This window comes from Natrix helvetica, assembly GCF_964273705.1.
Source record: "Natrix helvetica genome assembly, chromosome: 3".
Taxonomy (NCBI): domain Eukaryota; kingdom Metazoa; phylum Chordata; class Lepidosauria; order Squamata; family Natricidae; genus Natrix; species Natrix helvetica.
Genome location: NC_138549.1, coordinates 33,384,009 through 33,528,187, shown reverse-complemented (window position 1 = coordinate 33,528,187; position 144,179 = coordinate 33,384,009). Strand labels below are relative to the sequence as shown.

Genomic DNA, 144,179 nt, shown 5'->3' with positions numbered 1-144,179 from the left:
TTTTTCCCCAAAATGCTTATTGATCTATCCAGCACGCATCCTTTCAACAGCAAAGACTTTGAATGTTTTTATGCCTTGCTTGCCATCTAGCAGTCTTTTGTGAAGGCACTAGATAAATTGAAATGCTGGAAGTTGAGAAGATGGTTTTGCTGTCATTGTGTTTATCCTTCTCTTCAAAATACAGTGCATAAAGTAGCTGTGCAAGCCATGATTATGGTCTCCTTTACTGCCAGAGCAAAAGGGCTCTCTACTCTCCCAGCCTTCTTCCCACCTTCTATCCTTAACATATACAGAACGGTCTCTGGACTGCAACCTTATATAGCACAATGGAAATCTTATTCTAGAGCAAAAAGTGCAATGTCTATCTCTCAGTTGTTTTAAATTGCACCATTCATTGGTTGAGGCAGCAAGCACTTTTATATCAATCAGTTATGTCATCTTTATGGGAATTGCACACAACATACAAAGAAAATGTCTGTAGCAACTGGGAATTCTGGTCGTCTCCACAAATAAATAAAACAGTACTGCAAACAATCAAAATAGCTGATCAACCCAAAGAAGGGGATCATCTCACAGCAGACCCGAAGAACCAATAGGATCTGAATAAATTGCTGTCCCCAACCTTGTCCACCTCCTCTATGTTCACTAGCTTATCAACATGGGAAGTCTTTTGCTGACATATCGTGAGAAATAACATAACATGAAATAATTCTTTCATGGTGGAACACTTAAAGCATTATTTACACTGCCTTAGCCATGGGCCTATTATAAACTAGAGGTGACATTTTGAGGATGTATCCATGGAAAGTGATGTAGCCGCGGTTAAGATTATTTACCCCAGTTCCTACCAGCCGAGAAGTTCGAAAGTTCTAATGCAAGTAGATAAATAGGCACCATTTCTGAGGGAAGTTAGCAGTGTTCCACGTGCCTCTGTGTATAGTTATGCCGGCCACATGACTGTGGAAGTATCCTTGGGCAACGCTGGCTCCCTAGGCTAAGAAACTGAGATGAGCAGTGACTGGACAAGGGAAAGCTTTACCCTTTTTTATGTGTACATGGCCTCTATATTTACTGGCAAGAAATGTCATATAGTACAAGTAATTGTCAATAGCGGCAAGTGGGACCAAAATTTCCACTGCTAAGCAATGCAGTTGTAAAGTGTGATGTCCCCTAATGTAATTTTAGGATGAAGCATAGTCCCAATCCTTCTGGAACTAAAATCAATTTCTCTCATCTATTTTCCTAAAGTGATACTTAGCAAATACAGCAACTTTACTTCTATATTTGCTTCATTAAAATCAATTTAATTTATATTGGAAAAGATATATTTAAAATTCTGCAGAGCAGAGAAATAAAATGGATATGTGTCCAGTACTATCCAGAAAGTATCAGCTGAATGGGTATATTTTCTGAATTGTTTAGCTTAGTCTGTCGGATGTAGCAGCCAAATTGCATCCTCCAAGTTCTGTGGGCTTTCTTCACTTGCTTCTTTCCATGGAGACAACTTCAATAATCTGTTTATAGAATAATTAGACTGCTGAGAAGCTTTGTTAATATGAACACAGGACAAATAAAGAAGTGCATGAAGATGGCTTCATGCCAAGCTTGAGCCATTACTGCTTTGCCAGTGCTTCTTCTGTTCTTTTGGCAGAGTGCTTGATTGAAATTACAGTTGTCTTACCCACTGATTAACTTGGTAAAAGAAAAACAAATCTGTCTAGCCATATCTTGCCATCTTCCACAAAAGCTGGAAGATAACTGCCTTTGAGAATCATTGTTTTGAGCAGGAAGTGTACTTGCTATGATGCACTAGGGCAGTGGTGGGCAACCCGCGGCTCGGGAGCCACATGCAGCTCTTTACACCCTTTAATGCGGCTCTTCTGTGTGCCGGGTGCCCGCTCCCCTCCCTCCTCTCGGGCTTCGGAGGGAAGCTTCTGCAAAAGCCCGGGCGAGTGACAACCAATTTTGGTCCTATGACTGCAGAATGCTGCAAAATACCATAAATGCAGGCCAGTTGTTGAGTGTTTCAAATGTGATTGGAACACTCAACAAGGTGACCACAGTGTGTGTGTGTGTGTGTGTGTGTGTGTGTGTGTGTGTGTGAGAAAGACAGACAGAGAGAGGAACAGAGAGAGGGAGTGAGGGAGGGAATCAGAGAGAGACTGACAGACAGACACACACACACACACAGACAGAGAGAGAGACAGAGGGGGAGGGAGGGAGAGAAAGATAGACAGACAGAGAGACACACACAGAGTGAGTGATTAAGTGAATGAGTGAGAGACAGACACACCCACATACACAGAGTGACAGAGAGAGAGGAAGGGAGGGGAGAGAGACAGAGGGAGAGACAGAGACAGACACACACACACACAGAGTGAGTGAGAGACAGACAGACACACACACACACACACAGAGTGACAGAGATGGGGGAGGGAGGGAGAGAGAGACAAAGAGCCAGAGAGAGAGAGAGAGAGAGAAAAAGAAAAAAAGAAAGAAAGTGGGAGAGAGAGATGAAATTAAAAACAACAACATACAAACCTGACTTACTCAAACTATCCAAGGAAATGCAAGGCCAATGTTCACATTAGTGGTTGTGACTTTGTCAGTCAATGTCAGGATGTAATTTTCTCTACATTGTAAGGCAAATTTTACGGAATTTAACGTTATCGATAAATAATATCGTTCTAAAGTTTTTGTTTTATTAGTTGTGTTATTTGTATCCTCCCGACCTATGTGGATACTTGCATGCAGAATATTCTCAATAAAAACTTATTGAAACTAAAAACAGTGTACCATCCTATGTATTTTAGGTTTTAAAAATGTGGCTCTCAAAGTAAATTTCAATCGTGGTTTTGGCGAGATTTGGCTCAGTTGAAAAAAAAGGTTGCCCACCACTGCACTAGGGTTTTAAGAGGGACGGAATAAATTGTTCAGCTTCTGAATCAGGATTTTTAAATGGCCTTTCTAGGTCTAGATGGTAAGTGGTAGAAAAAGATGCTCAAAAGTCCTCATCTGAAGTTGTATAAAGAAGCAATTAGCAACTTCTGACACAGTTCTACTGTTCATCTTTCCTTGACTTAGACCTTCTGTCTAGGTGCTTTAGTAGAGCTACAGTAACTAATGCCCAACACAGTAAAAATGTGGTATCCAAAATGTCTGGAGAAGGACAAGTTAAAGAAAAGTGATACAAACAATTCTTGCATCAAGTATTTATTACGAAGATTGTCTTTTACAAATTGTTTGCCTTTAAACTTCTTTCAGAATAGATAATACCCGAATTCAGGGGGGGAAATGCAGAATCAGTGCAAGAACTATCCATTGCTTTTATAGCTGCTCATTAAAGTAAATATGTGATAGATTGAGCTATTGAGGTGACATTTGGCATCCTAAGTATCTTGATTTTTAGTAGCAATAAAATCTTAAGTAACCCCCTTATTGCCCTCCCATAGGCTTCTGTGTTCTAGAAGCAGTGTACACAACAGTCTTCCTTTCTCTGCACATACTTATCAACTTCTCACAGGTACACTTTGGCTGATTATTAGTTATTTTCAATAGGACCACATAAATGAGTCATGCCTTAGTGTATGAGGCAGGCAGTTTGCGAAAATAAATGGTAACTTGCTTCACTGTGACATCTGTTCCAAACACAAAGTTTATTAGGAAAGAATAGCCCTTAATGAGAATTCATTTACAAGGCAGATGCCAGGTATTTTTCAAGCAATCATTAATCTTGCTACCATATTTATTTGTAGTATGCTTGCGTTAGAAGGTTGCTATTAAAAGTAGTAATATTTACTACTAGTAGTACTAATGCTGCTACTAGTTTCCTATAATTTCAAGTCCATGAATATTTAATATTGAAATGCATATTGTCATATGAGCAATAGGAATTTGATTATTTTATATGAAGATTTGTTGAATCCTACACAGATTTGTTCAGTCTAGCTTCAAAAAAACTTTTCACATGAATTTCTTACTGAGGATTTGCTACAGGACACACACTATGAGTAAGGTAAAAACTAAAGGAAGCATTGCTGGATTACAAGTTTTTTTAAACAAAGCTAATTTTTACTTCTACATTTTATGCAGCACATTTTTTTAAAGTAGCTATGTTCGTGGTAGCTTTCCTCAGATATTAAGGCCTTGCAGTTCTATCTGCCCATTTGCTTGTTTGTTTAAATTTATTGCCTACCCATTTCCAATGGACTCTGGTCTGGTTCATTATGTTAAATTAATTTAAAAATACTATTGTTTTAATCTTTATTTATTATATGGAATAACAAAGGGACAAGCATGGAGAAAAAAATCATTTTTATCTTGGGCAAGTCCAAATCAGCCAGTTACTGGAGTGTCTTTTAAATTTGCATGCTGATTTTGCAATTCAATGTAATTGATTTTTATTAACAAAAATACTTTCACCCAACCTTGTCCATAAAAATAAGATTACTTACTAGCATTCTCATCTACACATTTATATGGGGAAGGTACAAACAGATTCTCTTCTGAATAGATTGTTTTATGAGGTGTGATAGTGAGAGAAGTTAACTATTTGTTTAGTGATTGATTGAAGTTACAACAACACTGAAAAATAACTTACAACCACTCCACTACTGCAACATCCCCATGGCCACATGGTCAAAATTCAGGCACTTAGTGACTGGCATGTCTTTGACTTACAACCACCATTGAGCTCAGAGTTTCCATTGTTAAGCAAGGCAGTTGAGAGATAAATTTTGCCCCACATATACTTTGTGTTACTTTGATTGTTATTAATACAATAAAAGCATTGCTCACATGTGGAGATGGTTATGAAATGGGGATCCAAATTGTTGGGAGCAATATGCTGACTCTGTAAACTGCTTAGGGCTGTAAAGCACTGTAAAGTGGTATATAAGTCTTAAGTGCTATTGCTATTTATTTATTTGATTTACAAGCTCCCCAACTCAAAGTAAAATTTCTTTGGTCTAAACCTCAGGTAGACAATAATAGGTAGGGTTTCCAAAACCTGTTTTTGTAGCTGTTAATAATAATAATAATAATAATAATAATAATAATAATAATAAATTTGGATTTATTAGCCGCTCCCTTTCCAAGTAGGACTCGGGGCGGCGTACAATGGAGCATAAAACATAAAAAATATATAACAACACCAAACGTACATACATACACAACACACATACATACACGGAGGAGGAAACAAATTACATCAATAGACAGTTAAAAATCAGCTTTAAAATACCCCAATTGTAAAAACCCAAAAAATTAATATTTAAGGACAATTTAAAAAACAGTTTGGAGGAATGGGAAAATTACGATTGCGATTGAGCCAGGCCGGATAATTGAAAGAGGTGGGTCTTCAGCTGTACACGGAAGGAGCGGAGATCGGAAGTAATCCTGATGTCGCGGGGGAGGTCATTCCACAGGGCTGGGCCCATCACAGAGAAGGCTCTGCTCCTGGGTGTCGCCCCCCGACACTGTTTGGCGGACGGCACCCGGAGAAGTCCCTCTCTGTGTGCGCGAATTGGTCGTAGGGATGTGTGGGGCAGGATGCGATCCTGCATATAACTAGGCCCTGTGCCATGGAGCGCTTTAAAGATCATAATCAAAACCTTGAAACGCACTCGGTAGACCACAGGCAGCCAGTGCAGCTCGCGCAGGAGAGGTGTTACAGGGGAGTATCTAGTCCTCCCCATAATCACCCGCGCGGCCGCGTTCTGGACCAACTGTAGTCTCCGAGTGCATCTCAAGGGAAGCCCCATGTAGAGAGCATTGCAGTAATCCAGGCGAGACGTCACTAGCGCATGGGTGACTGTGCGTAGGGCATCCCGGTCCAATAAGGGGCGCAATTGGCGCATCAGGCGGACCTGATGGAACGCCCCCCTTGCCACGGCTGTTACATGGTTGTCCATGGACAGCCGGGCATCCAGGAGGACGCCCAAATTGCGCACCTGTTCCATGGGGGCTAGTTGGACGCCCCCGATGGCCAGAGATGGAAGCACCTGGTTGAACCGGGAGGCCGGAAGCCACAGCCACTCCGTCTTGGAAGGGTTGAGTTTTAGTCGGTTGCCATCCATCCAGACCCGTACGGCCTCCAGACACCGGGACATCATTTCGACGGCCTCATTGGGGTGGTTCGGAGTGGAAATGTATAGCTGAGTGTCATCAGCATACAGATGATATCCCACTCCAAAACCACGGATGATCTCGCCCAGCGGTTTCATATATGTGTTGAACAGGAGAGGCGAGAGCACCGATCCCTGTGGCACTCCACATGTGAGTGGCCTCCGGGTCGAACTCTGCTCCCCTGTCAACACACGTTGCGTCCGACCAGAGAGGTAGGAGCCAAACCACCGTAAAACGGTGCCCCTGACTCCCAGCCCCTCTAGCCGGTGCAACAGGATACCATGGTCGATGGTATCGAACGCCGCCGAGAGATCTAATAGGACCAGGATAGAGGAACAACCCCTATCTCTGGCCCTCCAGAGATCATCAACCAATGCGACCAAGGCCGTCTCCGTGCTGTGCCCGGGTCGGAAGCCGGACTGGCGCGGGTCTAGATAATCATTTTCCTCCAGGTGACGTGGGAACTGCTGTGCTACCACACTCTCTACAACCTTCGCTAAAAAAGGAAGGTTGGAGACTGGACGATAGTTGACTAGGTCCGTTGGGTCCAGGGAAGGCTTCTTGAGCAGGGGCCTCACCACCGCCTCTTTCAAGGCGGCCGGTAGAGACCCCTCACCCAACGAGGCGTTCACCAGGCCCAGGAGCCAGTCGCGCGTAACCTCCCAGGATGCCAGTACAAGCCAGGAGGGACACGGGTCCAATAAACATGTGGTGGGTCGCAGACGTCCACGCAACCTGTCCAAATCCTCGATGGCAACCGAGTCAAACTCCTCCCAAAGCGGTCCCTCAAGACTCGCAACGGGCGTCTCTACTGAACCACTGAAAGGGGTCCATCCCATCCGGATTTGAGCGACTTTGTCCTGTAGATAATTCCCAAACTCCTCTGCTCTGCCCTGTAGTGGGGCTTCCCGTGGTCTCTCAAACAAGAGGGAACGGGTCACCCGAAACAGGGCGGCAGGGCGGTTATCTGCAGACGCAATAAGAGCGGCGCAATGTTGACGTTTGGCCGCTCTTAATGCCACAAGGTACGTCTTCAAATAGGCTCGTGCCTGTGCTCGGTCAAATTCGGAGCGGGAGGATCTCCAACGACTCTCTAGGCGTCTCTTGTGGCGTTTCATCACCCTTAGCTCCTCGGTAAACCAAGGTGCCAGGGTGGTTCGTCGCCGCAGGAGAGGCCGCAAAGGCGCCACCCGGTCTAGGGCCCCGGTAGTCGCACTATTCCATGCGACTACCAGGTCCTCCACTCGGGGGCGGGTCAGGTCCACAGGAGGTGGCCCAAGTTCCGTCTGGAACCTATCCGGTTCCATCAGGCGCTTGGGGCGGAACCATCTAATACCTTCCAGTTCCGCCTCCTCGCGGCGGGGGGTAGCACCAGGGAAGTCCAGCCGGAGAAGTGAGTGATCCGACCATGACAGGGGAATAGTGTCTAGATCCCCTATTCCCAGATCACTCGTCCACTGGCCCGAGACAAAAACAAGGTCCTGTTAGAAGTTCCTGTGTCCACAATGACATGAGGAAAAAAAATGTAACATTATTTGAGTTGCAAAAATCCAGATAACTATTAAATGACAGCAACGAGCAAAGGTTTTCTGCATCTCTTTTAGGCCATGTAGTGACTATCTAGATTTTTGCAATCTAGATGGTAACGCTAAGTTATCTGATTTTCAGATAAAAGAAGATAAAAGACAAAACATGTAGTTTAAAAAACACATGAAGCTTTAAAAAAATATCTTCAAAACTTGTATCTCCCTCAACCATCCAAAATATTACTTGTGATCCTTTGTCTCCACAGTGACTGCCTGTGGTTGAACTGTAACATATTTTCCTTATATGTAGATGAGGTGCAGCATGTGTGTACACAATGTATATATTATACTCTTTGTTTCATCATCAAATTAGAGTGAGATATAGATATATACAGACTCAGATAAAGTCTAATCCATGTACTAACGAATACAAGGCTTCTTTAACTTCAGCACAATTGTTGTCTCATGTATCTTCAGACATTAATGAATGCTTCTGTTTTTTAAAAGCTTCCTTGTGCTTTTTCCTCTTAGATGGTAAGGCTAATCTGCATTAGCACTTCAGCATCGCAGAAGAAAAGTAGTGCTCCTCCAGGACCTAAAAAATATACAGAATCTTTTATTAAAAAACAGATTGAAGAGTTCAACATAGGAAAGAGACATTTAGCTAACATGATGGGAGAAGATCCAGAAAGTTTTACCCAAGAGGATATTGATGTAAGTATGGTTGCGCAGTTGGAGAAGTAATTTACTGCAGAGCTTCAGAATTGAAAGCTCTTTGCTTCAGCATGAGTCCCTCAGCTCTCTGTGAATTTTAATCGAACTGTCAGCATACCAGAGAATACTACTGTACATAGAAAACATTACAGCGATGGCTTTGAATAGAGATTCTACCCCTACTACTGTGCAAGGTCAGGCTTCACAGGGTAGAACGCTATACTCTATCTTGCTAAAGCACAGCAGGTTCTTTTTAAAACTACTAATGGATAATCCCCTTGATCTGAGTTCGTTAAGAACCACTGTTGGGCTTTATATAGCATTTTGAAGCATTTATCTATAATTTGACCTGCTAGGTATATTTATGCTGGGGGGTGTTGATGTGTGATACTATAACAGCCAGCAACTCAAGCGACCTTTCCCTAAGACCAATGTTTTGGGCAGCAGCTATTGTACCCTACTTTAGCGGTTGATCCATGGAAATTTATTCCTGAGCAAATATGCCTAAAACTAAACTTTCGTTTCATTTTGATTTCTTCTTTCATTAAGTATTGGGTAGTAAGCCAAAAGCCTGTAAATGTATTTTTAGTATTACTTGTGCTAGGTTATCTGTTTTATAACATTTTGTGGAAACTTTAAATAAAACTACCAAATTTAACACTACTTCTCTTCTAACCTCATTCTCCCTCATTTTTTAAAAAATGATTTTTATAGTTGACCATCAGACTAAGGCATAGGTCGCTTGGTTTGATGATAATTTAACTTCCACATACTTCTAAAGATGGAAGGAATGGTGGGACAAATAAGGAAGAAATATTATCATTGTACCCTGTCTCTTAGCACTGGAAAACATCTAACTGGTTATTATTGAAAACTGAATACTATGCTGGCATTCTTTTTTTTTTTAGCAAGGCAATTGTTAAGTCTATTCCCGTTAGGGGACTAGAGTTGTGCAGCGGAAGTTAGTAACGAATAAGCCGTTGAATTGTCACTCACAGCCACCGAAGGTAAAACAAAGAATAGCTTTACTTGCGTAACTGAAATAGGATAAATAGTCTCCAAACAGACTATAAGCAGTCTTGAAGTATATACAGTCTATTTACACTTCGTTGAAGTTAAGTTGCTCAATTCACCATGTAGACAGGTAACTTAGTTACAGACTAGCCACCACCCAATACACGGTCTTCTGTCCAATACAAAGCTCATACAGTAACAGTCAGTAACAATCAGGAACATCAGTAGCTATCCGAATAGTTCCTTCCTCCTTATACGGCTGCTTAAAGCAATTAGCATCCAATTACATCTCTCTAGCATTTAAAGTAACAGATACATTTGTTACAATCATGGCTTATATACATTGCCAAGCCAAGACTAGGGTTACATCCCTAACAGCAATTCTTATATTTTACTTTCATTTCATTTTTTAAAAAATTACTGTATGTCTTTTAATTCTGTTGATGTATTTTCTTTCTTTTTTTAAATGACTGCTGAAAGATTCAGGCATGTAGTTGGATAGAAGGTATACAATTCCAATATCTGAAACTGAATTCTCATGGGACTTGAACAAAAGGAGAGATTTTCTACTCAGATCATTTTACAGTTTATTAGCAGTGTGGCTCAAATTTTGACATTTCTGCTAAGTACACCAGCATGAAGCCATATTTATATAGGATTCCATTGTTCTCAGGGTGACTGTACTGAGCATACGCTTACAGAACCATGCAGCATTTAAACCCTTATAATGAGTAGCCAATTATTTAGGCTTGAATATATACGTGTTGTTTAATTTACTAAGGGTAAAAATATTTTTTGTTGGGCATGTTCAGAATGTTTTAGGAGCTCCAATTTCCTCTTGAATCAAAGCAACATGTACCACAGCAGTCAGAAATACATAATATATTCCTGATTTTTATTATTTATTTTTCACAAAGCTCAGTTTTTCATAGTTGAAATACAATTCCAAAGTTTACGCTTTCGGCTTCACAGTTCTTCCAGAGAAGAATGGAATAATAAGATGGGAGGTTTGTGATCATCAGAAGAAGGAAAAAGCAAGCCTGGTCATTCAGTAGGCTTGAACATTTGTTCAGATTTATTTCAAGGCTTGTGAGGAAGAGCGGGGGAAAGTCAAAATCAAGCTTCATTCAGAATGTGAAGAAAATTCCTAGGAGTTTTGTTAGCATAATCTAGTGATTGCAAATAGTGAATTGACTGCTGGAATTAGCAAAATCAAAGCAGGACTGAAATGTTATTTTATCAAACATAAAATAGAAATATTGAGAAAATGAAATTTAAAACATGTTTTTCTGGCTCATTTTTCATGTTCATTGGAATTTAACTACCCATACTCCAATTCTTCTTTCTCTTGCAGAAACTTTTCTGCTTCTATATCATCCGAGTCCTTCCTAATATCTTTGTTTTTTTAAATAGCATTTGAGTAGAGATGCTGAAAGGAAATGTCTGGCACCTTGACGAGTTTCTTAACCTGTTATGTTAACGAATACTGATTAGGCCCAGAAATTAGGGACCTGGTAAGGAGAGGGAAATTTTAAAAACAAAACAACCAGTTAATGTTTTCTCCATCATTGATTAACTGAAGTCTTCAATGTGATCAATGAAGAAGCATCTAAAGCAAGGATGTCAAAATGGCGGCTCGTGGGCGAGATGCATCATGTGCAGGCTAAGCCCACCCCAGCTCTGTGAAGGGGACAAACATCGTGATATGTCACGTGACACCATTGGTTTGACACCCGTGATCCAAAGGAAGGGGAAGTATGGAAAAATGGAGCATGTTTGGTTGCCCACATTTTCTTTGCAAGTAGTGCCTTCTCACCCAAATGCTTTTTTATATATTGGCTTACCAGTACTCATATGACAGCACAGCTTGCTCCCAAACAATCTGTATCATGTTTTCCTTGGGACTCAGTAGAAATGAAGGCAAATATGGCCATTTTTAACAGATAAGAAAGCAGCAACTTGAGCAGCAAAAATCATTTCAAATCTAGACAAAAGCAAATGAATCCCAGAAGTGGGGAGGCAGAAGGAGTAAAATCTAGTAAAGTTGTAGCATAATTTACCATAATTCTTCTAGGTCCTAGAAGAATTGTAAATAATGCTACAATTTTACAGTGGTTGTCAACCTGGTCCCTACCGCCCACTAGTGGGCGTTCCAGCTTTCATGGGGGGCGGTAGGGGTTTGCTATAGCTCTGCTTTATAAATTTTATAAAGTAAAGTTACTTCCCTACTTTATAAATCACGATTACTGTGGAACCGGTGGGCAGTTGGAAAATACTACTAACAGAGATACAAAAGTGGGCGGTAGGTATAAAAAGGTTGACTACCCTTGTTCGAGGATATCATTGTTTCCTCAATAAAATGGGTGTGTATTCTGAAAATCGTACTCGTCTTATTTAAATAAACTCATTTTTTTTTCTTTTAAAACAATATCAATAAAGAGTAAGATATTATTTAATATGTTTGTACTTATTAATAGCTGCTTCCATATCCAGACTGTATGGAGACAGATTGTATGGAGACAGACCAAAGCATGCATATTCTAGGTACATGTGTTTCACGGGGACAAGGGGGAGGGAATTAAGCACACCAGGAGTGGCATTGGCAACCAGTGGGATGTAGAGAAATGAAGACCCTGGGAATATTAATGGTCAGATTGATATGTGGAAGAGTTATACTGGGCTTTCTCTCTCTGTGTGACCTCCCTGGATTATGCTTTGGTCAAAACCTGATAGAACTAAAGTTTTCCAGTTAGGCTTTGCCAAATCGTTCTGAGAATTATTTGCAAAACTTCGAAAGAGAGTACATTACAACTTTGTAACAAAGCACAGTTTCTGGGGAGAGGGGGGGAGTTTTCCCAGTGCTGTTACTTAGCAAAGCATAGTGTATATAATGAATGTTCAATTTGCTCTTATAACATCAGGTGTTGTAAATACTTAGATTGTGTAACAGTGCCTGCTAAACATAATTAAATTTCTGTTACAAAATATAAAAGCCTCTTAATACTATGGGCAGAATTATCAGGGTTTACGCTTGGAATGGCAATAATTCCTTCTGATTAGCGTTTAGGCATCTCCTGTTGTCTACTGTTAATCAGTGCATGCAGTGCATTTCCAAAGTAGACATCCTACGGTTCTTTTCTTTCTGGCATTTTGGATATATGTTTTGAAACCAATCCTACAAAGAAATATGTTGACAGCATTGTCATTGCTTTCACAGGTTGTTTTTGCTCAGAACAGTACTTTACTAGAGGCTTTATTTTTTAGAAATAAAAAAGCTAAGCTATAAATTACACCATGAGTCTTAGGGGGGGAAAGCCCAGTAAATTGATATATAACTCTACAGAAGCCTACCAATTGCTTTTTAATTGGTATTATAGACCGTGCTCTGAAATCAGGATGTTTTATTCTCCTATGTGTGAATATGCAGTATGAAGTTTCTCTAATTGATTCGCTTTGCCCATTCCATTTGATGTATCATTTTTCACAATATTTCATAATTTGTGCTCATTTCTAATGAACAGAGTCGTTAGGACAGGCATGTCTAAGTACAATTGACAGCTAACATTAGGTGCCAGATGCAGTTTATAAAGCTATGTAGAAATCTAGAGAACAGTTTAAATAAATTAGCACCTGTACATTAGTCTCACTTGCTGGTAATTTATAAGCGAATCAGTAGAGATGACATTTAGGTAAGTCATTGATCAAGTTAACAGCTGCATACCCGCTGCCCAGCTGGGATACCTAATTAATAGAGATTGCAGTCCTGACCTAGTGCTTTTCCCTGACTTGAGAACATAATCTTTTTATTTTGTGATTTAACTTTTAACATAAGGAATAAAGAATCTGCCTTATTTTTGAACAGTCAATTCTTTTAACATTAAGCAAGTAAAAAGAAATCTGAAACAATCATAAGTTCTAATGAAAATAATGCTTGATTAAGTATTGCAGAACTATGTACAACTTGATACAACTTACTCTTTTGATTCATTTTGCTCATTCTATTTGATGTATCATTTTTCACAATATTTCATAAACGTGGAACATTGCTTCTGATGATATTATAAATGTGCCCATGTAGCTTTCTTGGCAACAATATAAAAATGGCTTGTGGTCTTACTTCAGGATGTTTTTTTCATCTAGGTAATCTAATCTGTAGCCCTGGAATTTTTTGAGGGTGGTCTCCCATCAAAATGCTAACTAGGTCTAACTTTATGTAGCTTTTCAAAACCAGCCAACCTTAGCTATGTGCTGCCACCACTTGGATGCTGAATTACTGTGTGATTGTGAAGGTCCTTAGTAGGTTAGGGGAAGATCAAACATTGATTGTTAGAGAAAAATAGACCATTTCTCTACTGTTCCAGGGTTAAAAAAAGGTTTTAAGAAACTATTTCATTCACAAATACTTTCTTCAAGTAGTAGACAAAGTATGATTTTTCCCTTTTTTTTAATGGTAAGATAACTTTTTTGCAAAAGGAATATGTTGAAAGTGTCTTTTCTTTTGTGTGTGTGTGTGTGTGTGTGTGTGTGTGTGTATGCTGGTCTTGTTGTATTTGGATCTTTTCCCATGTAAGATTGAGATAACGTTGCCAAGACAATCTCAATTGTACACAGGAAAAGACCCGAATACAACAAGACCAGCATACCTACACCTGTGAAAATCTATGAATAGATACATACATACATACATACATACATACATACATACATACATACATACATACATACATACATATTCGTACATTTCCATGGGTACATGTATAAAGGTTTTGGTATATTCGGGTCTTTTTCCATGTAAGATTGAGAGTATCTTGGCAACGTTTCGACGAGGTCCCACTTGTCATCTTCAGGCTGGTGCCTTCGGCTTCGTGCTTGTGCGAGCAAAGCGTGATCAGAACTGCTGTCTTTCTATAAATATTGGTGGGGTGTGTGGAGTGCTGGCTTTGTTGCTGTAAGCGGATTGGTTGGCTGTGTTGTAACATCTTTGCTTGCACAAGCACGAAACCGAAGGCACCAGCCTGAAGATGACGAGTGGGACCTCGTCGAAATGTCGCAAAGATACTCTCAATCTTACACAGAAAAGACCTGAATACGCAAAAACCTGCATACAAATACAGACGCACCATTGTATTACTAATGATAAAGCGGTATTTTTATTGCTGTAGTTAATTTTGAGAGCATTGGAAAAACTATGTGACCTAATTTTAATACCTAGATTTCAGAATGCTATAAAATGTTGTTGTTGTGTATTTAAAAAACATATTAATTTTATCTTCACAAGACTGTATGATAGTAAAATAATACATTTAATAATTCCTGGGACAACACAAACATAATATTTCAAATGCTTAAATGACTTAGTACAATCTGAATGATAATTTGTTTTTTGGAATAAAAATACCATGATTGATAAAATAAGAATTACAAAGTCAGCTAAAGTTTGTTGTATGATGCAGAATAGTTGTGTTTGAATAGGAATTATGTATAATTATTTTGAAACAAAGTATCTTGTTTTTTTCCTCCTATGAAGCTACTACAATTCCTGCTTATGCTAATTTTCTGTGAAATCCGTTTGAACTGTCAAATTACAACAGAATTTACTTTGAAAACATTGTTATGGTCTCAGTGTATATTTCTCTTAATGGGTGGGCCACAATGAATATTTCATTACTGGTATATATAGTACAGTATTGGTTTTGAATATATGAACTCTTACTTTATCATCTTCTTTTCTCTCAGTTTAATCTAACGATGCATCCATTGTTAGTTTTCATTTTGAACTTGAGATGAAGGTGTCACTTTATTTGGACTAAGAGTTATTGTATTAACTTTTCTATTTTTTTTTTAATACTGGTTTCAAGGCAGCTCATGTAATCTGGTTGATGAGGTACTGTGTGAATGGACAAAATTGGGATTACTTAGGAAATTACGGTTTGAGCTCCATGGCAAGTAAAGAAAAAATAAAAGATTTTAAATAAATATGTGCACAGGAAGTGGTAGAAATTTTCATTACAAAATGAATACTTTTCTTATCATAATAGTAGCACAATTATAAAGTTGGCTGGCTGTAATAAGATTTCTTAAACTGCCATTGTACTATTACTTCACTTATGGTCAATTGACTGTGGCAGAGTCAGACATTTTTCTGCAGGTACATTTTCTATACAGCGATCCTCAAGTGCTATTAGATTAGATGAAAAAGAGCCTTTTGCGTTTATTACACTATATCTCAAAAGTATTATTTAAAGTCAGATCTTGCCAACCAACTTTCCTATTATGAGTCTAGCAGGAGATTTCTGGAAGCTCTTAGCCAAGTGAATACTGTATTTGCTTAGTAGATATCCATTTTAATCACTGGACTTTAATTTTCAGGAGATGAGCAAGGTGATCGTTCCCTGATAGGGACATTATAGTAAAAAGTGACATGACCCACAAAAATCTTAATGGTGTTGCCTTAGGCTTGTTTTCTATGTCTTTAGCATATATGCAGATATTGGGCTATTCAGCTTTAATTATAGCAATGTTGCAGTCAGGATTTTTTGCTTTCGTAGCTGAGATTATTTGAATCATCAAACAGAAGCAAATATAGAGGAGACTACTTATGTACACACAGTTGGTCCCAATATTCCATAATATATTCTTTTGACATGTTGCTTTATGTGGTGTTTAATATCCGTTGGCTCACTATGGGTTTTTCTATTGTCATTATAATTAATCCCCATTTGTTCACAAATGGATGTTCACCTATTTTGTGTATGTACAATATCCCCATTGACTAACAAATGGGAATTCATCAAGCCACTAAGAGAATCAAAATACCCTTCTATAAAATCAAGCTAATCCTTTTTGTTTGCTGCTGAGTTCTCAGAATCCCTGTTTGGAATGCCAATAAGATATTAATAAAGTAATAGGTGAGATCTTTATACACTCCACACATACTAAGTAGGTTGACAGTGCTGACAAACCAGTCTGTGTCCACAGAAAATACTATTGATAAGAAATATCCTTGAGTTAATATAATTATAATGCAGCACAGTTCTTCAGAAAAGAAAATATTAACTGCTTGCTTGAGTCTATTTCTTATCGCTGTGGATATATATTTTTTTGCATTACTGTTTCTTGACACAATAGTTTAACATTCATTCTCATAATGAATTATACATGATTGTATATGACTGCACTATGTGAGTATCACGGCATTGCAATAAAAACATTTCAAAATAATTAACAGGTGTAACAAATGATCATTCAAGCACATCATGCTAGTTGTCTCCTTAATACGAAATCCTAAAAATACACAGACTTCCTCACAGCCTTTTATGTACTATGCTCACAAGGAGCACGTAGCCACCTAGTTCTTCATTTATTAAATCCTTGTGACCAACTAAACATTTGTCCATTGTTGCAAATATTTTGGGATAAACTGGTCAGTAAATTTAGTCTCTCCCAGCCTGAATAAAATGTGTGCCTCAGAACTATTTCCTTATTTGGTTCCATTATTTAGCATCATTCCTATTACCCATATCTCTTGACATAATAACTTTGGGTAACAAACATCAGAATCCTTTAATTAGAATTTGCAAAGCAACAGATTTTATTAAGTGTACAACATTGAAGTAAAATTAAATCAGCCTTCTTATAACTCCAGGTAAATGAATTATTTTCTTTTATCTTAGGAAAAACTTAAGACTTTCAGCTTCTTTTAAGTCACAATTCAATTGCCTCTTGAGGCAGAGCAATTTATATATTCTTGTTTTAAATCAGGGGTATCAAACTCCCTAGCAAAAGGAAAAAAAGTCCCAATATGTCATGTGATGCAGCTGTGACAATGTGGGTTTGACACCTCTGTTTTAAATATGTTTTTTTCTCCCTGAGTAAAACAATTTTCCATTTTGTCAAGTGACTTCGTTAGAATCCCTTCAGATAATTGTTATAAGGGTTATATTTTTCTGCCTATATAATGGAACAAACAAGCTTCATACAGAAGTGCAATAAAAGCTTAGAATTTGAAATAATTCAAATTCATGGCTGTTTGAATTCCAGAATTTTGCATTCCAGTAGTTATAAGCTTGTAGCAATCCAATTCTCTACCCATTCAGATTCTTCAAGTACTTCTGTGGTTCAGAGAACCTATGTTTCTAGTCTGTTGATTGACAGTACATTGTCGGAATTTTCACACAGAATTAGTTGTAACAGTGAAAAATGACCAGAATCCAAAAAATTATAAAGTGCTACTATTTTATAGACAAGGTTATCAGTCAAAAGAGCTTGAAATTGTTTTGAATGGATTCAACTTTCCTGCTTATCTTGCATTAATATTAACTCAGTTTTTTAAAAAATCAAGGTTTATCAATAATGGAACTATTTTAGTAAGGGAAAAGTGGAGCTAAAATGTATACTTGTCTAGAGAATAATGATGGCAATGATCAACAAAGTTTATATATAGTCCCTATTATTTTAGCTGCATGGAAATTGTATGAAACTCTTGAAAGTTTACAGAAATATTTATCAGTGGTAATGACCATGTTTATTTTCCCTGAAAGCACAATCAAAACAAAATAAGCTAGCCTGAAAATTTCTTAGGGTTTTTAAAGAGAATTTATTTCCTCCTCTTCATTTCAGAACATCCTGGAGAACTCAACTATATATGTTCCTTTAATAGAAGGACAGTACATGAATTAATTCTGATATTTAGTATTACAAGGTAGAACTAACAAGCACATTATGTAAGAACTTGAAAATAGAATTCTGAAGTTATGATCCAATGGTAGATGACTCTGATTAATACTAAATTGATTAGATTTCTTAATTCTGAACGATGATTTTTTCATTCTTAAATTAACTTTTCATTTTGGAATGTGAATGAAGTGAATATGTATTTGAATATCTGCTTTAAAGATCTCTCTCATTCATTTTGAAGTTGCATCAGTATCCCACACCCCTTTTTTCTTTTTTGCATCTACTCTCACTTAATGGACTTACACTTTTAGTTCCATTATCTACTAATTGAAATAATAATACTATGATATCAAACACTAATATTCTAATAGGTGGTTATGATTATCATTATGTTTTCTAAAAGTCTAATTTCATTTTTGTTTACAGAAAGCAATTGCCTATTTATTTCCTTCTGGTCTATTTGATAAAAGGGCCAGGCCTTTGATGAAGGTAAGAACATTTTGTAGTGCTACCAAAATCAGAATATAATTAGCTTAGTACAGTAATAATTATATTAATAAACTATTTTTCTCTACTTTAAACAGCACCCTGAGGAAGTGTTTCCAAAGACAAGTGGTAAGTGGAGATTTTCCTATGGTTTGTACATAGGGTTGGTTCCAAAACATTAATATATGTCCCATCCAATATCTGGTCTATCAACTTAAATTCTTAGTTTTTCTTGTTCTGTTGTCCAAGCACGTAATCAGATGCTTTGGAAAGTTATGTTTTATTTGGGATAAGAGTATTGTATAAGGAAAACAATCCTAAAATCATTCACGTATATTGTATCATTGTTTAGATTTAAAAAATCGATTGAGAGGATTATGCAAATAGTTAATGTTATCACTTTCAAATACAAAACACACTAAATGGTGTCCTGTTTTAGGTGTAATTCTCTTTGGGGTGGGGGGAATTGTATATTCGATTAGAGTTGTATAGTTACTGCTGTTTATGTTATATTTTTTCAGTTATACAATGGGATGAAGATGGCCGTCCATTTAATTTTCTTTTTTATACTGGCAAGCAGTCATACTATTCTTTAATGCATGTAAGTGGTTTAATTTTTTTCCTCCTGAAAATACAATGTATACATTTAAATTGCAATATTCTTTTGAGGAAAACTAATTATCAAATAAGGAATTAATAGCTTTTTCTCCAATTAAGCTTTGGTTTGATTCCATCAGTATTAAATTGGTCCAGCTATTAAAAATGTAATGATATGATAAATGAAATGCATATCTTTTATAATTTATTTACTTTGTTCATCAATGTACCACACATTTCCAACCATATGCTAGCCTTCAGTGGTTATAATTCTATTTAAAATATATAGTATTTTTCAAATGAAAGCATTATAAAATATATTTATGAAATGCTTACAATACTTGAACATTTAAACATAAATTCAGATACTAGCTTGAGATTTAGGCACACAACAAATCTGCTTATTACCTCTGGGGTGGTTTGCAGTCAATTTGCTATAAATGAAAAGTGGTGGACTTCCCCATAGTTGAGGCTGCTCTGTTTAAAATTAGATTTCCAGTAAAGAATGACAAGGTGAAAACTAAAAATATGAGAAGTGGGTTAAAAGAAAGTTGAAGGAGTAACCAGGGAACAAAAATGAAGATAGCAAAAGTGCTTATCATAGTTCTTGACCTACAACCTTTCAGTTAATGATTGTTCCGAATTACTATGCTGAATAAATGGTGGTTACAACCAGTAGTGGATTCCTACTGGTTTGGCCCGGTTTGGTATGGTGGCCTTGGTCGCTGGAACCGGCAGCAACCCAGGCCTGCCACGCCCCCGAACTGGTTCCCCAGTTGCCACCGCCGTCGCCGCCATCTTGTTTTGGAGTGCTGAGCATGCGCAGAACAATTTTAATTGAACTGTGCATGCGCGCACACCAATGAACAGGCAGTAAAACTGGCCAGAACCCACTCCTGGTTACAACCAATCCTTTTAGTTCAGGCCATCTCACCTGTCACGTGATCATAATCTGTGTGCCCTGCAATCTGTTTTAATTTATGACCAGTTATTAAATACCCTGCAATCAGGTGATTTCTATTTGCAACCTTTCATGTTGCCTTTCCCAGAAAGTCAGTGGAGAAGCTAGCAGAGAAAACCACTAGTTCCTGGAGTAAGTTCCCCCCACCTGTGCATCTTCCCCAGCCAGTCTCCTTGCACCATGTCAGCCATTGCACATCCTTCTTGATCCATGTGATACCTTCTTGCATCCCCTTGCACCCTTTTCAACCCCTTGCACCCTTTTCAACCCACACAGCCCCCTTGCATCCTCACCAACCTGTTCCTGACCGCCCACTCATTCTCATCCTTTTCCAACCTGCACTGAACCTTTCACACACTCCGTGTGCCCCCTCAACTTGCGCTGTGCTTCTCACATCTCATACCTCCCCAATCTACAAGGTGCTTAGAGTATACCCCTTTGCTCCTTCCCTAATCTTTCATATATCTATATTGAGCCTGTCACATATTCTCCTTCTCCCACCCCTGCACATACCTGTCTCCGCCCACCTGGCAATAATCATTTATCTGCCTGCAGGTCTGGAACTAGCAACTACCTGCCAGTTTCCCCACTGCCTCTGATTGTGGGAAGCCAGCAGGAAGTTGCTTCACCAAACGACCTTGGGATTCAGTTAACAATGGCTAATGTGACTGCAGAGTTTGCCATCCCCAAGCTAATCATGCTTTACGACTGCATTGGATAGCGATGGAAATTTAGGCCCCAGTTGCTATTGTAAATTGAGGGCTACCAATAGACATTCTTATATGAGAGTTCTGAAGAAAGTAAAGAACTTGTAACATAGTGTTCTTAACTTTTCTTAGAACATTCTGAAGCAAAGTCTTAGTGGCCAGGAGTTGCTTTAAAAGCTTACTATACAGCACTTGCAAATAAATAAATAAAAAATTTCCACCTCAAGTTTCAATTGTAGGGGAATTATCTTTAAAACTTTGCTCTGGGGCTATAGACAGCACCCTGCAGCAACTTTCACTTCACCGTTCTCGCACTGCCCTTATGGCTGTGTGGTTGAAGAGATAATATACTGGTGGCTCTGCCATCAAAAATACTGATAGAAATCTTCTAATCCCATGATTGGTCATTAATCCCTGTTTATTCTGTTCTGCATTTCAGTTGCTTCCTTCAGGTGTTTTCATTTAGTAAGTTATTATCTAGCATATGGCCTTATTTTCCATTTGAGAGGGCTTTTTTTTATTAACTTGGACAATTATAACAAAATCTGGATATTCTCTTTCAATATGGAGAGAATCTAAAATTATTTCTGCATCTTTTCCTAAAATTTGCTCATCTGTAAGAACCAGAGACAAATGAAAGAACTGCATCTTTTTAAAGAAGCAAGCAAACATTCAATTAGAATTTGCTTTCCTGTAAATTAAATTAATTTGTTGTCACCTTTGGAATGAGAGAAAACCAGTCTTTATTTTCTTCTTTGTGACATCTTTTCAAATACTTGGAGAATGGTATTGTACTCATACTCAATCATCTTCCTAAAGGCTAAACAAGCCCAGTTATTTCAACTGTTCTTGGGAAATGTGATGAGCATTCCCTCCATTACTTGATCCAATTAATTAATAGAAGTATTGAACAATAGAGCAACACAAGCTCCTTCCACTGTTTTCGGTTTAGTCTTCATTGACATTATTTAGATTTCTGATTTTATTATATCTTTTTAAAAAAACTTGGCATCCATCGTTTAACATTGCTCTCACTTTATTAAAATCTGCTTTTTTAAGTCCAATATTTAATTTGATTGTATTCAGTTGCCATTTCTTTTTAAATCTAAAATAAACAGGATTATACTATTTCTTCCCCCACTGTTCTCACTACTGAACAATTACTAGGTGGGTTTCCTCTGTACTCTCTGAACTTACCTATCTCAAGGTGCAACATTTATTGCATTTGCACAGTATATGCATTTGCAAACCTTAGTCCCTTGACTTCAGGAAAACTGAATCAGTATTGATGGTTACGAAAAATGAAATGCCCATTTTCCTGAAAAATAAAGTAATACTTTTCAGCATAGTGCTGCTGTCAAACGACCGTGTCTCTTGTTACTGGGTGCTGTAACACTAAAGGTGCAAATAGCATTTAGAGGACTTTCTCTGTGAAGAGGATTGTTTTCCTGTGTTTGTTGGAATTATCTTCGTTTGTACTCTCTGCACCCAAAGGACAAAATCCCCACTTGTCAGGTACATTTATTTCTTTAGAAGGAGAAGAGAGGAATTATTTTTTTTCTTCTTTTGGTTGACCTTGGGCAAATGAGCTTCTTGCCCTGGCAGAAATGAAATGAATGATAAATGTGGAGGGTGTCTTTGCTGAGTAATGGAGCTGCAGCCTAGGCTTTCCAGAGAGTTTTCTCCTGCACAGCCTGAGGCAGCCTGAGGACCCCTACTGTTCATTTAAATAGGTATGTCAAATCTGCCTTGAAACGCTGCTGGTTTGATCTGTGGTAATATTTGTGAAGGTTCCATATGGACTTGAGCCCCCCTGCAGTGCTAAGAAATAATGTACAACGCTTCATGGTGCAGACACAAATTTTCTCTGAAAAGGGATGCAGCGCTGCGTTTTAGCTGTCGGAGAGGATGATGGAGCTGACGCACTATGCCTGTCAACTTGTTACACGGATGGGTTGCACGCAGAGAGGCTGTGGAAAATCTGTGCCTTTTAGCTTTTCTACTTAATCACGGTTGTAGCATTGCCTTTAGACTGTATGCTACATTAATTCTCTTCCTGCCTTCTGCCTTTCATCCCAAGTTTCACGGAAAAAAGTAAAGCATGCAGGTCTTGTAGAGGGGCCTTATCAAGCAGCTGTCATCTGACAGGCCATTTGCATTTGTTTTGGCTGAAACAGAGCAAGCCAAGGGCAAGATGTTTTGTTGCATTCCATCATAATGAAGAAATTATAGAAAAATTACAGGGAGTACAACTTCTTAACATTCGTAGCTCTTGCCTTTGAAAAGAACAGTGTTGGTGATTTTCCAGATGCATAGTCTTTTCAAGTGGCCAAGCTCCCCATTTGATTAAATGTTTCTTCATTTGAAATTCATTCAACAAAGTGTAATTATGGTAGGATATTTATGTAGTTGCTTAAATAGTATCAGTGCATTTAGAAATATTTACGTTAATATACATACTTACTTTCATTAAGCGTGATTTGTCATGCAACCAGAAACAAAGTACGAAGCTCATACCACACTTAAGCTAAGGGGACACCATAAGCATATTTAAGTTCCGAACCTTCACTTTAAAATAAAAGTTAATTTTAATTTCCTGTGCATTGTTTAGACAATCCTTTATCATTTACAACATTGTTTATCATTTATGACATGCTGTATGCTATTTTTCCTAAATACATGAGCATAATAATACCTCTAATAGAATGATTTAGCTTCATTTTAGCTTTATTTATACAGAAAAAAGTAAGGTAATAATATTAGACTTCTTTGAAAAATCAGTATTAACCTTTATCAACTTAGTCCCCATCATTTAAATTGTTATGGAATACAATCTGGAGAATTTTGACCCAACATTTGGAGTATAGTCTGGGATGCATTAGATCAGGGGTGTCCAAACTTGGGAACTTTAAGACTTGTGGACTTCAACTCCCAGAATTCCCCAGCCAGCTGGCTGGGGAATTCTGGGAGTTGAAGTCCACAAGTCTTAAAGTTCCCAAGTTTGGACACCCCTGCATTAGATTGTAGAAGTTGGCCTACATTAGCCACCCTCCTTGTTCTATTTCTTAATTTAACTTCTATGTTTGAGCTCATAATGCCTACATACTTGCAACAAGCTTCTGCTGAACACTGGTTAGTGCAGGCCACAAATACTTGTTTATTTAGACAGAACGTTGTTTACATTATCCATCTTATTAAGTAACAAGCTTAGATATACTATTCTCCTGTATCATGAAAAAAAATATATAGCACATAAGTCTTTCATAAAACGTATTACAAAATGGCTGTTGTGTGTATGTCATAGAGGCATTGACTGACTGATTGATTGATTGATTGATTGATTACCATCAAATCATTTTGATGGTAACCACATATATATTTTTCATGATAAATCTATTCCCAACCTGGTCTTTCAGGTATTCCAATGGTGCACTCATCACCACTTTAATTGAATCCATCCACCTTGCTTCTGGTTGTCTTCTTCTTCTTCCACCTTTTCCAGTATTGGAGCCTTTTCCAGTGAGTTAGGTCTTTGCATAATGTGTAGCAAATAGGATAATTTGAGTCTGGCCATTTGTTCCTGTAGTGAGAACTATGGGTTGATTTGTTTGATGATCCATTTGTTTGTGTTTTGGCTGTCAACTGTATTCTCAGGAGTTTTCCCTAATGCCAAAGGTCAAAACTGTCAATACTCTTCATGTCCTGCTTCTTCGAGGTCCAGCTTTTGTTTCCATAAAGTGTCAGGAGGAATAGCATGGCATGCACAATTCTCATCTTAGTAGGTATAGAGACACTGCATTTGAATATATTTTCCAAGGCCCTCATACTACTCTACCAACTGCTAGTCTACAACATATGTTTAGGAGACCGGAATATCTATTAGTAAAATCTTTGCCTATCCATTTTAAAGAAGTTAAGATACATTCTTCAATTCTTTCTGCTAACTGTATATCTCAAGCCTGAACTGACCAGGAGATACAGAGAAATTGTTACCTCAGTGTCTGGATGCTGTAAGTGTCTGAAGAAGAAAGAACAAGTTCAGGCTCAATTCTGGTAAGACAGAGTGGACATGGGTTCAGAAACCAACTAAGACCCAATAGCAGTGATACTCCATCTTTGATTCTGGATGAGGTTGTTTTCCTGAAGCAGAGCTTTTGCTCATAGTCACTCATACCACGGTCATGTCGTTATTGCTCTAATGCAACATGCTGCACATAGGGCCAACCTGGAAGCTACAGCTGGTCTAGACTTTGACTAGACTTTCAGTTGTGAATGCTTCCAACATATTAATCTTTGTATGTTTTGTTAAACTTTTTCAGATAACATGTATCATTATGTTGTCTGTTCTATTTGCTTCTGAATAGTATTTACCTGTCTTCTTTACAGTGTTTATTAATACCGTATATTATGAACATTTTTTGTAGAAAACTTTGATATGAAATTGCAACACAAGTAACATTTTCTGTATAAGATGTAAAAAGTCTTCAAATTATCTTTAGTTTGTGTTCATTGTTTATTTAACAGTAAGGTAATGTATATCGTGAAGGTGATGAACTTTATCCTAGACACCAAGAGCTGTTTTTAACCTACAGTTTGAATACTTTTATTTCATAGCTAAATGCACATAATATTATAATACAGCCTGGGGAATCAGTTGCCGCGGATGTTTGGAATTACATATTTGAGTCGCTTGGTTTATTTATTTTTTATCAGGATGTTTACAGCTCATGTCAGTGAGAAATTTGGAAGTTGTAGGTATATATTTGGTTTTCCATTCAGCCCACTAAGCAATTGGGGCCCACATGCTTTCTCAAAGAATTGTGTGGAAACGAAATTAAAGGAATCCTGATGTATACCGGTACTCTCTGGAGGTCTTGCTGGAAAGATTGGATATGAATGCAGTAAATGAATATGAAAATTAAGGGACAATTTAGCAAAGATACCAAATTATATTTAGAACTTATAAAAACAAGAATTTGATTTAAATAAGAAATATTCTAGTTTAGAACAAGACTCTACTTCAGCATTCTGTTTGCAAATTACCATTTAAATTCACTATCAGGTCATGAGTGCAGTAATGTTCATGTATTTATATTTTTCATTAGTTAATATGCATGCTAGCCTGACAGTCACCGCCTGATTTCATGTTTGCAAGTAGGAAAAATATATATTTTCTTGAAGTTGAGTTTTTATCTTATAACTTACCAAATTAATTTTTCTGTGGAAATTTCACAATTGGAACTCATTTATTTATATTTTCTGTATTCTAGGAGTTGTACAGTAAGCTACTGCACATTCAAAATTATCAAAATCAACTGTATGCTCAAGGATTGCTTTCTGAGGATAAAGCACCTATGTAAGTTGTCTGGGATTATAATGAACATGGAACATAAGCATAGATGCATTTCTATATATTCATTTCCATGTAAAATTTCCCATCCTTTTGTAATGATGTAATGAAAGAGCATATTTGATTATCCCTCTGATGGATCCAAAAGGTGATGTGGTTTGGCCAAAGTCTTGGACCATAACATCCTTATGCGGCATATCCCTTTTCATATATTTGGATCTTTAGAAAGATGAAATTAAGAAGGGAGACCTAGAACAACTTTGGAGGAAGTCTTGGAAAGTGCCTGATTAACTATGGGTAGGAACCCATATTTGGGATTATCTTCTAGTGATAAGGGTGACAAAATGAAAATATTTATTCACCCTTATTACTTATACTAAGGGTTATCTCTTGGCCTTGTTTAGGGCGACCTAGTTTCTGCTGGGGAAGGATGGATCCCTGGATCATCTGTGGAGTTGCTGTGAAAAACATAGTATCCTACAATTTGGCAAGCAGTCCCTCAGATCATCTTGGAGCTGAATTTAGGCAGATTAGGTTGAAATGCCCGAGGCTTACTCTTGTAGTATGGCCTGGGTTGAATGTGAATTGGGGATTCTTAAAGAAAGTGGAAAAGATTCTCCAAACTGTCTGATTATCTGTTTGTTAGATTCAGGTTCCTCCTTGGTTATAAAGGCTTCAGGAAAATAATCAACAATTGAGTCTGTGTGATGGTGTTGGCTTTTTTTACAAAGGGGATGGTGCTTTTGACGTTGGAGAAGGCGGTAGTGCATGTTTTCCTCAAGTGGTCATTCTTATATCTTGGACAATTATTGTCCTGTCTTCAAACTTCCCTTTCAAGAGAAGGTGGTTAGATTTTATTTGCAGAGTCCTGAGGAAGTGGATGCCTTAGAACCAAATTATTTGAGAGATTACTTGTCTCTCATAGCTTCTGCCTAGATAGATTGTTGGATTTTGGACGCAATGTCATTTACTGACAAACTGATATAGCCCATTCTTCCTGTTCTTCCCTGCTTCTAATTATGATTTGTTCAGTTTCTATGTTTGTGTTTGTGAGTAAATTGATATTTTATTATTTTTTTATTATTATTTTGACTTCTTAGTCGCCCCCTCTCCCCCAAGGGACTCGGGGGATATATTTCTGAGAAAATAAAAACACATATAATATAATTTGCACAGCCCTGTTTGTATTTCTAAAAATGCCTATGAGAGCTATAGGTTGGTTGTTATAATATTGCAACTTCATATTTACTCTTTCTTTAAATTAAAAAAATGTGTCAAGGCTAATCTAACACTATACTCTATCTATCTATCTATCTATCTATCTATCATCTATCATCTATCTATCTATCTATCTATCTATCTATCTATCTATCTATACACATACATACATACATACATACATACATACATGTTAAACTAAGGCTGGTCTGCTTCAGGTCAGATTGGATTTAGAAATACTATTGAAATCTCTTTAAAAATGTCACATCCTACCTTTGGGTGTGGGAATTGTATGTTATGTATGTATGTATTAAAATTCTGTAGAAAATGATGTCTAGATTTTTAATTATTAACTTTTTAACAAATTAATCTGCTTGTTAAGTTTACAACTCTAGCTTGCATTTCCTCCAGCATAAGGAAAGTATATTTCCAAATTAACTGTACAGTCTAGCTGCAATCTTATCTTTAATTGCATGATTAGTTAAAAGAGAATATATGTGATATTTTAAACAGGAACCTGATTGGCAGCAGATGGCTGATTAAAGAGGAATTGGAAGAAATGTTAGTGGAAAAACTGTCAGATCAAAATGTGAGTAATTAATCTCCTTTATTTAATGAACCCTGTATCCTAATGGAACAGTTAGTGGTTGTAAGGATTATGGGGGAGAAAATTCCCTGGGATATGGGAATTATTCATATCTTTGGTTTGAGTCCCATAAGTACAGATCCCTAAATGGTTATGAGATGAAGTAGTTTTATGTATGTTATTTCAGGAATAGCTATGCATCATACATGAGGTAACTTATATATTCAGCAGAATTGTTCCACTTCATACTGTCCAGGATGGTGGTCCTATTTAGATGGATATTAACATGCCTATGTAAACACAGAAAAACCAAAACAAAACCACCCTCGAATACTCACAGTATCTTAGAGACAAGATAACCAAAGCCTTGTCTATGACCTCCCTCTTTGTGGTGTCCAGTAAGGGATTTATCTCAAGGGAGAACATTCAAACATGTAATTTGCCACTCCATTTTAACATGTCCCTGATAGCCAAATGTAATTATTATTACTACGTATTTTGTCACTCCCATATACAGTCTGTTAAAGAACTAGTTACATCAGCAAATCAGTTTAAGACTGTGTCCATTTCTATTCAACCTTGCTTTCAGCAGCATCTGATGGGGGCTTGGAAAATCAAAATGGTGACCAGTATAGCGTGATCAAAGCCCCACCCTCTTTTCACATGTCATTCAATGCGGATAAAAAGGGAGGGCTTTGGATTCTGTCTTTGTGGCCACCATCTTGACCTCATTCTAGAAACTGATCCCTTTATTGTAAGCAGTGACAATCATGTTTGGAAACTGTCTCACATTCTTATCCAAACTGTAAGGAAAGCCCACGTATGTTCAGCAGACTTCTGTGTTGGATGTTACCCCATATAAAGGAGCAGGTGGGAAATGAGGTATCAAAACTAACAGCTTTGGGTAATCACATGATCAGTCCACGCAAGGCAAGTGATTATATTTAACAGATCTTGATATTCTGCCGCTGGGTTATTTGTACTGAAAAGATAATGTCATTATTTTATCTCTATTGCATCCATTTAGTATTTCTTTCCCTTATTTTTTTAACTTCTACCTTTGCTTCTCTGCAAGCAAAAAATAAACATACAGAAAGTTATACTTTTTGAGCCTTTCAGAAAATGTTCCTTTATTTCCTTCCTTTTCCTAGCCCAAGCTGTATAAAATGGCATTAAACCTGAATCTGCTACTTTATTTTTTGTGGTCGGGAGGCCCTGTATTACTTGTGAGACACTTTTCTTTAATCACATGCTCAAATGAAAGCAGTAAAACTTATAGTAGCAAAGGATAATTATTTCAAGAGGTTGCCCTTTGAGTCAAGTATCTCTTGAATTTTGAAAAACCTTGATTGTTTGTTTTTAAAATCAAGTCTAAGGTAAAATCCTTTTTGAACGACCAATGGCATAAATGCACACTTCCTTTACCTGTTAGGAAATCAAATCATCTCAAATCAAATTTCTATTACGGTCATAGACTTGCATAAAATAATCCAACAAGTAGACCTTAGAAAACAGTTTCCTTAAATGAATTGGGACTTTTGCCTCTTACCCCTTTTCCATCAAAAAGGACTTTTTTGAGACCCTCTAAATCTATTTTTAAAATCATCAATTGTTGTTAATGAAGTTAGTCTGACAAAGAGTTTGCTTAAAGTTTTTAGCAGTGGATTCATTTGTTGGGGGAAGGGATAGAATTAGGTATCTTTATTCACATAAGAAATGATACATCTGCATGTTGTTTTGAAAGCTGCATGCAAATACAGAAGTGTCATCCTGTCAAAAGTTATCAGTAAGAACAGAACTAAAATGATCAAGCAGGTAAAAATAGAAGTTGTTGACAAATGCAATTACACTTGCACCACCATCCCTTAATGAATTTTTATTGTCTACAGTATTTAAGGTATGTTCAGCTGCTGGAAAGATTAGTAAGACTGCCATACTGTGATATGGAACAAGATTATCTGCTTAAATTTCGCAAGGAATTACCTATACAATCCAAAAAACAATCATTTGAACCCCTAAAATATGATGAGCGAGGAGTGGCCTTTAGCACGGCAGAAGGTATGCTTTTTCCTAAATTTCAAAATTAAATCCTTGGCAACCTGAAAATCCAAATATTTCTCAACATTAGCTACATGTCAAGAAAAGAAAGAAAGAAAGATGCTGCCCAAGACGTCCAGTGTTATTGCACTGTGATCTATGTCATATCTGTTTCATTAAATTAAAACAAATAGTTATAAATGTATTCTGTGTTTCTAAGTTATTTGGCATATGTATTGAGGATGATATATAATATTGCATCCACTGTACATCATGAGGTGGTCTACTATAAATTGCTTTTCATGCAGATTTTTCAGTCTGGCAACAAGCAACTTTTAAATTACTTCACTAGCTTACTTTATTCAAAAGATATTCAAGACTTCTTTGACAAACAATATGTGTTTTACAATCTCAGCCCTAGGAAGCAGGCAGTGGCAAACCATTTCTGAAACAATTTCCAAAAAATCCTTCAGAGTTTAGTCCAAGCAGTAGCCAAAAGTCAAAAACTGACTCAAAAGCATAAAGTATGTGTGTGTGTTGACTCACACACTCAAGTTGTAGTGTAGATCAAAAATAGTCTTTGCATTTCTGTTCAAATACTGTATATTCTAAATCAAACAGAAACTATATATCAAAATAATTATTTCTTTTAGATGCCGGTTGCCATTTTGAATTATCAGGGTATGCCTCCCTCTGCTGGGAGAAAAAAGGAAATTTAACAGTGGTAGTTTTGTAAAACGTATGTCCATTGTATTCATGGTATACAATATGACACGAGTCCCTTTTCCTTTTACAGAGGCCTTTTTGATAATGAATATTGCCAATTACTGCTTTCAGAGATATGCATAAACCTTTAATTGTGGAAAGATATTAATATCTCCTATATGCTATCAAATGGTACCACTAGAGTGCTCTCCAGCCCTTCATAAATTTAGAATCTAGATTAATTTTCCGTATCTTAGGCCACGTTTCCACCCCCCAAAACACAATTTTAGACTTAGATCTCCTTGTGCTGCATTAGATTAGGAGAGATGCTACGTAACATCTTTGGAATTAATCTTTGAAAGAATGCTTATTTTCTTTCACTTTTGCTAGAGTTTCCCTTTCAAAAGATAGTTTCATTTTTGTTTAGCATTTCGAAATGCTATATGTGTAGATGCAAAAAATGCTAAACATTTTGAAATGCTAAACATGAAATAAATGTGCAGAGGTTTTTTTTTTCTTTTTAAGGTAAGAGAAAGTCAGCAACAGCAACTGCTACACTTCATGCAAATGGAAATGGAAAATTTACCATAAACGGAGATAATTATTTACTTTATTTTCCAGTGTTGCAGGACAGGTGAGTGTTAAAAAAAAGAGAACTTTTTTTTTGCTAAAACCATTTAATGGTATTTTTCTAAAATATTTCATGTATTTTTAAGTTTTAAAAACATCTTCATATTTTCTTGCTGTATAATAAAATTTGAAAAGTTGAATATATGTGTGAAAATGTTGGTAAAACATCAAATACCTCAGACTATTGGTACCTCAATATATCTTGGACCGTAATTCTCAATGTTTTCTGTCAATATATCAGTACAATCTAAAGATCATAAGGTTTGTAATTTGCACACCTGGAAAATTCCTATTGAGAAATATTAGAATTTTAGAAATGTGAACTTTATTGGGGGCACTAATGAACTTTGAAATCTGCATGGAAAGTCTGGCAACAAAACTTTGCCATCCTTGGCTATCCTAAAACTTCTGTGTAAATGAATTGCTCCAAGAACTAATAGATCCTAATCTAATTAAATTTGATTACAGATTTACAGTGAGAATAGATTTCCCAAAGGTACATAAAAAATGTACCAAATTGAGCCAAACATATTTGCAGATTACTTTGAAAAGATGACATTTTTACTGTTAGTTTATGCCTCTTGTGTGTACAAGTGCATGTTCCTTTCCTTTGCAAGTGTATCTGATACCTTGCATCATTCTAAGCCATGTCAGCCCATCAGAACCTTATTAAATGCTTATGATTGCTGCCTGTGAAATTGTAAACAAAGAGAAAAAAGATATTTGTACAGCCCGTAAACCATGATTTGAGATTCGTAGAGTCTATTTGGCTTGGGGAAAGAGTAATGAATACCAGTCTGCTTAGGAAGTCTGCCCAATTTTTAGTCGTCGTTCTCATTTCTCATTTCTTCTCTTGCAAATGAGTTTGCTTAAGTATCATTTTAGAAATTTTATTTGACCGTAAATGTTAACAATATCATCTCCCATGATATTCTACTGTTCTGACTATCACTGTAGTCTGATAACTGTAGGCATTTTTATATTTAAATAAAAAAATATTTTTAGCAAATAAGCAGTGGGGCCATGGGGGGCATTTTGAATTCAGACTTGTAATTGAAACAGATGGTTTATGTTCAGAATGGCTGTTTTGTTCATTCTAGAAGTTTTTCAAGCTCAAATTCCAAGCATTTCTAAGTTGAGACATGCACACTGTCCCTGAGTGAACTATTGACTACAATAGTTCTTCACTTACAATTCATTTAGTAATCATTCAAAGTTACAATGGCATTGAAAAAAGGGACTTATGACTGTTTTTCACACTTATAACCTTCAAAGCAGCCCCATAATTACGTGATCAAAATTCAGATGCTTGGAAACTGATCCATATTTATGACCATTGCTGTTTCCCAAGGTCACCTATTGAGAAGCAAAATCAATGGGAAAGCCAGATTCATTTAACAGCCTTGATACCTATTTATCAACTGCAGTGATTCGCTTAACAACTGCAGCAACAACAGTCACAAAATGGACCAAAATGCACTTAACAAATGTCTCACTTAACAACAGAAATTTTTCAATCGTCGTAAGTCGAGGACTACCTGTATGTTATTTAGCTTAATTAAATATTTCCATGGACAGATCACTAGAAAAAAAGTCATTGTTTATTAGATTACTCTTAAGTGACTTTAACTCTTTCACATTATTCATATCTAATGCTTTTCAGAGAACAGCTGATGTTCCCATTCCAATTTCTTGATCACTTAGAAAAATATGACGTGGTCTGCACCGCATCTGGAGGAGGAAGAAGTGGACAAGCAGGAGCAATTCGCTTAGCCATAGCAAGAGCTTTATGTAGTTTTATTACTGAAGATGAAGTAGAATGCATGAGGCAAGGTAAATAAAAAGTGTATAGAGAAAAATGTATCAATTTGTCCTAAATAATAAAATTCAATATCTTGTTCCTGATTACTTATCTCTAATAACTGTAGAGATAAGTTTTGTTATTTAGCATTCTAATGAACTGTTTAAAATGAGGCAAATGCTCCAGACTTTATAATATTGTAAACCTAAGTTCAAATGCTAGATAAATGCTCATCTCCCCTTGACTTCCCTCAGTTCTTACAACCAAGTCCTTCCACCTTTTTCTGTACCAAATTTCATTCAATTGTATAACTTTCTTCCTGATCTCCCTGCAGCTGGTCTCCTCACTTCTGATCCACGTGTGAGAGAACGGAAAAAGCCTGGCCAAAAGGGAGCCCGCAGAAAGTTCACCTGGAAGAAGCGCTGAAAATGAAAATGTTATATTTTATAGGAATCCATCTTTGTAATTAAACTGTATTTTACCTTCCCTTCCATCCATGTCTTTCTTATTTGCAATATAAGCAGAATTAAACCTTAACAGGTGCAACCAGTAGATATCAGAAATGTCTACTAATTAGTTGCAAATAATGGACTATCTTAGTAGCAAGTTGCCATTTTAACAATCACCCAATGAGGATTTGCACCATAAACTTGGAAATGAAATGGTGAGGCAGACCCTCCAGAGTTACAAAAGTGCAAATGAAAGGTTGCTGTCTGTTGCTGTTAAAATTCTATGTGCCATCAGATCACTTTCAGTTCTTAGCAACAAATACTTGATTTTCTCCAGAATGACCTGCCCTCACCCTGCTCCTTCAAGTCTTCCAGCTGTAATTGAGTCCATCTACCTTGTTGTTGATTGTCCTCTTTCTTTTCACCTTTCCCAGCATTATTTGATTTCTCCAGAGGACTAGATTTTCTTTACAATGTGTCCAAAATAAGTTAATTTGCGCCTGGTCAGTTGTGCCTCATTTCAGAATTCTAGGTTGGATTTGTTGAATAATCCTTTTCTTGTCCATCCATGGCATCCCTAGGAATCTTCTCTAGCGTGAAAGTTCAAAAGTGTCAATATTCGTTCTGACTTTTTTCACTTTCATAAGAGTATCACAGGGAAAAATCATTGCCTTCACAATTCTGAAGGTTTTGTAGATACAAATACATGCAACACCTGAATATCTTTTTTCAAAGTCTTCATTGCTATTCTACCAAGTACTAGTCTGCAAGGCATTTCTTATCTTTGCTGTTGATAATCGATCTTAAAAGGCAGAAGCTATCTACCATGTCAGTATCTTCATTGCCAACATAAGACTGCTTGGTGTACTATAGTCATTAGTTTGCTCTTGATATTTTTATTTATCCAATTTATATGGCCAACCATCTACAAAACTCGGGGCAGTGAAAAAAATGAAAATAATCTCATTAAAACAAAACTAAGAAAAAAGTGATTAAAACTTGCACTGAAACTTAATAAAATATGAAATTGATAGACATATTCTTTCATAATTATGCCAAGAGTTGGGTGGCGTAAAATTAATTCTTATCATCAGCAGTATCCTGACTGCAATGATTGTATAAAAGCCAGATCTTTTAAAAAAATAGAGTAAGGGCTGTCCGTAGTTGGGGGGAGGGGGAGCTATTTCATTTTTTCCCTAATTCCATTTTTTTCAATATGCTTGACTTTCAATAGTCAATATTTCAGATAGTTGCATTTTCAGTTAAGAGTTGTATCATCAAACAGTACAGGTTATTGATGTTTTTTCTTATTTAAAACATTTTCAAAAAGCTACATTCAATATATTTTTCAGTTTCTGAAAGATCTATATTACTAATATTTAATGTGGAAGAGAACAAACATTCCTTGAATAACCCTTTGTTAGATAAAAACCTCAAAATATTTCTCAACAAAATTAATATATTACATGAAAGTTCTAGATCTTTATAAAATGTTTTCCCCAAGACAGAATGATAAGGTATCATTATAGAGTCTTAAGTATACATGAACATATCAATATTTTCATATGTGAAATATAATGGTATATTTTCTGATCTTATTCTATAAGAACTATTTTCTGAAGTAATTATTAAGTGTTATCTGATTACTAGTATATATTTTGCCACAAGATGGAGCTATTTACAACCAATAGTATTAGCTTTCCAAAATGAAAACAAGAGGAGGAACTTGTAATGCTGCAATAAATCCAATTTATGTCTTTAATAATGCCTGTTTAAATATTAGGCTTGGTTGTTATTAAAACTCAATCAGTTATCCAGATTTATTTACTTATACCTTCATTCAATTGGCATTGAATTCCATGGATTTTTAAAGTTTTTCTGAGTTATGAATATAGATAATTCATTAGAAATACCCCTTTATACCATTTTAATAACTACAAAGGTGCCCCTATTTATTGGGCAGCAGATTTACAACAACTAGTTACAAAAGCAACAGGCACCAGCTAAGATAATGCACAGTTGAAGCAAGAACGATCTGAAACCAAAGTGACTTTTATTTTTTCCAACCCTATCAAGGATGTAAAGCCTGGAATTTCTGCTTGCAGAATAAGTGTCTAAGACATATTGGGATCAAAGTTGGTGTGATAGATATTTGCAAACAAAAGATTGACTTTGGAAATGGCCTTGGGTAAAAACATTCCAGGGGGGAAAAAAATGGTTCCCAGCTTTGCTATGAGAGATACAGAATTTTGCACTGATCCATTTTAAATCCCTCACCACATTTCCCTCCTAGTCATGTGACAGAGCAGATCATATGTGGCCCAACCAATGGCACACATGATAGAAGAGCAGAAAGATAAGCACAACATATGTGCCTGCCCCAATTAGTCTCAAGGAAAGAGGATGAACAATATACAGAAGAAAATAAAGATGTATCCAATGGTCATTTTGATCAGAAATAATTTCCAGCAGCCATGTTTTGCATGTTTCCTTTGCCTTGATGTTATGAATAATGGACTAATGTTAAATAAGTATACATCTATTATGATTAATTACTAATTATTATTGATGCTATCTACTGTAGATCTTGGCTTGCCTAAGTAGGCCACGCCTGTGACAGATTGGGAAGTCAAAACTAACTGGGAAGTCAAAACTATCTGAGATAGCAAATCATTTTCATGTTGTTGCCAAAAAAATAAATAAATACAGACTACATTCATGAAGTCACTTAGGATCAAACTCAAGCTGAAAGATTTACAATTTTTACAAACAATTATTGCAGGAATAAAAAAGATGTGCTTACGTTAATGCAAAATACTTGCCAAGATTGAAGCAAATACAGGTTGTCAAAAGGAGAGTACAGTCAATCCAGACTTCATTTATTTATTTAATTTGTATGTTTCCAACTCACTAAAGATTCACCGAAGTTTACTCATGGATTAAAAAAGTTAAAAGTGTGGTAAATATAAACAAGTAATTATTAGTAATTGATCAAAGTTGTAACAATGCTAGGATAAATTGTGACAACAATGAAACATAAAAGTACGAAGAAATATATCACTAGACATAGCTTTAGGCAAAACAAATCAATGATGAAGTCTCTAAATGCGCTAAAAACCTGCTTGGAATGCTTTAAAAATGTTCCAGCTTCTGGAAGCTACTGATATAGAGCAAGCCTTAATTTTAATGCTTGCTCCACAAACCCAAAACAGCAGCAGCTGAGCAACAGTGCCTTCTGGCCTCCGTTCCCCTTATTTCATAAAACTTTCTCAATTCTACTTCCATTCAACTCATAATATCTAAGGAGGGGAATTGGATGGAAGGCAGTGTCAGAGTAAAGCTCTTGTATCTTTTCTCGTGGATCTTTAAGAAATCAAAGATTGGTTGAAATAATGCTAACTTCAGTTAAAGAAGACTAGAAACAGTAACAAGAATAATTAGGAATGGTTAAGTTACAGGTAATTCTTGATTCATGTGTAATCATGTTTTAGTTATCAGGGTAGTGACAACACTGGAAAAACAAACCATGACTGATTCTCACAAGTATTACAGTAGCTGTATTCCTATGATAAAAATTTGGTGTGTTACAACCAGTATGTTTTTATATTTAAAATGTCTCAGGTGAATGTAATCAGAATTTGCAATCTTCCCATATATGGCTTCTGACAAGCAAAGTCAGATTTGCTAAATGATTGTAGCGAAAAGGTTTGTAAAATTGGGAACGACTCATTTAACAGTCTTACTTAGAAACAAATTCCCGTCCCAACTGTGGTTGTAAGTTGAGAACTACCAATACATTAACTAGTTTTCTGGCAACACAATGTTTCAGCTTGGCAGTACAGGTTTATTTTTTCTTTTCAGAAGTATCTGTTTGGTATTTCTTTAGGAATACATGTTAATTTTTTAGACATTATTTTGGTTAGACAAGCCAAAATTGAAACCATTACTAAGTGAGACAATTGCTATATGAGTCACATCTGTTTTTATGAACTTTTTGCCATCGTTAAGCAAGTCACAGAGGTTGCTAAATGAATCACATGGTCATTAAATGAATTTGGCTCCCCGCTCCAGGCTTTTCTTGTTAGAAGCTCTCTAGGAAGGTTTTAAATGGCAGTCATGCTTATGACTCTGCAACTGTTGTAAATACATGCCAGTTGCCCAAATTTTTTATCATGTAACTGTGAGGAATCTTTGGTGGCCAAAAGTGTGAGGATCGGGTTGTAAATCACTTTTAATGCTGTTGTAAATTTGAACAGTCATTCTGTGAATAAGTCGAAAGTCAAGGACTATCTGTCCTTTATATAATTTAGAGAAATGCATTTGACCACTTGAGGTGCTACATAAAACTATTCCCAGAATTTATAAAGAAGGCACAACTAACACAACACCAGAACTGAAGAAGCTTCTTGGATGAGAAGCGAAACGTCTTCAAAGAAAAATCAGAAAGTCCAGTTGCCTCTTGGGGGGGGAAAAAGCACCTTTAGGACAACCATGACCTGGATAGCTAAACATCCATAGATATCTCCTCGCTCCCTTTATTCTCTTCCTACCGAGGCCTGCAGGGGGTGCGCTTCCATGAGTCCAAAGATCGTGCGCTTTACTGCTGGAAGAGCTGAGAGCCTCGGCCTCCTGCATATAGTTGAGTGGTGCGCAGCCCTTGGCCGAAGCCGGTAAGTGGGTCTGGGGGTGGAGGCTCAGATTTCAGTTGATGGCGGGGGCGAGAGAATGGGGGTGTCTGCCCCGGTGGCCTCAAAGCCCGCCTGGAGGCTGAGCTGCGGAGATCCATCCATCTTTTCCCCCGCCCTGGCTCCAAAATCTCGGCGTGGCAAAAAATTGCAAGCCCTGAGTTTTCTTGGGTGAATGGCGTGCCGGGATGAGGCGTGGGCGTGCTTGGCTTTCTGAGTGGGAGCCTGCCTTTCGCTCTGTGGGGAGCTTCAGTGAGCTGCCTCTGGTGGGTGGCACGCTCGGGGGGGTGAGCCAGGGCTGGGCTCAATTGCGAATTTCCCTGAATTGCACAGAATTCTTTTAAAGCGGCCCAAATAATGCGGTAATAGAGGAAAACCGGAAAGGAAGCCGGCTCTGTATTATATAATCGTTGCTCCGTGGTCGTTTAATTTCCTTTTGCCGTTTCTTCATGCAGATTCCATTCTAGCAACTTGATGCGGTGTATTCAAACCAAAGATAATGTTGGGGTGTTAATGTTGCTTGTTTTTGTTTTCTGATCAAGGATGGGATGTCTGATAAATAAGGTACTTTCCTACAGTTATCAATTTCCCTTGAGCTCTTGTTTTCACACACACACACACACACACCCACACCCTAGGTGTAATAAATTGGTGCAGAAGTCTTGCTGTGATTATGACATTTGTACCTAACTACCGTTGATCAATAATGCTAACCCTAATTTACAGGTCTCTTTTTGGAGTGGGGAAACAGGAGAAAATACAATCGAATGGTGCACAAAACTCCTCGGCAGGTGAAAGAATTTTTGTGTACAAAAAAGGAACAAAGCCCCCCCCCCCCCCCGCAGTGAAAAATGAATGGTAGTCTGTAGAAAACCATGCTGTGCATTGTGATTATTATGACTTTAAGGTAAAGGTTCCCCTCACACCTATGTGCTAGTTGCTCCTGACTCTAGGGGGCAGTACTCATCTCAATTTCAAAGCTGAAGAGCCAGCGCTGTCCGAAGATGTCTCCGTGGTCATGTGGTCGGCATGACTAAATGCCGAAGACACATGTTACCTTCCCACCAAAGGTGGTTCCTATTTTTTCTACTTGCAGTTTTTACATGCTTTCAAACTGTTAGTTTGGCAGAAGCTGGGACAAGTAACAGGAGCTCACTCTGTTACGCAGCACTATGGATTCGAACAGCCGAACTGCCAACCTTTCTGATTGACAAGCTCAGCATCTTAACCACCGAACCACCACATCCCATATAACTACTTGTTTTCAAAAGACAATCAAGAGGGATAAATCCACCCCATTCACAATGCCCAAGGCCTTGTTCCTTCAGTGACATATTCTCAGTTTAATAATATCACTGATCTCTTTTGATAGATTTCCAAAGTGTGTATTTAGAATATTCCTCAGCAATTTCTGAAGAATGGATCAGGGTAAGGGGCCTATCTTATTGTATAAGAGTGGAACAGTTTACTTATGGAAGTTGTGGGTTCTCCATCTCTGGAGACTTGGACAGCTACTTCTCAAGATGGTTTAATTGATTTCCCCACAGATTGCAAAGGATAGTTGATAATTCAGTTGTTCTATGTATATTTATGTATGTTCATAGAATATAGTAGGAACAACAAATCTTGCTTTTTAGGGAGAAGAAATTTAGAGGTGGAGGTACTTTATGGATCTTGTGCTACTATTAAGAAAGTTGTCACAAAGACAGTTTAATACCACAAGAAGACCCTTATTTCAATGTTTCTTCATACAAATCTTTCTGTAAAAGTTGGGTTGCTATGGAGAAGTTTGTTGAATAGTCATCTCATGCCAGCCATACATGTTTCCGACTTGTGGAAATTTATTTACTTCTTTATTGACTTAGGCTTCTAAACTGCTTCCATCATATACTAAAAAGATTAGAACCAAATTGTATGTGTGCGTGTGTATGTACATACGTTGGTCTGGTCTGGTCTGGTCTGGTTTGGTTTAGTTTGTCTGGTGCAAAATCCATTCCAGAAGGGTAAAACACTTTCAGGAAAGGAATAATTATTAGAGCCAAGTGTAAGGGAGTCTCAGGCCCTATAAACTATACTTAACACCATACATACATCAACCACACATAATGGCTGATATTCTAAAGATATATTTTTTTCTGTATGACTGGGTAGAAGAGCATTATTTGAAAAAGTGTTATTTTCCTAGTTTAATCCTGGAGAAAAAAAAACCTTCATGGGATTCATTATGGCCTCAGCAACATGCTTGAAATAAATACGTATGGCTGTCCTATCAACAGCTCACTTTTTAAAGAAATTAACAATTGCTTATAGATGTGAAGTTTGACATGGGAATTCCAGTAGCTGATTATAATCAGCATTTTTTCTTTTTAAAATATGACCTCTAGTGGTTACAACTCTTATTACCTAGCTTTCCAGATTGCTGAAAACTATCCATGTGTTATTATTATAAGGATTTATTACAGGTAGTAGTTGAATTTGTACACCTTGGCAGAATCCTTACTAAAGATGGGGAAATGGAAGAATTTTTTAAAAAAACTATGCAAATGATCTAATGCTGGTTAAGACTTCCCTAGAGGGTGTGTGTTTATGTATATTTGTGTCTGTCTCTGCCCATATCCCCCTTCAAGTTTTTGCCTACTGCCTGGCCTAGTCTCTGCAATTTTCTTGGCAAGGTTTTTTGGATTGTTGTTGTTTTTTACCTCCTCCCTAGGACTATGACTACCTGACCAAGGTCACTCAGCAGGCTTTGTGTCAAAGGCAGGACTTGAACTCATGATTTCCAGTATCTAATCTGATGCTTTAGCTACACCACCAAACCCTAGATTTATGGCAGCCAAAATCTGGATTAACCCAAAACAGCTGGATTTTGCTTCAGTTAGATTAGGACTCACCTTGAATGTCCTCGTCAAATGCTGAACTGTGGAAAAATTACATTTTTTCTTTGTCAACATTCCTTAAATGCCCAGAATAAAGGAAATATGATTATTATATGGCTGGCTCACGTGAAGAAAATGAAGAAAGTTTGTCTCCCAAAGCATACTGTACATGAAAGAAAAGTGAATGGGTGGGTGGGGAGTAGAAATGAGAAAGTTATGTTGGTTGGTTATGTTGATGAAATCCTCAAAAACAAGGTGAAAAGTTTGAAGAACAAAAGGACGGAGTGAAAGCTAATGTGGTAGCACAGAAGTATGGAGATGTATAGTAGATGGTATTGACAGAAACCTGATTCTTTTTACCCAATTCCTCTTCCTTATTATTAACTCTTTGCACATATTGCTTAATCTGGAAGGGACCAGCATGATAGGTATGTTTATATGTATTACATGGTCCTACAAATTACTTTACATTACTCTTCCCTTCTTAAACTGACCTCCCAGTTCCTTGGCACTGACCTAGTCACCCTTCTGGGTTTAATAAATAAATTATTATTATTTTTTGCTTTCTGCTTTCTCTATTCCCTTTCATCTGTACAGCAGCATCTGCTAGGAAGGTCAAAATAATTGGTCACAATGATGCAATTAAAGCCTTGGTATGTGCATGTTAATGCATACTCAAAAAGGGCAAGACTTTGATTCCATAGTCATGTCAGTCACCCTGCCTCTTAGACTCCCTTTCCCTGCAGAGACCCCTGCTGCGTTTATATCATCTTGTTAATATTAGCTTAGGAATTATAAAATGGACTCAATGTCATACATCTTGTCTAAAACCATCAGATTGATAGTTCTCAGCATAACGACAGGTTCCAGGATTCTGTAATCAGGAACCAGATGAGCTGTAATGCGTACAAAGGACTCTATAAAGTTTGGCCAAATGGATCCATGTTAGTCTAGGAATCTACCCCTTCAGATGTATCAGCTGTATTTAAAAAAATCACATTTTAAGAAAATCTGACTTTCCATCTAAGGAGACTGATAGTCCTTCAAAACACAAAATTTGTGCCTCGCGTCTATTGCAACTTTCACTGCTGTTTGAAAAATCAGCTGAAGTGTATGCATTTGATAGCTGAAATCACTTTAGCTTGGAATGATTTGCTAAATTAAAATCGCATAATAATTAAGAATTATGTTAAGAATAATTAACAAATATATCAACAGCTTCCTTACCTTTCAGTTGCCTCTGTGTGTGTGAACTATGCAAAATTGCTTTAAAATGAGAGTAGGAGGAGTGTTTGATAGATTTTGCCCCATTTTCAAAAACTCTTATTTTGAATGGGGAATATTAGGGTGATGCTTGGAGAAAACACTCAAATCAAGTATTTACAGTTCAATTTTATGCAAGGTAACCATGGAGCATCTGCCCTAACATTCACAAATTGCTTTGACATTTGAATGCAAAAGCAATTTGTCAGCTCTACTAAAGACCTACCTGGGTTTTAAAAAGCAAAAGAAAACACTCCAAGCCAGGTTTGCATATACATGTTAATTACTTCACTGCTCACCCACATCTACAAATCATCACGGAGATACCACAGAGAGAACATTCATACTGCCATGTATTAAGATAATATGGCTTTGCAATAAATTGATAAGCACCTTCATTTGTCATTCAAGATTCAGAGGAATCAAATGTGGATGTATGTCTCCGGTGAACCAGCATCTAATTTAGGATAAATATCTTTTTGACAAAAAAGTTAGTTAGTTAATGGTATTTTTTTCAAGAGGTAGGATTCAACAATAACAAAAATGGACAAGAAAATAAGCATCAAAGGTAAATCAGAGTACCTGGCTGGAGGACATGTGGGACTGTCTTTGATTTTTGGGTCTCTGCCGCGCATGCGTGGGAGATGCACGAAAAAAATAAGCACATAAATGCTATTCCTTGCCTGACGGTTTCCGAGTGGCCTTGTGAATGAAGCCTAGTAAAGGTTTGTCGTGAACTATGGTGGCCTGAACAATTGCTGCCTTTGCAGAGGTTTGCCAGACTGAGATGTTCAAAGGATCAGAAATGGTCGTTATTACAAGATATAAAATGAGTTTTGGTTTGGATTGTGTTAGAATGCATTAAGAAGTTTTCCTTCTGTTTCAGAGGTTTGTTTATTGGGGCAAGAATTCCCTGTGAACCAGTAAGGCATTTTGGGTTTTGTAGTCCCAACAACTTAAAGGCTTGAAAAAAACTAGATACACACATAGCAAATCTTCTTTATGGGTTACTGATTCTGGAAACAATGCAGAAAGGATGAAAAATAATGAAATCCAAGCACATGGTTATTGGGTAAGCCACGGTCCAATCCTTGTTACTTGGGAGACAAATGATGTGGGAATGCCAATTTGGTCTAGTGGTTAAGGCACCTGGTTAGAAAGCAGGAGACTGTGAATTCTAGTTCCACCTTAGCCATAAAAGCCAGTTGGGTGACTTTGAACCAGTTACTATCTCTCAACCCAACTCACCTCACGTGGACGTCAACTCCCAGAATTCGTGGGGAAAATAGGAGGATGCTATATTGGGTATACCTAGAGCAGGGGTGTCCAAACTTGGGAACTTTAAGACTTGTGGACGTCAACTCCCAGAATTCCCCAGCCAGCCATGCTGGCTGGGGAATTCTGGGAGTTGACGTCCACAAGTCTTAAAGTTCCCAAGTTTGGACACCCCTGATCTAGAGGTATTCGTAAAGGTACGAATGCCAGGGTGCTTATGATGGTCTTAGCTACAACTTTCTGTTAAGCTGTCAAGCCAGGCATAATAATATATCAGTTATGACTTGCTGCAGTTTTAAATTTTATTTTACTTATTATTTTACTAGCTGGATACCTGTGCTCTGCTTCGAAACTATGTGATCGGGCTTGATAAATTGACACTTACAGCTTGAAAATTAATGAGTAGTTACCAGGCTTGCCCCACAGAAGCCTCTCCTCTCTTCCCCCCCTTCTCTCCCTCAGGCTTGCCCCACAGAGACCTCTCCTATCTTATCCCCTTCTCTCCCTCAGTCTAACTCCTTAGCATCAAGAGTGTTTTTCAGGTGGAGAGGGGGAGTAGAACATCTAACTCGTTAGCATCAGAGTGTGTTAGTAATAATATAAGAAATACTAATGATCTGATGGTCATTTTGAAAAATACTTTCTTAGCGAGCACCTAGAAGCCAAGAGGAACATACGTGCCAAATTTCAAGTTTGTAGGCTTTACAGTTCTGGAGATTTCGATATAAAACTAATATGGCACATTAAACTAATCTCCAAAATGTATACCAAGAAATACTCCTAGACTCTAAGATTAATTGCATAATAAATTATAATATTACTATAATCAGCAATAATTAGTTTATTTTAAAAAAAGAACTTGAACACAGGTAACTGTCACACACTAGATTTGATTAACTTGTAACTAGCTTGATTTGTGCTTATACTTTCAATAGATTCAAAGGTTAGCCCTCACAAAACAATTGTGTTTTGCAAAGTGCTGTTTAGAGCTTAGAAAAACCCAAATCTTCCTAAATTTGTAGGTTTGAGCTGCTGCAGCTGTGTACATTTCCACTTGTTCCAAATGGCATGAGAAAACCCTGTGGGGTTTATACTGAATAATGATAATGAAAATGTATTTGGATTAATAAATTGGAAATCAACAACATTGCATATCTAATTTCTATCCCATCTGTTGCCAGCTATTGTTACCACTATTCTGAAGATATCTCTTGTTGTTCAAGGGTAGGCTAGCATTCGAACTGCATGACTGAAATTAAAATGTATTGCACAGAGGTGGGTTGCCAATTTTTTTACTACTGGTTTGGGCGTGTGCAACGCTTCTGCGCATGCGCAGAAGTGTCCAGGCTGGTCGGTGGAGCCTCCCACTGCCACTACTGCCAGTTCGCCCAATCCAGTGATAATAATAATAATAATAATAAATATTTATTTCTTAGCCGCACCCTCTCCCGAAGGACTCGGGGCGGCGTACAATAAAACATATGAAATAAATATATAGACAAGACATACATATTACAAAAACATATATCAATGATGCGTGAGAGGCATTTCGCTTTTATATATGTATAAATTTGCTTACAGGCTGCCTTTATTGTTTTTACAAATAACTCAAGATGGCAAACATACACAACAAACCTTCCTCCTATTTTCCCCATAACAAGAACCTTGTGAGATAAGTTGGGCTGAGAGACCAGCTGATTTCCATGACTAAAAGCTGAGTTGTCCACAGCTTCTAGTAGTCATTGCCACATACCTATGTTGCGAAGGGGTTGATGGTTGATTTGACTTCCTGTTCTGTGCTTTGCTATTTGAGGGTCCCTAGCCATAATGTTAAAATTTATGGATTTAAAAAGAATGCCAATGCTATCCTTCCCAAACAACAGATGCATATGTTCCACTCAAGGCAATGCTGAAGAAGTTGGCTTGAGCCTTAAGGTGGGACTAGAACTCTAACCACTAGATCTAAATGAGCAGATGAACTGTCAAAAGAGTAGAATTTTTGGATCAGTTTTCAGAATTTTGAGATTCAGTTTTCTATTGATGCATATTAACTAAGACCATTTTAAAGAGCCGGTTGTGAGGCCTGCAGCCAGTTCCTTTTGGGATCTTTGGCCTGCCACACTAATATTCTATTCTACTATGCTGTTTCATTAGTGGGGAATTGAGAGGGGGAATTGTAAGGAGTAGAATGTGATGTTGTCAAAATAAAATTCCTTTCTAGAATCCAAGGTCATCCTTTGTCTCTGCACCTCTGCACCTGACCCGAACTGGATGGTTGAAACTGCCGGCATGGCAGTGGAAGATTGGACCATGTGATGGACTTGTGGGTGTGGGGGAAAGATCATGAACCCTCCACTGGTTGGGGAAAACCCAGGAAGCTCAGATTCGGGTATTCCCAGATGTGCCAACATGACTCTCTTAATAAATTGGAACTTTGAGCAATACTTTGCCTTGGACTCTGATTTAATTTTGGATGTTATTTGGATCCCTGACATTAATCCAAATCTGAGCTTCCTGGGTTTTCCAGTTGAAAGTTCAAGATCTTGCCCCCACACCCACAAGTCCATCACATGGTCCAATCTTCCACTGCCAGTTCCACCCACTTCATAGATCTTCTGAAATAATGGATTGCCTCAAAACTTTCTTCTGTGTGAAGATATCAGGATTTGAATACAGTGATGATCTGAGCTTGTAGCTTCATGCTGCATGGCACCAAAAGGGGGAACCAGAGCAAATTAGTTGTTGGGTAAATAGGAAGACTATAAGAAAATGGCAATAGATTTAGGCAGCCAACTTACTTTAGGATTTTACTAGCAGCAGTGAAACTTTTAATTATTATCTTATTGGACCATAGAGATAGGGTAGGACTGGTGGAACTTTTATGGGAGCTCAGGATCCTATTTCAGAAGTTAAGACACCTTTCAACAAATGTGATACCAAATCAATGTGTACACTAAGTGTAGGGAAGTTTACATAGCATTTATGGGGTGTTTTCCAATCCTGAGTGCATGGTCTTTTGAATTTGTGGAGTATTGATGTTTATGCTTTTTTTACTTTCTTATTGGGGGAGGGTTTTAAAGTTGGATATTGACTCCCAACAGTTTGTCACATTTTCTTGAGTTTCAAATATTTCTTGAATATTTTATCCAGTTTTCTAGATCTGAAAGTCCCCGAAGAAAAGTTCTTGGCTGTGGCTTCCTTATTGTTCCTGTTCAGAAATGCAACAACTTGTACGTTATGCTATGAGCTGTCAACGATTGCTGAAAATCTGTTCTACAGACAGACTTGCCGAGACGGACTTGTTTTTGTTTAGAGTCGTGTGGCAAATACAATGGAAAAATGGCAGGAGCTGAAGAGCTAGCAGGAAGACTATGGTGGTCTTGCCTTTCTTTCTTTCTGCCTTTCCAGTGTTTTGCCTTAGAATGGCATGGAACAAGACACCTTCAGACATGTTCTTTCCCTTTAATGAGAGTATCCAATTCACCACCTCTGCTCATACATCCTTGCCAGTTTCACTCAGGATATTAATGGCTATAGTAATGCTCCTTATGATTGCCATTGGATTCTTAGGAAACACCATTGTCTGCACGGTTGTTTACCAGAAGCCAGCCATGCGTTCAGCAATAAATCTACTTTTAGCTACACTGGCTTTCTCTGACATTATGTTGTCTTTAGTCTGCATGCCATTTACTGCTGTCAGCATTATTACAGTCGACTGGAATTTTGGAGCTCACTTCTGCCGCATATCCGCCATGCTTTACTGGTTTTTTGTCTTGGAGGGGGTCTCGATACTTTCAATCATTAGTGTGGATCGATTCCTCATTATTGTCCAGCACCGAGACAAGCTGAACCCCCACCGTGCCAAAGTCGTGATAGCTGTTTCGTGGGTCTTCTCATTCTGTGTCTCCTTCCCTTCCGTTGTTGGGTGGACATTTGTGGAGGTGCCAAGCAGGGCTCCCCAGTGTGTCCTTGGATACTCTGAATTCCCTTCAGACCGAGCTTACGCAGTGATGCTGCTTGTGGCCACTTTCTTTGTCCCTTTTGGCATTATGTTGTATTCTTACCTTTGCATCCTGAACACTGTCCGTCAGAACACAGTCCGCATCCACAACCACACAGAGAACATCTGCCTCAGCCAGGTGAGCAGGCTAAGTCTAGTAGGACTGCAAAAGCCTCACCACATTGATGTAGACATGAGCTTCAAAACTAGGGCATTCACTACCATCTTTATTCTGTTTGTTAGCTTTTCCCTATGCTGGCTTCCGTACACAGTCTTTAGCCTGATGTCTGTCTTCAGCCGATGGTTCTATTACAGCCCCTCTTTCTATATCATTAGCACTTACGTACTGTGGCTGAGTTACCTCAAGTCCGTTTTCAACCCCATCATCTACTGCTGGAGGATCAAGAAAATCCGTGAGTCCTGTCTGGAGTTCATGCCAAAAACATTTAGAATCTTTCCTCAAATGCCTGGACGGACAAAACGGAAAATAAGGCCAAGCACAATATATATCTGCAGTAATCCCCCATCTGGAGTTTAGAAATAAACCATGGTCATTAATGTATTAGAAAGGAAAATGTGGAATGAATGAATCCAAGTGTGGTTGAACAAACTCTAGGTAGTTTTATCCTGGTAAAAGAAATCCTCGCTCAGCAGTTACCAGTTTTGAAATTAGAAATATTTCTTCTAACACTGCCTTTAATAGTTTTAATACTGTCTGTAGTAGTGTTTTATGAATAAGCTACACACCCAGATTGTTGGGGGTAGTATGCTGACTCTGTAAACCACTTAGAGAGGGCTGTAAAAACACTATGAAGCGGTATATAAGTCTAAGTGCTATTGCTATCATATTTGAGGATTGTCTGTGTTTCAAGTTGAATTACAGCACATAATTACACTACATTATCCTAAGTGTGGTTTTATCAAATCTACTGCCAATAATAACACTGCCTTTGTAATTTTATTTTCTTCCAATTAAAAGAATAAACATCAAGATGCCTGCTTTTTTATTTCAGTATCTATCCCTTCTATCAAATTGGTTGTCTTGCAAAAACAAGTATCAAATTGCAACCTGTATATCTTACAGGGAGAACCATTTTTGCACAAGTCCATTCTGACCCTATTAGTTGGGCTTGGTTTAGATCTCTCGGTCTACTTTTTAAATAATGGAAGATAATCAAGGTTCAAATTACAGAACATGGATGATTTCACCTTTTCCCCTGCTAGAGTCCTTACCAAAACTGCTTCTTGAACACACAAAAAGCCATTGAAATATCCCAGAAATAAGGATTGTAGTCATCAAGATCACAACAAGAAAAACAAATCCCTTACTATACATATGCAATCAGTTCTGATTGTAATTATTTGTTGTACTGATTTCAAATGAAAATAGGAAATAAACAAATTAAATACATTACAGCATTTAATACAGGTATCCCCTGAACTATGACAGGTCACTTAACAACCTTTCAAAGTTATAACAGCCCCCCCCTCCCCAAAAATGCCTACATACCAGTGGTGGGTTCTGGGCGGTATGGCCAGTACGGGCATACCGGTGGTAGATGCGGCCCTCAGTGAAATTGAGTTTGACACCCCTGCCCTAGACCAAGGGCACAGATAAACCTCCAAGTGGTCTCAACAAGTCTCGGACAAGGAATATAAATCCTTCCATTCTCCACCAATCAGTCAGAAGTGAAGCAGCTTTTGGGATGAGAAGTGAAATGTCTTCAAGGAAAAACTCAGTCCAGTTGCCTTTTGAAAAAAGCACTTTTGGAATATTACAACTACACAACATATTTTCATTACACATAAACCTCTTAATGCAACTGGATTTAGTTTAATTGTAGTAGATGGGAACTGTTGACTAGGAAACTACACACACTTGTGCATGTTATTGCCAGGAGTCGAGAAGGACTTGAAGGGAGAAGCATATATGTTGAGTGATAATGCCTTTCCTTAAATCAAGGTGATCAGTAACTCAGTTTGGTAATGAAACGTCTGCAAGAAAACAAGCTCAACCCTGAGCTACAAATAGTCTCCTTTATTAGTGATTAGTAACTCTTAGCCCTAGAAGCTGTATAAGGCTGTAGCTGGTGAGTTGCTTGCTGATCTACATTCATAAGCATGCAGATAATATAGTTTATTCTTCCACACGTTTACAGCGCTCATTTTCTAGAAGACTTAATAACTGTAATGTTCAATTAGTATGAAAATCAAAGTATTTGATTTCTAGCATTCACACTGAGCATCATCTATACAATGACCTTTTAAGAAGTCAATGGTAAATGCAGATGGCCTAAAACATCTGGCATTGGCAAAGGAATCCTATGTAGCTGAGGGGCCAGATGCCTGTTCTGCTTTGAACACCCAGTTTCATAAAGCAACTTGTTAGTTTCTTTAGTTATGTGCCTAAGACAGCTACGAACATCAGAGGTGCTATTGTGTGCTTCCCTTTAAGCTGAAAAATTGAAAGAACTCAACAGAAGAGATCCATTCTAAGATTTCCACCTGGTATGGAAAATGCTATATAGTGGAGAAACCTGTAAGTTTAAGCAATCAAACAAAACTTACTGTATTTTTCGGAGTATAATATGCACCGGAGTATAAGATGCACCAAGGTTTTGAAGAGGCAAATTTAAAAAAAAAAAAGTTTTTGCACTATGCAAACCTCTCAAAAATGGCCCGTTTTTCATGAAAATGGGCCCGTTTCTTTTTTAAAAAAGAGCATAAATAGCCCTTAGGAAACCTAAGGAGTGCTTGGGGGGGGGGGAGCAAAAACGAGCAAAAAATGGCCCGTTTTTTGTCAAAAAAGGGCATGGAAAGCCCTTTGGACAGTGGTTCTCAACCTTCCTAATGCCGCGAGTCTTTAATACAGTTCCTCATGTTGTGGTGACCCCCAACCATAAAATTATTTTGGTTGCTACTCTACAACTGTAATTTTGCTACTGTTATGAATCATAATATAAGTATCTGATATGCAGGATGTATTTTTATTGTTATAAATTGAACATAATTAAAGCATAGTGATTAATCACAATAACAATATGTAATTATATATTGTGAAATATTTATTTCTAATTACAAATAAATGAAATTTTGTCTGGGAAGTTTAAGAGCAGGCTCCCGGCTCTAAGTGGAAAGAGTGCCTTTCTTTTAAAAAGAAGAAAAAGAAAGAAAAAATAAAACAGCCACCAATTCTTCCTTTCTTTCTCTTTCTCTTTCTGTCTCTCTGTCTCTTGTGTGTCTTTCTCTCTCTCTCTGTGTGTGGCTCTTTGTCTCCTCTCCCTTTCTCTGTCTCTGTAATTCTCTGTATCTGTTTTTCCCCTCCCTTCCTCCCTCTCTGTCTCTCTCTGTAATTCTCTCTGTATCTCCATCTCTCCCCTCCCTCCTTCCCTCTCTGTGTATCTCTCCTCCCTTCCTCCCTCTCTGTAATTCTCTTTGTATCTTGTCTCTCCCCTCCCTTCCTCCCTCTTTAATTCTCTCTGTGTATCTGTCGCTCCCCTCCCTTCCTCTCTCTGTTTGTCTCTGTCTCTCTCCTCCCTCCCCCATCTCTGTCTCTCTGTGCCTCTCTCTCTCTCTCTCTCTCTCTCTCTCACACACACACACACACACACACACACACATACTGTGGTCATTTCACCTCCTGTTCTTCGGCTGCTGCACAAGTCCATGTGGCATGCGCTGCCCTCTTCTGACAGTTGCCTCGTTTCCAATGGAGGAGGTGGGGAATGTATGCGTTTTCCTCCCTCTGCATGGATTTCCCACCCCCTATTGGTCCCGTTGTTGCTGGAGCTGCTTTTGCTGACTCCAGCATGGCGGTGGGACTCTTGCCATCGGTTTAGTGGCCCGCCTTCTTTGCTCAGGCGGGCGGAGGAAGAAAAGAGGCTTGTGATAAAGCACCCCTGCCACCAAGGGCGAAGGGGAGCACCTTCTCCCTCGACTATTGCATGCCTCCTTTCTCCACCCGCCGGAACTAGCAAAGAAGGCGGGCCACTAAACCGATGGCAAGAGTCCCACCATGTTTTCCACGGCGACGCTCTGCACAGCCAACGATGACTCCGGAGCCCATCCGTGGGGGATTTTGAGGAACGCGAGGGGGAGTCTTAGTGACCCCTGTGAAAAGGTCATTCGACCCCCAAAGGGGCCATGACCCACAGGTTGAGAACCGCTGCCTTAGGAAGTTTGTAGAGTGCTCGTGGGGGTGGGGCAAAATTGAGCAAAAAACGGCTTGTTTTCTGTTCATTTCTGCCCTTTCCAGCCCCCAGGAGCTCTCTGAAAGCCTCCTAAGGGCTATGCACGGCCATTTAGGTGAAGGGGGCGGGGTTTCGGGAGGCAAAAAATGCTGTATTCAGTGTATAAGACGCACCCAGATTTTCAGCCTCTTTTTTGAGGGGAAAAGGTCCGAATTATACTCCGAAAAATACGGTAAGTTCAGAACTTGAATAAAATCATTATCCTAACCACCTGAATGCTATTCTCCTTTCTTCCCTATTAAGAGAATGGACTTCCTTGCTACACGGTGTACACGGTGAAGTGTGAAGTAAGTGACAAACTCTCCACCTTAAAAGAGAGAAAATGGGATTCTAAAAGAAAAGCTTTCCATCTGCTGAGCTTTCTGAACTTTATCTTATTCTTGTCAGTAAAACTTGCTAAAAGACAACCTTGCTTTCCAATTGAAATGGGCTCCCAAGAATGGGAGCAAAAAGCCTGTTCCGAGTTTTAAGAAAATAAATTTAAATCAAATTCGTCAGCTAACCCAAAGATACAGTGCTTCCCTCTTTACATTCGGTAATAAGACCGAATTGGAGAAGCAGATACAAGTTTGTGGATATGAGAGAGAATGAGAAGGGGGAATATAAATGAAAAAGCAACTTTACATCATCATCCTATTTTTGATTTTGTACTTTTAAACTTATTTTCATATATGTTCAGAGTTGGTTCTGATTGGATGGGCATATAAATTAAAGATGTAGCAGACATTACAGATACCTGGCAAGTTTCAAAGAATTTTGTACACTTTCAGAATTCTTGAAGTATTTTATTAACTGTTACCAAGCATACTCAGCACCTTGAGAAGTCACCTGTTGATTTGTTATTTTTTTTCCATTTTGTTATCCCTTAGAATAAAAGTTTTCATGTCATTCCTGCAAAGGAGAGGCACTGGTTTCTTTGCTTGCAGGAAAGCTTAACAATGGCTCTTTGTAATGATGGGTATAGACACTTAAACAAAACAAAGAACGCTACCCAGGAATCACTGATTAGTTATGTTGGTTCTAGAGAATGTTGATATATATATATATATATAAACCTTTTTCATTCAACAGTATTTACAGAACATTTGTATGGTAATAAATAAGTCATTACAATTACTACAGCCTGCTCCACCAGACCTCCCCACCCCCAACCCCCAAATCCCCAATGTTATATGCTTCCCGCATGAGAGACACCCACATTTTGACTTCTTCCTAAGGTTGGAAATAGTGAGTAAGTGGTCTTTGCATTGTCCTGCCTTGCTCATAACTAAAGCAGGAATTACTAAGGGCTCAGTGCTTCCATCAGTTTGTAATAGGTGAACATACAAGGCAGAAAAAGGAGGCGAACAAAGGCTCAAAAGTGCTTCAAATATTAACCGCATCGAGGGCACAGAACGTGATGCTGTCCCCTCTCATTTCAAGACCAGTTGATAACCAATTTCAGTGCAAATTTTAATTTAAAAAAAAAGTTCTTTCATGCTGAACCACTCACCCTTCCTGTGAGGAAAAGATTCATTCTACATAAACCCCTGTGATTTCTTGTGCTGTCACTTTTTAAACAGTTCAGTGGCTCTGTTTCACGTTGAGCTTGTGCCTTCCCACCTACGCCAAGCCAGCCCCTTCTTCTTGCCTTGTTCTTTTTCCTCCAGATCCTCCTTTGTTACTCCTAGGAATCCAGTCTTAGCACAGCCACTGACTCAACTCATCTCATGTCCGTCCAGTGGAGCTGGATAAGTGATGGTTTGTGTTGGAATTCACAAGTCTCTTTGCAGCACAGTGCGTGTGGACCACAGTGTCATTGGGATACCGGACAAAGGCAGGTTCACAGAAAGGTTTCTGGCACACCTGGCAGAGTTTTTTGTCAGAGAGAAGGATTGGGCTTTCTCTTAGTTTCACCTAAAAGCAGCAAGAAGAAGAGAAAACATCTGTAAGGTCCTTCCAATTTTGTTTTTGCAAAGCCACTACTGGTGAGGTAAGAAGTTGACTAGAGGAGGTTGAATGACCATTCTCTTACACTGGCTTTCAGCATTCATCGAGGTACAATTCTAATGTTTCTTTAGGGAAATCATAATACTTAATGGGAATGATCACACTAGATCTTTGGCAGCACCCTGGCAGTGAGATGAGACTCTGAAAAGGCTTCTTTGAGGATTGGTTGGATCCTTGGAAAGCTTGGGAATCTAATTACGGTGGAAAAGCAAAAGCAAAGAAAATTCAAGAAAGATAGACTCACCCACTCCTGCTCACACTTTTTAATACAGATAAAGCACAGCAAGAAGAGACAGGAATCATAAGTTATCTTGTACATATAAACCACAAAAAATTAGAGGATGTTGATCTACGATGAATTAAAAAGGAGAAATTTGCAATCAAACAGCCCCTGTTAATTAGACCCTATAAACTTACCTTTTCATGCTTGTAAATAAGGTTCTCAGCTTTCGCTAAGCTCAGGGCAATCTCAGCCATTCTTTGTGAATGGAGACTTTCCCTCATTGCACCCATCAGAAAGGAGGAGAGAAACTGTATGGACCAGCTGGCAGGAATTAGCTGCAAAACCCATGCAGCATCAAATTCAGCTGCATGATTGTTCAGAAGGTCAACAGCTGCCATATTCAGTTCATGGTTGGGTGTGCTGGAATTGAGATATGTTGAGAGCAGCAGGTGAAAAAGCTTCCGTCTGTAGGGAAGGCCTTTGCTCTCGGAATTCCATAGGCAATAGTCCTCAGCGGCCGAGAAGTCCTTCAGTTCATGGACCAGGATCTGTAGAGCTTTTTCATGTTCTTCTAGCTTCCCATACAGTATTGCACACTCAGCATGAAGATCTGTGCCAGCAATTTTATCTGCCAAATGTAAATTTAAATATAAGCTTTGTGGACAGAAGGGATGCTTATTTCCCTTGGATTGGCCTGCAATACATTTCATATCCAGATATTTTATCTCCTTCCATAGATGCACACCTCTCTCAAGATACTTCTGCATCTAATGAAATTAATCACCGTTCATGAAATCTACAATCAATCTGTGAACTTTTAAGGTGATACAAGATTCTTGATTATTTTAAAAAGTCAACTGAAAAATACATTCAGAGCAAGGTGCCTACTTGAGTTCTGACCCATCATGACCACTCATAAAGGAAAACGGGGGGGGGGGTGAATTCACATAGTTTTGTTCTGAAGAATGTGCAAAGCATTACACATGCAGTATACACTGCATAATAGTAGGGCATCATGATTAGTCATCACAAAAGACTGATAACACTAGTTAAAACAATATTTTTATCATCCATTTCAGTAGAAAAGCAAGTTTGACTGCTTGATCAAAACAAACACCAAGTACATATACAAAATTATTGTCTACTTGCATTATAAAGATGATTTCTTTAAATTGAATCCAAGTGGATAATCTAAGAGATAATGCATCCTGTCATATTCACATGTCCGTGACTGCTCTTCTAGGATGATTCTTAGACAAGCTCAAAATATTACTTACTAATATGTAAATATTCTTAAATAACCTTAAACATTTTAAACGCAATTTAAATTAAGTAATCAGCATCAACAGTATCTCTGTCACAATCTTGGTGACATGGAATTAAGTAAAACATTTATCATCACAATCTGCCTACCGTGTTTTCCCAAAAATAAGACAGGATCTTATTTTCTTTTGACTTCCGAAATAAGTACTTGGCCTTATTTTTGGGGAGGTCTTATTGTTTTTGAGGTGCAGGAGGCGGCAAGTGTGGTCACCTCATGGTTGCTGCTGTGTTGCAATATTTTTGGGGAGGGATTCTTTTCGAGGGAGGGCTTATTTTAGAGCATGCGCTCAAAAGCCCGATTGGGCTTCTTATCCGGGGAAGTCTTATTTTCAGGGAAGCAGAGCAACAATAAACTTTACCCAAACCTTTGCCACTTATAAATAAAAATTCTTAGGGTGAGGAGAATTCTTCCAGGCATATTTTGCCAATATGATCACAAATCATATTGGAGAAATGTATGATTTCTTACACACAAGGCCCAATGCTGAAAAAATATCTACTCTTTTTAATTTGAATCAACGATTAAATCTTTTCTGATATAACAGGCAAGTGGAGAACAACCTGTTTATCTTCTAACTACACAGCTGTGTCACCTCTTTAGAAATCAACTGTACACTATAGAAATGAATTTTCTAACCATATTAATGCTTCTTCCATGGTTGTCTCCCAAAATGGCACTCAGAGGCAATGACTGATTACTTTAACCTCAATGCTTTTTCTACATGGGAGAATAAAGCTGTCTAATTCCCAAATGTTATAAACTTCATGAAAAAGGGTATAGCAGAATACTGTACAACACTTCCTGAATCTTAGAACCTAAATCAGTAATGGCGATTTTTGTAATCAGCGTGCCACAATTGTGTGCACGTGTGTGAGAAAGCGCGCAGGTGCCCACACCCACAATGTAACGTGCCCCGCCCACCTGCACATGCGTGACCCCCCCTACACATGCACGCAGGGGGGAGAGTTTTTGCCCACCCCCGGCCCCGTGGAGACCTTCCCGAAATGGATCGCTTCCAAACTTCCGGTTGGCCTGTTGGGCCTGTTTTTCACCCTCCCCAGGCTCTGGAAGGTTTCCTGAAGCTCGGGGAGGGCAAAACGGCCTCCCCCGGCCCTCCAGAAGGCTGAAAATCAGCTGACGGAGCTGACAACTCACATGCCGGCAAATATGGCTCTGCATGCCACTTGTGGCACACGTGACATAGGTTTGCCATCATGGACCTAGATTAAAGTACACTCCCAGATCCTTAAAACATGTAATAGTTCAAATGGCACCTTCCGGAAAAAAATAAGTTAAAAATGGCAACACAGGATACAACCCATTAACAGTCATCCTGGAGCAGTATTCAAGTTTTCCAGCGCTAATTAATAGAACCATGTTCAATGGAACAGATTAATACACTCATCCCTTTTCCCTAAAAAACCAGTATTGGCTGTTTGCTAGAATTAAATTTCTCAGTATCAAATATTGTGACCATATACTGTATGTTCTCTAATAATTACTTGAACTGCTTCACATTGCATTTTACCAGACTTCAGATTTCAGTTCGTTGGATGAATTCTGAGTTATCCTGAAGCCTAAGCTGACCATAAAGCAACACAAATTGGTCTCAATACAAGATCTTAAACATAATCCCCTCAATAACATAACTTCACATCATGTTGTGCCTTTCTCATACCTTTGAGCCTCTATAATAAATTTCAGACTGTAGATTCAAAAATCTTCTGCAAGCAATGAGTTATCTCTGGCAAAAGCAAACTGTTTCTTGGCAACCCACCAGACAAAAGACACAAAAGAAGATAAAAGTGTGTGTGTGTGTGTGTGTGTGTGTGACAGAGAGGGAGGGAGGGAGAGAGAGAGAAGGGGAGAGGGAGGCAGGGGATGGAGGGAGAGAGGGGGGAGAAGGAGACGGAGGGAGAGAGGGGGGAGAAGGAGACGGAGGGAGAAAGGGGGAGAGAGAGAGAGGGAGGGAGGAACGGAGGCAGAAAAAGAAGGAGAGAGAGAAAGAGGGGGGAGAGTGAGAGAGACCATGGAGAAGTAGACTCAAACATTTTGGAGTCTGGCATTACACATCAGCTCGGCCCAACACTGAACTCAAAGGCAATAGATTAAACCCTGAAAAGAATACATTTCTTGATAGAAAAAGTGTTTCAGATAAATGTAATTTGAAGTGTCTTACCTAAAATGAAATGAACTCGGTAAAGGTCAGATCTCTGCAGAAGACTGCGTAGTTTTGCCTGCATTATTGTCAGCTTCCCCTGCCTCTCAGCACCCAGTGACTTCAGATGGAGCACTTCATTGAGGTAAAGCACTGTTAGATGGGTGTGGTACTTTTCTTTCTGTGAAAATAAAAGTAACCGAACCATTCTCAAAACAGTTTTCATATACCATTTTTATCAATTATTTCAATAAAACTCAAAGTATTAAGACATACTGTCCACAGATTCTATTACTTAGTTGTGTTAAAAGTATAATACAAAAAAACAAAGTCACGGTCAAAGAAATTCTGGGAGAATAACATTTTAATTTCTAAAGTTGTCCCAATATATACCTCTGAGATTAATGGGAAGTTAAAGAAAATTAAGTCAAAATATTTATTTCATATCTGTGCTGCAGTACAAGACACAAGTACAGCATTAGACACAGTAAAGAAGCATGTCTAATTTTATAGCTAGTTTTACACAACTACAGAAACCATCAGAGGAAATAATGTAAAAAGTAATTCGTTGTTTTTAATTTATCGCGTGTACCATAAATACAAAAACTTGTACGTGTATTAAAAAAAATGTGAATTTTATACCATTCCCACCATTCACCTTTACAACATCCAATGTCATTTGGCAGTTCTACTTATAATTTGAATAAACAAAGGGGATGAGAGAGGGTTCAACTCTCACCATACAGAGAATAAGAGAATTAGACAAAGATGTTGAATATAAAACACAACATGTAAAGATACAAGTCAGAGGTGTTATTAGCAGGTTCTGACCAGTTCTGGAGAACAGGTAGCGGAAATTTTGATTAGTTCGGAGAACCAGTAAATACCACCTCTGACTGGCTCCGCCCCCATCTACTCTCTGCCTCCCAAGTCCCAGCTGATTGGGAGGAAATGGGGATTTTACAATATCCTTCCCCTGCCACGCCCACCAAGCCATGCCATGCCCGCCAAGCCAAGCCCACAGAACCAGTAGTAAAAAAAATTTGAATCCCACCACTGGTACAAGTATAGCTTGGAACACTCAGACAAATACATTAACACAATCCCTTTCAAAGCATTAATATTGTGCAGAAGTCCTCACCCAAACTTACTTTTATTCTTTTCTCTAGAACTAAGTACTCCAAGTATTTTACTAGTGACACCGGATATTTTTTAAGGCATTTGATGACATCATCTGGGTTAAAGCTGTTTTTCTCTTGATCTTCCAGGGGCCTTTTAGTGAAAATGTATACACCAACCTAAAACAATATAACACTTAGAGATTCCAGTACCGGATAAGTACACCTGACAGACAATTCACAGACCAGTTTCTGAAACACTTGATTCTTTTCTTGCTTTATTCATATAGAAATTTTGGGGAGGGGGGGGAACCTCATTGTGTAGCAATGACCAAAAAAGGCCCAGAATAAACTTGTGCAACGTTTGCTAGATAGGTTTCTGGGTCACATTTTGTAATACAATTACAACTGAATGTAATGTTTGAAAAAATCAAAAGAAAACCTAACATATTTGAACTTCCCTCTTTAAAGTGAGGAATACAATTTAGACTTCATAAAATTTTTAGGAAAAATATTGCATTTCCCAGGTATTGAATTCTATGCACCAAAATCAAGGAAAATAAACCCTGTCTTAAAAACAAGAGGAACAACAAAAATGAAGGTTCCTTTTAGTGCCACACACTAGTACCTACAACTATAATTGCATTTGAATGGTATTTTGACACCTTAAGCACTGTGGTGTTTGCTTGGGGGTTATGACACTGGAATATCAAGGGGACAGAATTAATTCTAGACAAGGTATCCAAGCAATAACATTTTAAAAACTTTTCCCCAAAGGATGTGGTCACATACCTCCTCATTATGCTCTAAGATCCATTCTGCGTACTTCCACACCAATTCATGGTCAGAACAGGAGGTTAGGAAGTCTACGATATAGTCATAAAGATCTGTGCGTGTAGAGTCCTGAATCTCCCCGTTGACTATCTGTATCCATAACTAAAATAAAGAAACAGAAGTTTCATTTCAATCTTTAAAAGGACAAATTTTTGTTTTTTGAATTGTTTTTTAAAAACAATTCAGCCCCAGGCCATCTTCCTAAAGGAGCAGATCTTGAGGAACAGAGGAGAGCTTCTTAAAGCCATACATAACAGTTAGGGTTACTTATACTCTATGTATTTATGTCCACACACTCTCACACAGAAACACAAATTATCTTTTATCTGTGGGGGGAGAGGGGAAGTCCACACATTTCAATCACACAGATCTTTCCTCCTCCCATTCAATGTACAATTTTTTTATTTTGTGTAATAATATTACTAAATACTCTCCATTTCCAATATTTTTCCATGTATCTAAAATGTATATTAGAATGGCAATTATTAAGTTCTCTGCTATTTCATATTAACAATCTTGATCCAAAATCATGTGATATTTGCACTGAGCTGATTATAGGCAGCGCAGCATTTTAAGTTCCTGAAGCATACTGTCCATCCGTCCGTCCGTTCCCCCCGCCCCGCTGCTTTACATTGGAAAAGTAACTATAGAGGAAATATTACAATGGCCCACTACTGGGCTGTAGGCTAATCGCCACTGGACCATGTGAATAGTTGGCCAGTGCATGCACCTCCAGATGTGCACACAGCCCCCCTCACATGAGTATCGTTGCAGCTGCTCGCGACTCCACTCGCACTCGTTTTGCCACAAATGCTGCGGGCACTCGTGCGCACATATGCACTTTTTTCTCCCACAAAATCACCCCCCCCCCCCCCGTTCTGCACCACCAACCCGGAAAGTTTGGGGAACTCTGCTTTATAATTTACAGGATGCACCAAGAAATACACAGTTTGATTAGACATAAAAACCATACAATCTATTGTAACCATTACAATAGTTTAATTGGCAGAATGTATCTAGGTTGAGATGGCAGGCTAGCCTAGCTAGGAAACTTAACTAATACTGTGCTGTGGATATATAAAGAACTAAATGTGGATATATAAAGAACTATAAAGAAGAGCAGTATAAAGGTGGCGCAGTGGTTAGAGTGCAGCACTGCAGGCTACTTCTGCTGACTGCTAGCTGCAGTTCGGCAGTTCGATTCTCTTGACTCAGCCTTCCAGCCTTCCGAGGTGGGTAAAATGAGGAACCAGATAGTTTGGGGGCAATATGCTGACCCTGTAAACTGCTTAGAGAGGGCTGTAAAAGCACTATGAAGCGGTATATAAGTCTAAGTGCTATTGCTATTGCTAAACATTTTAAAAAGTGAATAAATAGAAAAGGAACACAGAAATAAATCAAGGATTTCATTGTCTTTGCATCATCAAAGTGTTTGCTAACAATAAATTTACTGGCTTTAAAAATGTCCACTTGTGACCACTTTGTTGTTGAGTTCTTAAAGTTGTCCTACAAGGTTGCTGAGTATACTTCTCTTGTGCACCGCACTTATCTAACACTTACAGCAAAGCTATCAATGCATGATATAAAAACAGGTTTTGCTTATCAACTGGTTTGCCCCAGAGACTGATGCTGATTAGGGAGTGACTGGCTTAAAGTCACCCCAGCAGGCTTCCATGCCTAAGGTAGGAGTAAAACCTTGATCTCCCATCGGCAGGCTCAGGACCTTCATCACTCCACCACAAGCTTTGAACAGACTTAAAGAGGAAAAAGAAAGAGGTAAGCCATTCTGCACACTAACCTGTAGCGCTGCAGCATCTTGACCATTTGAGTGGTACAGAAGCCCAAGTGCAAAAAACCTGTACAACAAGAAATATTATTAATATCAAGTGACTTAGGCAACACAGCAGGAATAAGTATGTATTATTTTAGATTTCAGATACATAAATAATCCCTCTTTGGGGAAAACATTGAGAGCCCTTGGTTTAGATTTTCAATATATCCTGATTTTTCCAGTCTCAGATTAGCATAACACTATTCCAAAACTTGCCTTTAGCATCTTTTTCCGCTACACGGTAGAAGGAAAATGAAGGCTTGGCAATGAAAGCGTGCAAGGAAACAAACTCTATCCACAAGATGGCCTGCCATGCTACCTGGGTTTCATTTAGATAGCAGAGATTTACTAGGAAGGAGTAATTTGGCTAGCTCAGCAAAACTGCCCTCAACTCAGAACATGGGAGTCAGTCCTGGGCCATCAGTCATGCAACGGTCCTTTGAAAAATTAACTTGGATAGATCTTGAAAATCAGATTTTTTTTCTGATTTATATTATACCATCTTTATCCATTTTTATAAATAATTCACGGTAGCAAACACACACATTAGTTATTTTTCCTCCATAGCAACCATGTAAGGCGAACCTATGACACGTGTGCCACAGGTGGCACGCGGAACCATTTCTGAGGGCACACGAGGCATTGGTATGTCACCTCCAATGCGCATGCGTGTGCTGGCCAGCTGATTTTTGGGCTTGATTTTTGGCTGTTTTTTGCCTTCCGGAGGCTTGCTTGTTGGCCCATCTTTTGCCCTCCCCTGATTCCTAGAAAGCCTCTGGAGCCTGGGAAGGGATAAAACGGACCTATCGGGCCTACCAGAAGTCAGAAAACGGGCCATTTCCAGCCTCCAGGGGACAGTAGAGGCCATTTTCGCTATCCCCAGGTTCCACAAAAGCCATGTGCGTATGCACGGGGCAGCAGGGAGGGTCATGTGTGCATGCACAGGGGGCACGGCACGGGGGAGCATTAAATTATGGGGGCGGGCATACATGTTTCTTTTGGCACCCGAGGTGAAAAAGGTTCGCCATCACTGATGTAAGGCAAGTTGGGCTAAGAGAAAGTGACTGGCCCAAAATCACCCAATGGGCTTTCATGCCTAAGAACTCACAGACTCCTGGTTTCTAGCTTGGTGCCTTAACCAATAGACCAGTGTTTCTCAAACTTGGTGACTTTAAGTCCTGTGGACTTCAACTCCCAGAATCCCCCAGCCAGCATAGCTGGCTGGGGAATTCTGGGAGTTGAAGTCCACAGGACTTAAAGTCGCCAAGTTTGAGAAACACTGCAATAGACCAAACAAAGTGGCTCTTATGGCTTTTATTTCTATAAGCTGCCCGGAGTCACCATGAATTGGGCAGCCATATAATTTTTCTAATTAAAGAGAATAGAATAGAATGGGATGGGAATGGGAGTAGAATTTTATTGTCACTTTAAATGTACACCAAACAGCATACATCAAATGAGATTTCGTTGTATTCAGCTCTCAAAAGTTGACAATTCTAGCAGCAAAATAGTGTACATAAGTTGTTGAACCCAAAGGATCTAGTTTGGAAAACTAAGATGATCCAACAAATGATTCAAACTCTTTGGAAATTGGGAACCATATAAATTTGAAGGCGGGAAGGAGAAGACAAAGAAGCAGTAATAGTAGTTTGTCTAAGGAGATTATCAGTCATCCAAGTCACGATTGTCCCAGAGGTGCTTTTACAAAAGACAACTGGACTTTGTTTTTTTGTTGAAGACACTTCGCTTCTCATCCAAGAAGCCTCTGGTGGAGGATAGAAGGATTTATATTCCTTGCAGTTATCTGGTCGTTAGCAATCTCTCTGAGTGCCTGAAGAACTGAAGAAGCTTCTTGGATGAGAAGCAAAATGTATTCAAGGAAAAACAAAGTCCAGTTGCCTTCTGCAAAAAAGCACCTTTGGGAGTAGTAGTTGTAGCTGCACAGAGGTAGTATTACAGTATCTGTTTGTAAAAGGATCATTGTTTATTATCAAACGATAATAAAAAAAAGATTGCCACTATGACTGGCTTATGCCAAAGAGATGCAGGCTTCTGGTTCAATATACCGAAAGGTGAACAGCAAAGTTGACAGGGCAATTAGAATAAGAGATGTACAAAACATAGGATTATCTGGGGGGGATTTTTATGCTTACTTTTTGTGCTTCTCCAAACAGGCAGCACTGTCTGCCAGAAGGCAAGAATTCTCAGAGACCAGGAGATCCAGAAGGCTTTCATGATTGGACTCCGCGTAGAGTTTCAACAGGGCTGTGTCAATATCCTCCTTGTAGCCATTTGTGACCTCAGTGCTGCGGACCTCACTCAGGTAAGTCATGAGAAATTGCTTGCACTTGATCATCTTCCCTTGGTCCCCCTGTGTAAGTTGGTTTAGGTCAGCATATTCGTGCAGAGGAGGGTGTGACCGCACGAATGAAGAAGAAGTAGGCAACAGTAAAGGGTAGAGAGAAATCAGCTCGCGGACATCCAGCTGGCTGCTTCTGCAATTATAATGTCAAAAGTGATGTAATAGAAAGGAAGACAAGTATGCCTCTCTCTCTCTCTCTCACACACACACACACACACACACACACACACACACACACACATGCTATAACAACAATGCTCCTTCCTGGTCATCTCTTGGTTGGATTACTGCAAGATACTCTACATGGGGCTACTCTTGAAGAGTATTTGGAAGCTACAGCTGGTACAGAATGCAGTAACTTCTGGAAGCCCCTCAGATGGCACATCCAGCACTGCTTTGCATGAGCTACACTGGTTTCAATTTGCTTCTGGGTCCAATTGAATGTGTGGGTCATTACCTTTAAAGCCTTTGATGGCAAGGTAGGGAGGCGGTGGCTCAGTGGCTAAGACGCTGAGCTTGTCGATCAGAAAGATCGGCAGTTCGGCGGTTTGAAAAGGACAGTGCTTTCTAATTCAGAATTCCTACACAAAATAATTTTTGCCTGTTTTGATCCTAGCTTGCTTCTACTGCATATCCCATATAGCAGTAATGGCGAACCTATGGCATGCGTGCCACAGGTGGCACGCGGAGCCATTTGTCAGGGCACGTGAGGCGCATGCGCGCGCTGGCCAGCTGAGTTCACCCTTTTTTAAAGCCATTTTTCGCCCTCCCCAGGCTCCAGAGACTTTATAGGAGCCTGGGGAGGGCGAAAAGAGCCTCCCCCGCCCCCCTGGAAGCCCTCCAGAGGCTACATGACCTTCCCTGAAGTCTCCGGAGTGCAAAAAACCACCCCTATGGGCAAACCGGAAGTTCAGGAACACACTTCCTGTTTGCTCGGAGGGTTGTTTTGACTGCTCCGGAGGCTTCAAGGAAGCCTCTTGAGGGTCCCTGAAGCCTTCGGAGCGCTTAAAACGACCCACCGCGCAAACTGGAAGTGACTTCCGGTTTGCTCGGAGGGTCGTTTTGACTGCTTCGGAGGCTTCAGAGAAGCCTCCTGAAGGTCCCTGAAGCATCTGGAGGACTTCCAGGGGGGCGGGGGAGGCTGTTTTTGCCCTCTCCATGCTCCTATAAAGCCTCTGGAGCCTGGGGAGGGCGAAAAAAGCATGCAAAAATGGGGGGGGGGTTTCGTGCCTGTAGTGCGCGCATGTACACTGGGGTCACGCATCGCATTATGGGTGTGGCACGCCTGCACACGACCCCCCTGCGCTCCCCCCACTTATGACACGCGAGCCAAAAAAGGTTCGCCATCGCTGCCAAATAGTAATCGAGAAAATTCCGATACTGAACTTGGACTGCAAAGAATGTAAACTGGCCAAAATTGTTATCAACTGCATAACACTGAGAGACACAGGATGTAATCTAGTTCAGTATTGGAATTTGCTTAGCCTAAATACTCTGCATTAGAAATCCAGCTCCCAAATTTATCTCCCAAATTCTTCTTCGATTAAGAAATTTAAGATGTACATATAATTATCAAGTAATTCATACTCAGCTGCTTGAGCAGCAAATACACAGTCTTATTTCTGTATTAACTCTCTATCCACCGTATCCAACAAGAAAAGCAAATGAATATCCTGGTAAATGAGAAAGGCCGAAACTTACAGTCCTGTCACAAGCCCAATGTACAGGAATCAAGATTAGTCTGTTTCCTTGGATATCACTTGTAGACCAGCTCCAATTTCATTTAGACCATTGACTAAATATCATGCTTTTTAAATGTTTCGGGCCAATGTCCTAAATTTTTTAAAGCCAAATGTATGAACCTAATCAGGGACACAGTAGCTCAGTGGCTAAGATACTGAGCTTGTCGATCAGAAAGGTTGGCAGTTCAGAGGTTCGAAACCCTAGCGCCACATAATGGAGTGAGCTCCCATTACTTGTCCCAGCTTCTACCAACCTAGCAGTTTGAAAGCACGTAGAAAAATAGGGATGACCTTTGGTGGGAAGGTGACAGCATTCTGTGCGCCTTGGGCATTTAGTCATGCTGGGCACATGACCATGGAGACATCTTCGGAGAGCACTGGCTCTTCGGCTTTGAAACGAAGATGAGCACAGCTCCCTAGAGTTGGGAATGACTAGCACATATGTGCTAGGGCAGTGATGGCGAACCTTTTTTGGCTCGCGTGCCACAAGTGGGGGGAGCTCAGGGGGGTCGAGTGCGGGCGTGCCGCACCCATAATGCAACGTGCGACACCCCCAGTGCGCATGCGCGCAAAACGCGCGACCACCCCCATTTTTACATGTTTTTTTTGCCCTCCCCAGGCTCCAGGGGCTTTATAGGAGCCTGGGGAGGGAAAAAAGAGCCTCCCCCGACCCCCCGGAGGCCTTCCAGAGGCTTCAGGGACTGTCCAGAGGCTTCCCTGAAGCCTTCGGAGCGCTTAAAACCACCCTCCGAGCAAACCGGAAGTGACTTCCGGGTTGCTCGGAGGGTCATTTTAAGCACTTCGAAGGCATCAGGGAAGCCTCGGACGGTCCCTGAAGCCTTCGGAACGCTTAAAACCACCCTCCAAGCAACTTCCGGTTTGCTCGGAGGGTGGTTTAAAGGGTTCCGAAGGCTTCAGGGAAGGTCCCTGAAGCCTCCGGGGGGGCGGGGGAGGCTCTTTTCGCCCTCCCCAGGCTCCTATAAAGCCTCTGGAGCCTGGGGAAGGCGAAAAATAGCTTTTAAAAAGGTGAACTCAGCTGGCCAGCGCGCGCATGCGCGCTGGCCAGCTGACAGGGCAGCGCCTCGCGTGCCCTGACAAATGGCTCCGCGTGCCACTTGTGGCACGCGTGACATAGGTTCGCCATCACGGTGCTAGGGGAACTTTTACCTTTACCTATGAACCTAATCAAGCAATACTGAGCTAGACCAATATTTCCCAATCTTGTCAACTTGAAGATGGGTGGATTGCAGTTTTATAATTCCACAGGCAGCATCCACTCATCTTCAAGTCACCCAGGTGGAGAAACACCGAACTAGACTGGAAGAATGTGTCTTACCCCTCAGCAGCATTACCTGAAGAGCTCTTTTGCTTCAAGGAACTGGAGCTGTGCAAACTGGATAAATCCTGCTTGCTGCAAAATTCGCTTGTACATTGTCTGCAAAGGAAACAAAGAAAAAATAATTTAAGTTATTTAAGGCAGCTGCCAAAAAGTGACTAATGAAGAAAAAACTTTTCAGAGGTCATTTGTACATTGTGTCCCTGAGATATATATTGAAAGAGCTGGAAATGGATTGCCCTTTCACCTTGGGATTGCAGCACAACAGTCGGGCGCCAGCTAGTTCAAAAAAATCCTAAGTACATTCCAAAAAATGTAGTTGCAGTAGAAGGTTTTACATGGCATTCAAATGACTTCTGTACTATAATTATGCGTTAAAATGAAGATTCATCTGGAGAACCACATGGGGGAAATAGCACTAAAGTATCAAGTGTACTTACATATCTTAGAGCACTCTTTCTCAACTTTGGCAACCTTAAGATGCATGGACTTCAGATCCCAGAATTCCCCAGCTAACCTGCTAGCTGGAGAATTCTGGGAGTAGAAATCTACGTATCTTATAGTTGCCAAGGTTGAAAAACACTGTCTTGGAGAAGGAACACAAATTCATAGTTTCACACATGCATGCCGCAAAACGTGTGCATTTGCAATTTTAAGATCTGGGATGCATATTCTTCCTCCCGTGAAATGCTTGCCAAAAGTTCTAGGCACTCAGAAGCACACATTATTAATTTAATCAATTTATATCACTAGCTGTCTTTATTAAAGGGAAATAGAACAAAAAAAAATCTGAATTAAGACCCAATATTTTAAAGTGTTCTAATTATATTTGTATGGCCATACAATAATTAACCATTTTCAATTATTTAGTCCTTTCACTACTTCAAGCATAAGCTTGATTAATCCTACAAACTACTCTTGATTTATAGCCCAGACACCCTCTACCAAATATAAAGGCAGTCAAACTATTGTAACTGAACTTTGTTACACATTCAAAACCCAGGCTTCCCTTTTTTGGAAGAAGATAAGCATGTTTACCAGGGCACGCCAAGATTAAAGCCACAAAATTGGAATGCATGTATCAAATTAAATTAAAATGACTAATGTCGTTCAGGTACCGTATTTTTCAGAGTATAAGACGCACTGAAGTATAAGACGCACTAAGGTTTTAATGAGGCAATTTTTTTAAAAAAAAGTAGGTAGGTAGATAGAGGGATAGAGAGGAAGAGAAAGAGAGAGAAATACAGTAGGTAGGGAGGGAGAGGGAGAGAGAGTAGTTAAGTAGGTAGGTAGATAAAGGGATAGAGAAAGAGAGAGAAATAGAAAGAGATAGGGAAATAGAGAAATACAGTAGGTAGGTAGGGAGAGAGTGGGTGAGTTAGGTAGGTAGGTAGGTGGATAGAGAGAGAGAAATAGAAAGAGATAGAGAGAAGTAGGTAGGGAGAGAGAGAGAGAGTAGTTAGGTAGGTAGGTAGGTAGATAAAGGGATAGAGAGAGAAATAGAGAGAAAGAGAAATACAGTAGGTAGGTAGGTAGAGTGTGTGTGTGTAGGTAGGTAGGAAGATAGAGTGATAGAGAGAAAGAGAGAGAGAGAGAGAGAGAGAAAGAGAGAAATACAGTAGATAGGTAGGTGTTGCTGCTTGTACAGCACTTGATCAATATAATTCTCATCAATCAGTTAAAGAGCTTTCCAAAAGAAAAAAAAAAGTTTTTGCACTCTGCAAATCTCCCAAAAACGGCCCGTTTTTCATGAAAACGCCCCCAATTTTTTTTAAAAAAGGCATGAATAGCCTTGGGGGGGGGGGGCTTGTAGAGTGCTCCTTGGGAGGGGGGGCAAAAACGAATAAAAAATAGCCTGTTATTCGCGAAAACGGGCCCTTTTTTGTCAAAAAAATTGCATACATAGCCTTATGGAGGCTTATAGAGTGTTGCTGGGGGGGGGGGCAAAAAACGGCCCATTTTCTGCTCATTTCTGCCCTCCCCAGCCCCCAGAAGCCTCTCTGAAAGCCTCCATAAGGGTATTCACTGCCATTTTGGTGAAGGGGGAGGGGCTTTGGGAGGCAAAAAAAATGCTATATTCAGTGTATAAGATGCACCCAGATTTTCAGCCTCTTTTCTGAGGAAAAAAAGGCGTGTCTTATACTCTGAAAAATATGGTAGTTCTCGACTTACAACAGTTCATTTAGTCACCGTTCAAAGTTACAATGGCACTGAAAAAAGTGATTTATTATGACCATTTTTCAGTTATGACTATGGTCATGTGATCAAAATTCAGATGCTTCGCAACTGGTTCATATTTATGACGGTGGCAGTCTCCTGGGGTCATGTAATCATCTGTTGTGACCTTCGGACAAGCCAGGTGAATGAGGAAACCAGATTCACTTATTTATTAATTTATCAACTGCAGTGATTCACTGAAGGACTGTGGCAAGGTTGTAAAATGAGGTAAAACTCACTTAACAAATGTCTCACTTAACAACATAAATTTTGTGGTGGTAAATCGAGGACTACCTTCATTTCTCTGCTGAATAGAATCTAATGTATATTTTGCCTTTTTATTACTGTAATAATATTTGTCTAACCATATGCCCTGCCAAATTGCATGTTAATTAAAAAGCAATTTATTAGTAATCATAGTAGCAACTACATTCTATTTAGTACTGCAGAGCTACAGGATGATTTTATTAGTTCTGCTGAGATATTGACTCTATCGGGCACTTCAATTCCTTTAATTTAGGTTGGTCGTCAGAAGAATTTCAGGAATAACTGGTTCCCTAAGTTTGCTTGCCTCCAATTTCCAGCCATTTCTCTTTTTGCATCTTTGAATTTGCAAGCTTGTAGGCAGAGATCCCATTCTTTGATTGTGCTCAGGACAAAAGAACATGATAAAATCACATACTGGAAGGCAAAGCAATTGGATGCCTTTACCAATGCAGGAAAACCAGTTGGATATCAAAAACAGTGTGTACTGTGCTTCAAATATGTCAACTATCTTTGATAAATACCTGTAAGTATGCCAAATTAATACACTGCATCGGTAAACAAGACTTGATTAAGTCAGTAAGTTGTTTTCAGGTAAAAACATTTAGATCAAGGGTAAGACAAGCCACAAGATGTTTCAAGATGTGTTTTTTTTTAACAATTGTTAAAATGTTCACTCCAATTACAATACCATAGGTTAGTTCATTACTCCTGATATGGCTAATTTAACCACAGAGCTCTGGAATTCACTCAAGTGCACTCCCGGATTACCACAGTGCAAAACATTTCAAATTTGAACCATTGCAATGTTCTCAAGACCCCCCTCCCTACCCACACACACACCCAAGCATAAAATAGTTTACTTCGGAGAGCAAAGAGACTGCTTCACGGATAAAATATTTTTACAATATTAAAAAAAAAACCTTTTGAACTTGTAACAGACCTTTCCGAACTCAAAGCACGCTTGGAAATACATACTGGAAGTATCGCATTTCATATTCAAAGCAAAATAATGTTCTTGCTTAAAAATAAAAGATTCAAATTCAAAACATTTTGTACGTCCTTACCTAGATCTATCTCTTGAAGAAATAATACGTTTACAAACACACAAAAGTACATTTTTAACTTCATAGTCATCTGAGTACAGTCAGAGACGTTTTAAAATCAGAGGCAGACCTGAAATTTTTCCTTTGGAATATTCCTTTTGGCTCCCTTTGCTAATACTAATGCTTCTTCAACTCTTCGGCTGCCCAAAAGGTCTTGAATTTGTTTTTCCAGAGGCAGTGGGACCAAGAAGTATACCCCTTTGGTAGTAGCTACAATTACTTTCCCTAAATTTAAAAACAAAACAAAATGTCCAATTTACAAAGCAAAGCAGGAGAGAAAAAATACATATATTCTTTTAAAGGAAAAATAAATATTTCCAATGCTATACAGTAAAGGTAAAGGTTTCCCTCACACATATGTGCTGGTTTATTCGGGAGGACCTAGAGCCGAGGGAGTCTACTGTGCCACAGATGTCCGGATGTGAAGCCCTTGTTGTGAAATGGGGGCCTGGGAGACAGTTGGGCCTGCTGATAGTATACCTGGCTCCTCGCTAGACATCAGCGGCCCTGCCTGAACTCCTTGAGCTGATCGCATCGGTGGCGGTTGAGACCCCCAAACTTTTAGTGATGGGGGATTTTAACCTGCCGTCGGTGGGAGAAGCATCAGAGGGGGTTCGGGAGTTCATGGCTTCCATGACAGCCATGGACCTGACTCAAATGATTCAGGGCCCAACACACGAGGGAGGTCACACTCTGGACCTTGTTTTTGTCTCTGGCCAGTGGCTGAGTGATCTGGGAGGAGGCGACTTAACCATCACTCCCCTGTCATGGTCAGATCACTCACTCCTTCGTCTTGACTTCCCTGGTGCTACCTCCCGCCGCGGGGAGGCGGAACCGGAAAGTTCCAGATGGTTCCGCCCCAGGCGCCTGATGGAACCTGATAGGTTCCAGACGGAGCTTGGGCCACCTCCTGTAACCTTGACCCGCCCCCGGGTAGGGGACCTGGTGGTTGCGTGGAATAATGCAACTACCGGGGCCTTGAACCGGGTGGCGCCTTTGCGGCCTCTCCGGCGGCAACGATCCACCCTGGCCCCTTGGTTTACCGAGGAGCTGAGGGTGATGAAATGCCGCAAGAGACGTCTAGAGAGTCGTTGGAGATCCTCTCGCTCCGAATTTGATCGAACACAGGTACGAGCCCATTTAAGGACGTACCTTGTGGCATTGAGAGCGGCCAAACGTCAATACTGTGCCACTCTCATTGCATCCGCGGAGAACCGCCCTGCCGCCCTGTTTCGGGTGTCCCGCTCCCTCTTGTTTCAGAGGCCGCGGGAGGCCCCTCTACAGGGCAGGGCAGAGGAATTTGGTAAATATCTGCAGGATAAAATCGCTCAAATCCGGAGAGACTGGGTTCCTGTCAGTGATCCAGTGGAGACGCCCATGGCGAGTCTTGAGGCTTCTATCTGGGAGGAGTTTGACTTGGTTGCCATCGAGGATTTGGACAGATTGCGTGGACGACTGCGACCCACCACATGTTTATTGGACCCGTGTCCCTCCTGGCTTGTACTGGCATCCTGGGAGGTTACACGAGACTGGCTCCTGGGCCTAGTGAATGCTTCGTTGGGAGAGGGGTCTCTCCCGGCCGCCTTGAAAGAGGCGGTGGTGAGACCCTTGCTCAAGAAGCCTTCCCTGGACCCTTTGGAGCTGGCCAATTATCGTCCTGTCTCCAACCTTCCCTTCTTGGCGAAGGTTGTAGAGAGTGTGGTGGCCTACCAGTTCCCACGACATCTGGAGGAAAATGATTATCTAGACCCGCGCCAGTCCGGCTTCCGCCCCGGTCACAGCACGGAGACGGCCTTGGTCGCGTTGGTGGATGATCTCTGGAGGGCCAGAGATAGAGGTTGTTCCTCTATCCTGGTCCTATTAGACCTCTCGGCGGCTTTTGATACCATCGACCATGGTATCCTGCTGCGCCGGCTGGAGGGGTTGGGGGTCCGGGGCACCGTTTTGCGGTGGTTCGGCTCCTACCTTTCTGACCGGACGCAGCGTGTGTTGACAGGAGAAGAGAGGTCGACCCTACGCCCCCTTACTTGTGGGGTGCCACAGGGGTCGGTCCTCTCGCCACTCCTGTTCAACACATATATGAAGCCGCTGGGTGAGATCATCCGTGGTTTCGGGGTGGGATACCATCTGTACGCTGATGATACTCAGCTGTACTTTTCCACCCCGAACCACCCCAACGAGGCCATCAAAGTGATGTCCCGGTGTGTGGAAGCCGTACGGATCTGGATGGATGACAACCGACTCAAGCTCAACCCTTCCAAGACGGAGTGGCTGTGGGTACCAGCCCCCCGGTTCAGCCAATTAATTCCATCATTGCCCATTGGGGGCATCCATCTTGCCCCCGTGGAGCGGGCGCGCAATTTGGGCGTCCTCCTAGATGCCCGGCTGTCCATGGATGACCATGTGACAGCCGTGGCAAGGGGGGCTTTCCACCAGGTTCGCCTGGTGCGCCAATTGCGCCCCCTACTGGACCGGGATGCCTTGCGCACAGTCACTCATGCGCTGGTGACGTCTCGCTTGGACTACTGTAACGCTCTCTACATGGGGCTTCCCTTGAAATGCACCCGGAGGCTGCAGTTGGTCCAGAACGCAGCCGCGCGGGTAATTATGGGGAGTACTAGGTACTCCCACGTGACACCGCTCCTGCGCGAGCTGCACTGGCTTCCTGTGGTCTATCGGGTGCGTTTCAAGGTTTTGATAACTATCTTTAAAGCGCTCCATGGCTTAGGACCTAGTTACTTGCGGGATCGTATTCTGCTCCATACATCCCTGCGACCAATCCGCTCGCACAGAGAGGGCCTCCTCCAGGTGCCGTCCATCAGACAGTGTCGAGGGGCGGCGCCTAGGAGTAGAGCCTTCTCTGTGGCGGGCCCAGCCCTGTGGAATGACCTCCCCCCGGATATTAGGAATACCTCTGACCTCCGCTCCTTCCGTATTAAGCTTAAGACCCACCTATTCCAAGCAGCTGGCCTGGCTCAACTTTGATTTAACCATATCGCTCCTGACGGGTTTTTAACTGGGTATTTTAATTACATTTAATTTCTAGGGGTTTTAAATACAGTATTTTAATTGTTTTTATCAATCGATCTCCTCCTTATGTATGTATGTATGTTTTAGTGTACCTTTGTTATATGTTTGTTTTGTTTACATATTTATTTCGAATGTTTCGTTGTACGCCGCCCCGAGTCCTTCGGGAGAGGGTGCGGCTAAGAAATAAATATATTATTATTATTATTATTATTATTATGGTTGTTCCCAACTCTAGGGGATGGTGCTCATCTCCATTTCAAAGCCAAAGAGCCAGCGCTGTCCGAAGACGTCTCCGTGGTCATGTGGCAAGCATGACTAAACGCCGAAGGTGCACGGAACGCTGTTACCTTCCCACCAAGGGTCATCCCTATTTTTCTACTTGCATTTTTTAATGCTTTCGAACTGCTAGGTTTACAGAAGCAGGGACAAGCAACAGGAGTTCACTCCGTTACACGGCACTGGGGATTCGAACCTCTGAACTGCCAACCTTCTGATCGACAAGCTCAGCTTCTTAGCCACTGAGCCATCGCGTTCCCGCGTACAAAAACATAGCCATTTTCTCAAATTCAAACGGTAAAACTATAATTTCCACTAGGGCTGATTAACTCTCTTTCACCATTTCAAGGATGCCAGATACAAGTGCCAGCAGTTATTCAGAAGGTCTTTATGGTCACAAATGTTTGCTGATCTTTCACAAATAATTTTCCTTTCATCCATTTAGATGAGGAAATGAAACTCCAGTTTACAACAGTTCAGATTTGCTGAGGTTTTCCTGTTATTTATATATGATTGCCAACACAAACAGCAGCTTCATGCAGCAGTTAGCAAAAAGTACTTGTGATATTTAGTGTCTTACACAACACACCAATCAATATAAAAGAAATAAAGGCAGATTCTGGGTCCTTTCAATCAAACAGTTTTGACTCCTGGAGAAAAGTCCTTGCGGTTTTCTGCAACATTTTTGGAAGTGACTTTCCATTACTTACTACATTCCTAGGCCTGAGAGAAAGACCAGGGGCACAGTGAACCAACTGATTGGTTGGTTGTTTATTAAATTTATAGGTCACCCATTTCACTATCAAGCAACTCTGAACAGTTATTGTGCCCAAGGCACATGGATAAAACTCCAGGGTCTCCTACCCTTTAACCCAGCACTTCAATTGCTGGACCAGACTGACTCTCTCCCTCTTACATACCTTCAAAATCTTGTAGGATATGCCCATCCTTAAAGGGTAAGGTTTGCTTCTGCTGCTGGTCCAACATACTGTGCACAGTAATGAATTCTTCATCAAGAGCAATTACATACGGAAAATAGAGGGCAGCCCCAATCACCTTTTCGGACCAGCGAACAGGAGCCCGCTGGGAAATGCCATCCACAGTGGCAAACATACCTGCCAATGTATAAAGAGAAGAAATTAGAACTTTCTCACCCTGAATTCAAAGCTGTTGTTTGTATGTATAGCTGTTGCAAAAGGTTACATGGATAATTTCCAAGAATGACCCAAATATATTCTGCCACCCGAAGAAGTGCATCAGATGTTCCCATTCCATTCTGTAATTTTAGGCTTCAGAATTGTAGCATACTAATTATTTGCACAATTATTTACTGGGAGAAAGTGGCAAGAAGGTGACATGTGGCAAGGGAGAAAGCAGAACTATTTAACTCATTTTTTGCATCTATCTTTACACAAAGGGAAACAGTCCAACCTATCAAAAACACCACCACAAAAATCAGATTAGGAACACAAGTTGAAATAGGGGAAAAAATGGTAAGTGAGCACCTGTCTACCCTAGACAAGTTTAAATCACCAGGACTGGACGGATTACATCCCAGGGTTCTAAAGGAACTGGCAGATGAGATCTCAAAACCACTGAACTATGTCTTTCAGAGATCCTGGAGCACCGGGGAACTGCCAGAGGACTGGAAAAGAGCTGATGTGGTTCCCATCTTCAAAAAAGGAAAAAAAATAGATCCAGGAAACTATATACCTACAGTATCAGCCTGACCTCAATACCAGGAAAGATTCTGGAAAAGATAATGAAGCAACGAATTAGTGAACACCTAGAAGTAAACAAAGTAATAGCCAAAAGCCAACATGGGTTTGTCCAAAACAGATCATGCCAGACTAATCTTATTGTATTCTTTGACAAAGTGACAAAATTAGTAGACCAGAGGAATGCCGTCGATATAGTTTACTTGGACTTCAGTAAGGCATTTGATACGGTAGACCATAACCTACTACTAGATAAAGTAGAAGAATGTGGGTTGGGCAGCATCACCACCAGGTGGATTCGTAACAGGCTGACCAACCGCACTCAACGTGTAGTCCTCAATGGAACTGCATCTACATGGAGGGAGGTATGCAGCGGAGTACCCCAAGGCTCTGTTTTAGGCCCAGTACTCTTCAACATCTTCATCAATGATTTGGATGAGGGAATAAATGGGGAAATCATCAAATTTGCAGATGACACCAAGCTGGAAGGAATAGCCAACACTCCAGAAGACAGGCTTAAGATACAGAAGGATCTTGACAAACTTGAACATTGGGCACTATCTAATAAAATGAAATTCAATGGTGAAAAGAGTAAGGTTCTACATTTAGACAAGAAAAATGAAATGCACAGGTACAGTATAGGTGGTACCTTGCTCAATAGTAGTAACTGTGAGAGGGATCTTGGAGTCCTAGTGGACAACCATTTAAATATGAGCCAGCAGTGTGCAGCAGCTGCCAAAAAAGCCAACACAGTTCTAGGCTGCATCAACAGAGGGATAGAATCAAGATCACGTGAAGTGTTAATACCACTTTATAATGCCTTGGTAAGGCCACACTTGGAATACTGCATTCAGTTTTGGTCGCCACAATGTAGAAAAGATGTGGAGACTCTAGAAAGAGTGCAGAGAAGAGCAACAAAGATGATTAGGGGACTGGAGACTAAAACATATGAAGAACAGTTGCAGGAACTTGGTATGTCTAGCTTAAGAGAAAGAAGGACTAGGGGAGACATGATAGCAGTGTTCCAATATCTCAGGGGTTGCCACAAAGAAGAGGGAGTCAAACTATTCTCCAAGGCACCTGCGAGTACAACAAAAATAATGGGTGGAAACTAATCAAGGAGAGAAGCAACTTAGAACTGAGGAGAAATTTCCTGACAGTTAGAACAATTAATCAGTGGAACAGCTTGCCTCCAGAAGTTGTGAATGTCCCAACACTGGAAGTCTTTAAGAAGATGTTGGATAGCCATTTGTCTGGAACGGTATAGGGTTTCCTGCCTAGGCAGGGGGTTGGAGTAGAAGACCTCCAAGGTCCCTTCTAACTCTGCTATTGTATTGTATTGCACACTGACACACAATCTTCCAAAATTATCTTGTTTCCTTGCTAGCAGGGCTATTGGCTTTCCATAAAGTATGGCTGCATCTACAGATTTCTACATTTAATGGAGTATCACAATACAGAGACTCTATTGCCACAGTTCAGTCACTCTCTCTGTGCTTTGGTTAATTCTTATTCCTAGAATTAAATTTCACTTTGAAGCGCAAAGTTGGAAGGATCTTAGTTATTACTTGCTCATCCCGCTCAATGAAAGAATTATATTATCCCTAGCAAATGGCCACGCAACTCAGCTACTAGCAATGAAGACCTGCCTACATCCTCTTGAATCAGTTCATTTCACTGTCAAAAAGATTTTTTTATAACAGTTCTTACTGTCAGCATAAATTTGTCACTTAAGTAGCAGTTTTTGTTCAGAAATAAGTGCCATGGAGTTCACTAGAAATTACTTTTCAATGGAACTATTTAGCAATCACAGTTAACCCAGCATTTCTTGCATCATATAAAAAACAGGCTATAGCTATTGATAAAATCCAGACAGTCGCATTTATCAATAGAAAGAAGAGGACAATTGCAGATTCTCCTCTTTATATCATTATAAGCTATTCATCTGGTTAATAAACAAGTCAGATCACATATTTCATGTTTTAACAATACACATGTTTTTGCATACTTAAATAAGAAATTCATCCCAAGAATTCTTATTCTATTTATTAAGAACAGTTTCATAAAAATGGAACTAATTACCTTCCAGAAAATTCAAGCAAATCAGAATTTTGAAGCCAAAATTCTATTTTTAAATTAATACCCATAGTAGAAATGCTACTGTTCTATGAAAATAACATTAAAAACATTTAGTGACATCTTTTAGATGATATCTAACAAAGCTTATCTATTTGCTCTTTTATATTTTTACTCCATTTTCACTAGTGCTACCTTGATTCTTTTGCAGAATGTTAAGGATTTTAGATTCAGAAAATAACCAATGACAGTTTAGAACTAATTACTTTATTTAATACATTAATCCATTTCTTTTTTGGATTGCTTTTATTGTTAGAAGTCAGAAAGGTGTACTTGTCGCAGAAATGTGGAATGGACACAAATAAAATCCTGCACAGGTTACTAATTTCACAAGGAGAGGTACTTTTCTAAATGAACAACTAACTCTGGATATTTTGATAAGACAGCAATCCAGCCTAATATTCATCAGCATTTTGTGAATTTTGATTTTGCAATTATTATTTTTTTGCAGAAGTCTTGCAAAATTACTATGCAGGAGGAAGAAGGGTTAAGAAAAGGTAAAGCAAAAGTTCCCAAATAATGAGCTGAAGAACCTTACCTAATCCCCCAGGTGCAGCCAACAGGAACTCTTCCCTGCCTATTCTTTTTACAACTGGTCGTTTCTGTTCACCAGTATAAGGAAAGAGCTCCTGGGAAACTCCAGTATTGTAGTTCAGTATAATATATTGGTTAGTGAGAGCAAGGCATAAGTAATAGCCATCCACCGCTACAGCAGAAGGCTGTTCTCGCGTGCAACATTCTTTCAAAATCTGTACTTTGTCCTCGTAGACCAAATATATTTGGATGGTCCTCCGTTTCACTGAAACAATACATACTTCCACACAGAATGGATCCCCATTCACAGGGTTCTCATTCAATGTGAACATCAGGGCTCCTTTGATTTTGGCCCCAGAGGAGATGGGTTCCAAGCTGATCATGTTCATTAAAGTGATGGTATTGTCACAGAGCACCAGAAGTCTGTTAAGTGCAGAAGCTGCTTTCAACTCTCCCACAGCCTTCCGGCAACTGAGATACTTATGCAGCTGCTTGGAAATAGAAAAAGGTGTTTTTTCAGAAGGGGAATTTTTCTCCTCCAAGAGAAAATGGCAAATAGAGCCCTCATTTGTTCCAATGTAGAGGTTTCGTCCACAGCACTCCACACATTCGATATGGATTCGAGATCTGTCACCCGTCAGCAACTCCCACTCAACTGCAGGAACAAGCTTGAAGGCTTTGACACTCATTGTGCTTTCCAGAAGATGGCCTACTAAATTAATAAATAGAAAGAAAGAAACTGGATTTTTGGACTTCTGGATTGAAAGCTACATTGTCTTTTCATCATTCAAAATACCAGGCTTCCCCACTCTTTAAACTTTAATGGTATGAAATTGTCAATTTTCACAATACCTGTTCACCAAACTGCTGAGGAATAAATTTCTGAAGACAACTATTTTAATACAATTGAACTCTTGCATTTGCAGCTTGGGCAGCCATAGAAATTATACCTGTAAATTTAAATAAATACATACATAAATACACACTGCTCTAGAACACAGATCCCTCAAAATAATAAAACAGATGTCAGTTTCATGACTGTTTAGCACCCAAGACTTTGGAGCATATTTCCATCTTCTCAAGAAGTTATCATCATGAGAATTACCAGAACTCATGTCCAATCACAACAAGTTGATGGTTCAGCACGGTATGCTAATATCATCTAGCACTGGTCTCAACACATCTGTGCCACAGTTACCTAAGAGAAATGTTATTTTCATTCCAAATTTTTGGAAGCATACTATAGGCCACTGTGCAAGACAGGTATCCTTCCCCAGTTCAGTCCTATTCAGATATGCTCTATTTTCATGGTTGATAAATTCTGTAGAATTTAAGTTGCCAGTTTTCAGATAGAATATATTCTTGGTAATATTGCATTATTTATAAACAGTGCAATCTAAGTATGCTTATTTAAAAATAACTCTCATCATACTGGACAGGCTTCTTCACATTGGTGTCTGCAGTTGTAAACACTGTAATAAAAAGAGCACTGGCTGAACAGTCATAACAGCTTGTAGGTTAAGCCATTTTCTTTTAGAACAGATTTTACAAAACATGGTATTATCTAATTTGCATTACATTTTTCAGAGGCACAATGCAAGACACTCTGACCTATCTTTCCTCCTTTTTGGACGAAACCAGCATTCTAATTATGTAAACAACATTTGTATGAATGTAACTTTGCACTATATTTAGATCTTTAAAAATCCAACAGATTCTAAATAATATTTAATTAAGTTGATTAACATGTTTTTGAATGATTGCACCCACTTTTTAATTTCTTCCTCTTCTTCAATAGTCAATCTTTATTTACTACCAAAAATATACAAGTAACCAAAGTATGGGAAATTACAATTAAGATTATGATTAAAAATACATAATTTCATTGTATCTACAAATGAAACTGTCTTTCAATCTCAGCCTCATGTACATAGGAAGAATACTAATCTATTTTATGGGGATGTTGTAAGAATAGGTAAAACATGTAAAATATATTTATAATCTGCATGCACGTAAATATTAATAAGTCTGTAAGTAATTGATTTGCTGTAATGCACAAAATAGAAGTAACAGTGGAACCATATGGAGCCCTAAATAAACCTTTAAAGCAAGCATCCTAATATAGTTTAATTGGGAAATATAAGGATATATATTCAGAAATCTTGATAACCACAATGAAAGTACAGCATCTTCCTTAGGGATTCTACCATGCCTTTAAAATGGCACTGCTTCAATAATTGTTCAATAATGCCTGTCTTTAAGGCAATTTTTTCTCAACTGATGTCTGTTGGCCTTACACACTCTTAACTTCAGCTGCTATAATCAAACACATCTGGAAAACATCAAGATTCTGGATACTTTGTAAACAGCTTGAATGCAGGGGTTAAGATGTGAGACTAGAAATGGGGTTCCAGCCCACATTAAGCCCAAACTCATGGATGACTTTAGATCAGACATCTTCTCCCTGACCTACCCAACTCATAGGATCATTGGAGGGGGGGGGATTGGAGGGGGGAAATATCCTTTTGAGCTTCTGCAGGAAAGGCAGAATATACATTAAATAAATCATCCCCAATTATTGTCATTTTCAAGAGAAACAGCCGGTCTTGGGTGGGTTTAATTCTTTCTCTTTCAAAACGGAGCAATAACTCTTGCACCGGCTGTCACTTCAGTTTTATTGTATCCACGGAGGGATTTGGCGCAAGAGATCACCTGCCAACTCTCATCTTCCACCTGAAGGAGATCTACCTATTTCGGCTCCCCTGGGTCTCCACGGAGTGCTCCATCCTTACCATGAGCGAAGCCTCAGCTCTTCTCCAAATCAGCCTCCTTAATTCCTCCAGGCTCAAGCCAGCCTTGGCAGGATCCCGTCCTTTCCTGCTTCCTCGCCCACGGAAGATGGGTGGGACATGGCGTTTCGCATTGTCTCGTTTCCAGCGGCCCCTACTCTGGCCAGGCCGGGCTTCTGCGCCACGCACGCCCCTCTCCAGGCTGGGTCAAGCGCTCGGGCTGGGGGCTGCTACACCGGCTACGGGAAGAGGCCGGAGCCGAGAGCGAGGAGAAGGGGAAGGCAAACAGCAGGTCGGGCGCAGGAATGGAAGTGGAGATGCAAGCTGCCACCGCTCCTCCGCCTCTCCTCCCAAGCCGTCCGCCGAGGCCTCTGCTCAGGGCAGCCGGCGCCGGCGCCTCCGCTCCCCGCCGTATCCCCGGGAAATCCGTGGCTCCCTCGCCAGCGCCGTGCGGCTCCTGCAGCTGGCTCTTCCTCCGGGGGCGGCTCCCCGGCCCTTCCGGTCACAAGGCAGGCTGACAGGCGGGTTCTTCCCGCTGCCTGGTGCGGGGCGGGCTGGGGTTGGCTCGCTGGGCGGGTTTGACCGGCGCAAAGTTTCGTCAGAGCGCAATCCTCGGCTCAGCAAGCGGGTGGCTCTTAGAGACGGTGTTTGGGGTTGGATTTCCACCGGAAAGCGGGGTAGAATTCGGCCCGTGGGAGCGCAGCTTTGGCTCCTGTGCGTCAAGAGCTGAAGCTGCTTCCTAATCCTCGGTTTCTTGGGGGCGACTTGGAAAGAGAACCAGCCGGTAAAGGTTGACCTAATGCTTCTCTAATGTTGGATTTAAAACGACGCATACAATTGTTTTAACAAGTGATCGGCATACAAAAAAAAAAAAAGGGGGGGGGGAAAGAAAAATAACTGCCCTGGAAATCCAAGAAAAGATCTGGAGGACTGTTCCCACGGTTAGTTTTTGGCCCACCTCGGTTCGTGCCCTTAAAGGTCCAAGACAATGTCCTTTGTGACACGGATCTAGAGCTTGCAATATGCACGCCACTCCATGAAGCAAACAGCAGCAGCAGCAGCAGCAAAATGGGTATATAAAAACAAGCAGTTAGCCACCTTCCATCACATTTTGCATGCCCAGGTGAAGATCTTTTGTGAAGGAAAAATAAATTAAGTCAGGTTCTGTGTCTCTGTCACAGGCATGGTTCTGCTAATCTTTCCCCCTCCTGTACTGTATTTGGCCCAAATGCTACCAGAAAATAAGAAATAGGGTCTTGAGGTGTCAGTGTCCACAGGGTGCAAAAGTGAAAAGAGCAGTGGTGACATGCAATTGAAGGGTTTTGCCTATTTTTATGTGCAACACTTGGCTACTGTTTTTTAAACCATAAGCCCCAGATCTCCTGAAGTCAGTCCAGATGATGTCATGAGTGTCCAGGAGAAAATCCTTGATGAGCTGGAATAGAATCCCAACTAGTCCAAAGCTTTCCATATATGCCTCAGCCATTATAAGGAAGAAAAAAAAGTTCTCTGTTCTAATTTCGTGCGGGAAAGGAAAATGTGAATTTAAGGAACGTTTGGTTATGCCTGGCTATTGAGTCGAGGCCAAAAATAAAAGGTGATATAAGAAGAAAAAAGGATAATGTCATTTCCCATTGACCAGACATAAAAAAAAGATCTTAAAGATCAAATGCCTAAATAATTAAATATACTGATAACTTTGAATAAACTTTGTTTTTAAGGTAAAAATGGCAATAATGTGTAGCGCTCTTTATAAAAATGAACATTTTAAATTTAAAAAATCAAGTGTTTGTAAATGTTAAGCACCTTTAGCTCTTAATGACAATATTGAGTATGAGTAAGATAAATATAGCAGAATACTACACCTGGTAAAGGCTTAGTTAAATGTTTGCTATCTTAATCTGACTCATGGTAAATTTTACATCTTTCAAAGACATTTCTGCAATTATGACCCCATTCATTTATCTTACCTTGCCATCTTCTTCCTCTACTGGCCTAGCTTAGCAATTTTCACTCAAAGACTATCTGTATTACAGTAATTAAGCACTTAATGACTACTATATGCAACTGATGATTATGTTTCTCCTGATATACATACACAGCTCCAACTTGCATATAAAAACCAGGAAGCAGGCTGGAAACTGGGAAACCACAAATTCTAATCCTGCTTTAGGCACAGTCAGCTGTGTGACTAGGGGCAAGTCACACTAGGGCAAACCACTCATGAAAAATGATGGCAAGGTGCATTTTCTCTCTCTCTTACTTACCTTGGAGATAGGATTCATGTGGTCCATTAGGGACCAGACTGAAACTTAGGACTCACATAGTAGAAGACTTCTTTCCCCACATACAGTTCCCATATACCTTAGTAGCTGAGCTGTGGGATTGGGGCATCTTTAGACCAGCCTGTCTCTGTGGAACTGTTTAGGTTGAATGAACTCCAGGAGTTCCATTTGAATAGAATAAGCAAGATTGGAAAGCACAGACAAATATTAACAACCAGTACATCAAGTCTGTAGGTTAATGATTTCTTTATGATATCTATTGTATATCAGATTTTCAGGTTTCTGACACTGCACTATGAACATCTGAAGGCTATTATGAATTAGACTGATAAGTAACTGATTTTAGAGCCCTTGTCCTACATTTGGGAGTAAACTCTTAATCAAAACATTTTTCAATATTGCATCATTTCAAGCATAATTCCATGTCTCTTACCTGATTAGGGGGAAAAAAACCTGAAATATTTGTAGCTTTTAGCAACAATAACAACAAAACTTATAAAACTTTCTATATTTTAAAGGCAATCTAGAAATTATTTCTGTTAATCAGAAATTTTCTAAAATTTAAAGTTAAATTTGTCATTTTTTTCCACATATTTCCTGCTGTACAATGAATTATTCAAAGTTTTTTTCATATTTAAAGAGAAAAATGGTGAAATGACTTGAGTATTCCACACTGAATAGACTGCCTTCTTCATGAATTGTTCCATGCAGAATATAGACAAAATAAAGGAGATGCATGCAGCCAAACAATTTTCTTTTTGCTGAGATTTCTGTCTGAATGCACAAAAAATAGCTTAAGTAAACCCCTAAGAATGACACAATGTGCAAGGTTGGGTTTTACTATTTATTTACTATTGGTATTGCAGAATGTCTGCAAGTGTGATGAAATTATTGATAACAAATTGGATTAATGAGGTCAGAAGGTAGTCTAGGAGAAAGCCAGGTTCAGATGAACTGAATGATCTTATCCTTAGAGAAAGGGGCTTCCAATGTCACGAACCCACATTTTCAAAGTGTGATTTGTAGGATACAGGTCAAAGCACTTTTACAATTGATGAAAGAAATGTCCTTCTGGGTTCGGCTCCAAGTGGGGAAAAAGACACTGGAGACATGGAGGTTGCTTGGAAAGATGGTTTTAATGGTGGACAGGACGACATGGCTTGAGTCCTGAACAGAAAAAGTGATCACATGCTTCAATGTTGGTGGAGAAGAAGAGAAGGGCCGATGGAGGGGCTTGCTAGGCTTTTTATAACCTGTTCAGTCCCACCTCTCTGTTTCCTGTTCCTGTGTAAGAAATGTATTCTGATTGGTTGTCAGACTCACATGGGCCCATGCAGGGGCAACTCTCTAGGCTGAGTCCAGGTTTGATTGAATTCTCAGAGTTCTCAGATGCCATGTGGTCAGTTGAGTAAAGGCTTATATTATCATGCCTTCATTCCCATCCCCCTGGAGCTGAAGGGGAGAACTCTTTATTAGTAAAGGGACTGGCTTGGCCTTCTTAATGGCCCATTGACAAAAGGGGTGGAGGCAGGAAGCTACAGGGAGCTATTCTCAATTTAAAACATGTTTCTTCCTTCTCACATCCAGGGAAATATAATATTCTGCCTTTTCAATATTTCCTAGGATATTTCATTTTTCTGGGAGTGGGCTGGGTGATAACCTCCTACACATTGAACTGGATTTCTGGTGACTTTAGAGATACATCCATGGGGATTTCCTGGTAACTACAGTAGTAGTTTGCCATTGTCTTTTGGGATGTTTTTTAAAATGCTGATTTTCATATAGAGCCATAGACTTTTTTGATGGTCTCCGAAACAGTTAACAAACCGAACCAGATTCTATTTACCTTTTCAGGATCAATCTATGAGCTCCTCCCCAAGATTTTTCTCTCCTGCTGATGATCTGATTTTGCTACCAAAAGCTGGTTCTTTGGTGGCCTTGCTCCCTGGATTTGAATAGGAGCACTTAGGAGTGACCCAGATTGTCTCTGGATAAAAGTGGACCCACCTGGGATGAGGAATCTTGAAGATTACTGTTCCAAGTGGGAGTGGCAGAAAACCAGGTCATCCATCTTTTTCCTTTTGGCAGACAGTTCTCTTAAGCACACATGGGTTTCAACTACCTTTTAAAAAGTTTGTTTTGTTTAGTTTCTTATCTCTGAAAGTTGACCAGCTGGTTGAACGCTGATTTATTTTAACCCCTGTTGGATTTTATCTATTTCTTTCTTGTTCTTTGCCTTTGATCTTTTTTTGACTTTTTTGAATATTCTTTGTCAGAAAAAAAACAAGACATGCCTTGAAGTAATAAGTGTTTGGATTTGATTTACATCTATTTTGGAACATTACTATACTTTGAAGATTATTTCTTCAAAAATCTTTTTTAATCTGGATTGAAATAGTCTCCTAGCCTCTCTATGTTGACATATATCCTCCCTGTCTCTGAGAAGCTTTATCCCTCTGTTGCCAAGTTACATCAGAGCAACAGGACCTTTTGGTTATATGCAAATCCAACTTGAAAAACTTTTTTAAATAGTTTGACAAAATAATGCTTGCAAAAAAACTCATCCAAATGCAAGTAATTAGAGTTAAATTAGATTCACAAAAAGAATTGGATTTGAAAGCAGCAGATTCGGTGAAGGATATTAAAAGAGGTACAGATGTTATAAATTTAGACCTGAAATGTTATAAATTTTAGACCTATAAATCCCTTACCTGAGGGGATTATTATGCATGCTTGCATAATGCAATGCCTTCAGGCTTTCACTCTTACAATAACAGAAAACTGACTGAATGGTCAAATGAAGGGGATTGGAGAATGGTCAAATGAAGGGGATTTATCATACTCAACTCAAAAACAACTTCAGTTGGACTTTTTGGGGAATAAAGATCAACTTTGGAGAATGGATCTAATATATTTAACTGGACAACAATTGAAAAGAGATAGCATTAAGAAACAATCCTGGATATTTAACCCTAACCCTAACCCTAATCCAGGATGAATCTAAGTTAACTGCAAGGATGATTGGAGATATATAAGCTGTAGCAAACTTCCTGCAAGTTGAATTACAATAGTAGTGTTGGAAGAAAATGTCCTTCTGGGTTCGCCCCCAAGTGGGGGAAAATACACTGGAAGCATGGAGGCTGCTTACAAAGATGGTTTAATGTTTTAATGGAGGAAAGGACGCATGGCTGGAGGTCCTGGGGAAAAAGGTGATCACATGCTTCCAGGTGTTGGGTGATGAAGAAGAAAAGGGAAGAAGGGCTTGCAGGGCTTTTTATAATCTGTTCGACCCCACCTATTTCCTGTTCCTGTGTAAGAACTGTATTCTGATTGGTTTCAGACTCACATGGGCCCATGCAAGGGCAATCCTCTAGCCTGAGTTTTGAATCCAGGTTTGATTGAGTTCAGATGCCATGTGGTCAGTTGAGTAAAGGCTTATATTACCATGCCTTCATTCCCATCCCCCTGGAGCTGAAGGGGAGAAGTCTTTTATTATGTAAAGTGGACTAGCTCGGGCTTTAATGGCTCATGGACAAAAGGTGGGGGCAGGAAGCTGCAGGAAGAGTTACCTTGTCTTTTTGAAACATGTTTCTTTTCACATCCAGAGAAATATTCTGCCTTTTAAATATTTCCCAGGATATTTCATTTTTCTGGGAGAGGGCTGGGTGATAACTTCCTAAAGTAGTTTAACAGGGGGTTAATATTGATATGATATTTTACTCTTGCCTTTGTTCACTAAATTGAGTTATTTATAAAATAAATTAACATTTTTGGGATTGCAGTGTTTGCAGATATTTTGCAAGCAGTAATGAAAAAATGCACCATTTAGTCAAAGTCTCACTTTCAAAGTTATATTCATATATACTCATATTCGGGGGATGGTAGAGGACAGGAAGGCCTGGAGGAACGTTGTCCATGGAGTTGTGATAGGTTGGACACGACTTTGCGACTAACAAAAACATATTCAGTCAACTTTCTCATATTGGTATTTTCCAAGTACACCCATCCATAATTTCTAGCTAGCATAGCCCAATAAAATTTCAAGAGTTGTATTTTAACACATTTAGAATCAAGTTGGCATTTATTTAAGACACACAATGGAGTTTATTTTAGAATTCATACACAATTATCTGAGATTGCATTGAAAGGCTCAGATGTGTCGTCACATCACAGGGCACTTTGCCACTTTTACACCATCAGTGTAGCTTGTAGCAGTTGTCTACAGGGACATTATACAATTGTTTCAGTTCATTAGTTTTTTTAAAAAAAATCTTGATAATTTGCATCTGAAAGTAAAATCCATTGCTAATAGTTATAGAATGTTACAATAAATATCTATAGCTAGCTGAACACAAACACACAAACTTTCTATTAGCATAGCCTGCAAAATCCACGTTAGCCAACAAGATTATTTTTAATAATTCTCTATAGATAACTCTCCTTGTTCTCCATAGTCATTCGTCCATATTCAAGCTGAAATATATAAACATTTCAAAATACGAGAGTAAATATCATTCATAACTTTTTATTAAAAAACGATTTGGGTCAAAACTTTCTAAATTTGCACCCACGACCTTTCTAACCCGGATGTTTTGAAGGTGGGGGCGGGCGGGGGCGGGGAGTTGTTTCTTTTAAAGTTCTTCCTAATTCTCTTTCGTCATTTAGATGCGCATCTTCCAAGTCTCTTCCTTGCCAAAGATATATAAAAAATGAAGAATAGCACAAAATATGTATCTATCAACATTTCCCCTTCGTGTTGTAACAAGCAGGAGGTGAAAAGACGGCTTTCTGATCGCCTTCATATAACTACTATGGCAACTGGGACGATGGGTTTTGTCCAGAAAAATTGGGTTACCTGCTCCCGGGATCTCCTAGCGCCTCCTTCCCCAAGGGCTACGGAGATCTTCTCCCGATCGCTTCACGAGATCTGCTGCCGTGGCCAGGCGAGCGACTTGAACAAAATAACGTAGACATCCAATATTTATTTGCTGGCAAATAAGTAATATGCGGGGTTTATCCCCACGCTGCAGCATCGGAGGGGGGGGGGAGGCTGCTCGCGATATGCAGGTCGTCAAAAAGAATTCAGTTCTTCCCCTAAAAAGGAATCTCTACAATGAGAAGCTCAAAGCGTTTAACAGGAAGTCAAAATTCACTTTTTTGCAACGGCGTTTCAAATTTAGCGTGCTCGCATGCCCGCGTACAAGCTTTGTAACTGAACTTTAAATGTGATCGACGTTATAGAGGAGAGTCCTTTTAGAGGTGGCAAAGAAGCAGCCCGAGAACGTCTTTTCCGATTAGCCCATTGCATTACAAGGCAAAAGCTGCAGCTCACCAAAACTCGTGCCTTTTAATGGGCTAGTCAGGAAAGGTGTCCCGCTCCCCCGACTCGATGTGACCGAGGGAAGGGCAAGGAAACTGTTAGATATTAGCATATATCGAGATAAGTCTTCCCTCAGGTCCGCTCCTACAGCGGGAAACAGGTATTCATCTGATTGGTCAATGGGCGTGCCTCATCCCTATAAAAGGGGAACCCTCCGACCACAGGTTAAGCTGGATCACTACTACTACTAATAAAATGAGCTGTTGAGTTACTTCGTGTCCGCAGTCTGTCTCTCGTTGCCCAGATCTAACATTGGCGACGAAGGTGGGATTGAGAGACAGATAGGACGAAGAGCGCACTTCAAGAATCTCCGGATTTGATCCAGCCCAGGAATTCGGCAGAAATTCCGGCAGCCATCTCAGATCACCGCAGCGCGGCAAATTCAAACTGAGAAAATGGCGATGCATGCTCCCCCCGCTCCTTTCGACCCAGCAACCGACGAATGGGAAGCCTTCATGATTCGCTTCGAGTGTTTCCTCGAAGCAAATGAGTACACGGGGATCACCGATGCAAGAAAGAAAAATATCTTCCTCGGCTACTGCGGAAAGGAAGTCTTCAATACGGCCAGAGACCTCACCGCGCCTACTCCAATACAAGCAGTACCGTGGGCGACGCTGAAACAAGCCTTGGAAACACATTACGCGCCAAAACCGTCCCGCCATGTCAGCCGCAAAGAATTCAACACGAGGACTCAAATGGCGGGAGAATCCATTAACCAATTTGTTGCAGCTCTACGAAGAATAGCAGCCCACTGTGAATACAGGGATTTGGAAGAGCATATCTTAGAGCAATTCATCTGTGGGGTAAGAGACATTTCGTTGCAAAAGAAACTGTTAGCCAACCCGAATCTAACCCTACAGTCAGCATTGAACAAAGCAAGAGCGTCGGAATCAGCGGAGAAATCAGCAGTGACCATACAAAGAAGGGTCAACGAAACCCAGCCGGCACCGAGACAAACCAGAGTCCACTACGAAGACGCAAGCCCCGACTACGTGGATCCCGAGTTCGAGGACAGTCACCTAATGCAGAGCAGTCACTGGAGGCCTGGGGGGAAACCCGGATCCCGCTTGCCGCCCTGCGCAAGCTGCGGAGGGAATCACCCCAGGTCTACTTGCAGGTTCAGGAACGTTGTTTGTTCGCACTGCAACAAACTTGGGCACATCGCACGAGTGTGCCGGAGCGGAGTCCCTGCCTCACGGCAGCCACCCATGTACCGCCAACAGAAGCCCAACCCAGGGGCTTGGCGAAATCAAAAAGGGCGCCCAGAGAGAAATCCACAAGTGTTTACCCAGAGAGAAACTCCCCAAAGAGCTGAACGAGCGTATTCCCAGAGAGATTACTCACAAGAAAGTGAGCGAGCGTATCCCCAGAGAGAATTCACACAGAGAGCCGAAAGAGCGTTCTACCAAGACGCTCAACGAGAGTATTTTCAGGATATAGACGATGAGATAGAGTTGACCCAGAGAGAGGAGTTGCGAACGTATCTCACCACGATACATCAGGTCCGCCCTAAGCGGCCCAAAAGGCTGAAAGTCACAGTCCTCTTGGAGGGCTCACCCTGCGAGCTGGAGGTTGACACAGGATCAACCCTGACGATCATTTCATGGGCATCCATGAAACAGGCCATTCCCGGCCTCAGAAAGAGCCAACTGCGCGCTCCTGACGTCCTGCTACGAGACTACCAGGGGAACCAAGTCCCCATCGTGGGCCAAGGCACATTCCACATCCAGTTTAAGGACATCGAAGCCCAGCTGCCCGTGACCATCTCCAGCGCGCCATTGCAGAACCTCCTGGGGCTTGATTGGTTTGAAGCCCTGGGATTAGAAGTCACCGGAATCAACGCCGTGAGAAACAGCAGCGCTGAAAAGATCTTTAAGGAGTTCGAGGATGTGTTCAGCTCCGGTCTTGGTAAGTATGTGGGCAAACCAATATCGTTCAATTTAGATCCAAATGTGGCGCCAATCCGACTTAAACCGAGACGAGTGCCTTTTGCACTCCGCCCAAAAATAGATAAGGAGATAGATAAGTTAGTGGAACAAGGAATCCTTGAGCCGGTAGATCACGCGCGTTGGGAGACACCTATCGTGACCCCAGTTAAGTCAGACGGATCAGTCCGCTTGTGCGCAGACTATAAATGCACAATTAATGTCGCGCTACAACAGAGCGCATATCCGGTGCCCGTAGTACAGCACCTATTGCACTCATTGGGGCCAGGAAAGGTTTTCGCTAAGTTAGATATGGCACAAGCTTACCAGCAACTGCCAGTAGATAGCGCCACAGCGGAGGCCCAGACTATAGTGACGCACAGAGGAGCGTTTAAATGCAACCGGCTACAATTCGGCGTAAGTATTGCTCCAGGATTGTTCCAGAGCGTCATGGAACGACTGTTGCAAGGGATACCGGGAGTCGTCCCATATTTTGACGATATCTTGGTGTCCGCTGCAAACGAGGAGCAACTAAACAAAAGAGTCAGATCTGTTTTGGCCAGAATCAGAGAGAAGGGCCTCCGCCTTAAAAAAGAAAAATGCCAAATTAACGTGCCTAGTGTAGAATTCCTGGGTTATAGAATTGATGGTCAGGGAATTCACCCCACTGAAAAGAAAATTAAGGCAATCCAGGACGCCCCCACACCACGAAATCAAACCGAGTTGCAGGCCTTCCTCGGACTACTTAATTTCTACAGCGTTTTTCTGAGACAGAAGGCGACCGTTGCTGAGCCACTACACCGTCTACTCCAGAGGAACGCACCATGGAGATGGGGACGAGCCGAAGCTGCAGCATTCGCCGGGGTAAAGCGCCTGCTCACCACTGACTCACTACTTGTGCAATACAGTCAAACCCTCCCGCTGGTATTGACCTGCGACGCATCGCCTTTCGGGGTTGGAGCAGTCCTCAGCCACAGGATGCCCGACGGGAAAGAAGCACCCATTGCTTTCTACTCCAGAACTCTTTCATCGGCCGAAAGGAACTACAGCCAAATGGACAGAGAAGCATTGGCTGCCGTTGCAGGTGTGAAACGTTTCCATGAATACCTCTACGGCCGCGATTTTGAACTCATTACTGATCACAAACCGCTGTTAGGACTTTTGGCGGGAAATCGCCCCACTCCGGTCTCCCTTTCTCCACGTATGACCAGGTGGACTGTTTTCCTGGCTGCGTACTCTTACAAGTTAATTCATCGACCGGGCTCCACTCTAGGGCACGCAGATGCGCTCAGCCGTTGCCCATTACCAGACATTTTGCCAGACCCCACTCCAGAAGTACCGGTATTGCTCATTGACTGTTTGGATTCGGGACCGGTTTCTTCTTACGATGTCGCAAGGTTCTCCTCGAAGGACAATTTAATAAAACAAGTGCAAACTTGGGTATGGAGGGGGTGGCCGAAGGGAAATGTGGGCCCGGAATTCAAAATGTTTTGGTCTAAACGGGACGAACTCTCCGTGTTACAGGGATGTTTGTTGTGGGGGGATCGAGTTGTTATTCCTTTTGCTCTACGAAAAAAGGTATTGAATGCTTTACATATGGGTCATCCGGGGATCGTGAGAATGAAAGCGTTAGCGAGAAGTTATGTGTGGTGGCCCAATATGGACAAAGAAATAGAGGAGTGGGTGGCCACTTGCGACCCATGCCAGGAGTCGAGACCAGCACCCCCGGAAGCGCCCGCCACAGAATGGGAGAAACCCAAGGCACCCTGGTCACGCATTCATATTGATTTTGCAGGACCATTCCAGGGTCAAACCTTCCTCATAGTTGTAGATGCTTATTCTAAATGGTTAGATGTAGTCCTAATGACATCAACCACGGCAGAGGCAGTTATAAAGGTTCTTAGGCGGCTTTTCGCCACCCATGGTCTACCAGATCTGTTAGTATCGGACAACGGGCCCCAATTCACGGCCATGCAGTTCGAAACATTTTTAGCAGGGTTGGGAATCAGACACGCCCTCATCGCGCCATTCCATCCAGCGTCCAATGGTCAGGCAGAAAGAATGGTGCGGTTCGCGAAAGAGGCCCTCGCCAGGATGGGCCCGGGGGATTGGCAAACACGCATTGACCATTACCTCCTCATTCAACACATTACCCCGAGCGCAACGACGGGTAGAAGCCCCGCTGAACTACTAATGGGTCGCCGCCTACGGTCTCACCTGGACAGGCTCCACCCGAATTATTCTACCTCGGCTCCCCCAGACTCTACAAGTAAGGTCAGATCTTTTAGAGAAGGAGACACTGTTTATGCTCAAAATTACACAGGGGGGACATTGTGGATACCGGCGAGGGTCATTGGCATCATGGGCCCTCGATCGTATTTGTTAGAGCTTGAAGATGGGCGGAATTGGAGAAGGCACATCGATCAGCTTCGAGGTCGCCTAGCACAATCCAACTTACGGGATGAGGGCGAAAGTTTCCTGTCCACAGAAAGACAACCGCAGGGAAACTTCATCCCAGGAAACGACGACACCGGCGAGCTAAGCGGGGGACAGGACATCACGCACGCAGCTGAGCAACCCCCCGTCATCACAGCCGCTGAGCAACCCCCCGTCATCGCAGCCGAACAAGATACCAGGGAAAAGAGCATCGAAAACGCAAGACCTCCAGAAACAGAAAAAGCACCCGATCCTGCAACCACTTCAAACCAACAGGAAACCAGTCCTGCAAGTACTTCAACGCAACCTGAACTCCGACGTTCCTCCCGAGCAAGACAAACACCCACCTACCTAAAGGACTATGTCACCTACCGCAACGTCCCATCTAGGAGGGGAGGGGTGTTAGATATTAGCATATATCGAGATAAGTCTTCCCTCAGGTCCGCTCCTACAGCGGGAAACAGGTATTCATCTGATTGGTCAATGGGCGTGCCTCATCCCTATAAAAGGGGAACCCTCCGACCACAGGTTAAGCTGGATCACTACTACTACTAATAAAATGAGCTGTTGAGTTACTTCGTGTCCGCAGTCTGTCTCTCGTTGCCCAGATCTAACAGAAACCTTTTAACTACTCGGATCTCGGTTGCGGTTGGAAAGCCGATTGTATAAGGGTGCATGTTTGGATGGAAATCTCAGTTTGAGTCTCATTTTAAAAAAAATTAAGTACTTTACTATCAGATTTGGAGTACCTGCGGGGTGATCATAAATCATTTTCAGCCAGCACCGTTGTGTAACCAGAGAATAAAGCCGCCTGGGCCGATCCTCATTGCCTGGGGGCTGATCCCTTTTCTTCAAAACGTAAAATCCTGCTGGGCTGGTTATGAATTTCGCCGCCCCCTCCCGAAATGCACAGCATAATGCAAAGGTAATGGGGTACCCCTGAAACGCATTTTAGATAGGGCTGTTGCTAAAACAGTGTTTTTCAAACTTGCAATTCTAAGATGTGTGGCCTTCAACACACAGAGTTGGGAGGGACCCTGGAGGTCTTCTAGTCCAACTTCTTGTCAAGCAGGAGATTCAATACCATTCTGGACAAATGCTGTCCGGAGCACCGCCAGGTCGTAAGTCGATGACTTAGCACCCACAACTTCTGGAGGCAAGCCGTTCTGGTTAATTGTTCTCACTACCTGGAAATTTCTCCATAGTACTTGATGGAATCTCTCAACGAGTTTCCACCCTTTATTTCTTGTCCTGCCCTTAGGTGCTTTGGAGAATAGGTCTACCGCCTCTTCTCTGTGGCAGCCCTTGATTATTGGAAGACTCTTATGTCACCCCTTAGCCTAGTTTCCAACCCCGATTCATTTTAAAACTTAAGCGAGTATTTTATTTACTTATTTTATTTAGTTTGTCAAGCATGTAAAAGATAACGAGTATAACTTTATAGTATAAAGTATGAACGTATGGAAGTATAGCATAAGTATGAGCACAGTAAGTTGCTACGAATAAATGGAGACAGTAGGACAGGGACGGTAGGCACGCCGGTGCGCTTATGCACGCCCCTTACAGACCTCTTAGGAATGGGGTGAGATCAGCAGTAGACAGTCTTAGGTTAAAATTATGGGGGGGTTGAGGATGTAACAATAGTCAGTTGGTGCATTCCAGGCATTGGGTTATTATTCACATTGAAAGTTCAAGTTTCATTTATTGGATCAAACAGAGAAAGTAGAAAATTGAAGAATTCTGCATTTTCCCTGGGATTTGCCTCAACGGCGGCTACGCTGAAACTCCCCTTTTCGTTCCTTCGTTCGTTCTTTGACAACGGGAGCCCGGAAACGGGCACCTTTCGCTCTACCTTTTCGTACCTCCGCGGCGCTTCCTCTAACCGTCGCTTCGCCTTGCGTCACCGGAAGGAACCTTTCGAAAGAATGCTCAGGCGGCCAATCAGGATCGCGTTTGGAAAGATGGCGGCTTTCGGGGACCGCGGCTTCTCCGCGAAGGATGGAAGCGGCGACGGGGCGCGGGTGGACTCGGACCTCCTGTTGCACCCGGAGCTTCTCTCCCAGGAATTCTTACTCTTGACGCTGGAGCAGGTAGCGAGGAGGGGAAGGCGGGGCGGCGAGGAAGCACGGGCTGGACTCGGGGTTCCTGGCACCTACCTTCCAGGGTTTCTGCCGGGCATATTTGGTTTTGCCACCGCCCTGGGAGAAGGAGGCTTGGCCTTCTTTCCCGCTTTAACACTCCTGCGACGATCCTGCCCAGTCTGCAGACTGGCATTCTTCCCTTGCTGTTGGTAGCCACTCAGGCAATAGAAGAAGTTCGCTCTCTTAAGTGTGGTGATCACACGTCCTTTATAAAGGGCATTCCTTTATTTCAGAATTATTTTAATTGTTATAAGAATTGAGTAATTCAACTTTCTTGATTTTCCTTTGTAAAGCCACGTTATAATCATAGTAAAGGTAAAGGTTCCCCTCGTGCATATGTGCTAGTCGTTCCCAACTCTAGGGGTCAGTGTTCATCTCCATTTCAAAGCCAAAGAGCCAGCGCTGTCCGAAGATGTCTCCGGGGTCATATGGCCGGCATGAGTAAATGCCGAAGGTGCATGGAACGCTGTTACCTTCCCACCAAAGGTGGTTCCTATTTTTCTACTTGCGTTTTCGAACTGCTAGGTTGTTAGAAGCTGGGACAAGCAATGTAAGCTCACTCCCTTACGCGGCACTAGGGATTCGAAGCGCCAAACTGCCAACCTTTCTGATCAACAAGCTCAGCATCTTAGCCACTTAGCTCTTGTTATAATCATATACGCTTTTAAAAAAAAATGTTTATCCAGTAGTCTCTTTATCTTGCCCACTCCCACTGCTTCCAGTTGATCTCCATCTTCTGCCTCCTGCTGCTGCTTGCAAGGTGGCATGAACCTTTACCCGGTGGACTAGGGAGCCAGGGTTGGTGGAACACAAGGGGACAGCGGAGCCTAGGCAGAGGGTGTGAGAAAAGGCGAGCCAGGCAGGTAAAGTGCACCTTGTCAGCAGTGAGAGGAAGTAGAAGATGGAAAAGCTGGGAGCAGTGGAGGTGCAGGGCAGTTAGTGTGGTGGAATGGCAGACGTAGAGGAGTACAGGGCCACAAGTATGGCGGAGAGCGGTGTTCCTGGATGGTGGATGGAGAAGATAGGCAGGTGGGGAGGGAGGAAGCAAAGGTGAGAAGAGCAGGGGAAAGAGAACAGGGACTATTGGAACTGCCATTGTTAAGCAGTATGATCACGGGGTGTTTTGTTTAATAACAGCATTGCTTAGCAAAGGAAATGATGGCCCCAAATTAAGGCCATTAAGCAAGGACTACCTGTATCTTCTCTGTTATCAACATGATACCCAATCTTGCAAGTCTATAACATTTATCATGACATATAAGAGATGTCTTTTGGGGTCCCCCCCCCCCCACATTAAGCAGCAGCATTGAGGATAAGGAAATGTGTAGCTTCTCTTGCTTCATTTTTGTTCCGTCTAGTAAAATTTACCACCTTTCTCCTAGAAGAGTCATGTGTATGGGTGGAATAATCAGAAATTTTATATTAGGGAGACCTTACGTCATATTCGATAACCAGCTAGTATTATAGGCTCCTCCTGTTTTTGTAGGTCTGGAGTAAAATGTACCTTCTGTGTGACAAAAGAAACCCTGAACTGTAAAAGCATGCCAGCAAAACTGTGGTGATTTTCTAACTCTTGTATTGTACAAAGTATATTGCTACACATAGAATTGCTTTCAAGCACATTATGAACTGTAATACCGTGTTTCCCCGAAAATACAACATGTCCCAAAACTAAAGCCTTGCCACATTTTTCAGGTGGGCAAAAATATAAGCTCCCGCCCTGAAAATAAGCCCCCTGGACAACCCCCTCCTCCCGCAAGGCAGAGCACTGCTCACCAACCTAGCAGTATCCTGAAGGCACCAAGCTGCAGGAGCAGGGGAGGGAGCGGGCGGAAGAAAGGCACTCACGTTGCTTGGCACCTTCGGGATACCGCTAGGTTGGGGAGTGGCGTTCTGCCTGGCTGGAGGGGGGAGTTGCCGGGCGGCTGCTCCCTTACGAGTGGGCTCCCGAAGAGCTGGGCACAGCCTCAGGGGCGAAGCAGCCATGAGGTGACCATGCTCATAAGCAGCCACCTGGCAAACCCCCTCTCCAGGAGTGTGTTGTATGGTTATGGGCAGGCTGCCGGAAGACTTTGTCCGGCAGCCTTCCCATAACCATAGAAAGCACTCCTAGAGCGGCCGCTGCTGGAAGAATCGGAAGCTGAGTTCCGGAGTTTAGAAGCCGAAGAAGTAGTTTTGCTCAGAGCTCGGCGGCGGCTGCAAGGACAGCTGGACCAGGGCATGGTGAGGCTGGGAAGCATGAGAGCTGGGGGCGGAGCAGGCGCTCGCGCAACCCCCCTCTCCAGCCGGGCAGAGCTTCATGCACTGACCTAGGGGGTATCCCGAATGTGCCAAGCCGTGGGAGCTGGGGGGCAGGCAGAGTGCCACATGGCTTGGCGCCTTAGGGATATTCCCTAGGTCAGTGAATGGTGCTCTGCCCGGCTGGAGAGGGGGTTTGCTGGGTGGCTGCTCGTGAGCATGGTCACCTCATGGCTGCTTCGCTCCTGAGGTTGTGCCCGGCTCTTTGGGAGCCCGGTCGTAAGGGAGCAGCCACCCGGCAACCCCAAAACAATACGCCCCCCCCCTCTAATAAGCCTAAGGCCGTATTTCGTGGGTCAAAAAAATATAGGACCCTGTTGTATTTTTGGGGAAACACGGTAATCGTAACATGATTTCTATTGTTTTTCATTAGAAGAATATCCCAGTAGAAGATGAGGTGAAAATCAGTAAAGACTGCCTTACTGACTTGTATATTCAACATGTCATACCATTGCCTCAGCGTGATTTGCCCAAAACCAGATGGGGGAAACAAATAGAAAAACAAAGAGGTCAGCAAGTGTTGAAACCTAGCACCCAAAGGTAAGTTTGCTTTGTTTACAGTACTTGGATTCTCTTCAAAATCTTTCAAACGTCTGTGACATAACAGGAAACCAACTTATCTTGAATTAGACAATATTGTTTCCTGCATTTTAATTTGTTGTTATTAGATTTTTGTCCTGCTTTCTTTCTATGTAACTCAGGACAGTGACATTCTTCATATTCCTGCCTCCTATTTTCCCCACAATAAGAACCCTGAGAGGTGGATTCAGCTGTGAGGGAGTCACTGCCCCAAAGTCACCAGGTGGTTTTCACTCCTAAAAGAGGCCTAGAACTCACAATCTCCTGCTTTCTAGGGCAGCATATTAAATCACTGTACCAAATTTATTATTTGCATCCTCCCAAATTGGCTTTCAAGTATAAGAAAACAATTGTAAATTAAAGTACAGTAGTAATTGATAACTAACAGCCCATTTCTGCACTTCTCATCAAAGGGCAGAAAAGGTCATTACCCTCTAGGTTGGATATGGGGCTTCGAGGATTGCATTGAAAGAACCCAGGCGGCTTTTCTTAGAAAACTTCTAGGTCTTCCCCCTTGCGTTGGTTTTGCCCCAATGTATCTGCAACTGGGCATTCGATCGGTGGAATGTATGGCCTGGATTAACACCTTTAAATGGTGGTTTCGGGTGCTTTTTCTGGCAGTTCCTGGCAGTTCCCTCTCCCGGGCGTTTGCGGACTCTCATATTTCTCGCTGGGAGAAAGAGCTGCTGAAGAAACTACATCTGCTAGGTTTTACGGATGATGCCATGGGAAACTACGGCCCAGTTTAGGATAGTCCAACGGCTTGTGGACATTGATTTACAATATCTACAAGGAAGAGCCAACAAAACGTGCTCCCCCCTGACTTTTAACCAACTTAATAATTATGGATTGAGGATGGCTTCCTATTTTTATACCCTAACCATTCCCAAGTATAGAAGAGCTTTTTCCCTAGCTCGCTTTAATGTCTTGCCCTCAGCACTTTTGGATGGTCGTTTTAAGAGGCTCCCGATTAACGAGCGGCTATGCCCTTGTGGCAGAGCCGAGGTTGAAACTGTGGAGCACATCCTTCTATTTTGTTCCATGTATAACGCAGACAGATCCAAGTTACTGTCTTTTCTTGAAATCATCCCTTCTAGACCTAATGGCTGTAATTTCTTTGTCTATTGCCTTGGAGATGGCTCCTCATACATCACCTCTCAGGTTTCCAAATTTTTCTTAAGAGCTGTAACCATTAGAGGAGAACGCTGTAACTTTCCTTAGTTAACCTTCTGATGACTGATTGCTATGATGCTATGATCAATTCTCTTATGTCTCTTTATAGTACTTGTGTTTTGGTCTGTGACCGTAAATAAATGTATATGTATTACCCTCTAAGTCAGGGGTGTCCAAACTTGGGAACTTTAAGACTTGTGGACTTCAACTCCCAGAATTCCACAAGTCTTAAAGTTCCCAAGTTTGGACACCCCTGCTCTAGGTCAAGAGGGAAGAATGAGTCCAGTTGAGCAGGCCTCAGTGGGGGGAGGAATTTCATTTGATTCTTGAGCTGGTGGTAATGCATCTGTACAGCTCTCAGCTAAGCAAGACTCTTTGATTGTAGCTCCCTGTCACTTCAGACTCTCAGCTTTATCTGAGAAAAAGTCAGCCGATTGAAGAAGGGAAACCTTGATTATTTTGACCTGCTCTTTGTCAGATAAATTTTGTTGTCTGTATTGGCAGTTTAAAGTTACACATTATTATGAAAAGAAATTGGACGTCAACAGTCATAAATTAGCTGAGATCAAGACAGGGTTAGCATTGAACTGCTTTCATTTATCTGCATATAATATATTTCATGCATAACCCAAGTACCTAATTTCATCCAGGGGATTAAGTCAAAAAGAGGTATGCAAAATATATTTATACTTCATTAAGCAGCCTGTTGCTCCAGTTGTAGCATCTTGTCTGAAATTGATGACACCAGTGCAAATCATAATTAAAAATTACCACCAACTAAAAGTAGAATCTTGACAAATGTCTAAGCAAAAACATTAAAAGTGGACAATGCTGAGGCAAAGGATTTAACTGGGCTCTGGAATCTTAATCCAAGATTATTGTCCATCTTTGAATTAATCTTTGGAGAACATACATACAGACTTGGACTATTTTAGTTTGGTTTGTCCAGTTTTTCAGTACGTTTTGAAATGATTAGTGTGTTCTTTATTCTTAGACTGGATTAGTTGTGAAATAAATGCACATCTGGCGGTACAAAAGCATTTGCCATTTGTGTGAGATTAATTCTTCATCAGTTTGAACAGCATGCGATTTTGTAAGGAATGTAAAATAAAAACTTAAGCCCTTTTGTAGCCTTCATACCACGAAGGTGTGATAGATACAGATTAACAGAGTTGGAAGGGACCTTGTAGGTCATCTAGTCCAACCCCCCCAACCCAAGCAGGAGACCCTACACCATTTCAGACCAGTGGCAGTCCAGTCTCTTCGTGAATTTAAGTATGATTTAAGTATGCCTATGGGGGAAAGTTATATTGGAATTGACTGGACTCTCTTTCAAATAGTTATTAAAATGAGATATTATTTGAAATACTGTAATAATTTTTGTTTCATATATGATTAATTTTATGTCACTTTTCCTTATTCAGCATTATGGCAATGGAAAGCCTAAGAAAAAGGCCTCTCATTGTGTTTGATGGTAGCTCAACAAGTACAAGTATTAAAGTGAGGAAGACTGAGAATGGAGCCGCTGATGGTTTAAAATTCCTTTCATCTGGAAGTACCAATATCACTTGTAAAAGACTGCCTGTTCCTTCAAATTCCACATTGTGCATATCTGCTTCCACTTTCTCATTGGATGTTAAGAGGGAATCTAGGAATAATGAGGGTAAAAAGAACAATATTGTAATTAATATGTCACCTGGTCAAAAGCCGTTAGCTTTAGAGCCTCTTACAGGAACTACTGTTGTGAAATATAAGAGAGCTGCTCCAAAAGAAGAATTGGATTCATCAGTAAGTATATCGATTATTTTATGAGGTCATTCTTGAATGATGTCCCAGTAAATGTCTCGGTAGTTTGCAGCTGCCATTTTTAACAACAGAATTCAAACTTGCACCAGCCTTTGCCTATCTTAATTTCGTTCAAGAAGCCAGTAGACTTTTGTTCATTATTACCATGTTGTTGTTGTGTTATCTTGATAAGAGTTTTATTATTGTTAAAAATAACTCTCAGTTGGCACAAAACAAGTAATATGCTTTGCCCTAAAAGTGCTTTACAAAAATCTGTATGAGGTGTAAAGGTAATTATTTTAGAAATGGCACAAGTTTCATTTGGTTTCGGGTTTTTTTTGTGTGTATTCTGAAAATGTTTTCTAAGACAAAAAGGTTTTTTTTGGACATTGATACATACTGAGATATCTACTGAATATATAATAATCTGTATTCTCCCTTCCCATGTTCCAAATTCTGATTCTCTGGGATCTTAAAATATGTTAGATGTCAGGTGCAAGCAACCAGACCCACTTGTGGATAGGCCTAAGATAGTTTATTATTGGTCACCTATGCAGATATAAACCTAAGGGTTTGACCTCAGAAGTTTACTTTCTGGAACAGATTTTAAACTGGAATGTCTCTTTACTCCCACTAGATGGGTCCCCTCCCTTTCAGCTGGTAGTTCTACCACATTGGCTTAAGGACATTTACAGAGAGAGACTGCCTCCTGTGCTGCCTCAAGTTACGAACTATGTGGGATGGAGCACAGAGGTTTATAGAGGAGGTTGTATAGAGGAGAATGAAAAGCCTGTTGAGGAAAGGAGACATTGGTGTGCCAAGAGATCCCATTTCACGTCTTAAGTGGGACCTCTTGTTCTAGAGCACGGGTGTCAAACTCTTATCACGTCACATGACATATCATGACTTTTTTGCTTTTGCTGAGCAAGGCTGCGTGTGACACATCTGACGCGTGGGCCGCCAATTTGACAAGCCTGTTCTAGAGAGACTGTAGCCTGTGCCCCTAACTTGCCATCCACACTTGTTATTGCATCACTGGGCATTGTGGAAGATACAGATGAGTGCAGGAAGTAAGAGACAATAAATAGTAATGATAAACATCCTTCAATTAAGTTGGGATACATACTAATATTTCCTTCCTTCGTCCAGACAAGAGCCTAATATGTTATGGAAAATTGAAGTCCTTTTTAAAGATTCCAAAACACCTTCATTTTAACCACTAGATGGAAACCGAAATCAAGTTCTGGATGCTTTAACGTGACTCCTTAAATAATCTAATTCTTTTCTCCCTCCAGAAGCCTCCTGAAGCAAAAAAGAAGATCCAGCATGTAACATGGCCATGAACCCCACGAGAGTTAGAAATGCAAATGAGTCTTCATTTCAGGACAGAAGAATTGTACTAACCAGAGATGCAGATTGCAGTGGTAGTTGCTTAGAACTTCACGGTATAAAGAAAGCACCACATGTTCACCATCAACCTGAGAATATTTATCTTGCACTTTGAATTTACTCCCCATTTTAGAAGTTAATTTTGGTAGAACAAAATTGTTTTACCAGCCTTTCTTCTCCATTTTTAACTGTAGTCTACACATCAAGTCTTTGCATGATTTGATATAGAAAGTTTCTAACTATTCTGTTCAGTTGTACAATAGTATATTTTTTAAACACATACCATATATTTAAATAGTATGGAAGACTGTTTCCCTAGTCTGCTGATTTTACTAAGATATTTGCACATAATAGTTCTGTTGAAAGGCCTGGAAAAAACAATTTCTCATTTTTAGGTGCCAATATTATTTTTTTGAGAAACTATTTGGGTCCTTTCCAGTTTTCTTTATGTGAAATCCTGAACTCTGTACACTGGTTTTGCTTCAAATTGAAGTTTTTGCTAAAATGGAAGATCAAATGGATTTCTCTTGTCTTTAGAGATACATAGTCAGAAGCCCCCACCCTCAAGATTGTGTGTTGGGGGAAAAAACTGTGTGAAGCAGAACTGCATTTTTATACAGTATGTGATCGGTGTTTTATACTAGCATTTTTAAGGAAAGCTTATTTAACTACAATTAAATAATGCCTGACAAAATTGAGAAGGAAAGTAATGCTTGCTCTATTTATTTATGCAGCTAGAAAAGAGATGAACTAAGTGGAAGTTTGCAGGGATGAAAGTTTTGTCTGTGAATAAATTGTTTGAAACTTATTGTATTTTTTTCTTATACGAGGTAAAAAATTATCCCGGGGTTTAAAAATATTAGAATCACATTTGTATGCACAATGTAGTTGTACATCATTAATGAAATTGCATTAGTTAAAGGCTCCGAAGAAGCTGGAAGCATCTTAGTGAAACAGATAATTTAGTTTCAAAACTTTGAAACGTTAGCAGCTTCTTCACAATGAACACAAAGCAGAAGTAAAATGAGATATAATTGTTGTAAAAATTGCTCGTTTGGGAGTAGAAAAAAACCAATTACCACACTGAGTACATTTAAGTTGTGTTGATATCAGTAAGGTAGATAAAAGACATCACTTCTGAACATTTATAAGATTTAGCCCACAGTCCTATATGCTACTGCTTCATAGTAAATTTCATTTAACTTATGTTTAACTATTGACTCTGATTGCATTAAGTGACATAATTTCCATTGCCTCCATTGTGCCCTAAAACATCACAGAGCACTTCAGAATATAAAGAATGGTGTATCGAAGTGTAGTTGAATTCAAACATTTGTACAAGTTTTCTACTTGAGTAATGTATACAATTTAATTTTGTGTTTTTGTATTTGAATTGCCGTCCTTTTATTAACTCATCTAAATTAAATTAATTTAAGTGTGATCTCTTGTATAGATCATCTTTATGCTATAATTTTATCTTACTTGTTAGGCTGATTCAACTGAGGTTTTTTTGTATAATAGAATTAAACATCTATGCCAGCATTGGTGGATTAAGGTACACCTAACAGGACTGTTGCAACACTGGAAACATTTAAATAGTCTTTAGAACTGGCATACAGTAGCTTTACTTCGTGCTCTAAATAACTATATTGATTTTTTTTTAATTTAGCAATTTTGATCATAGCTTGATTTTATTTTCCTTTGAAATGCATCTTTGGTCAGTACATGTATAAGGGTTTGTAATTCATTTTTTTAAAAAATCTAAGTGTGTTCTCCATTTTTAGGAATTGCAATATATATTCCAAACTAGCGGCTGTAGATTGTAGATTCAAGTAAAAAAATAATTATGCTTACAAAGACCATAAAAGATAACTTCCTATACGGTCACCAAATGTTAGTATTAACAATAAAATAACACAATAATTGTGTTCCTGTCATGGAGGTGATAGAAAGACATAGATTTTAGATTCCAAAAGTTTTGTTCACATGTCACTTTCAGTGAATGACTGTCTGGTGAAGCAGCCTTAAAGATATCCCAAGGAAAGGGCAAGAGCTGATACAAAGATTTGAGTAATTAATATTTTCACATGTTTTTAAACCTGCAAATAATTTCAAAGAAAGTGACTGATCATTTTTGAGAAGCTTTTAGCATAGAATTGAGATGGTAAGCCAAGTGGGATTGTTCAGTAAACAGTCCTTAAAAACAACATGAACTAATTTTTGTCATCTTAATTGAAGCCCAAACGTATTCTTGGTAACACCTGCTATGAAATAAATGTACTGTATAGCAGTCTCTATCCTGAAACTCAGCTATCAAGGGTCATGTTGCAACAATAGATCATGGTTTTCTCAGAAATGTGATTTCATGTAGCCACCACACTGAATTTGGGCATCCTCGTGAGATCAAAAGATGAAAGCATAGAAACAAAATCTATCCATTATCCGCTCTGTTTTAAGAGTGATAGTGAAAATGTTGCTCTGGTGGGTTTTCTTTTTTATAAAGATGCTTGGGAGTTTTTTCTGTATTGTTCTTATTGTACTGTTTGTTCTTAGTCAATGACCAGAATCTTGGAACAGTGTGGGTCAGAGATATGCTATAATCCATCTATCTCCAATTGCCTTGAATTATGGCCATGTCCGCAGCTGCCAATCATAATTGTGTGGGCTTAGTGCAGCTCTCAAGGGAAAGTAAATTTTCCCTTCCTGAGCTGGGAAAGAGATTTAACCTGTGCAATAACTTGGCATTCAGAGAGATGAAGCCTAATACTCCCGTTCAGCTGTATTTTTAATGCACTTACCAAGGAATCCCATTTATTTATTGATGAGTATTTCTCAGTAAAACATTAACTGAGTAGATTTGTAAAGAGATTACACAGTGAATCACTTGTAGACGAACAGCTGTTGTGATCAAAGTCTACACAAATAAGGAAATGCAGCAAATATGCATTATCACAACTACAACAGCACAAGAAATGGAATGGAATGTAAATCTGCATTATGGTCTATTTCAGGAAATTGGGACAATTTGTTACCTCCATATGAAGTAATTAACCATGTCCCATATTTTATGAGACAATTTGTAAAGGTGAAACCAATATAAAATGCTTTGATTTTATATTGGTTTCTGAAAATTGGTTTCTTTTACAAATCAACAGTTCCTCTTTTTGTGTAGATTCATATTTTTAAAGAGGAGGAGTCTACTCAAGCTTTATCTTAATGATTAACATTTATTAAAATGTCCGAATTCATAAAAATACAACACTTTGCTAGAAATACATTTATTACTTTGCAATCTCTAAGGTGCAATGAAATTTCAAAAATCTGTTAGGAATAAAAACTATTTTGTGTAATAATCTTGCAACATCCTGAAATAATGTGTTGTATATTTGCATCCACCAAACTTGGGCATTTATTTGGAAACCAGTTCATGTGTTTGGAAATGGGAACAGCTCCGAATGCTGATGAAGAAAATCACTTTCTTTAATCAATCTTTTTAAGGTATGGCATAAATATAGTATTACTGATATGTACCTAAATTAACCTATGTTATTATCATCTATACATTTGTGAACTGGAAGTTTAAATATTGATTCTTCCTCCACCAACACACTTAATCAGTGGCAATTGTAATTCTTCAGAAAATCTTAATTTTATCTGACAAAGAACATTATAGTGATATTATCTAACTCAAATTTTGTATTGGTGGTTTTGCATTTAGGAATGAGAAGTATGCTTGATAACTGATATTTTAAAAAATTACCTTTTCTCTGTTATATCTACTCCGATACGTTTCTACAGTCTAAAAAGAGAAAAAACTCAAGATAGAATGCCTACACAAGTTCTCCGTTAGCCAGGCTCCATCATCCAGACCAAACCTTTTTATTCCCAATCTCTCATTTGAGCTCAGTAAGACCTCTGCACAATTTGAAACCCTGTTTAATTGCTCTGTAACATCTGGAATATATTCTAGTGATCTTTTTACTTGCTTTTAAGTGAATGTGAGTAAAAAAGTCTCTTTCAAATGAGTTCAATTCCTTGGTGACTGAATGGAGATGATTTTTTTCTTCTCAATGCCAAAGTGGCTTGCCACCGCCTTCCTTCAAGAATTTTTTTTAATTCTCAGTCAAATATATAGCCTTAGAATTTTGGGTAGTTTCCTATCCAAATATTAAATCTAAACTTGCTTAGCTTTTCAAGATCAGTTGATGTTGGCTAGATTCTACCACCTAATTGTTCAAACTTGAGTAGATGCTCTCAAATCTGCTCTATAAAGGGAGGCTGAGGTTTGAAGGATGAGCTCTAATCTACAATAAAACTGCAGGTGTGACCAGCAATCATGGTTCTGTTTCCTTTGTATAAGTATATTGTCTTGAGGCCTAGCACCCAAAAAGAGCTCGTGTTAACTATTGCTGAGGGGGGAAAATTTTACTTTCTGCACTTTTGATCAAAACTCATGCACATCATTATGTATGCTAGAAAACATGTATCGCAAATACAACTTTTTCCAAAAACGCTTTTCATCTTTTTAAATGTCTTTCCCACATTCAGGACACAGGATGTCATCTCTTTCTGTGAGGAAACCACGGCCCACCAACGATAGGGAACATTTCTTGCAGTTGAAACAATCATTGTGCCATTGCCTTTCCTCAAAAGAAATATACTTGGTGCCACCAAGCCCTGAAAAAAGATGTCATGAGAAAAAAAAAAGTGAGGCTCATCAGTGTGAAGAACTGGATCTTGGGTTATGAAGCAACCTTTTTTGACCTAACATCCCCCAGATATGTTGACCATGACTTCCAAGGAGGAAATAGCAGACTGAAGATAACTCCAAAGAGCAAAGCCAATGACCGCATTGGAATGAATAGCCAAGTAAGTAGACTGGATATTCAATAATTCTCTAGATGAGGGAGGACTTGAGATTGTCCATAGTTGCTCTAGACCAGGGGTATCAAACAAGGCCCCCGGGCTGGATCTGGCCCATGATGTGGTCGAATCTGGAAAATGTATGGGGCTGACCTGCTTAGCTTCAGCCCAGTCTATCCAATGTGAACAGAAAACATCGGGCCAGCATGGCTTTGACCCGGTCTACCCAATGCGAAGAGGAAACATGGCAGCAGTTTGGGGAGTGGTGTCAAGTTGGCCATGCCCACCCAGTCAGCTACACCCAGTGAGTAGCATCAAACTGTCCATGCCCACTCAGTTGGCCACACACACCCAGATTCCCCCTTCTCCAAGGTCAACCTCAGCCCTGATGCGGCCCTCAATGAAATTGAGTTTGACACCCCTGCTCTAGAGTCTAAGACAGTTCTTTATCATGAGAAGAATGCATGACAGCAACCTGCACCAGATTTAGAGCTATGGGAGACAAAGGAATAGACAGCTTACTCAAACTCTGGTTGGCATCTTTTAGTTTGCATCCTTCCATATTACATTTTTAAATTTTAAAAATTACTTGTTAATTGCTCTCCAGCTATTAGGAACATTTGGGATCAACGTGTTTCCGTCAATCCTTTTGGAATTAATTACAAAAAAAAAAAAACCTTTATGGGAAAATACCTATGTTTCGCTTAAAAAAAACGATTTAAAAAATTGGACACCTGAGGGAACTAGAAGCAATTAAAGTTTACAATCAAAAGCAAAAGGATACAAACTCAATTTGCAATTCTAGCATGAAGCAAAATATTTTAACGTTGGGCATACCAACTAAAGGATATTTTTGAACGATGGACCCAGAAGTTAATTTTTATACTGTCTGCCTTTATAGAAAGATTGTGTCTAAAAGATAAAGGCAATAGCAAAGTACCTACCACTTATTGGGTTAGTGCATCCTGCACACTTCTTGGCATAGAGGCTACAAAAGCAGTTCAGACAATAGGCAAACTCATCTCGGGAAGTGAAACGTTGTCCAGAGAGCTGTTTTTTGCATCCAGTACACACAAAACACTCTTTGTGCCATGGCTGCTCTCGGTAAGTAATTCCTCCAGTAGTTATTGGCTGTTTATTTAAAATAGGAATCGGGGGAAAGAAAGAAAGGGAAGAATTCATTTTTTTATTTACTATGTGTCATTCGTGTTCTTTAACTTTAAATAAAATGTAAATGATTTAGAAAGAAAGAGCAAAGTAATCTTGAGCAGTAGCTCCTAATATTTTAAGTTAAGATATTGTCCAATGTACAGCTAATCCATAGATTTCTATTCAAGGGACATTTTCAAGGTTAGAAGCACAAGAAGGCAACATCTTCCCTCTCCCCAAAACATACACATATTACAGTGGTGGGATTCAGCCAGTTCGTACAGGTTTGGTAGAACCGGTTTCTAACTTTTTGTGCAGTTTAGCGTGCCTCCCCATGCCTGGCTTCACTTTGCCCCTCCCCTCCAAGCCACTCCTCACCTCGCTGCCTGGCTGGTCACCCAGCCACCTGGCTGCTTGCTCAGCTGGGCGGCAGAGCCAGTAGCTGGGCATGACAAGGAGTGGCTGGAAGGGGAGTGGTGAAGCATGGCCAGGCGTGGCAAGAAGAGGCTGAGTGAGGAGAGCTACCCCTTGACTTGAGTGATGTCAGGTTGGCCACGCCCATCCAGTCACATGACCACCCAGACACACAACCACCCAGACACACCTACCCAGCCAGTCATTAGGGCAGAGAACGGGTTGTTAAACTATTTGAATCCCACCACTGCATATATACGAGTGTAACGCTTTCCATTTTCTCCCCAAGGTAATTTTTATTCCCAAACCAAGTTTCCAAGCCAACAGGCTTCTCCAAAGGAATCAGTATTGACCCTCAAAGCTTGGCGGAGTTATTGATTGTTGTTGTTATTCATAGTTCTATTAAATACTATTTCTTAAATTATTTTCATGTAATAAATGTGGAGCGGGGGTTTCATTAAATAGTCTGAAACTTCATGAGAAGGTCAATGGGCTCAAGAATTGGGTGGACTCATGCCTTGTCAGATTGAATGATTCTATTAAATGTAATAGCGGTGAACCGAGAAAGATCAGCACTGACTTTGTATCCTTTTTTAAACAAAAGAATCAAATAATATTCTGGACTTTATACTGGAATAGCAATAGATCTGTAGAATTTGGACAGAAACATGATCTTCCTCAAAGAATCCTATAAACATTTTGCCACTGAAACTCTAATTTTCCCTGTGGATCATATTGTAATGGTGTCTTAAGACCATAATGTAGATGTAGCATAGATAATAAGTTGGAAAGGTTCGTGGCTGTTGCATGGTTTGAAGTTCTAAGCTGCTTCAATAACTATGCATTTTAATAATTATCCTGAACCAGATTTCAAGTATCAGATTTGACTTTCTCTTTATCAATTGACTCAGAGAGTGTGGTGTCTTTTCCCTACTATCAAATTATATTATTCTGTACCAATTCCGGAGTAGTCATAAAAAGTCTTCTGGCAAGGAATTTGCCATCCTCGTCATTGATCCCCACCTACCACCATTGACTTTCAGTCCAAGGCATCTCAATTCCTCTCACTGTAACAAGCTAGGGCAAAACTCAACAGATTTTATATACTCTGAAGCTAACCAGATGGCATAGTAATAAGAAGAAAATCCTACTTACTTGAACTATAATCTAGCCCCGGGGTGTCAAACTCAAGGCCCATGGGCTGGAACCGGCCCATGGGGTGCTTAGATTTGGCCCGTGGGGCCGCCCTGGAGACAGCAAAGGACCCGCCCGCGGTGCCTCTGCCAGTGAAAATGGGATTCGGGAGGGCTGCTCACAGCCTTCCTGAGCTCTGGTTTCGCTGGCAGAGGGTTGCAGGAGGCCGTTGAAGCCAAAAATGGAGTTCGGGAGCCTGTTTTTGCTTGCAGAATACTCAGTCCACCACAGGGGCCCCTGACAAGAGTGACATCAAGCTGGCCATGCCCACCCTGGCCACACACACTGTGCCCCCGAGATCAAACACAACTCTGATGCGGCCCTCAATGAAATTGAGTTTGACACCCCTAATCCAGCCCAAGACAACTTAAGGTTTAGAGGCTGAAGGCAAGATAAAGACAACATAATGGAGACATGATATTGCCACAACATGTGTGTATTATAGTTAGATGCAAGCAGGACCACAGTTGCAGCAGCAGTGTGACCGAGGCACTAACAAACTCCTGATCTGATTCAAATGCTCACTGCAGAATTCAGGCAACTGCAACATAAATGTTTAAAGAACAGATAAGAAGCCTCAAGATAGATGCTTTCTCACAGTTTGTGAGTCTCTGTGTGGACCAGAGGTGGGTTGCTCCTGGTTTGGCCCAGTTTGGGTGAACTGTTAGTGGAATTCAGGCCTAGGTCGCAGAACTGGCAGCAATCCAGGCCTGCCACACCCCGAACCGGTTCCTCGCCACTGCTGGGTTGCCACCATTTTGGTTTTTAGCGACTAGCATGCACAATTCACTGTAAATTGTTCTGCGCATGCGCGTGGGTTGCAAACCGGTAGTAAAACTGGCAGCAACCGACCCCTGGCGTGGACTTCCAAGTTCCAAAACTGGTGGACTTTAACTCCCAGAATTCCCCAGCCAGACATGCTGGCTAGGGAATTCTGGGTTGAAATTCACCCAAATTAAAGTTATCAAGGTTGAGAAATATTGCTCTGGTTGTAATGAATAACGGAAAGAGCACAGCAAAGGCTGAGTTTTCTCCCTGTACCTTGCTCTGGTCTGATTTCTCTTTCAAAATTATGTCATTGATAAGAAAGGTTTTATTTTAGATCTATTTATCTTTCAGTATCAGATTTAACAAAAGAAAGGGCAAGTTATGGTAGGATAATAGCCTGGAACAATTGGCTTGGATAAGGAGGAGAAGCAGACGAAATACGTATTTTGGAGCATAACATTTCATAGCATAATAAACTTTACCTTCTTGCACTGTACACATTGCATAGCAAACTGCTTCTCATAGCAGGGCACACAGAAATTCTGATTGTCCTTGGGAATAAAACTCTTTGTTCCAATGGGCTGTTGGCACCGATGGCAAATAAAACAGGTCTCATGCCAACTGCTTCCCTTATATTCCATCTTCCGTGTCCCTATGAGAAGAATAAATGCAGGACCACCCTTTAAGTTGTTATAGAACCAAAAAGAGAGAGATTCCATGTTTCATTTCTACCTATTCCATTTTCCAGTTAGTAAAAGGGAAGAATCTGGGCAGGTTGCCCAAAATTAGTCAGGAATAATGGCACCCTGCAATCTTTAATTTCTCAGATCCTGAATAAGCCCTCTGAAGAATAATCTTCCCTAATTCGATGCTCTTCAGAGGCACCTCAACAGATATTGCTAACACTAGATGGCAGGAAAAGATATGAGAGGTGTTTTTCTGCCACCCGGTGGCTGTGTGTGTTATTGCAGTCTGGAAATGGCAACCTTGGTCATTGTAGAGTAGCATTTCTAACTGACACCAAAGAGGGTTATTTCATGAGTTCACACAATGAGCTAGGGCATGTGGTTGGCCGATCACGGTTGGTTGAAACACAGCTGTTAAAATCTTGGGATTTTTGCTTCTTTTTGAGGGGACAGGAACTGATTTTTATTGGAGGAAGATCATTTCAAGTCGTACAGAAAAGGATCTATGAAATTCCGTTTTAAAATGAACAAACATGAAAAATTGTTTCGCCCTTCATCATTCATCCTTTTTTGTAATAGCAATGCGGCGATATTGGTTTATAAGGAAGCTTAAAGAAGACTGGAAGGAGGATAACGTAGAACTAGTTAGAAACCCTAACTCTGTAAAAAGAAACAGGAAATCCTTCCGATTGTACCTGCAGTACAAAGTATATAGTATATGTTGCGACTCTGCCTTCTCTGCACCATCAGCCTACCACTGTGGTTCTTGGCCTTTCAAAAGACATCCAGTGCAGTCTCCCACCCCACCCCGCCCTGATCACCTATCTAACTTGACTGCCCTGTATAAAAATGTTCTGTGCTGGCTGAAGAACACATTTCTACCAGACCATTGGAAGGCAAATAAAAGTCTTGATAAAGCATCTTGCAAAAAAACAACAACACAACCTTCTTCTGGTTTTAGAAAGTATTTCACGAAAGCCCCATTGTGTCTCCAGGGTGGGCAAGGTCTAACCTGGCATGATGGTCTTTTTGCACTCACTACACTTGGAGGAGTATTCATTTGAGTAACATTCGGTACACAGGAGGTGCTCTTCCTTCGCGGCAAAAGGTTTGTCCACCAAGGAGTTCTTGCACTGGAAGCAATGGAAGCAGGTTTCATGCCAGTGACGATCCTTGTAGGACAGGTCCTGTAGAAAGCCCAAACCACATAAGCCCACGTGAAGAAATACTCCATAACCTTGGGACAAATTGACCACAGCATTGTACATGAGAACTGACAACTAATGGAAAACATGTGGCCAGATATGATATTCGAATCCATCTCAATTTAACCTCTAGTTTGCTAGCTAGTATTCATTTTTTTTTAAAAAATCTTTGAATAAGCCACTGTTGCATAACTTGTAATCAACACAACCTGTATGAATGGCCCTTTTGCCCCCCTTTTTCCATAAAAATATTATTAAAAATATTACTGACATTTTTCCATGTTTTATCCTTGGGCTGTATGCAATATCTGTTTGTCTGCCCAGAGTTGTATCCTTGAATGAATGAAGGTGAATGCGTGTGCCCAGCGGTGGGTTTCCAAATTTTTTACTACCGGTTCGCTCTCGCACGCTCTTAAATGTGCGCGATGCTTCTGCATGTGCAGAATTCTGGACATTGCGGGTGGGCCATCCCGTCTCTGCCTGATCCGGGCCGAACCAGGAGCAGCCCACCTCTGTATGTGCCCCAGGATAATGTTGCAGGATCCAATTCGGGTTGGTCATCAGGACCAGGATCAGACTTCAATACTTCCAATGTAATCTACTGAAATCCCTGCATGGATTGCCCTTGTGACAATGTAAGACAGATGGGGAGGAAGCTAACCACCAGATTGCAAGAACACAAGCTGCCAGACAAGGAGACTCAAATTCATTGGTAGCTTCAATCGCAATGAACAAGGACATACATTCAGTTTCGAAGCTGCCAAGTTTGTTGGACGAGCAGGCACAAAAATAGCCAGAAAAGTGATTGAAGCCTGTCAATCAACAGGAGTGCTGATTTACCACCAGCTTATCAAATACTTAGGAGGCGAGGGCTTGGCAACACAAGGAAACAACAGCCAATGATTTAATAGCTGGCCATCAACACCCCTATCAACAACAAAAAAGTCATACACAACCAGGCACTTTATAATACTACCCACATCCCAAAGCATTCACTCTGCAAGAGAAAAGTTCCCCAAGGATGAGCTCCAGCAGGAGTCCGAAAGCTCAGAAGATGAAACCTCTGGTCCTGGTGACCAACCCAGATTGGATCCTGTATCCTTGTATGCTGTCCAGAGTCACTGTTGTGTGATCAATGGCTATGCACACACACACACACACACACATACAAACACATTGTGAATGCAATTCTATGCTTCTCTGGAGCAGAGAAGGCTGGGACCAGGGTACTGATGTGTTTGTTGCTAGATCTACTCATTCTTGATGTCAACTTCAAGATTTTCCTTTCTTTCTTTCTCTCCTAGGGTTCTTTACCTAAAATCCATATCGAGATTGCTTTTTGACCTAGGCACCAAGGTAGAAACCAGGAGACTATGAATTCTACCCCTGCCTTAGAATGAAAGCTGACTGGGTGACTTTGGCCCAGTTTCTTTCTCTTAGCCCAATTTACTTCACCTCACAGGGTTGTTGTAGGAAAAAGTAGGAAAAGGAAGAAGTAATAGTTATCTTCAGGGGTGGGCTGCTATGGATTTGCCCGGGTTTGGGAGAACCTGTACCTAACGTTATGGCCGGTTCAGAGAATCTCCAAATCTTGGCTGGCTGCGCCCACCTCTCCCAGCCCCATCCCACCCCTCCCAGAAGTCTCCACGCGGCCCGTTTTGGATGCGAGGTAAGTGCAGGTCCCATGCAGAAGCTTGAGAAGGGAGAAAAACGGGCTTCCTGGAAGTTCCAGAAGGCTGGAAACAGGCCCATTTCCAGTCTCTAGAAGGCCTACGGAACCTGGGGGAGGAAGTTTCCGCTCTCCCAGAGGCCCCTGGAGAAGGTGAAAACCTCCCCCGTGGTGCAGAAGGCCCACCAGGCCATGGCCACAGCCACCCAGCAAACAGAACCAACCCATTGCTGAAATTTTTGAAGCCCACTCCTTACGTTCACTGCATTGGGTTATTTATACAAATACTATAAAGGTGGGATAATAAACAAGCAAACCCCTATATCAGAGATGAATTTACAGAGAAGACTTTCAAACAAAGAACTACACTCTATACAACCCTGAGCAATCTGAACAAATTGGTCAATTTACTGATAGGAATTTATCAGCATCATTCCTAATAATAGAAAGTGTATCAATGCATATAATGGGTTCATTTGAAAAAGTGGGGGAGGCAATATATTCCCCACATTTGTTTTTCCTCTTTGCATAAACACCCAATAAGTGTCAAAAATTCTTTGGATGTACTGGAACTAAAAGCCAAAAGGTGGGGGGGGGGAATGCTATCATATGCTTTGACATCTCCGATAAAGCCAATTCCCATATTAGAAGAGCCCTACTCGACAAGATGGCTTACACTTTACTAATAATCATATTAATAAAAGAATCAAATGAACACATATAGAACTGGGTGGCTGGAAACTTTTTTCTTTTTTCTTTCTCATGGAATTTTATTTCAGATCCAATCCCGCATATGTCCCTCCGGGGAGAGGGGGCGGTCTAGAAATCTAATAATATTATTATTATTATTATTATTATTATTATTATTATTATTATTATTATTATTATTATTATTATTATTATTATTATTATCTTCCTCTGTGCATCATTTTTTTTATTTTCCTGCTAAATTGAGTGGAAAACAAACCATAAAATACAACAGCTGCTCACCTTTGCAGAACTATGCATATACAAATCTGTTTTCCTGGGGTTTTTACATTATATATGTATGTATGTATGTATATATGTATGCATGCAGATGCATATGTTTACGTATACGTATCAAGGTTTGATGTTATTTATCATTGAATGCAAGAATGGGATCTTAAAATTGCAATTAAGGGACTATTAAAAAGATATTACGAGACACCTATATGCCAAGCTTGTCTGCTGCAGACAAATATAGATGTACTAGGCAATCAAATCATGTATCATCAAGATAACTCACATATTTATTGCTTTTCGGTAATTTTAGAAAATACGGTCTACTGTTTCTCAAGCTTAGCAGCCTGAAAATGTGTAGAGTTCAACTCCCAGAATTCCCCAGCCAGCCATTCTGGGAGTTGAAGTCCACACATCTTCAAGTTGCTAAGTTTGAGAAACACTTATCTATTGTATATATCATTTCTGGGAGTTACTGGATGGTTAATACTGTATAACCATCAATATAGCACACCTCTGCTTGGTCGTTCTCTCCCATGGTAGTTAAGACATCAAGCTTCTAAGTCAATCCATAAACAAGCATGCGCCAGTGCACCACTTTTCACCTATATTCCCCCATCGCTAATACATATTTTCTTAGTTGTTCACCCAGAGGGGAAGGGGCCCCACCATCTTCTATGACTCACTCATTTGCTCTTGCAGCAGGGCTGTATTGTAGGAGAGATCAGGTAGCACTAAGCTTCCCCAATCCCTCTGTCTGAGTTGAAAAGTTCAACTAATTCCTGCCTTGCTTTGAGATATCTTGAAGGCAGGATGAGCGAAGAGATTCAGGAATGTCAACGCACACAAAGTGCACAAGGGATTTTTTTAAAAAAAATTCTACTCAAATTCTGGGAAGAAACAGAGTTTGTCAGATTCAGGAATTTTCACATACTAATCTCTTCTTTTTTTGGCTTTGCTTCTGCTGGCTGCCCCCCCCCCCCAAGTTCAAAGTAAATTAAACTAATAAGCTAATTAATCATGTTAGTTTACTTTGGACACTTGGCAATCAGCTCACTTTCATCAACATTTGCAGCATCTGGTGGTCACATCTGCAATTTTTGCTCTTTTTTTTGTTTTGTTAGATTTTGACATTTACTTCCAGTTTTCAGCAAAAAAAATACCCATGGGATAAAATGGCTTCATTTAACAACTGTGTCATTTGCCTAAGCAGCCATGGTGTTTGTTTAACAATCACTGCAAAAAAAAAAAAAAAGATAAAATCTTGTCCGGTACATGGTGGCCCACTGAAAGACTGCAACAATTTATAACCATAATTCTGGGCTCAAATACGGTCGTAAATCGAAGACTACCTATAATATATTTTTGCAATTTAGATTTGCAGTTATATAATTTTTAACATTATATAAAAAGAAGGAAGAAAGAAAGAAAAGGGCCCATTTTTTACTTGGTTACTTTTATGAATGGGGACAAATAAGTCTGTCTTGCTTTTATTAAAGGATTGTATTCTTTCCCTTTATCCCACCTCTGTCCTCCTCACAATCAAGTTGAGTCCTTGTGCCCCGGAGGGGGGGGGGCTGCTACGGGTTCACGGGGGTTCGGGAGAACCCATAGCTAATGTTATGGCCGGTTCGGAGAACCTCCAAATCCCACCCCTAGCTGGCCCTGAGCCTGGCCTCTCTTCTCCCAGGAATCTCCATGCGGACCATTTTTGATGTGATGTAAGTGCAGGGCCTATGCGGAGACTCGGGGAGGGGAAAAACCAGGCCTCCTGGAAGGCCTCTGGAGCCCGGGGGGGGCAGTTTTTGCCCTCCCAGAGGCTCACCTGGGGAAGGTGAAAATGGCCCCACGCTGTGGTGCAGGACACCAACTAGGCCCACCATAGCCAGGCCCACAGAACAACTGGGCAGAAAACCCATTGCTGAAATTTTTGAAGCCCACCCCTGCTTTAAGTTGGGAATCATTCAAGCTTTTTGCCCAGGCAAGGATGGTTCCTGTGCTTGGGAATGGGTTCTCTCAAATCCAGCTGCACTTCTGGTCCCTCTTGGTTTTCATGGCATTTGTTTTAATACAGATAAGAAAAGAAGTAGAATGCATCCAAAGGAAAAAACAAAATAAAACAGAAAGATTGCTTATTTCAGGACTAGAGAAAAATAACCCATTAATTCTGTTTTAGCTGTTTTGAAAAGTCCCAATGGACCAGAGCCATTTGCAGGGGAAATATTTCTGCTACCCTTTGACATGGATAGAATCCTTGGGGAACCTTTTGGAGAGATCTGATCAGAGGTGGTATTCAGCAGGTTCTGACCAGTTCTGGAGAACCGGTAGCGGAATTTTTGAGTAGTTTGGAGAACCGGTAAATACCACCTCTGACTGGCCCCGCCCCCACCTATTCTCCGCCTCCCGAGTCCCAGCTGATTGGGAGGGAATGGGGATTTTGCAGTAACCTTTCCCTGCCACGCCCACCAAGCCATGCCCATAAAACCGGTAGTAAAAATGTTTGAATCCCACCACTGGAGCTGATGGCAAGTAAGGAAGCTTAGGCCGGGGAAAAAGCAGGGCAGCCTACCTTACAATCACAGCCAATTGGCTTCTTACATTCCTCACAGGTGTTGGAGTACAAGCTCTCATAGCACTTGATGCAGTAGGGACTCTCATCCTTCAAAATGTACTTCTTGCCAAACAGCGTCTCCTTGCAGTAGTGGCAGTCAAAACATTCAGTCATTTTGGCATCAGGGATTTGATCAGGCTGTTAAGAAAAAGATGAGAAGTGTTAAGTTAAAAATGGGCAGAACAGCAGCAGGGAGGAGGAGGACGATGAAGAGGTGGAGAAGATTATTTATTTTCCACGATTCCTTCTAGGAGCCTCAGGATGACCTAGGAAAAAGGACCCTTCAGACAGTTATTCAGAAGGCCTGATCATCTCATGGCTTAACTACTGTTCTAGCTTGGTAGAACTCGGGTGACAGATAGAGGCGAGCCAGGACTTCAAAAGCAGCTAACAGCTTTATTGAATAACAAAGGTTGCCAGCGTGGCTGTCATAGCGCGCGCGTAGCTAACAGGCAACAGCTGTGCCCTGCTCTGACAGCCTTTATATATGCCGGGCTGTCAGAGCGGGAGCCAATCAGCTTTGAGCACAGCGCCCTCTGGTGGAACGGACCCGAGGGAAAACTATAATACACAACAACTACTGTAACCCAAAAGCTTCAATGGCCCCAGAATGCAGCAGCATTGGCGGTGGGGTGCATCAAAGGTTCTATTCAGCCAGTCCTCTCCGGTTTGGGCAAACTGCGGTGGCTGCTGGAGGCTCCACCCACACACCCCGACAATGCACAACCTTCTGCTCATGCACAGAAGGCAGTACGCATGCTCAGAACATTGGTGAGCTGGTTGGGAAGGTAAGTAAATCCCACCACCGGTGTGCATATGTTGGAATGCCTATGTAACACCTCTGCTCCACAAGCTGCATTGGTGCAATTCAAGGTGCTAGTCACTGCCTATAAAGCCCTATTTGGCAAAAGGCCTTTTCGCCTGAGAGACCATCAGTCTCCCATAGTATTTGCCTGACTGGTTCAAGGAGTTGGCACACTCTGGGTTCCTTCAGTTAAAAAATGCTATCTATCAGGACCTCAAACGAGTGCCTTCTGTAGTTGTACCTGCTCTCTAGAACCAGGTTTACACCCGGATTCCAATCCAGTCCCTAGCCTACTACTGTGTCAAAGGGCCCTGAAGACATGGCTCTTCAAATCTTTGGTGAGGATGATTGACCTTTCTTTTCTTTCTTTTACTCTGGGTTTGCTTTCTCTGTCACCTTTGCTTCTTTTGTTGTGTTGCGTTGTTGTTATTTTTTGTCTTTTTGTGTCATTTCTTTGTTTTTAAATGTTTTTCACGATTTGCAAACTATCCAAAGTCACTGAAAGGGAGGAAGCATATAAATTCATTATTATTATTATTATTATTATTATTATTATTATTATTATTATTATTATTGCATCAACAGAATTGTATCACAGCGGCCAGTTGTTTTGCCGGATTTGGCATTAATTACTAGTCGGGCCCCACCCAGGGGCCTAGGACGTCGTAACGTATTTTCGTAATATGTGTGCGGATCCAAGCAGTGTGGCCTTTTGCATTTGACTGATGGTGATTTTGTCAATTTTTAACTGTTTTAAATGTAATTCCAGTGCTTTTGGAATAGCACCCAGTGTGCCGATTACCACTGGAATTACCACTGCTGGTTTGTGCCATAATCGTTGGATTTCGATTTTTAAGCCCTGGTATTTCACGATTTTTTCATATTCCTTCTCGGCGACCCTGCTATCACCTGGTATTGCGATGTCTATGATTGTTGCGATGTCTATGATTATTATCTTCTGATAGGAAAAGAAGATTAGCTTGTGAATTGACAGCTTGCTAACCCCAGGATAGGATGTTCACCAGAGCTTCTTCTGTGTGACAGATACAGTAAGGATAGTAGATTTCCAAAATATAATAGCCTATCAATACACAGATGGACAAACTGTATAGTGCAATATCCTCTCTGCTTTGAGTATGCGCACAAGACTCCTATCTCCGGTAGGGGAAAGAGGATGAACCGGGAAAGCCATACATTTTCGTTTCATGGGGATAATAATATCAGGAGCAAATATCAGGATAAATGGCATCAGTGCATGACCAGCCTCTGCTGTAAATGTCTCCTAATTTTAGAAACTCTGCATCTGTCATGCAAAATTAACCTGGGTGATTAAGTAATGTTGTTAGATTTTCTCCCAGTATAAACATAGCCCAGTACAGGTAGTGTTTGTAGATCTACCTCTTGTTTTGATCATTCCTGATAATCGATCAGACCTTTGAAGTCTACACATATTTGCAAGCATTCTCTGTGGATCTTTGAAGTCACTTAGCATGATAAGAAAGCCTGCACAGAAATTCTGCTGATTTTCACCATGGAATGGTGTTTTGTTTTTGTTTTTTAAAAAGGAAAATGATGTATATTTGCTATTTTGTATTCAACCTTAAAAAATGTTTGGAATGTTTCCTTGCTGGCTCAAAAAACTGCAGGCAGAAGATCCATCATTCCATCCCATTGTTCAATCGCAGAGAATGGAAAATGGCCTGAGACTGTGAGTTCAAACCTGCCTTAATCATTAAAGCAGCTCAATCACTCCTTATCAACCCGACCCACCTCACAGGATTGTTGTGTGGAAAATAGAAGAAAGAAGGTGTATTGGATATGTTTGCTGCCTTGACTTATTTGTAAAAATAATAAAGACGAATGCAAATAATAAATAAATGCATTAACACATATAAAACATTAAAATATACATATACATTTTCCATATGTAGTCTAAAATAAGGGCATCCAAGATGTTTTACAATGTATGTAATTTCATATAAATGAAAAGATCCTAATTTTTAATAATAACTAATAACTGTTGCACTAAGTGGTGAAGAAAAGTAATATATAAACTGACATTATAGTAAAATATTAATTTGTCCACCTTATAATACTCTGTTCCAACAATATTTTTCAAGTGATATATACAAAAAACCTAGACATTCTATCACATATTCTATTAACTAATTCTGAAGTAACAAGACGTAATAAAAACTTGTTTATGTGAGACCATATTTTCATGTATTATGAAGGAGATTATAGACATTACTATATGGTTACTACACCAATTTATATTTCAGGTAAGGAGAATAGAGTTGTATTGAAATGCTCAAAGATGTTCATGGACAGTCTAGCATTTCCCCCCTAAAGCAACTATATCAGTGGTGGGTTTCAAATTATTTTAGAACCTCTTCTGTAGGTGTGGCCTGCTTTGTGGGAGTCGCTTGCTGGCCATGTGACTGGGTGGGCATGGCCAACTTGTAAAATGTGGTGAAACTCACTTAACAACGCGCTTAGCAACCAAAATATTGGCTCAGGAACTCTGGCATTGAAGTGTGCAAGTCTTAAAGCTGCCAAGTTACAAGACCCTTGCACCCCTAACCCTTTAGAAAAAAACCCCAGGGGTGTTCAAACTTGACAGCTTTAAGACTTGTGGACTTCAACTCCCAGAATTCCTCCTCTCACTCTTCATCTTGATGATGTGCGGATGGGCGGGAGGAGGGAGCTGGAACCGGTTCTAAAAGGCACTGTAGATTTGTGGAACCTCTTCTATAGAAGAGGTTAGAACTGGCAGGAACCCACTCCTGATCTATATCCTTCTTTAAATCAAGCATTCAGCTTTATGAACATAAGAACATCAGCAGTGCCTGTGGGAGACAAAACATACCTAAGAAACAAAATGGGGACTGCACCAATTTCCCCTCTTTGTCTTTTGGATATGACCAAAGTCAAATTCAGTTCATCTCTTGGCCTAATCCCCATCAGTCTGAAATGGACCCTCCTTATCCCCAGACAAAGTCCAATGCAAGCTTATCTAGACCAAAGAATAGTTGGCCTCATCTCACCTGCCCACAGTCTAGTCCAGGACCAGCCCTTACAAGGGAATTACAACATAGAGAAACCTTAACATTCCATCCTACATCAATTGATGACCTCAAAATGCCATCTTGGTTGCAAATGGACTTCCCAGCTCTGCTGTCCTCCTGAAAGGTCCACTTACCCAACAGTAGAGCTAACCACAGGTACATTGAACCTGACAGCCAGCCAGGAAATCAGACCCCAAGGATTTCCTACCTTGTATCAAAATCTTTGTTTTTCCATTGTCCAGGATCCCTCTTTTTGTAAAGCAGCCCCCCAATAAATCCTTGATTAAACATGGTTCTTTTCCTCAATGTTCTTCAGACTGAATCATGACAAAGCCCAGCTCTCTGTTCTCATAACTGCCAATCAACTACACAGGGAAGTCCACTAGTCTCTCTGTAGAAGGACCTCTGGGACAGCCAGGTTACCATCAAAGCTAACAAACATTAATTTACAGAATTTGTCTGGATTCTTGCAGTACTCAATTTCATTAGGTGACCTCCGGTCCAGTAATGGTATCCTCTTTTCTTCACTACTGGCTTGGTAATGGGAGTGCATGCACCTGTGCATGCGCAGTTTCAAGCCAAAGCGCATGCGTGGAAGGTCAAGTGCGTGAGCGGATGGGGCACTCACATTTGCGAACCGGTAGAGAAAGTAAGTGAATACCACCCCTAGTAGTGATCCCCACTGAGGAAGCCAAAGCTAATACTAATATGAATAATACAAATACTAATAATAGTATTAGAATTTAACATAATACTCCTGATCAAGTTTGTGCAGGCAGTTTGGATATGCTGAAAAAACTCATGTGGGCTTTGTTTCTTAACTTGCCTGCAGAAATCCACATTGGATAGTTTCTGGATTGTAAAGTTTGAAAACTTCTGAGACTTTTTAGATTAAAATAACATTATTCAAAGTTACCCAACCCTAACAACGGCGTAATCATTAATTTTATTCATGTCAGGGATTGTTCATGTACTTTTTTTTAGGAGACTGCTACTGCAAATTTTGTGAATCACTGATTATGCACTTGAAATATAATTTCTACACCATACATCTTAAGTTTTATTTTTATATGTCGTAAATTTTCTTAACAACTCATAAGCATAGTTCAGACCACTTTAACTTAATGTTGGGATTCCCCACTGCCTTGTAGCCATGAATTGTTTTTCCTAGATATTCACTATTTTAGGGCAATGTTTTATCTTTGTAATCTTCCTACATTTTATAGATAATTTTTCAATTTTATTTAATATTATTTGTTCAACCCGTGTAGCTTTCTGAAAAACCATGAAGGTTTGTTTTTTTTTTCTAGCACTGAGATAAAGTGGAGTTGAATTCTATGAATTCTATGCTTCCATGGATTGGAAATTGTGGGTTGTTTAGCATTTGGTTCTATTATTGCTATGAGCTGCCCACAGTTACGTTCTACAAGATGAGGTGCTACATAAGATGAGTATGTATGCATGCATGTATGCATGCATGCATGCATGCATGCCAGTGATGGTTTCAAATTTTTTTTGAACCTCTTCTGTAGGTGTGGCCTGCTTTGTGGGAGTGGCTTGCCAGCCATGTGACTGGGTGGGTGTGGCCAACTTGTAAAATGTGGTGAAACTCACTTAACCACGCTCTTGCTTAGCAACCAAAATGTTGCCTCAGAAACTCTGGCATTTGAAGCACGCAAGTCTTAAAGCTGTCAAGTTACAAGACCACTGCACCCCTAACCCTTTAGAAAAAAAAACCCCCAGGGGTGTTCAAACTTGACAGCTTTAAGACTTGTGGACCTCAACTCCCAGAATTCCTCCTCTCGCTCTTCATCTTGATGATGTGCAGACGGGCGGGGGGAGGGAGCTGGAACCGGTTCTAAACGGCACTGTAGATTTGTGGAACCTCTTCTATAGAAGAGGTTACAACTGGCAGGAACCCACCCCTAGTGCACGCACAAAGTATATGAATAAAATTAGTCTGGCAACTGATGCCCTACTTTCTCATTTTGGGTAAATGATAAAAATGTTAAAGAACTCAAAGGATATAAAATATTATTGTCTTCACAGTGAGAGCTATAAAGTTCCTAGCAGCAGACCTTTTTTTTCATTCGACAAAGATACTAAGGGCAAGAGTGCAGAAGACATACCTTTAATCCACAAGTTTTAATATCCATCAGTTGGAACAATCCTCTCACTTTCCCTGAACCTGCATCAGAAGAAAAAAGTAGTTTACCATGTCTGTCTACATATTAACTATCTTCTTTTACATGGAAATCAGTTTGATTGGAAGACAACTGAGTTATGCTTCATTCATAGTTCAAAGCAGGGATCACCAACCTTTCAGACCTCAGGGACCACTAAATTCATACTTTTAAATCCCATGGACCACTCATATGATCTGCCTAATGACCGGCTGGGTGGTCATGTCACTGGGCGTTCCTAGGTGGTCATGTGACTGAGTGGGCATGGCCAACTCGATGTCACTCACATTGAAGGGTGCCTTAAGGCCCCAACAGGAAGGAGTTTATGGAGCTAAGCAGCCACCAAGAGAAAGAGGTGGGAAAACAGCTCAGTTCAAATTGGATCTGACTGAGAAGGAGGCTCAGTAGAAGCATCTCCCTGAGGTCTACGAGCATACGCTTTCCAAGCAGAGGGAAGACCTGCAAGAGTGCAAGACCGGGGGCCTGGAGGCTCAGCGGGCTGAGATGGTCAGCCAGTTCCAGGCCATGATGCAGTCCCACTGGAACAAGGTCCTCCGGCTCTTCGCCACCATTGGCCCTTCCCTCCAGCCTTTGCCCAAAGCCTTGCACCAGGAGGCTGAAGCAGATCCCAAGTCAGAATTTCTGTCCCCCTCTGACCCACACAAAAAGACCCCGAAAGGGGAGACTGCAGCGACACAAATGTTCATTGCATGTATCCGGCCCAGGAACCATAGTTTGAGGGGGCCCTGATTTAGTGTAAAATAAAAAATGGAAATAATTTTTCTGTGGACCACAAAAAATTTCTCACTGACCACCAGTGGTCCACAGACCATCACTTGGTGTATCAAATGAGAAATTTGAACCTCCCAAATGTGTAAATTGTGTCAACAGCCAACCAGTGTCATTGAATTCTACACACGTTTCACTTTTATCGTACTGACCCTCATCCCCAAATGTTCAAAACAGGGCGCGAAAAAGGCAATTGAAAAACATAAAATAATTACTGAGCCTATTATCCAGGATTTTGCAATCTAAATAGATAAATGAGATTCAGTTAAAGAATACTATTGCTAGGAAAGTTCAAGTTGGCCTTGGAAAAAAGTTCCTTTTGTGCCTGGCAAAAAGAGAAAAAGAGCCACCAACTGCTTCAATTATTGTTGATCCTGCATTTGGCTGCAACCAACCCTTATAGTGGTGTAAAATGTTACAATCATCTACTGGAAAAATATATTGTACTAAAAGGGTATGACTAACTTGGAAAGTATAAATGTTTAGAGTTGGCAATAGACTGATGTCAACATGTGATCTTTCTTTTAGACACTGAAGGGTTTCTTTCAGTCATTTACAGTACAAGATTTCTATTTCTCTCCATCTCTTAATCATATGCCTACAGACGTCTGAATCATGCATTATGCAGCTAAACCATAATGTAGTTTGCTTAGATTTAGCGGAGAATGTGAACTATGAACTCTGTCAAATAGTGATCTCAATTTAAGCAATGCAGAGGTATGACATAAGCCAGGTTAAAGTAAAACTCTATTAACGTCTGAGGTTTGGTATCTCTCTCATCCCTCTGTCTATCAGCTTTTGGAAAAGAAATAAAAACTTAAAAACAACACGCCAAAGGATATCGAAGGATTATTGTCTTGGCAGTCCACAAATTGGCCAGAGATTTCTAGAAAGATCTCAGGCACATTCGTTCTTCTTTCTTCCTCTTTACACAATTAGTTTCCTTTCCCCATTTAAAAAAAATATGACCAAATATATTAAAGATTTGTCAGCTCTACACAACAGGAAAAAAGAGAGCTCTTTTTAAGAACTCCTCACCCTACTTTCTTTGGCACGTGTGGGTTGTTTTATAAGTCTGTGGTGATTTATTCAATCTGGTAGAATGCAGGCCAGCTCATACTGGGTTATTTAACCTGGGGAATGTTTAGAATGTGCAGTTTTCCTTCTCATGCAATAAATTGGAAGTCCTAGTTTAGATCAGCAACAAGAGCTTGGCGTGGGCCGTGGGGCACAGATTTTTCTAAGGCTGCGGGTGACACACTGCTACATTTTTTCTTTTCTAAGTTCAGTGTTGAGTTTCAAACTATAGGAGAGAATCCAGTCTTTCTACCTGAAAGTATCCACATTAATTTAGTTCAGAAGACATAGTCGAACTATATTAAGGCCATTTTTGAAAGCATATCTCTTTATAAAATATTTATTGATATTATTATTATAATTTTGTATTCAAATAAATCTCCTTGTAAATGCTAGAATCCATCCCTGTCAAACTGGCGACCCGTGGGCTGGATGCATCACGCACAGGCCACGCCTACCCAGCTCCGCAAAGGCAAAAAAAATCACTACGTCATGTGACACCATCGAGTTTGACACCCATGTGCTAGACAGATGAGGAAAGTACTACAGAAGTTTATATATAATTGAAATCAATGGCAGTAAATGCACTGATTAAATTTTGAACCAGATCTAAATGGAGCATGAAGTCCTTTTGATAGATTGAATTTCAAACATTCAAGCTCTGCACAAAATTTATCTTGCTTCAGGGGGAAGCAGGATAATAAAGAAATATAATGAATGATAAACCAAATAATAATTTCTTTGAACGGCGTTCAGAGATTATTTTGAATGTCATGTGCAGTAATCCAAAGATATTCTGAATAAAAAAGAAAATGCTGTAGGAATAATCATGATGGAAAGAGACATAAAGCATTCTAGATTAACAATGAAGTAAATGTGTAAATAACTCACAAAACATGAAAATGGGTGTTGACTCTAACATATATCCGGTACCAATATGTACTACAGACAAATAACATAGCTGTCAAAGGGTCAATGGGGAAAAAAAAACTTTGCTCCATGTTTATATGATAAATTGTGAATGCTATAATTTTTCTGATATGTAATACAGAGATCAAGAGAATCAGGCAAGACACCCTTTGTTCTGCAGAACTGGGAAATCTAATAAGGTTCTTTGTTCCTGTAGGGAACAGGATATATTTCCAAGAAGACAAATAAACCAACATGTCACCCGTTTCTGATCTTCTCTGGGGCTTATTCAGCATAGCATCTGCCAGGAAAAAAAAAAGGTTCTAATGCACAATGGCATGCTGGGGATCTCATTTGGCTAACTCGTCACAAGCAGAAAAGAACAATTTTTCCCAACATAAAGAAGAAACACATAACTCCTGTCCTATCACCAGACTCTGTCTGGGGTTCTTTTTTTTAAAAAGGGCAATCATTCCCTATTTGGATATCTTACATACGCTTAAGGTTTTTCGGTCCCGTCCAACCTCACAGCACAGCCTTTGTTAATTACAGCAAAAACGTCTCAGGGTTCATTGATTGGTTCAAAGATTCTTTAGGACAAGAAGAAAAGGGAGGTGTACTTACAGGCAAATAATTAGTAGCAGCCTCTGGAGCTGGGATGGAGAATCACATCCATTTATGAACGGGTAACTGAGTGCTCTGCTGGAAGAGAAGGGGTGTGCGGTTAGCCAGGGAATCCTTGCGTCTGTGCACTCTGGAGTCCTTTCCCACTGTCTGTGTGTGTGGAACAAGGCATCTGCCTTCACAGCCTAGTGAAAAACCCCTGTGTATCATTTTACCATATATGGAGAGAAAAACACTGAGACACTCACTCTCCGTGCTCAAAGCTGCTGGCATTCTCAGAAGAAGTCGCTCCTCTCCACACCTACCTCTCTCTGAAGTCATCACCCTGCCTTTGATCAGTTCCACTCCACCGTGCTTTCAATCAATCATCGCCATCATCACCACCAGGCTGCCCACTCCTGTGTTTATTTCCTTCTGACAGATGTGCCTAAACATCTGAAATCTTTCTTTCTGAGCAATAATACCCTGATTGAAGCAACCGCCGTTTGCATCAGAAAGAGCGCAAGAAGTTCCCAAATGAAGTTTTTCAATATTTACTCATGTGTCCACACCCTCTCCTTTATTAACCTTACACCTCTTCACCTAGTTAAGGTCATAAACAAGAGGAGGAGGATATTGGATTGCTCGTTCTTTATTGCCCATTGAGAGGTAACCTCATATCTAGAGCAGCCTTCCTTCATCCAGATGTTGGTGAAAAGTGGTGAACAGCAGGGCTGGGCAAAGGCCACATGTCCCAAAATTCAATGAATTAAATCTTCCCTTCCCTCCCCTCCTTTCTCCTCCCTTCTCCTTTCTTTTCTAAAAAAATTTAAACCTGATCATAGCTGAAGCTATCTGAGTGGTTTACAAGAAACACACCAAAAAGGGAAATAAATAAGACACCATAAAACTAGGCAGCAGCAAAGGAGTTCTCGACTTATGACCACAATTGAGCCCAAAATTTGTGTTGCTAAGTGGGACACTTGGTAAGTGAGTTTTACCTCATTTTACAACCTTTCTTGTAAAGTAACAAAGTTGTTAAGTGAATCTGGCTTCCCCATTTGCCCATCAGAGGATCATGAAAGGGGAACCACATGAGCCCAGGACACTGCGACTGTCGTAAATACGAACCGGTTGCCAAGCAACTGAATGTTAATCACGTGACCCTGGAGAAGTTGAAACTATCGTGTTAAAAGATGGTCATAAATCACTTTTTTTCAGGTCCATTATAACTTCAAAATGTCACTAAATAGACTGTTGTAAGAGGAGTATCTGTAGTCAAAATGTAAAACAATATGAATTAAGACATGAAATGATCACAGTGTGGTTAAAAAGTCTGGGAAATACAGCTAGGCTTTGACTTACAACAGTTCATTGAGTGACTGTTCGAAGTTACAACAGCACTGAAAAAAATAACTTCAAACCATTTTTCACACAACTGTTGCAACATCCCCAAAGTCACGTGACCAAAATTCAGACCCTTCTCAACTGGTTCACACTTCCGATCGTTGCTGTATCCCAACTGTGGCAAGAAGGGTCGCAAAATGGGGCAAAACTCACTCAACAAATGTCTCACTTAGCAACATAAATGTTCGGCTCAGTTGTGGTCGTAAGTCGAGAACTACCTGTAATAAGGGTTTTTTTTTTCATTACAGAGTGAGATTGCTTTCCATTCAACATTGAGCTGGCAGATATGTCAGCATGAAATTTGTTGCTCCCATTTTTCATCCCTTTTCTTTCTCTTTTATGTCTTTTTTCCCAAACATGGCCCATGATCTGACTTTCCTCCAAGTTAATGTGAGAACAACCCTATTTAGCTTGAAGTTGTCCTTGGAAGGCTACTTAATACATTTTCTGATAAGAAAGATCAGCTCTTCCCTATTCTTGCCACATGTCTCCCATGTGTATAAAATAAGGCTTTCTTCTCTAGGGCTCACAGGTTAGAACTGTAAAAATTCAGATCCCAATTAGATGGCGTGCTTACGGTGTCTATCTCATTCACTGCCATCTTTCCTTAAAAATCTAGAGTAGTAGTTCAGTGCTTTTTACATTTACATTTTTCTAATTTATACATTGAAGTTTCATTCAGATGCTTTGCCTTTAAAAAGAAAACAGGGGTAGCTATGTTTTAATTCATTCATTTCAACTAGAAATGAGTTCTTTTTCTTTTTCTCCAGTATTCTCATCCACTTCTAAGTACCCATATTTTTCGGAGTATAAGAAGCACCCTTTTCCCTCAAAAAAGAGGGTGAAAATCTGGGTGCCTCTTATACACTGAATACAACATTTTTGGCCTACTGAGACCCCACCCCCTTTGCAAAAATGGGCATGCAGAGGGTTTGGGAGGCTTTCAAAGTGCTCCTGAAGGCTGGGGAGGGCCGTTTTTGCCCCCCTCCCACGAGCACTTTAAGAGCCTCTCAAAGCTCTGCATGCCCCCTTCTTTTTATTTTTGCAAAAAATGGCCCGGTTTTTGCTCATTTTTGCCCCCTCAGCCCCCAAAAGCACTCGACAAGCTTCCCAAAGCTGTCCATGCCCCCCGCCCCTTTTGTGCAAAAAACGAGGCTGCAGAGGTTTGGGAGGCCTGCAGAGTGCAAAACTTTTTTTTAAAATGTACCTCTTCAAAATCATGGTGTGTCTTATACTCCGGTGCATCTTATAGTCCGAAAAATATGGTACATACAGTATTTATTTCCATGAAATGGTCTAGAACAGTGATGGTTAAATCTTTTCAGTACCGAGTGCTGAAACTGGGGTGCCTGTGCTCGTACCGGAACACCAGAACCCGGAAGAAAGCAGCTGGCCAGTGCGCATTTGTGTGACGGAACCCCGAAGAGCAGCTGGCAACGGCGCCTGTGTCCACAGAGAGGGCTCTGCATGACATCCCCATCAGAGATCTAGAATATTAGAGTGTTGCCTTCCAAGACGGAGTGGCTGTGGTTACCGGCCCCCCGGTTCAACCAGTGTATTCCATCGCTGGCCATCGGGGACGAGCAGCTGGCCCCCGTGGAGCGGGCACCCAATTTGGGCATCCTCCTAGACGCCCAGCTGTCTATGGATGACCATGTGGTAGCCGTGGCGAGGGGGGCATTCCACCAGGTTCGCCTGGTGCGCCAATTGCGCCCCCTATTGGACCGGGATGCCCTTTGCACAGTCACTCACGCACTGGTGACGTCCCGTCTGGACTACTGCAATGCTCTCTACATGGGCTCCCCTTGAGATGCACCCGGAGACTACAGCTGGTCCAGAATGCGGCCGCGCGGGCAATTATGGGGAGAACGAGGGTCACCCATGTAACACCTCTCCTGCGCGAGCTGCACTGGCTCCCTGTGGTCTACCGGGTGCGCTTCAAGGTGTTAATCACCATCTTTAAAGCGCTCCATGGCACAGGACCTAGTTATTTGCGGGATCGTATCCTGCCCCATACATCCCTGTGACCAATTTGCTCTCACAGAGAGGGACTCCTCCGGGTGCCGTCCACTAGGCAGTGCCAGAGGGCGGCGCCCAGGAGTAGGGCCTTCTCTGTGATGGGCCCAGCCCTCTGGAATGACCTCCCCCCAGATATTAGGACAACGACTGATCTCCGCTCCTTCCGCACGAAACTCAAGACCCACCTGTTCCAACTAGCCGGCCTGGCTTAATTAGAACTCTCTAACCTCCCTGGCAATTTTAAACTGTAAATTTAAATCTTTTGGGTATTTTAACTGTTTTAATTGTTGTAATTTTACTGTTATTTATCTTAACTTTGTGGCTTTTATTTCTATTTGAACTGTTAAATGTTGATGTATTTACCTCCTCCATGCCACACGCCTATATATTTGATTGTACGTCGCCCCGAGTCCCTTTGCGGAGAGGGCGCGACTGATAAATCGAATAAAATAAAATAAATAAATAATAAGATACTGTTGAATGGGTTACAACAATAATGCTATTTTCCTATATTTTAGGGGATAGAAAATGCCAACTAAGACAATCAGCATGATTGGATTCTACAGATGGTGCAAATGATATTGGAGGTACTTTCACGGGAAAGGGATAATTCTCCCCCCCCCCAAACCCCTTTGTTGGACTGCTGATGAAAACTGTTCACACAGTGAAGACGTCTGGCTAATACAAAAGCTGGAAGAAGGGGTGGGGAGGAAGCATGCTATGGTTTCCCAGGCAGAGCATGCACAGTTGCTTGGCTAGCGTCGGCCTTGCTCCAAGGATGGGGAAATGTAAGCGCTTGTAGCAGAGGTTGTAATCAATAGGTTCTGACCAGTTCTGGAGAACCGGTAGCGGAAAGTTTGAGTAGTTTGGAGAACCAGTAAATACCACCTCTGACTGGCTCCACCCCCATCTTTTCTCTGCCTCCCGAGTCCCAGTTGATCAGGTGGGAATGGAGATTTTACAGTATCCTTCCTCCTACGCTCACCAAGCCACACCCACCAAGCTATGTCACACCCACCGAGCCACGCCCACAGAACCAGTAGGAAAAAAAATTGAATTTCTCCACTGGCTTGTAGGACTTAGTTGAGTCCATCTCCTGCTCTAAAAGATTTTAATTCTTCTTTTCCAGAAAATACAACATTCATCTGCCCAGACTGGTTTAAGGACTCCTGCCTTGGGCAGGGGGTTGGACTAGAAGACCTTTAAGGTCCCTTCCAGCCCTGTAATTCTAAGAGGAAAGGGACAATGAAAATCCAGACATTTGAATGATGTCATAGAAAGGAGTCTTTCACAGGCTTTGTTTCAGTTTAACCACTTATTTTCTGGTAAGTACTCAGTGCAGTTATATTTTTTTAAAGAAAAGATTTAAATCTTTTTAAATCCTTTAAATCTTTTAAAGGAAAGATTTAGATTATTTAAAGGAAAGATTTAAATTAAAGGAAAGATTTAAATCTTTTTAAATCCTTTAAATCTTTTAAAGGAAAGATTTAAATCTTAAAGGAAAGATTTAAATTATTCTAAAATTGTCACTGAAACCAATTAACCATTTGAAGCTCTAGTGAGGGAAGTCTGCCTCTACAGATTTTCTGAACACAGAGAGTTGGGGGACAAGTGGCAACATAAGAGAAGATTATCTAGTACAGGTAGACCTCAACTTCCAACAGTTCATTTAGTGGCCATTCTCCAGGGTAGAGGGTAGAATAAGAAGCAATGGGTGGAAACTAATCAAGGAGAGAAGCAACTTAGAACTGAGGAGAAACTTCCTGACAGTTAGAATAATTAATCAGTGGAACAGCTTGCCTCCAGAAGTTGTGAATACCCCAACACTGGAAGTCTTTAAGAAGATGTTGGATAACCATTTGTCTGAAACGGTATAGGGTTTCCTGCCTAGGCAGGGGGTTCTCCTCAGTTCAAAGTTGCTTCTCTCCTTGATTAGTTTCCACCCATTGCTTATTGTTCTACTCTCAGGTGCTTTGGAGAATAGTTTGACTCCCTCTTCTTTGTGGCAACCCCTGAGATATTGAAACACTGCTATCATGTCTCCCCTAGTCCTTCTTTCTCTTAAACTAAACATACCCAGTTCCTCCAATTGTTCTTCATATGTTTTAGTCTCCAGTCCCCTAATCATCTTTGTTGCTCTTCTCTGCACTCTCTCCAGAGTCTCCACATCTTTTCTATATCGTGGTGACCAAAACAGAATGCAGTATTCCAAGTGTGGCCTTACCAAGGCATTATAAAGTGGTATTAACATTTCATGTGATCTTGATTCTAGGCAATACATTTTAGACTTGCACCAGGACATGGAAAGACAGGGACAAGAGGCAAATACAGCATGTTTTCTGGACAACATTGGTCCGATCAGGATAACATGTAAGATTAATGAACATATACTGTAGCATTCTACTATGATAGCAACATCTCCAGGCACTTCCTGGCACTCAACCATTGCTTTTTAATCAAGACTAAAATGGAATGCAATGGACTTTGTACACTAGTAGGAGCAGTCAGCACTGCATTTTGGGAAGGAGAGGGGAGGGGAACAACGTCTCTTGGCAGACGATCTGAACAATTAGTAATTAGAATTGTGACCTTGACAACTTGGTACAAAGCAACGATTATGAACAAATGTAAAGCAGCAGCAACCAATTTTAAACACCATCTTTTCCTAGTAGATCAAGCAGATTTAAGAACTGAATACATACCCATGATTATATTTTATGCACTTAAAAATGGGCTGTGCTTCCCTCACATGGTTGCCATGGCTAATCCTGCCTTTTCTGGGGGTCTCTGTCGATGCCCCTGCTTTCTTCCAGTTGCCAGGCAACACAATGAGAAAGCAATCAGGACTGCAGCTTGTATGACTCTTCTTAACAAATATGTTACAACTTGAGGAAGAAAGCTTGTGCTTCCTTTGCATGATCCCAGCACCTATCTGACGTTGTCATTATTATATACAGGGCTTATTTTCACCACCACCACCCCAATTTTAAAAACAAAAACAACAATAGGATATCCAGTTGGGAAGAAGCAGAGATTAGATGATGAAAAGGTTTTCCCTACTTTTCTTTCTTCCCACAGTCACAAATGTCGTTTTTGTTTCTCTCAAGGAAAAGATTCCAGTCCCCTTATTAACTTCCATTCAAGGAATGAAACTGCTGAGAGCCCCCCCCCCCTTTGCTAAAATTTGCAGGCTCTTGTATGTTCTTTGTTTTTAAGCAGGAAAATGGTTATTTTCTCAAATGGTTGCATCCTACCATTCTCACAGTAACCAGATTCTTAAGAACAGTACATACATGTGTTGGAAGAAATGTCCTTCTGGGTTCAGTTCCAAGTGAGGAAAAAGACACTGGAAACACGGAGGCTGTTTGGAAAGATGGTTTAAAGATGGACAGGATCACATGGTTTGAGTTCCTGAGCAGAAAAGGGAAGAGATGCTGAGAGTCCCTGGGTTTTATGCCCTTTCTGGGCTTCGCACTTCCTGGGGCACAGGAAAAGTATCCTGATTGCTTGCTGTCAGAGGTCATAGCTAGCTTTGTAGGTTGTCTGTGTACTAAGTTTGGTTGAAACTTGGTGGGTGGTACAATGAAGGGCAATGAAATGGGTTAGATCTTTGTTATGTAGAATAGACTGGCTCAGGCCTTAATGGCTCATTGACAAAGATTGGGGTGTGTGAGTGAGTCTGTTTCCTGCCTAAAAACATGTTTCTCCATGTCTCATCCAGGGAAATATAATATTTTGCCTTTTTAATATTTCCTAAGATATTCCATTGCTCAAGGACACACATTTAAAGTATTGGTTTAGGATCAGTGATCAATTTAGTTAAGAATCAGCTACAGTGATCCTGTAGCCTCCAATAGAAATACATTCCATCATGTAGCAACTGGGTTGGGTGGGGAGCTCAAGACTTCTAGTATGTCAGGAGGCAGATCAAAGTTCATTCAGTAAGTGATTATTACTGGATGTAGCTCAAGTTTTAAAAGAATCAATTACGAAGTGAGATCCTTGACAAATGTGTTGATCTTGCTGAAAACTTTCCAGGACAAACATAATAAACCAAAAAGTTCCTGAGAAAGCGCTAGTTGGTAGCACAAGGATTGTAACACGTCTACGTTTGTTTTAAAACAATGGCTGCAGTGAGTTTCCTACAAATCTTGGAATAACAAGTATGATGGATCATATGTCAGTGTGTACCCATAATTTTCCGCAAAGCCACTTGCCGAAGGCCTAAAAGAAGCATAACTGCAAGTTTTAAAACTGGAAATGCATTTGATGGAAATGAACGAGGATAAAATAGGAATTGTTTTTCACAGAGAGATTTCTCTTTCAATCAGAAAGGCGCAAGGATTCCCTAGGGACTTTTGCAACTCTTTTAATGCCTTTTTCTCTACTCTGAAAAAGACTAGCTGGAAATTTAATGTCTGAAGTTGTATTCCTCTAGAACAGGGGTGTCCAAACTTGGGAACTTTAAGACTTGTGGACTTCAACTCCCAGAATTCCCCAGCCTGGCTGGGGAATTCTGGGAGTTGAAGTCCACAAGTCTTAAAGTTCCCAAGTTTGGACACCCCTGCTCTAGAAGAAAAGAAAAGCTATTACTTTCTATTTTTAAATTCAAATATATTATTAAAAAATCGATGTTAAACTTTCTGACTATGAAAAATGTCCAGTTTATCTCTACTTATTTTCATTTACTAGGAATTTTAGGATGCAAGGATGCAGCTGAAAATTACATATTTTAAACTAGGGGAGTCATTACTCTTTGCTTCTTCATTTCAGGGAGTCTTGGGCCAGATCAATCAGAAATGTTCATCCAGAGCCTAACCTGAATGCTTGCATACTTCATCCATGTACCATTTCAGACCAGTATTGGAGTCACATAACATGCAAGCTCATGGATAGTTTTAAGCAAGATTTGCTATGAACAAGCCATAGTTTCATGATTCATTCATAATATCAAGCCGTAATGAAATTTTACTGATCACAGTAACTGGTTGCAATTATCATGCTACTCTGAAATCAAATCCACTAAATTGCACCTAACACAATGTAATGAAGAAAATAAAAGTAAAGGTTACTCTCACACATAGTATGTGCTAGTCGTTCCCGACTCTAGGGGGCGGTTCTCATCTCCGTTTCAAAGCCGAAGAGCCAGCGCTGTCTGAAGACATCTCCGTGGTCATGTGGTCGGCATGACTAAATGCCGAAGGCACACGGAATTACCTTCCCACCAAAGTGGTCCCTATTTTTCTACTTGCATTTTTATGTGGTTTTAAACTACTAGCTTGGCAGAAGTTGGGACAAGTAACGGGAGCTCATTCCGTTACGCGACTCTAGGGATTCAAACCACCAAACTGCCGACCTTTCTGATCGACAAGCTCAGCGTCTTAGCCACTGAGCCACCGCATCCCTATGAAGAAAATATAAAGCCTTAATTAAAAAATATGAACACTCATAGACGTTTCATAAATGTACACAAGGAATAGTGGTTGCATTGCGACACCAAATCTGTCATTTTGAGTCTAATACATGCCTTGCAAACTGAGGAATTCAATATACAAGACAGGCAGCTATAGAAATTCTGGTCTATAGAAATCAGGCTTAGGCAGGATAGAAAATAACAAAAGAACAGCAAGAAATGCTGCTTAGTGGAAGAAGAACTCTGGCAAGCCAGGAAAACATTTGTAAAACCTGTTATCTCTTCTACCCCATTCATGTAAATAGAAGGATCTGCTTTGTTTTTGACATTGTTGAATCTCATTCAGCCTGTAGAGAGCCATCAAAAATGTCCAGATCGGCCTTCTGTATTTGTTGATTCATACCTAATGTGCAACATTTCAAATATATGGTCATTTCTGCATATATCTTCTAATATTGACATAAAAAATGTTTTACCACACACACAATAAAGTATCAGTAACAGTATTTGAAATCCATGCTACCTACTTTTCTCCTAATACAACATGAAAGAAGTACTACAGCATCTCTCTTAATAACTCAACTAAATAATCAAAATCAATACTGAAAATGAAACATGATGTAGCCCCAATCTAAGGTTTTAAATTTAAACCTTAGAAACACTTTCATGGAATGTCTGCAAAATATGGATAGAAAACTACATTTCATTAAAATGAAAAATACATCATCATAATTTTTTTTTAAAAAAATATACACTATATTGCCAAAAGTATTCGCTCACAACTGAGTCTGATTATGTGGATGGGTGAGCGAATACTTTTGGCAATATAGTGTATGTTTATACCACATATAATTTTTAAGATAAAACAATTCAGAACTGTTCAATATTTCGGTACAATTTACAATCTCTTTTATTTTCTACAGAAGATTACTACCAGTGAACAAAAAGGTTAAGTTATTTTGATTGGCCTAATAAAAAATATTTTAAGAGCACATTAAATGGTGAAGCAAGGGGGAGCATTGATAAAGAGCAAAATCCATCATTGGCCAGGATGCTGGTCCTGGCAGTGAGTTGCTGTGGCTAGGAGCATCTTGACATTGCTCATGAAATAAGCCTTCCCCTAAGTAGTAAAAATAAGAAAAAGTGAAACCACTTGTTAGCAGAAGCAGCCAAAAATCTGTAATGTCTTGGTAACAGCTAGCCGAACCTCGTTCTTTTTCCTCATTTAAATCAACCAATCATTAAATCCATCAGTCTCTCAAGTAGAGGTGGGGAAGGCTGGTCTCGTGTTTCAATCATAGGTCTAATGCTCTTTCAAAAAAAAGAAGCCCTAAATCTATGAATATGTTAGACCTGATAAGAATGTATCAGTCAGGCATTGCCCAAGCAAATGGTTCTGCCAAAATAAAGAGTCTCATATTTAAACAGTCATAGAGAGCAGCAGGCTGACTGTATTTATTTATTTTATTCAATTGGGTGGTGCGCAACTCCAGAATGACTCTGGCAACTCCAAGTACAATAAATAGAATCTAAACAATAATAGGAGCTCCCTGTTCTAGAAGAGGGAATGCCCACGCTAAACAGATTTCAATTCCTGAGTAACCCTAAACTGGGCCCAGAGAAAAGAGCAAATATTACTCAAGGCTGGGACTACTGAATACTACTTGGAAACTAATCAAGGAAAGAAGCAACTTAGAACAAAGGAGAAATTTCCTGACAGTTAGAAAAATGAATCAGTGGAACAACTTGCCTCCAAAAGTTGTGAATGCTCCAACACTGGAAGTTTTTAAGAAGATGTTGGATAACCATTTGTCTGAAAGGTTTCCTGTCTAAGCAGGGGGTTGGACTAGGAGACGTCCAAGATCCCTTCCAACTCTGTTATTCTAAATTCTACTTTACACTGTTTCAGTTGTGGGCCTGGGATGAGATGAAGGCAAGATCTTAAGAGATAATGCTTGTGTTGCAGTTAAGTTAATGCGAAGGCGAATTCTAAAAAAACAATACTTCTCTCTTCCCCATAAATTCTGGTATATAGAAAATTCAAACTTTCACAGATTTGGAATTCTAGACATAATCCCATACAAGAACATTTTCTGTAGAGATCATATGCATAAATAACACTGTGCAATAGAATTAGTTTGTGAAACTTACAGAAAAGGGTCTTATTTTTAAGCATAACCATTCTGGTGACAACTTTACCTAGTAATCGTTTTGTTTCTCTTTTCATTGATTATAATGGAGTTAAATCCATAAACTGTCAGATCTTGTCTTTTTCTGTATTTTTAGCAATAGGAGTACTATATATAATGTACAGAAAAATAATTGCTAGGTTCATTTACAGTGTCAGAAAATACTCATAACCATGCTAAATTCCCATACAGTATAAACATGTTTGACAAACTAAACATAGTAGTCTCTTGAGATCACTTTAAAAGGCAATGTGCTATGCGAAGCATTTCATCATGGATGTTTGGCAGCTCTGGGTGCTGTTTTTGCGCAAAGTTAGCACGAAGTCTCTTTTTTAAAAAATCTCACGAAAATCAGTGGTGGAAGCCTTTCTTGGCAGCACATCTTCTTTCCAGCACAAGAATGTTGGAAATGCCAATCACCTTTGCAGGACATTGGGAAACACCATCAGGGGAATGTATATCAAAGTGCCAAAAATAGATGTGTTACCTTTTTATTTCACATTGTCAAAGATTTCAGTTTGACAAATGGTTGCAAAGGGAAAATTCAAAGTGCCCCTCCCCCAAGAATATTATTTCATTTCGTACAATCAAAAGCAATTTGATAAGTTTCTAAAGAAATGGACACACACACACACCCTCTCTCTAAATAACCATTTGTAGTGGTACAGTAGGAACTATCAAGGTAAGACATCTAATACCCTAAAAATGAACTTTTTTATACTTTAGGTCTGGATTGTCCAACTTTGGCAGCTTTAAGACTTGTGGACTTCAAGTGTCAGAATTACCCAGCCAGCATAGCTTTAGGCTGTTCTTGATTCCAGCTCAGGCAATGGTCTGGACAAGTCCAAGCGTTTTTCTAGGTAACATTTTTCAGAAATAGTTTCCCTTTGCTTCCTTCAGAGAGCTGAGAGTGATTACTCCAAAGTCACCCAGCTCACAACTCACAAACTTTCATTTCCTAGCCTTATGCCCTTAACCCCTGCACTTAAACTGCAGGGTAGAAGAACATACCATTCGTTAAATGTTATTGTAGTTCTACAAGTCAATGTTGAGACCGCGTAACTATACAGACAAGTACACACAGTTTGCTCGGCAACGTTTTCAGAAGTGTCCCAAAGATGCTTTTTTCAAGAGGCAACTGGACTTGCTGGTTTTTCTTTGAGGACGTTTCACTTGTCATCCGAGAAGATTCTTCCGCTCTGAAGAAGAAGAGCTGAAGAAGCTTCTTGAATGAGAAGGGAAGCACCAGAAAGTCCAGTTGCCTCTTGAAAAAAGCACCTTTGGGACAACCATGAACTAGATGACTGAGAATCTCCATAGACATTTTCAGACGTGATTTTCACTTCTGAGATATTTTTCAGAATCCCAGGCTAGGTCTGACAGTGTGACTGGCTCAAAATCACCCCCTTGGCTTCTGTGCCTATGAGAGGAAGAGAACTCATGGTCCTCTCCTTGCTTCTAGTACAGCGCATTTAATGCTCCATAACACTGTCTCTCATTAAATGTGCCATCTCTTTCCTTTTCCTTTATTGTGCAAAAACAAACACCACATAATACAGGAGAACTTGGATCTGGAGTAGAGAATGACCAGCCACTTTGAAGGAAAAATATTTTTCAAAGCTGAATTCGGAAAAACACAATAACTAGAAACAGATGAAACATTTTTCCTTGCATTTCAAGGACTGCAGTTTTTTCAAGCAGCCTTATTAGAAGGGCGCTTCTGTTTATGTTTATGACCATTGAAAGTCCCTATTAGGAGTAAAAACTGTAGCCCTCTGCACCTTTGCATACTTAAGTGCCATTTAACTGAAAAGGTCTTGCTTTTGAGTAGATGACTATTGGATTGAATTATAAGCCTGCAGTCTTATTACCTGGGACTTCATGATCGGAATCCACATGCAAAGTTTGCCTTTGATTACTCCATAACTAGGGTAAAAATACAGCTGTGCTGAGATACAATTTAGACAGTACAATGGTTACGTGTTCAGAAATGTAAAGATCCCACAGATTCTCCAGGAAGGGAAGGGGGGAAACATATTGTGCATTTTCATATTTCTCACAGATTGTGGGATGGGAGTGAGGGAACCTTTGCTTGCCTGCAGCTGCATTGCTAAGTGGAAAAAAAAAACCACACACACACACAACGCTTTTAGCTCTTACCTTCAGACATCTGTAAATTCAGACAGCCAGACAAACTGTGTTATTGGATTACCCAAACTATGCATTTACCCATCTGGCTGTCAAGGGTTCATTTGCCATATGAGCTATAAATACAGTAACTCTAAAGAAAGAGCCATCCAAGGAGATAAGAAGCCTCAACATCATTACAAGTTCCAGCCTTTTAAGGCATCGCTAAAGAGAAGAACCCAAATTGGCAATGGAAGAGAGCCGTTGGTCAAGGTCTTCCACTCTGCTAGCCAGTTTATGTCCAAGTGTACACTGTGATAAGCCGCACTTTGAAAACTATCAAGTTTATTGTGGCAGATACTTTCGTGAGCTGGAAACCATATCATCAGATGGCCTCAATGAGTCCATTATTATGTTCCATTTCATATAGTTTTAATATTTGTACCTTATTATACTGCTTTGACCCCTTCATGTATTACTGCCTTGTGGTGGCGAAGGGGCTTGCGTAGCTCAATGAAGCTATGAGCTATGCCGTGCAGGGCCACCCAAGATGGAGATGTCATAGCAGAGGGATCTGACAAAACGTGATCCACTGGAGAAGGAAATGGCAACCCACTCCAGTATCTTTGCTATGAAAACCCCGTGGATAGTGTTGTCCATGGGGTCCCGATGGGTCAGACACAACTTCAAAACTAACAACAACATACTGCTTTGAAGTGTGCTTTGCTGAACATACAAGGAACAAATCACAATCAGTTTTGAAGAAAAGTCAAAGTAATCATGACTTTTTCAGGCATTACTACTGCTTATACCCAAAATAAATCAATAGAGCAAAGAAACCTGGAATAAACCCAGTATTCTAAATTCAGATATAATGGCAAGTGGTGGTCAAATTAAGTCAGAATTGATAAAACAGCAATCCTTGATGTTTCTTATTCAAAACCATAACTTGCTTCTTGGAGTGGGTTTATACATTACATTGAGTCAAAACCAGACAAGCTGGATTCAACTCTTTAGTAAATAAATTGCTATACCAAATACAAAACTGATTATGTGATGTTCTTTGCAGTATGGGAATACAGCCTATATATCTGATTTTACCCGTGGTTCAGTGAATCGTTTTTTATTAAACTAATTCAATGTTCTGGGTTTGAGCAAGACATCAGACCAACCACACAGGCGAGGCATAAAACATGCTGGGTCAAACATGCACCTTGCCAATTTGGAGTTCAGCATAATGTACAAACACTGCATTTTGTGTCTTAAGTCTAGTTTGACTTTTGAACAACATGAAAGCCTATACACTGTATGTTAATAGCTTATCATTATAGGAGACAAAACAAAGGAAAGGCACTTGTAAAGCAAACACGTTTTTTCATCAGGGTAAGGAATGAATCAAGAGTCACCGCAAGCCACATGTGGCACATTTCTGAAAGTCTCAGATATTTTGAAAGAGAAAAGCTTATTAAGACATATTTCTAAGTTCAAGAATTGGTGCTACTTAGTGGTCTTAGCAGTAGCAGGTGTATATATATATTTTCAGCCATATGCCAAAGTTTTGCAACTTTTTGACAAAGATGTAGCTCTGTTTTTGGTGTGCGGTGAACCTTTAGATCAAAGCGGTCAAACTCACGGCCTATAGGCTGGATACGTCACGCACTGGCCACACCCACACCCAGTTTAGCAAAGGGGGGGAATCACGATACGTCACGTGACGCCACCGTGACGATGCGAGTTTGACACCCCTTCTCTAGATCATGTTTCTGAGTGTTAGCAACTTAAGAGATATGGATTTCAACTCCCACTATCTCTCAGCCAATCATTCTAGGAGAATCTAGGAACCAAAGTCCACACTTCTTAAAGTTGCTGAGATTGAGAAACCCTGCTCTAGATCGGGGCCTCCAACTTGGCAACCTGGTGTTCATTAAAATGCTGAGCTGGCTGAGGAATTCTGGGAGTTGAAGTCCACAAGTCTAGATGACCAAATGACAACATAACTATGAGTTTGCAACTGAATGGAATTTTGATGTATCCCCATTGTTTTCATGGATGTAGACTATCCTGTGTTATTCTTTCCTAAATGGACAGAGCATGTAGCCCAGATGGTTTGTTCCCTGGGGCTTTTTCTGTCTAGCCTGCTGAGAGGAAAGACAATTCCAGCTAGTCTATTGCTACTTTATTCTAATTAATTTCATCCCTGTGTGATTTGGCTCTACTCTTACCGCCAGGAAGAATGGCAAAGAAGGAAAGAAAGGAGAACAGCTCTACAAATAATCAAAACAGCCTGAAGGCATCTCAAATGGAGTTTATATTTGAGTTAGAAAAGTTGCCAGATGCAAAAGCAAATCATTTCAAAATTCTGTTTGGTGATTTTTTGCTCTGACACTTTGGGGGCTTGACATTACCAAAGAGGACGAGTGAACAATAACTAATCTTATTTTAAAAATTTATGTCAGATGAGTGGGTCTCTCTCTCTCTCTCTCTCTCTCTCTCTCTCTCTCTCTCTCTCTCTCTCTCTCTCTCTCTCTGTCTCCTTGATACATTAAGCCTGAGGCTCAGCACAACTCTTTGCCATTTTTAAAAATGTGGATTTCAGCAATTTGATGTCACATTTTGGCAGCGCAATCACAGGATGGGCTCTGAGGTCTGCAAAAAAAAAGATAATATGTGTAGTATGTGCACAGATGTTTCGCATCCTGGTCTTATTGAATGTTGGACAGGAATTTAGATTGTAGGTTTCATGGCTGTATGAGGATCTGAGGTAAATAAAGTTGACCGTAGATTAGCTGAAGTTGTGAGAATTAAAATGCATGCTATGCTGTCTTAAAAATAATTAAAACGGTGCTTTCTATAGCATGGATAACTTGGTGTTCATTAAAATCACATTTGGCAGTACACTTTACCATTATTCTAAGATATTTAAATCAGAAAAGCAAGAAAGGGTTTATTGTTTTAGTGCCAGAATTGATTATAGGAAACAGCCCTTTGTGTCAACAGGAAAAGGAACAAGTAGGAGATTCCACCATAGCTGGTATGGCGAAAGAGAACAATTTGACTTGTGTAGCTCTGACAAGTTCATATCAGAATGCATTGACAGTATGCCACATGCTTCCTCTAGGAGAAGAGCTTGCCAAATAGATGCTCTTGGTAAATTGACATCACTCTCCTGCTGCTGCTGAGAGTTCATTAGGTTACTTCACTGTAGTGTTTTTAATGTCATGAGTTTAAAAACAGGATCTTCAAAAATAACAATACTGTAAGGAACTGGTAGAGGAAACATTGAAGGATGGGTAGGTTTTATTATTTAGGTCAAGGGGTGTCCAACCTTGGTGCCTTTAAGTCTCCTTTCCTTTCACCTTCCAGAATTCCACAGCCAGCCATGGAAGTTGAAGTCCAAAAGTCTTCACTAATCAATCACTTAAGAATATATTGGTCCTGGTCTCACAACATAAATGTCTCAGTCATCTGCTCCCCCAGTTTTGTCATTTTATATTGGCAGCAAAATGGGAATATATTGGGTATATATTGCAATGGTCCTCCTAATTATAGGGAGACCAGCCTTTCCTTTCCTTTCCTTTCCTTTCCTTTCCTTTCCTTTCCTTTCCTTTCCTTTCCTTTCCTTTCCTTTCCTTTCCTTTCCTGCCCTGCCCTGCCCTGCCCTGCCCTACCTTACCCTACCCTACCCTACCCTATCCTTTCTTTCCCTTCCCTTTCTCCTTCTTTTTCTCAATGGCATGGTC

At 40.5% G+C, this 144,179-nt stretch overlaps 5 protein-coding genes across 20 annotated transcripts in view; 3 read left to right on the top strand and 2 right to left on the bottom strand.

Moving 5' to 3' along the window:
- MRPS9 (mitochondrial ribosomal protein S9) overlaps positions 1 to 33,620 on the top strand; it is a 38,775-nt gene extending 5,155 nt beyond the window's left edge. Inside the window, exons 2-11 of the mRNA XM_081946767.1 lie at positions 8,184 to 8,366; positions 18,483 to 18,545; positions 18,641 to 18,671; positions 19,064 to 19,143; positions 26,078 to 26,163; positions 27,889 to 27,964; positions 29,851 to 30,019; positions 31,229 to 31,337; positions 32,997 to 33,166; positions 33,469 to 33,620. Of these exons, the coding sequence (XP_081802893.1) occupies positions 8,184 to 8,366; positions 18,483 to 18,545; positions 18,641 to 18,671; positions 19,064 to 19,143; positions 26,078 to 26,163; positions 27,889 to 27,964; positions 29,851 to 30,019; positions 31,229 to 31,337; positions 32,997 to 33,166; positions 33,469 to 33,560 (1,059 nt within the window). The 3' untranslated portion in view covers positions 33,561 to 33,620. The remainder of the gene's footprint in view (positions 1 to 8,183; positions 8,367 to 18,482; positions 18,546 to 18,640; positions 18,672 to 19,063; positions 19,144 to 26,077; positions 26,164 to 27,888; positions 27,965 to 29,850; positions 30,020 to 31,228; positions 31,338 to 32,996; positions 33,167 to 33,468) is intronic.
- A 3,285-nt stretch (positions 33,621 to 36,905) lies between these two features.
- GPR45 (G protein-coupled receptor 45) lies at positions 36,906 to 48,695 on the top strand. Of its 11 annotated transcripts, none has more exons than XM_081948429.1 (5): positions 36,906 to 37,041; positions 38,995 to 39,059; positions 39,641 to 39,696; positions 43,294 to 43,479; positions 46,833 to 48,695. In XM_081948429.1, exon 5 carries the CDS (start codon positions 47,054 to 47,056, stop codon positions 48,218 to 48,220), a length of 1,167 nt encoding a protein of 388 aa, XP_081804555.1. In that variant the 5' UTR covers positions 36,906 to 37,041; positions 38,995 to 39,059; positions 39,641 to 39,696; positions 43,294 to 43,479; positions 46,833 to 47,053; the 3' UTR covers positions 48,221 to 48,695. The 11 variants fall into 11 exon arrangements, with proteins under 11 accessions (XP_081804555.1, XP_081804553.1, XP_081804557.1 ...); XM_081948431.1 differs by lacking the exon at positions 36,906 to 37,041 and adding an exon at positions 37,117 to 37,134; XM_081948430.1 differs by lacking the exon at positions 36,906 to 37,041 and adding an exon at positions 37,144 to 37,162.
- Positions 48,696 to 52,696: 4,001 nt separating this feature from the next.
- TGFBRAP1 (transforming growth factor beta receptor associated protein 1) lies at positions 52,697 to 81,359 on the bottom strand. Of its 2 annotated transcripts, XM_081946765.1 has the most exons (13): positions 80,923 to 81,358; positions 78,983 to 79,080; positions 78,135 to 78,842; positions 74,663 to 74,857; positions 70,507 to 70,661; positions 66,866 to 66,948; positions 63,563 to 63,904; positions 61,377 to 61,434; positions 59,537 to 59,680; positions 58,778 to 58,924; positions 57,648 to 57,807; positions 54,339 to 54,772; positions 52,697 to 53,828 (listed from the first exon to the last, which is right to left on the bottom strand). In XM_081946765.1, the coding sequence occupies exons 3-13, from the start codon at positions 78,817 to 78,819 to the stop codon at positions 53,640 to 53,642; spliced, it is 2,592 nt and encodes an 863-aa protein (XP_081802891.1). In that variant the 5' UTR covers positions 78,820 to 78,842; positions 78,983 to 79,080; positions 80,923 to 81,358; the 3' UTR covers positions 52,697 to 53,639. The 2 variants fall into 2 exon arrangements, with proteins under 2 accessions (XP_081802891.1, XP_081802892.1); XM_081946766.1 differs by lacking the exon at positions 78,983 to 79,080 and having other exon boundaries at positions 80,923 to 81,359.
- A 12,476-nt stretch (positions 81,360 to 93,835) lies between these two features.
- LOC309389356 (ashwin) lies at positions 93,836 to 105,455 on the top strand. Its single transcript, XM_081947622.1, has 5 exons — positions 93,836 to 93,870; positions 94,663 to 95,035; positions 97,758 to 97,924; positions 100,561 to 100,924; positions 102,217 to 105,455. The coding sequence occupies exons 1-5, from the start codon at positions 93,851 to 93,853 to the stop codon at positions 102,262 to 102,264; spliced, it is 972 nt and encodes a 323-aa protein (XP_081803748.1). The 5' UTR covers positions 93,836 to 93,850; the 3' UTR covers positions 102,265 to 105,455.
- Positions 105,456 to 105,572: 117 nt separating this feature from the next.
- FHL2 (four and a half LIM domains 2) lies at positions 105,573 to 140,544 on the bottom strand. Of its 5 annotated transcripts, none has more exons than XM_081947623.1 (8): positions 140,473 to 140,544; positions 127,306 to 127,383; positions 123,853 to 123,911; positions 117,809 to 117,988; positions 112,397 to 112,571; positions 111,181 to 111,350; positions 108,118 to 108,304; positions 105,573 to 106,987 (listed from the first exon to the last, which is right to left on the bottom strand). In XM_081947623.1, the coding sequence occupies exons 3-8, from the start codon at positions 123,877 to 123,879 to the stop codon at positions 106,836 to 106,838; spliced, it is 891 nt and encodes a 296-aa protein (XP_081803749.1). In that variant the 5' UTR covers positions 123,880 to 123,911; positions 127,306 to 127,383; positions 140,473 to 140,544; the 3' UTR covers positions 105,573 to 106,835. The 5 variants fall into 5 exon arrangements, with proteins under 5 accessions (XP_081803749.1, XP_081803751.1, XP_081803750.1 ...); XM_081947625.1 differs by having other exon boundaries at positions 127,306 to 127,380; positions 140,473 to 140,514; XM_081947624.1 differs by lacking the exon at positions 140,473 to 140,544 and adding an exon at positions 130,053 to 130,134 and having other exon boundaries at positions 127,306 to 127,380.
- Between the last annotated feature and the right edge of the window lie 3,635 nt (positions 140,545 to 144,179).

What these genes read in the sequence shown, in the direction of transcription:
- GPR45 (XM_081948429.1), top strand. Translation starts at nt 47,054, where the DNA reads ATGGTGGTCTTGCCTTTCTTTCTTTCTGCCTTTCCAGTGTTTTGCCTT.
- TGFBRAP1 (XM_081946766.1), bottom strand. Translation starts at nt 78,819, where the DNA reads ATGAGTGTCAAAGCCTTCAAGCTTGTTCCTGCAGTTGAGTGGGAGTTG. An exon ending in TCTTAGAGCATAATGAGGAG is followed by an intron (nt 58,925 to 59,536) that starts GTATGTGACCAC and finishes ATATTGTTTTAG; the next exon opens with GTTGGTGTATACATTTTCAC. An exon ending in CCGAGTTCATTTCATTTTAG is followed by an intron (nt 54,773 to 57,647) that starts GTAAGACACTTC and finishes TACATTTGGCAG; the next exon opens with ATAAAATTGCTGGCACAGAT.
- LOC309389356 (XM_081947622.1), top strand. Translation starts at nt 93,851, where the DNA reads ATGCACAGCATAATGCAAAG. An exon ending in TACTCTTGACGCTGGAGCAG is followed by an intron (nt 95,036 to 97,757) that starts GTAGCGAGGAGG and finishes GTTTTTCATTAG; the next exon opens with AAGAATATCCCAGTAGAAGA. An exon ending in TTGAAACCTAGCACCCAAAG is followed by an intron (nt 97,925 to 100,560) that starts GTAAGTTTGCTT and finishes TTCCTTATTCAG; the next exon opens with CATTATGGCAATGGAAAGCC.
- FHL2 (XM_081947623.1), bottom strand. Translation starts at nt 123,879, where the DNA reads ATGGATATTAAAACTTGTGGATTAAAG. An exon ending in CAATTGGCTGTGATTGTAAG is followed by an intron (nt 112,572 to 117,808) that starts GTAGGCTGCCCT and finishes GGCTTTCTACAG; the next exon opens with GACCTGTCCTACAAGGATCG. An exon ending in ATGCACTAACCCAATAAGTG is followed by an intron (nt 106,988 to 108,117) that starts GTAGGTACTTTG and finishes ATCTTTTTTCAG; the next exon opens with GGCTTGGTGGCACCAAGTAT.